This window comes from Giraffa tippelskirchi, chromosome 6 (genome assembly GCF_054371585.1).
Source record: "Giraffa tippelskirchi isolate mGirTip1 chromosome 6, T2T-mGirTip1v1.2.pri, whole genome shotgun sequence".
Taxonomy (NCBI): Eukaryota; Metazoa; Chordata; class Mammalia; order Artiodactyla; family Giraffidae; genus Giraffa; species Giraffa tippelskirchi.
In genome coordinates, this window is record NC_137280.1 from 35,770,183 (window position 1) to 35,914,361 (window position 144,179).

Genomic DNA, 144,179 nt, shown 5'->3' on the forward strand with positions numbered 1-144,179 from the left:
TGGGGGATCAGAGTCACACGTGACTGAGCTCCCCGGCACCCAGGGAGGAGAAGCCATGAGCCGTCTGTGCTTATAGGTTCTGGTTGGAGGCCAATGCATTTGCACTTGCTCTGAAGTTGTCTTCAGCTTGCTTCCCTGGTGGCAATGAAGAATTGCCTGATGAAGAATCCACCTGCCAATACAGGAGACACGGGTTCGATCCCTGGTCCAGGAAGATCCCCTGGGGAAGGAAATGGCAACCCACTCCAATATTCTTGCCTGGAGAATTCCAAGGACAGAGGAGCCTGGCAGTCTACAATCCATGGGGCTGCAAAGAGTCAGATACAACTTAGTGACTGAACGACGTGTGAGTGCTGCTTTGAGAGGTGTAGCGGAGACGCTGCACCCTGTGGGCACTCCTCAACTCTCCAATCTGCCTTTTACTTGCCAAGGGGCTGGTTAAACCAGAGACTTGAGGACTCTTTTTAAGAGACACCTGTGTGGAACACGAGATGGACTAAAATTTTTCTTTTTAAATAATTTTGGTCGATTAGGAGTTTATATTTGTGGCTTTTTAAAATTGTTTAATTTTTATTGGAAAATAATTGCTTTACAATGTTGTGTTAGTTTCTGCTGTACAAGAAAGTGAATTGGCTGTGTGAATACATATATCCTCTCCCTCTTGAACCTCTCTCCCACCCTCCTCCAACCTACCCCTCTAGGTCACCACAGAGCACCGAGCTGAGCTCCCTGTGCTATACAGCAGCTTCCCATTGGCTATCTATTTTATATGTGGTTGTGTTTTGAAGGGGGCTGTATCAGTTAGATACAGATTGCCAATCTGGAGTCAAAGGAGATACAGCTTTTGAATCCAAGGCCATTTGACTATAAAGCCCCAGTTATTTTCTCCATATCCCAATACCCACCTCACCATTAACTTTCTAACTGGGCATCATTCGAATCCTTCATTTTACAAAGTAGAGAATTGAGGTTTGAGGGGTTCAGCGACAAATTCACATTTTAAGGCCAGAATTCGATTCCTGGTCTTGGGGCTCAGAAGGCCCATACCCCCATGTGGCGTGTTGCCTTTAGTCTGGCTTAATATTAATATCTGAACCAAATTTGATGGCTGAATTTGTTGTTTTTGTTTGTTTTTTAGAGGTAACAATATGAGAATCTTTTTATTTTCCTGAATCTTTTACGACAAGTTCCCAACCTGACATCCTATTACCCAGGAATACTATGATGTATCTTCCTTACAAAGAAGGACGTTTTCCTACACAACTATAATGCAACCACTGAAATTCAGAAATTATCACCAAAGCATCACCAACACTGAATCTTCAGACCCCATTTAAACTTCACCCACTGTCCTCACAATGACATTTATAACAAAAGGATCCAGCTTAGAATCACAGCATACATTTAGCTGTTAGGTCTCTAAAAATTTTTTTTTATTTTAAAAAAATTTTAAAATTTATTGGCTTATAAGTGACTTACAATGTTGAGAATCTGTTGTTTTGTCAATCTAATTTTATATAAAACACATAATCACTGACTCATGAACTAGTTGTGGGGAGATCACCCATTCTGTCAGGCTTCATCTATAATCTCGCCATTGCATGAGGTTTGAAAGGACTGTTCTGCACCAATGCTGGGGACCAAGAGACAGGTGTGGGGCTGGCAGGTGTGACAGCAGTCAAGTGTTCACGGTGGGTTTGAGTAATGAAGTGGACTTTGTGCAGGATGTTCAGCCAGGAGGGGGTATGATTCAGTGGTTAGTCCGTTTCCCCCCAGAGGGAGCTTTTCACTTGAAATCTATTGACCTGGCCTGGCTCCACATCCCTTCGGTTTGCTGAGTGCCAGCTCTGCTTCAGTGAGTCTGAATGTCTGGCTCTTGCAGTGAGGTTCACAGCCTCCTCACTGGGACAAGTGGGCTTAGGGGCAGTTCCTGCCTGGGGCATGGACACTGCAGAGAGTGAAAATTCCCCAAGTTTTGATAGTGTGATCCAGGCACAACATGATTTGAAACAAAGAAAAGCTGGAAAGGCAATCAGGCAAAGGCACAAAACCAAACACATAAGCAAAGGCACAAACAAAATGCAAGACCTGCAGCTCAGGTTAGGGATGAAATAATAGTCGTGTCAGGGCCCAGACCCTAAAGATTATCTGCCTGCAGTGCAGGAGACCCAAGTTTAATCCCTGGGTCTGGAAGATGCCCTGGAGAAGGAAATGGCTACCCACTCCAGTATTGTTGATTGGAGAATTCCATGGACAGGGGAGCCTGGTGGGCTACAGTCCATGGGGTCTCAAGGAGTCAGACATGACTGAGTGGCTAACACCTTCACTTTTCTTGACACATGCAGAGGGGTGAACTGGGACAGGTGGATATAGCAGAGGTTTGCCATAGCAAGAGCCATGGGGAACAGCACTTTCTAGACACAGGTAATTTCGAGGTGGAGGAGAAGGCAGGATGGCTGCCTGAAAGTAGAAGGGGTCTCCAAGCAGAAATGTCCATGGAGTCCAACTCCTAACTGTGAGGGGGAAGGGGAAACCATGGGATCTGACAGTCAGAATCAATGTCTGCAAGAGATGGGCACCCACTGGATGATGTTTGAATCTGGCCCCAGGACTGCAGGGCTGACAGTCTGCAGTGGAAAATGTCTGGTGCTGGCCCAGGTGAGTCAAGAACTGACAACATCCACTTAGAAACTATATCCAGCCAAGCTCAAGGATTATGGTGATCACAGTTTCCTGAATGTACTTCCTGATTCCTGCCTCATTCCTCAGGTGAGATTTAGGATCATGTTCTTACATACCCTATTTCCATTAAGGCTCCAAGCCACCCAGGTAGCAGCTCTGACCCCACAGCTCTGAGACATTGTCTCTGAGTCCCTCAGGGTTGATCTGGACATCCCTAAAGTAACTATGGAGAATTCATGATTGATTGGTGGCTGATGTGACCCTAGACAGCATTTCTTAACTCATGATATGATTGAACTAGTGAACTAGAGTCTAATCTATGGTAGAAATGTTCCCTTGTGCTTCTGCTTAAATCCTGCAACCCCTCAATTAACAATAAAAAGTATACTGCAGACTCAGTGGAAATCGTAGGTCAAAGGCCAGTATATTTTTGCTGTTTTGTCACAGGCAGAGACCAATTTGCAGAAAAGTCTGGATTTTGAGGCTCAAATTCCTCGGTGTTTAATAACAAAGATATCTCTTCCCATTAGAAATGCCAGACCACAAAGAGTTGTCCCCTGAGAATCTCACACATCTGGATTGGAAATAAAATCATCAATTGCTTCTACGTAGTTGGAGGGTTCACATAATATATATATATAAGTACCACCATTCCCCCTCCTGATTCACCTGTAGAAAAATTTTAAACACTACTTCAAGGGGCTTCCCACGTGACTCAGAGGTAAAGAATCCATCTGCCAATGTAGAAGATGTGGATTTGATCCCTGGGTGGGGAAGATGCCCTGGAGTAGGAAATGGCAACCCACTCCAGTATTTTTGCCTGGAGGATCCCATGGGCAGAGGGGTACCGAGGGTTACAGTCCATGGTATCGCAAGAGTTGGACATGACTGAGTGACTGGACATGAGCACTACAAGGCAGAGATTCCACTGATGAAGAAGAATTCTGAGCACCTAAGCCTTCCAGACTATTTTCTCAGGGTCAATGCTGGGGAGTTAGAGTGGTAAAACAATGATTTTTAATCACGTGGGGAGAATAAGAAAGATCCAGTTGTGCAGGCAGTGTGCATGCTAAGTCGTTTCAGTCATGTCCGAGTCTCTGTGACCCTGTGGACTGTAGCTCACCAGGCTCCTCTGTCCATAAGATTCTCCAATCAAGAATACTGGAGTGGGTTGCCATACCCTTTTCCAGGGGATCTTCCCTACCCAGGGATCGAATCCACATCTCTATGCCTCTCGCATTGACAGGCAGTTTCTTTACCACTAGCACCACCTGGGAAGCCTGGAACCCAAGATCAATTAAATGGAGTCTGGGGGGAGACTTTTGCCTCTGTAATTTTGTGAAACTTCTCTAGCGGATCCAAATATGCAGCCAGGGCCAAGACCCACTGTTGTAGCAGAGATCGTGCTCAGGCCAGGCCACTTTCTAAATTTAAACCACCTTGTTGGTATGATGGGTTATTGCTCTTCTCAGTTCTTAGCATGACCAGGGCTCCTGGACTGGGCAGGCCACCACTGGCCTTAAACCTCCCCCAACTAGGTTGCTGAGAAATAGAATCATTTTCTGTGTGAAACAGGCTGAGAGCACCTGGTGGTTTAAAAATCAATCCTTTCATTTACAGGAAGTCGGCATGAAGGTCATCACGCCGCAGCAGTGAATGTCGTCAGCCATTTGGGTCAACCCTGCAAACTGGCAGCTTCCAACAGGGCATCTGCCATGTCTGTGCTTCGTTTCTCTTTCACCCAACTGGGTGTGTCTCTGTCTGCCTGCCTGCCTGCCTGTCATTCAACTTCCTTGTTTAAATTATTTTCCCAACAGTTTTAAAGAGGTGCCCTAAGAAAGTATCATCATACATCTTTGTAAATAGAAGACATGAAAGATAGGCTGCTTAGGTTCCTGACCTGATCCCTTACTCTGGAATTTCCTTACTTGTGCACTTTAGTAATAATAATATAGTTGATTTACAATGTTGTGTTAGTTTCAAGTGCACAGCAAAGTGAATCGGTTATATATATGTATATATGTGTGTATATATATGTATATGTATATATATATACACACACACGTATTTGTTGCTGTTGTTTAGTCACTAAATCATGTGCAACTCTTTTTTGACCACATGGACCATAGTCGGCTAGATTCCTCTGTCCATGGGATTTGCCAGGCAAGAATACTGGAGCAGGTTGTCATTTCCTTCTACAGGGGATCTTCCTGACCCAGGGATCAAACCTGTGTCTCCACCTTGGCAGGTGGATTCTTAACCACTGAGCCACCTGAGTGGTAAATATGAAGCCCATATTTACCCCCCCACACACATATAGATAGATAGATAGATAGAGATATTCTTTTTCAGATTCTTTTCTCCTATAGGTTATTACAAAATACTGAGTATAGGTCCCGGTGCTGTACAGTAGGTCCATGTTGGCTTTTGTACTTTCCTGTGTCTCAGGACTGACTTACTGTTCTTTCACTGGAACTCCCTTGCCCACATTTTTCTATTTACCTACCATTCCCATTCTTCATGGTCCACTACCAGTGATGCTTTTTTGGCATATCCTGCCATCAGAAATGTAATCTTCTGCTTTTGAACTGCCGTAGCGTTTGCCCACTTTGCCTGAAATCACGATCCCTTTGCAGAGCAAGCAAGTGAATGTCCAAGGGTATGACAGATCTCCTGGTGGTGGCTGTAATTGGTGGCTTAATTCCCATTCACTTTGTAGCAGACTGCATTCTCCAAAATAAGTCACAACAATCATTCCAGTCTCGTATAGTCTTCCAGAGTCTAGCCATGGAACCATCAAGATGTGGAATTTATGTTCCTTCCTCTTGAAACTGAGTGGGCCTTTGTGACTTCTTGTACAAAAAGACTGAGACAAAAGTGAGGTTAAATTAGAAAAGGTGACATAGCATCTCCTTTCTTGGGACACGTGTCTCTATCTTGGGACATGTGTCTTCAGAGCCTGGAGTTGCTCTGAAGAGATCCAGTGACTTGGAAGCTGCCCTGCCAGGGAGACCACACAGTGACTACATGGAGAAAGAGAGAGGTGCTGAGGACCCTGTAGTGATCTGTAAGCAGCCCCCTGCCCTAGATGATGCCACAGGGAGCAGAGAAGTGTCCTCCATGGCCCCAAGTGCTGCCCAAATTGCAGACTTGTAAGCTAAATAAGATTGCTAATCAAGATTGTTTTAGACATAAGTTTGGGGTGGTTTGCTAGAGCCATAAGTAGCCAGAACATTGTTTTTCCTCCTTCCTAACCCAGTTTCAGTTTTGCTGGGCTCTCCCTCATCTGTTCCTGCACCCAGCCTGGAGGAAGCTTGGCACACCCCCAGTTTTGGGGGCAGGTGACTCTATTTGGTCTAAGTGTATAGGAACCTTTGTCTAACTTCCAGGGGTTGTTTCCGGATTCAATTCAGGCCAAAGTACAAGAGGAGCCTTCCCTGGTGGCTCAGATGGTGAAGAATCTGCCTGCAATGTGGAAGACCCGAATTCGATCCCTGGGTGGGGAAGATCCCCTGGAGAAGGGCATGACAACCCACTCCAGTATTCTTGCCTGGAGAATCCATGAACAGAGGAGCCTGGTGGGCTACAGTCCATAGGGTGGCAAAGAGTCAGGCACGACTGAGTGACTAACACTTTAGCTTTCACAAGAGGAGAGGTCTGTTAGGGACTTCTTGGTATATTCTTTTTCTCTCTTTTGGGAAAACTTCTAGAAACTACTTTATCCCTTCCTAGATTTTCATCATGTGCCTATGTGAGGTCCAGAACCACTGTACCTATATCATTACCAGCTTGAGATGACTCTCCATCATGGAGGAGAACAGAGGCCAAGAGTATCACAGAGGAACAGAGCTAAAACCACTAGATCACACCATTCCTGAAGCCTACCCTACTGCAAGACTTCCCATTATAGGAGTATATCATTAGGGTCAAGTTTTACTGTGAGTCATGCAGATCTAAATAACAATAACTTAAACAGGATAGATATTTCTTTGTCACAGAAAAGTGTAGGAAAGCAGGTCAGGGCTGGTGTGGAAACCACCGTTCTATGAAGTCCTCAGTGGCTCAGGTCCTTCCAGATCATCAGTCCTCTATCTCTAGGATATGGGCCTTACCCTTAAGGTCTAAGATAGAGGCATCCATTTTCCGGGAGGCTAGAAGGAGGAAGGCATAAGAAAGCGAAGTATCTGTCTCTTGGGGAAAATTCTTAGAGGCTGCCAAAAACGCTTTGGATTATATCTTGCTGGCTAAAACTTAGTGTGTGGGAAGCTGGGAAAGTAGTTTTTATTCTGGGTGGCCAGATGCTCAAGCAATCATGGGATTATATGGTTATAGGATATTGGGAGATAGTTCAGTCTCTGACATAGTGAGGCAATGAACTTCTTTACTGTTTAGAATGAGTTTATGTCAGATGTTCTGTTAACTCATAGCCAAAGAGATCTTGACTAATACATCCTCTTTCTAGTGTATCAATATAATCTAGAATACTCCTTTTTCATCAGTCTGTTTTACCCTGAAGTTCAAGTCCTGGGGACCTTGAATCAACAGAGAAAGAATATTTGTGTCTGTGTCCCTTCGCTTGTCTTATATATTTAAAAAAAACAAGACTATTTATTTATTTGGCTGCACTGGGTCTCTGTTGTGGCATACAGGTTCTTTTAGTTGCAGCATCCAATTCTTACTTGTGGGATGCAGGATCTCGTTCCGTGACCAGGGATTGAATCTGGGCCCCCTGCATTGGGAGCACAGAGTCTTAGCCTCGTGGACCACCAGGGAAATCGTCTTATCTTTTCAAGGGAGAAGGTATAACAGCGTGTGGGTAGTCTAAGTCAAGAATGGAAAAATCTTTTGTATTAAGTACCAGCCTCATCACAGTAACCTTGCAGGAGGGCAGGGACCATATCCTGTATTGTTCATTGTCATAGCCTAGCACCCATTACAATGTCTGGCACCTAGGAGGTACTTGACAAATATTTGTTGAATACATGAATGACTAGTTGAGTTCTGATAGATCGATATAAATTGGCTGTGTTGAAGAGGATTCCAGGGCTTCATCTTGGCTGAAAGTGAAAATGAAAGTGTTAGTCGCTCAGTCATGTCTGACTCTTTGCGACCCCACAGACTGTAGCCTGCCAGGCTCCTTTGTCCTGGAATTCTCCAGGCAAGGATACTGGAGTGGGTTGCCTTTCCCTTCTCCAAGGGATCTTCCCAACCCAGGGATCGAACCTGAGTCTCCTGCATTGGCAGGCAGGTTCTTTACAGTCTGAGCCGCCAGAGAAGCCCCTCATCTTGGCTGAGCCATGATCAATTACCGATATCTGCTGTGAGCTTATGATGGGGATATTTGCTGTTGTTGGTGATTGATGGAGAAATACCTCAGATGATTCTTTATAGCAAATATATGCTATGATGCATCTTACATATATTTATTTTCAATAAAAAATCACCTTTCCCTGTACAAATACATTTTTTTCCACATAAGAAAACCTCCCTCCAGTAACTTGCCCATGGCAGGAATCAATCAATATTTGTTAAGTATCAGTCGTGTTTTCCCACAACAGTGCTGTGCACTCAGCATGAAATCAATCACCTGCCACTGATGGATACATTCAAATTCAATATTTCTACATATGCCTTCGTGTGTATTTACCCCAACGAACACCTTTTGAACTTAAAAAAAAGGATATAGGCAGTACCTCACAACTTTGAGGTTATGCTAAATTGAAGGAGTAACAAATACTAGTAAAGGACTTGAACCAATAAATAAAACCTATGTGAAGATGGTTTTTGTTTATTTTCAAGGAAAATGATTCAAAATATATATATCAAGTTCTAGGAACAATGACAAGGTCACAAACGTCAAAGTAGTCACCGTGATAAGAAGAAGCCAATGAGGGACTTCCCTGGTGGTCCAGTGGTTAAGAATCCACCTGCCAATGCAGGGCATGTGAGTTCGATGCCTGATCCAGGAAGATTTCACACGCCATGGTGCAACTAAGCCCCTCCGCCACAACTACTGAGCTGTGCTCTAGAGCCCGAGAGCCACAACTACTGAAGCCCATGTGCCTAGAGCCTGTGCTCACCAACAAGAAAATGATCACAATTACAAGCCTGTGCATTGCAACTAGAGAGGAGCCCCCACGCACTGCAATTAGAAAAAGCCTGAGCATAGCAACAAAGACTCAGCACAACCAAAAAAAAAAAACAAAGCCAGTGAGACCTATGTGTGTCACATGACCTCCCCGTGGGAAGGAGAAGAGTTCTTTTGAATGCAGTCTTTTTTCTTTTCTTTTTATTAATTTATTTATTTTAGTTGGAGGCTAATTACTTTACAATATTGTAGTTGTTTTTGCCATACATTGACATGAATCAGCCATGGGTTTACATGTGTTCCCCATCCTGAACCCCCCTCCCACCTCCCTCGCCATCCCATCCCTCTGGGTCATCCCAGTGCACCAGCCCTGAGCACCCTGTCTCAGGCATCAAACCTGGACTGGTGTTCTGTTTCACATATGATAATATACATGTTTCAATGCTATTCTCTCAGATCATCCCACCCTCACCTTCTCCCACGGAGTCCATAAGACTGTTCTATGCATCTGTGTCTCTTTTTCTATCTCGCATATAGGGTTATCGTTACCATGTTTCAAATTCCATATATATGCATTAATATACTGTATTGGTGTTTTTCTTTCTGGCTTACTTTACTTTGTATAATGGGCTCCAGTTTCATCCATCTCAATAGAACTCAAATAGATTCAAATATATTCTTTTTAATGGCTGAGTAATATTCCATTGTGTATATGTACCACAGCTTCCTTATCCATTCATCTGCTGATGGGCATCTAGGTTGCTTCCATGTCCTGGCTATTATAAACAGTGCTGCGATGAACACTGGGGTACACGTGTCTCTTTCAATTCTGGTTTCCTCGGTGTGTATGCCCAGCAGTGGGATTGCTGGGTCATATGGCAGTTCTATTTCCAGTTTTTTAAGAAATCTCCACACTGTTCTCCATAGTGACTGTACTCGTTTGCATTCCCACCAACAGTATAAGAGGGTTCCCTTTTCTCCACACCCTCTCCAGCATTTATTGCTTGTAGACTTTTGGATAGCAGCCGTTCTGACTGGCGTGAAATGGTACCTCATTGTGGTTTTGATTTGCATTTCTCTGATAAGGAGTGATGTTGAGCATCTTTTCACGTGTTTGTTAGCCATCTGTGTGTCTTCTTTGGAGAAATGTCTGTTTAGTTCTTTGAATGCTGTGCCTCACGGAGGAGAAAGAGCCAGTTCTCCTCTCAGCATCATTTAGGTACCAGTGCATTTAGAATTTCAGGGTCAGATCTTACATCCATATTCCCCATCTTCAAAAGAGACTCATGTGAGTGGAATAAAAAGAGAAATGTCTGTGAATAATAATGTTCATAATAGCTGATATTGATCAAGGTCTTTCTATGTACTGGACAGTACTCTAGTGATATTCGGCTTATGTTTAATTTAGGGTTTTTTTTTAATGTGGACCATTTTAAAGTCTTTATTGAATTTGTTGCAGCATTGCTTCTGCTTTCTGTTTTTTTTTGGTTATGAGGCATGTGGGATCTTAGCTCCTAGACCAGGGATCAAACCCATACCTCCTGCATTGGGAAGCAAAGTCTTAACCACTGGACTGCCAGGGAAGTCCTTTAATTTAGTTCTTATAAAAAGTCCATCAGGTGGCTACTATTACTTTAAGGAACTGCTGCTGCTGCTGCTAAGTCGCTTTAGTCGTGTCCGACTCTGTGCGACCCCATAGACGGCAGCCCACCAGGCTCTGCCATCTCTGGGATTCTCCAGGCAAGAATACTGGAGTGGGTTGCCATTTCCTTCTCCAGAGCATGAAAGGGAAAAGTGAAAGTGAAGTCGCTCAGTCATGTCCGACTCTTAGCGACTCCCATAGACTGTAGCCTACCCAGCTCCTCTGTCCATGGGATTTTCCAGGCAAGACTACTGGAGTGGGGTGCCATTGCCTTCTCCGACTTTAAGGAACTAGGAAATGTGTTATGAGTAGAAATATAAAGAGAGCATCATGCATAACTCAGTTGAGAAAGATCAAGAAAGAAGTCAGAGTTGTTGATTCAGGAATACACTGTAATTATTTGAGACAAAGCAGGGTCATTTGTACTTGACTTAGAATATGGGGAAGTGATGTGCTTCATGAAAGGAACTCAGGCTGCAGCCTGAAGATGGCATTATACCAGTAGTGGGGTAGTCCAAACTGGTCCTCAGGGTAATGCCCTTGTGAGATGCTAGACTGTATTAGCATGGATGGAATGGGCAGCATCTGAAGGTGTTTCCCTTCAGTGGCATCACACAGGGGCTTCCCAGGTGGTGCTAGTTGTAAAGAACCCACCTGTCAATGCAGGAGACAAGAGGCTTGGGTTTGATCCCTGGGTTGGAAAAATCCCCTGGAGAAGGGCATGACAACCCACTCCACTATTCTTGCCTGGATAATCCCATAGAGAGAGGAACTTGGTGAGCTATGGTCCATGGGATCACAAAGAGTCAGATACAACTGAAATGACTTAGCACGCAGCACTGAATCACACATAGGCTATGGCCCCCACCCCTCCAGTCCTCTGCAGAAAAATGGTAGAGGAGACATAGGAACAAGAGAAATTTCTTTGAAGTGATATTTTATGATCTTTCTAACACTTAGAAGTTATCCATTAGGATATCTCCAACTCTGGACATTTTATTTAAACATTTCCATTTTTTCCTCTTTCTCTCCTTTCCTTCTATGCTTTCTTCCTTAAAAAGAATTAGGTTACAGTGCTGAGAAGAGAACTGGGAGCATATTAGGCAAATGTACTCTTGCCATCTCTCCTATCTTTATGATTTTTGTGGCTATGAGTTACTGGAAAGAGACAGAATGTTGCAGAAAAGTTGACAGAGTTATCTTAGTGATGGTGATAAAGGGGAGACAGCAAGTAACAGAAAGTCTCTTATAAACCCTCTTGCTACTTAGCAGCTCTTCCGTCAGACCACATTCCCATGTGCCTAATCCTCCTTCTGCCTAGAAACTTCAGGAGGAACCCAGACAGTATTTTAAACAAAACTCCAACACTGAACTCTGTGATGGAATACTTCTGCCCAACAGTCTGGGAGAACTCCCAAGATGATTACAAGAATGAGGGCAAGACCGGTGGAATTTGTGTCATCTGGTTTGATTAAAGGCAAGGCCAGGACGGTCCTTGAAGCCCAGTTTCCCTTCCTCGAGGGAGCTCTGAAAGTCCTTGGAGAATGTCTAAGTTGCTGCGGTCCATGAGATGTTAGATTATGGAGGAGACTCCAAAGAGTGATTTCAGCGATGGAAAAAAAGAAGGCACACATGATCAGAAGCAGAGGAAGTCACGTAACCCCTAGGAGGTAGAATGCGGGCTGAGTTTAAATCTTGCTCTTACCCTTGAACAGTTCCTCTCCACTGTCCCAGCATCTGCTAATTAACTGACCAAATAAGGGCTGGAGTTCCTTCTCATAGTTAGAACTCTCTATAGTCTCTGGTGAAGATATAGAGAAACTAACGTAAGGTGGTATTGGTACCACAGGTTCATAGGCTTTTGAACTAGAATTTCTATAAAATGAAAGAGTGATTTGAACAAATGCATGAGATGCTTAAATGACTAAGGGGATAGATTTGATACTAACAGGAACTGACAGTTGTGGAAGCAGAGACTTGCCTCCTGCCAAGTGACGTAAAATCAGGAATTCAGTATGAAGACAATGGGCTACTGGAATTATTTTGGAAACAGCTTACCAGCAGCCAAGCACGTATTGGGATCTCTTCTCTTCTGCTCTTTGGACCTCTAATCATTTGAGATCAGTATCTCCAAAGAAAGTTTTAAAATGTTGACTGACTTTTAGGACTCTGACTCTCTGACCCCTAGTGGAGAGAAGAAGGGATGACCTTGGGCTATTTAGCAAGGCTTTGATGTCTTCTTATATGCTCAAGTGGCAACTGCAAAGCTTGGTGCTCTGAATGAGAGATTTCTGTAAGAAGAGTCAGAATAGCTAGGGGATTCAATTTTGACACTAAATGTGCTTCCATTTCTGCAATGTTTCCTCTGGAGATCTTGTACGTTTCAGGAGCGCCCTAAGGACTTGAACATTGGCAATAAAATCAGATCTTCTTGAGGTCTACAGTGTTTCCCCCAGTGATCTCAGTCCTATGCCTGAGTCCTTTTGCTTTTTCCTTTCTTTATCTGCAGGCTTAATGTGACTTGGACATTTTCATTTTAGGAAAACCGAACCTGTGTCATCCAGGGGGTATGCACGTTGTCAGGGATTCTGGGGGCAGAGTGAAGTGCTGATTGATGGCCCGTCTGTGGCCTGAGGCAGGACTGGCCCAGGGACAGTTGAATTTTAACAAAAGTTGTTTGAAGAGCTTGCTATGCTCATTTCCAGATTGTTCTTTAGGCCCAGTCCTGGTTTTTCAGGGCTCCCCTGTTGGTTCAGTGGTAAAGATTCCACCTGCCAATGCAGGAGACTCAGGTTCGATCCCTGAATCTAGAAGATTCCCCTGGAGAAGGAAATGGCAACCAACTCCAGTATTCTTGCCTGGAGAATCCATGAACAGAGGAACCTGGTGGGCTACAGTCCATGGGGTCACAAAGAGTCAGACACGACTTAGCAACTTAACAACAGCAGCAACATGGTCCTTCAAATTTTAAATGCAAAGTGCCAGGGCAGCTCCTCATTTTCCCCAGTCTCTGTTTTGTCTTTGACACTAAGAGTGCCCCAAGGCCTCCATTCAACCAAGAATCTAGATTCATTGATTCTTTTTCTTCCCCCCTTCTTCCTTCCCTGTCCCCCTTTTCCCTCTCATCCTTCCCTCCTTCCTTCCCTCTCTTCCTCTCTTTCTTTCCTATAGTCAGCATGCCTCAAACTTTATTCATCTTAGAGATGAAAATCTGTAACCTTTTACCAATGTCTCCCTACTTTCCGCTGATGTAGTTTCTTTCTTTTTTTTTTTTGCTGTAGTTTCTTATTTTTAATTAAGTGGGTAAGTTTCAAACTAGATGAAGGACTCTTACAGCCTCTAACCTTGACCAGGTTTCCGAGTTGAAACCTGACACTGATTCTATGATAAAAGTAGTTAACATGAAAGTGTTCGTTGCTCAGTCCTCAGTTGTGTCCAACTCTTTGGCCCTCTGAACTGTAGCCCGCCAGGTTCCTCTGTCCTTGGAATTCTCCAGGCAAGGATGCTGGAGTGGGTTGCCATTCCCTTCTCCAGGGAATCTTCCCGACCTAGGGATCGAACTTGGGTCTCTTGTATTGCAGGCAGATTCTTTACCACTAAGCTACCACAGAAAGCCAATGATACGGGTAACTGAGAGGCAATGGGTAGATGTGGGAAGCAACTTCTGTGGAGAATTCAGAGGTTGAGAAGAATAATTGTGAGTCTGACACTTGGGGCTCCTCTGAACTGAGGAAGGAGCTTGTGATTCTTGTCCTGGCACGCTGCATTTAGACTTTGAAACCATTGATTCTGCCCTGCTACTGCTAAGTCATTTCAGTCGTGTCTGACTCTGTGCGACCCCACAGACGGCAGCCCACCAGGCTCCCCCGTCCCTGGGATTCTCCAGGCAAGAACACTGGAGTGGGTTGCCATTTCCTCCTCCAATGCATGAAAGGGAAAAGTGAAAGTGAAGTTGCTCAGTCGTGTCCGACCCTTAGCGAACCCATGGACCGCAGCCTACCAGGCTCCTCTGTCCATAGGATTTTCCAGGCAAGAGTACTGGAGTGGGGTGCCATTTCCTTCTCTGGCCCTACCACCTCCCAAATCAGAGGGATGATCCAGCAATGTCATTTCTGCTGGGAATCTGTAGAGTGTATTTTTTTTTTTTTAAAGAATTGATTCTTTGATGCATGAGACAAGGGCTCAGGGCCAGGGCAATGGGATGACCCAGAGGGATGGGATGGGGAGGGAGGTGGGTGGGGGGTCCAGGAAGGGAACACATGTAAACCCATGGCTGATTCATGTCAATGTATGGCAAAAACTATTACAATATTGTAAAGTAATTAGCCCCCAACTAAAGTAAATAAATTTATAAAAAAAAAAGAATTGATTCAATTTTCAAAATAGTGTAAAGATTTCTTTTTGTTTCTTTTCTTTTTTCTTTCATCTTCCCTTCCTCTTTCTTTCCCTCCCTTCCTTCCTTCTTTTTTTTCCCTCTTGCCAATATTTCCCAATGTAAAGAATCCAAGAAAGTTATTTCTTCATTGAAAAGTGGAGGATCTGCCCAAATTATCCATTACATTTTACGATGCCCTGGGTGCTCTAGTTAAACCATATTGCTGTGCTATGATGCCTACCAAGGACTGTGGGTGCAGGTATTAAGAAAAATTGCCTTTTACGTTTATTCATTTCATAGTTCTGCCATCTACTGCCTCAGCTTCCACATTTAATAGGCAAGAAATAGAACCTGGAAAGATGTGGTGGAACCAGGCATTTAAAACTCAATGTAGCCACTCAGGGGGACTCTAAGTCTGTCTCTGGCAGCAGAGGCCTTGCCTTTGACACTCTTGCCCTGGGGAATCCAGGTTACTGTCTCACGTAAGTGACTTTCATTCAGCTTTGTGGAAATTGAGGCTATTAGTCTCAACTGGCTATCTCCCTCACTCTACTTGGACTTTTTAAAAGGAAGAAACTGCGCCTTAAAAAAATCCCCAAACCAAAACTTCAAGTCCCCCACACTAGATATCACATAACACAATAATTAAACTATAGCATGATTTATGCTCAAAAAGTGATGAGAGAGTTGATCTGGGTGGGGTGGTGCTGTGCTGAGTCTTCACTGCAGTGTGGTCCTCTTCCTACTTGTGGCTTAGTTGCCCTGTGGCATGTGGGATCTTAGTTTCCCAACAGGGATTGAACCCGTGTCCCCAACATTGGGAGGAGGATTCTTAACCATTGAACCACCAGGGAAGTCCTCAAGAGTTGATTTTTAGGTGTATAAGGACTTCTGGGTGCTTTTGAGAACACACACACAGTGTTAGATAATCTGTTTATTTTGCTATAATTTTAGAAAAATGACAAAAGGACACCAAGATAGTTACAGCTTGGGCTGTAGCCGTCTAAATGGGTGTGACTAGTTTGGGTATTATTTTAGTTATAATCTCATGTTTTAGAATCACTGATGGCTGCTTATTGGCATTTCCCTGTAGAATCTTCCAGAAATCTTCCAGCCGTGGGAAGCGAGCATGTGAGCTTCAGCAATGAGCAAGCTCTGTGTGCAGCCCTGCTTGGATGTCGTGTGTGAAGGGTGACCAGGGCAGAAGGAAGAGCAGACACCAGATAGACTGTCACGAGACAGCTCTTTGACTTCTGGAACTTACCATCTTGCTGAGTGAATATAAAACACACGCAAATACGTCTCTGATCACCATCTGCCCATGCATATATGGCTGTTGACTCATTCTTAGCTCATCAATAACCCCAAGAAGCTGTGTTGAGGGTGTTAGAATGTGTTTTCTGCAAGCAGTGAAAGGCAAACTCAGTTTTTCCAAGTGGAACTGGATTCCTATCTGTGTGGCTGAATTTTACACGTGCACACACATTCGTGGTTTTCTTGGGTTAGGGTGGGTCCCCTTTGGCCTTGCGTGAGGTTTATCACATTCTTTCACACAAACAGTGACTACTAAAGATATGGGGTTTTCCTCACAGCTCCTGGCAGCCCCGCAGCTTTCAGCAGGTGTGGTTTCAATTTATATTTAGTCCCTTAGACACACTTAGCAGGCTCATTCTCACCTTGAGGTGAGTGAGGGTGGAAGGCTATACTATAAATCTCCTTCCTGAGCGAGTTCTCTGGGAACCACTTCTAAGGAAGTGGGTAATGGTAACGCATGCAGTAATTTCTACCAACAAGTTCAAAGCAATTGAAGACAAAGCCCCATTGATCTCAGCATGCCTTTTCCTGGGAGGAAGGTGGGGTATCCTATTTTAAAGGAGGGAAACTGAGACACAGGGGTGAAGTTACTTTCTCAAGGTTGTGGAGAGCTTGTGACAAGAATAGACACTTCCAACAGGCTGTCTTCTTGGTTCCAGGCTCCTGTCTCCCGCTTGGGTCCAGCAAGACAGATTTTGATGTGGAGTGGGTTTCCCTCTTATTTTCCATCTGGCAATGAGAGTAAGCTCTCCTTAGCCAGCCTACTGCCCTTCATAGAAATGTGAAATGTCTGTGATTGGATTCATAGACAGCCTACTGCCCTTCATAGAAATGTGAAATGTCTGTGATTGGATTCATAGACAGAATGGATTCTTTCTGCCTGTGAAACATCACCTTTTTTCTTCCCCTCTGCTTTGTTCAGGGTGGTCACACATACTGTCTTGTTCCTACCTCTTTGTTTTCATTAAGAATATTTCTTTACCTGGAAGGTCTTTCATTCCCAACTCTTTCCCTCTCCCCTACCTCTCTTCTGCAAACTCTACTGATTCTTTTGGATCTAAATTAATCTAGTACTTTCCCAGGAAGTATCCTATGGCCACCTTAGCTTTCAACTATTTATGGATCATCTCCACTAGCTGGTTCACATGTACCTTGAACTCAACATACTTAGATCTGAACTCTTTATCCTCCATTCCTCCCATTCATTTTCTTACAGTTTTTCTTTTATGGCTGCAAGCCAGTATTTCTATTGTGTAAAACCGAACGCTCATTCCCTTCTGACCCCTCTACCATTCTCACCTCCCATCGTTGTTCAGTTTTACCTTGACTTCAGCCTGTTAAAGAGCCACCATACCATTTCCTAAGTCTGTGCCTTTGTACACTTAGTTCCTTCTGCCTGGAAGACCCTTCACTCATGAGTCTATTTGGAAAACACTTTCAAGACTCTCCTTAAATGCCACCTTTTTGGTGATGTTTCTTCTAGTTCTCACTCTCATCTTATGCTTATCTATTTGTCTAATCTATCTACAATTTATCTTTTATTGATCAATAATTACAGGTATGTGTAGATACTTATCTACTACAAGTGGTTCAATCTTCAAAGTAATAACAAATATATTTATTACTACACAGACACATACACTACACTAAAAGTAAACCATGTGTTTACAGTCTATATCCCCTACCAGCCTGAGCTCCTCATGAGTGGGATTGTGGATTATTCATATTCCTCTTGTTTAGCACAAGGCTTTGTATGTTTTAGGTGGTCCATTAATCTTCATTGAATAAATTAATAAACAGAGGGACTTCCCTGGTGGTCCAGTGGCTAAGACTCTATACTCCCAATGCAGGGGGCCTGAGTTCCATCACTGGTCAGGGAACTAGATTTCTCAAGACACAACTCAGACCCAGCACCACCAGATAAATAAATAAAGATATTTTAAAAAAAGAATGGTGAATGGGACTCCTCACTCCCATTTTTTAAGAGTCTGCATGCCATAACTAAAGATCCCATATGCCACAATGAAGATTGAAGAGCTGGCGCGGCCAAATAAATATTTTTTTAAATTAATAAATAGAGCGAATCATACTCTTTACACCTAGAGTGAAAAGTCTGCAAGGGCAACCACAGTGCCTTTTATATACACTCCTGTACCTCATTCATGTTTGGACCTTAGTTGGTGACCAACAAATATGTACTGACAATCTCCATTGAACTTCATACAGAAATATAATCTTTTATATTGTTATTAACAAATGTTTTAATGCATATATGCCATGCTCTTATAAATAGATCTAAGTTCCTTCAGGGTTAGGACAATATTTTACACATTGCTATCCCCACAGTGATTCATGCAGTGCTGTTTAATGTACATACATGCAAACTTGCTCAGTAGCTAAGTCGTGTCCAACTCTTTGCAACCCTATGGACTACAGCCCAGCAGGCTCCTCTGTCCATGGGATTCTCCAGGCAAGAATACTAGAGTGGGTTGCCATTTCCTCCAGGGGATCTTCCCAATCCAGGGATCAAACCAGGGTCTCCTACGTTGCAGGTGGATTCTTTACTGCTGAGCCACCAGGGAAGCCCTGCTGTTTAACGGGTGTCTATTAATTGAATAACCAGGGAGCAAAGCCTGGATTATTTCTCTCCAACTCTGACGGCTTTTTATTTCCTGGTACAGTATGTGTTCTCTCCCATGAATGCTGCCTGGTGAGGAAGTTGCTGAGACTTTGGGGACAAACTTCACTGGGCCAAGCAGAGGCTCTAAGCTCTTTATAGGGGCTCTGATGTGCTCTGACAAGAATAACATCTCTAGGTGTCTCAGACAGCACACTCTTGAAAGCACCTGGTCATTGACTTCTGCCAGGAAATGGCAGCGCTCCAGGGCCTGTTCATTCTGGCCGGCAGTGAGTGGAGTGAATTCCAGGCAGCCTGTCAGACTTGGGTGGCCATTTTCTGTTCTGCCTCAACCAGCAGAGCACTCCCCTGTGCTTCCTTATCTGCCAAGCAAAAATGATAATTGCTTCTCATCTGCCTCAATGAGTTATGATGAGGCTAAACTAGACTATTCAGTGTGAAGGAAGCATGCCTTGGAAGTGCCTGAACAACATCAATGTGGAATAGAAACCGGAACATTCCTTCTCACCTGATATTAATACCTGCTGTGACCTAGTGTGGAGTGATGAAAATTATAAATGATTAGGAAGTAGAGATTTGTTCCATTAGATAAGGATAATTATAGAATTATGAATATGAAATGCCTGTTTTTTCTTCCATTTAAATACATTTTAATCCAATTACAATATTTTTCATCTTTGATGATTATAAATTTTATTAGTAATGTGAAAGGAATGAATAGCATTTTATGTCCACTCCCTCTATTTTTTTTTTCATTTTTTAAAAAAAATAAATTTATTTGTTTTAGTTGGGGGCTAATTACTTTACAATATTGTAGTCGTTTTTGCCATACATTGACATGAATCAGCCATGGGTTTACATGCGTTCCCCTTCCTGGACCCCCCTCCTACCTCCCTCCCCATCCCATCCCTCTGGGTCATCCCAGTGCACCAGCCCTGAGCATTTGTCTCATGCATCGAACATGGAATGGTGTTCCGTTTCACATATGATAATATACATGTTTCAATGCTATTCTCCCAGAACGTCCCACCCTCACCTTCTCCCTCAGAGTCCATAAGACTGTTCTACGCATCTGTGTCTCTTATTCTGTCTCGCATATAGGGTTATCATTACCATCTTTCAAATTCCAAATATATGCACTCCCTCTATTTTTAATAAATGAAACAGACAACAGCAGCTCCCATACAAAATGAGTGTCTGGGTCAGAAGAGTTGTTGTCACACGTGGTCAGATACTGCCCTCTGGTGGTATAAAATGATCTCACATTTTCTCCAGAAAGCGAAAATACACCCCAGAGGGGAAACATGTAATACATCCTAGCCTGAGGGATCTGAGGACCCCTCTCTGTCTCTCCTCCCTGTCACACACTTACAACTTCTTTCTCTATTGTTCTCCCTACTACACCATGTTATTTACACCATCATAACTGCCATGTTGTAGTTTTTATTTATAAACATTTATAACTTTTCTAATTCCAATGTAACTTTGCCAAACACAGTTTTGAAGGTTAAGGAAACATTTATTGAGCATCTACTATGTGTCGGGCATTCGTTACCATCTCTGGTAAGAATCTTTGGACGACTTTATCTTATGCATCCCTTTATTCTAACAATATAAACCTCATCTTTTTCATGGCCATTTCCCCAAGTTGTATGATTGTATACATGTATGTTTTTACTTATTTGCTGTCAGTCTCCCCTCACAATCATGGAAGATCCACGGAAACAAGAATGCCATCTGTTTTACTCAGTATTGTGCAGTTAGCCGCTAGCCAAGTATTTGGTACTTGATAGTCCATCAATAGTGGAGTAAATGGATAAAACTGGAAGAAATCATTTTAATTGCAATGTGTTAATTGTTTTTGTTTGCTTGCCTTTCTGGCTACATGGTGCAGAATGTGGGATCTTAGCTCCCAAGGACTGAAACAAGTCCCTTGCAGTGCAAGTACAGTTTTAACCACTGGACTATCAGGGAGTCCTGATAATTGTTGATAGAAGCAAACAGAGAGAGTTACAGAAGCTAAGAGGAGAGCCAGCCAATGTGGGGAAGTGGGAAAGGATGGAGATGTGTTCAAGAGAGGTTCCTAAGGAGACAGTGGACAAGTGAGCTGCAGAGGGAGGCAGTTAAGCAAGCAGAGAGATCTACCTGAGCAAAAGCACGAGGCTGAGAAGAACATGGCCTCTATGAGCTGTGATTATCAGTTCAGTCATTTCAGAGGCACCATGGGTAGGACCATCGGGGCGGGGGGCAACTGACAGCCATTGTCAGATCATGGGATAGCTACATCTGTTTTTACTTCTTAAAATAACTTTTATTATTATTTTTTGGGCCAGATCACAAGGCTTCTTTGTGCCCCACAGGGATCAAATCTACATCCCCTGCAGTGAAAGTGTGGAGTCTTAACCACTGGGCCACCAGGGAAGTTTCTACATTTGTTTTTTAGGCACATTATCATCTGGATGGCCTTATAGCTGAGGACCAGGTTCTATTCATTTATGTACACAGGGCTTGGTGTGCAGGAATCACTCTCTAAATATTGAATGCAAACACGAATCAGTAAGAACAAGGAGTAAGAGAAGGACAATCATGAGGATGATTACTGCAAGTAGCAAATAACTGAAGAGAAAGGGCACAGGTCTGTGTGTAGAAGAAAGAGCAAAAGCAGAATGCACGTGACAGTTTTCTCAGATTGTGTAAACTCCATGCTAGATCTTCAGCGAACGTTTGCTGATTGAATCAGTGAACTGTAGGGCTCGTTACCAGAGAAACAGTGAGCTGAATCTGTTGCAATGAAGTTCTACAGATTGTGCAAAGTTTCACTCCCCATTTTCCATGTGCCAGGCACCTGGCAAGTTGAATTTATCATGTTCTACCTTAGTTCTCAGCATGGTGTTGTCCTGCTCATTCTGTAGTGCCTTTGTTGTATATGCCATTTAAAGACCGAGACCATTGATTTGCTTAAGGCAATCCACTCCAATATTCTTGCCTGGGAAATCGCATGGACAGAGGAACCTGGCAGGCTACAGTCCATGGGATCGCAAGAGCTGGACATGACTTAGCGACTAAAGCACCACTAACCTACATTTCTTAAGGTTTCAACTGTGAGATGAATGAGGAGAACCCCCGGAAATCTGGGTTTAACTTCTAGAAGTTGACCCCTACTTGAAAGTTTTGAAGCTTTGTTCTGGATGTGCCACCATGAAAATTGTGTTTTGGCTTATTCACAGTGCAGGATATTACCTTAAACTTATAGACAGAACAAAATCCATTTTGTAGAAGTTTTCTTTCAATGTTTTTCCCTTTGCAGAAACTAACTGAAATTCATGGGCCTCCTAATAAATATATTACTTGAGAGTAAATTCCATTACATGGCAAGACCTTTCTAGAATTTATTACAGTTTCTGGAAGATCTGAAAATTTAAGAGTCAAGTGCAACAATTTATAAGAGTTCTAGATTTTGTAAAACTTTAAAGAATCATCTGTTTTTACTGAGGTTTCCTGTATTCTCAAATTTACTGAATTCTTTAATGATAAGATAGTGTGGAAGGAGTCTGATAAGAGGCTTGGAAAGAAGCTTGATTTGCACTCCAGAGAGTTTCTCTTTTTAAATAATACTTTTTTTGGATAGCATTTTCTGAAAAGTTCCACATGGTTATTACTTTTGAAATGGGCATTATTGGTAAAAATTCAATCAGAAACCATTTTAATTATGTCAAACGGAAAGAGATTTAAGGGAATTTGGCGTTTTCCGGAACTTTGGAAGTGCTGAAAGAGTGAAAGTCAGAGGCACTTTAGCTGTGTGGAACAGAAAATTAGGAAGTAGTTGTCATCACCCAGGAGGTGGGAGAAGGCAGGAAAGACCAGTGTCCATGGTTACAGTTGTTCTGAAGTAAGGCATTGTCAGAGAAATGTGACTACTACAGAAGTCATAAGTGTGATGGCTACAAAAATGTGAGTATTACACATTTGCTTAAGCTCACATGTGCATGCTTGCTAAGTCACTTCAGTCATGTCCAACTCTTTGTGACCCCATGGACTGTAGCCTGCCAGTCTCCTCTGTCCATGGGATTCTCCAGGCAAGAATACTGGAGTGGGTTGCCATTTCCTCCTCCAGGGGATCTTCTTGACCCAGGGACTGAACCCACGTGTCTTAAGTCTCTTTCATTGGCAGGCAAGTTCTTTAGCACTGAGCTGCCAGGGAAGCCCACACATCCACTGCCAATGCCAGGGGGAAAGAATGACCTCTACTTCCCTTCCACCTTCCAAATCTAATGCAAGGATTTATTGGCAGGGTCTGTAGAGTACCAGGAACTCTGCGGGCAAAGAAGATAGGAAGTGTAGTTCAAAGGCTTGTAGTTCCTGGGAAAAGCACGGGGGGTGAGAACGACGCTAAATGATGTTAGATAATACCAAACATATTCGTCAGCGATAATTTAGAAGAGCTAAATCTTACTGGCTCCTTATATTGACAGAGTATATCCTTGAGTGATTTTCTCAAAAATTTAGGCAGTATCTTTTATGAGTTCTTATATGAATGAAAATATCTTTAGTTTGCCTTTGCATTTGGTTGATCATTTGATAGATATAGAACCCTACATTATTTCCTCAAGACTTTATAGATATTTCTCTTTTATCTTTTAGCATTCAGAGTTGCCAACAGGGAGTCAGAGGCAATCTGATTTTCATTCCTCTGTAGGTAAGTTATTTTTAACTCTGTTGGCAATTTAAAGGAGTGGATGTTTACAAGTTTCAGCATTTGTGTGTGTGGTCTTTTTGCATTTACTGTTTAGCACTTAGTTCTTTACGTCTTTTGACTCATGTTGCTCTGTGCTCAGTTGTTCAGTTGTGTCCAGCTCTTTTGCAACCCCATGGACTGTAGCCCACCAGGCTCCTCTGCCCATGGAATTTTCCAGGAAAGAATATTGGAGTGGGTTGCCAGTTCCTCCATTTCCTGACCTAGGGACAGAACCTGTGTCTCCTACATCTCCTGCACTGGCAGGCAGATTCTTTACCACTATTGCCATGTGGGAAACCCTATACTGCTAGGAAATTTTCTCCTATTTTTTTTTCTTATTTCCTATACAAACTGCTCATCACTCACCCAAGTAATCCAGAAGAGCTCTGAGGTGAATTTTGGAGTCTTCAATCCATTTTCCTTCTGTCCTTTCTTTCGTTGTCAAATTAAAAAAAAATCATTGCCAAGACTGATGCCAACGAGCTCACCTTCGATATTCTCTTCTAGTAGTTTTATGTTCAAGTCTTTAATCTATTTTGAGCTGATTTTTGGTGTAAATTAGGGGTCCATTTTCACCTTTTGAATGTGGTTGCCCAGTTTCCCCAATATCTGTTATTGAAAAGACTATGCTTTCCTCATTTTATGTTATTGACTCCTTTGTCATAAATTAGCTGACCATATGTACATGGGGTTGTTTCCGGACTCTTTTTCTGTTCCACTGATTTGTTTTTATGCCAGTAGCATATTGTTTTGATTATTACAACTTTGTGATATAACTTGAAATCAGGAAATATGATACTTTGTTATTTTTTCCATGATTACTTTGGCTATTCAGGGTCTTTTGTGATTCCATACAAATTTTAGGGGTATTTGCTCTATTTCTGGGAAAATATCATTGGAATATTGTCATTAGAATATTGAAAATGTCATTGGAACTGTATTGAATTGGTAGATTGCTTTAGATAGTAAAATGAGTGTGTTTCTTCCCCTTTAATTTTTTTGGGGGAAGAGCTTGAGTAGAATTTTTATTAATTCTGCTTTAGATGTTTGGTAGAATTTGCCAGTGAAGCCATCTGGTCCCAGGCTTTTCTTTGTTGGAAGGTTTTGATTACTGAGTCTATCCTTACTTGTTACTGATCTGCTCAGATTTTCTTTTTCTTCATGATTCAGACTTGGTAGCTGGTATGTTTCTCAAAATTTATCCATTTTTTTCTAGGTTGTCCAATTTGTTAAGATATAAATTATTCATAGTAGTCTCTTATGATCTGTCATATTTATTGTGTATCAGTTGTAATGGTTTCTCTTTTGTTTATAATTTTATTTAGTTGAATCCTCCCCCTTTTTTTCTTGGTAAGTCTAGGTAAAGTTTTGTCAATTTTGTAAATTTCTTAGAAATACTTTTGCTTCATCTGATAAGTTTTGGTATGCTGTATTTCCACTTTCATCTATTTAAAAAAATTTTTTTGCCTCTATGTCCTTAGGGCTTACACTCTTTGCTTTCATTTGAATATACAGATGACTTGCTGCCTAAAGCTTACTAAAGCCTGGAAAGGGGAAAGAAATCAACTGGTCTAGATGAAAGAGAAAAGTGAAAGTGTTAGTCACTCAGTCATGTCCAACTCTTTGCAACTGTAGCCTGCCAGGCTCCTCTGTCCATGGAATTCTCCAGGCAAGAATACTGAGTGGGTAGTCATTCATTCTCCACAAGATCTTCCTAACCCAGAGATTGAACCTGGTCTTCTGCATTGCAGGCAGATTCTTTACCATCTGAGCCACATGAGAAGCTCCTCCGTACGCTCTGAATTAAAAACCCTGATGCCTGGTTGCCTGGCACCTGTTACCTCTTGACTCTGGACTTAGTGCTCCCCTCAGCTGCACCTGTCTTTGAAATACATACCTTCCTCTAGCTGGATTTCTGTACAGATCTGAGTCCAACTAGCCACTGTTTTTCAAAGGTTGCTCAAAATTTCTGATCCATTTATCAGTTCAGTTCAGTCACTCAGTCATGTCCAACTCTTTGCGACCCCATGAATTGCAGCACGCCAGGCCTCTCTGTTCATCACCAACTCCCGGAGTCCACCCAAACCCATGTCCATCAAGTTGGTGATGCCATCCAACTATCTCATCCTCTGTCGTCCCCTTCTCCTCCTGCCCCCAGTCCTACCCAGCATTAGGGTCTTTTCCAATGAGTCAACTCTTCACATGAGGTGGCCAAAGTATTGGAGTTTCAGCTTCAACATCAGTCCTTTCAATGAACACCCAGGATTCATCTCTTTTAGGATGGATTAATTGGATCTCCTTGCAGTCCAAGGGACTCTCAAGAGTCTTCTCCAACACCACAGTTCAAAAGCATCAATTCTGTGGCACTCAGCTTTCTTCACCGTCCAACTCTCACATCCATACATGACCACTGGAAAAACCATAGCCTTGACCAGACGGACTTTTGTTGGCAAAGTGATGTCTCTGCTTTTAAATATGCTAGCTAGAGTGGTCATAACCTTCCTTCCAAGGAGTAAGCGTCTTCCAATTTCATGGCTGCAATCACTATCAGCAGTGATTTTGGAGTCCCAAAAAATAAAGTCTGACACTGTTTCCACTGTTTCCCCGTATATTTCCCATGAAGTGATGGGACCAGATGCCATGATCCTAGTTTTCTGAACGTTGAGCTTTAAACCAACTTTTTCACTCTCCTCTTTCACTTTTATCAAGAGGCTCTTTAGTTCTTCTTCACTTTCTGCCATAAGGGTGGTGTCATCTGCATATCTGAGGTTATTGATATTTCTCCCGGCAATCCTGATTCCAGCTTGTGTTTCTTCCAGCCCAGCATTTCTCATGATGTACTCTGCATATAAGTTAAATAAGCAGGGTGACAATATACAGCCTTGATGTACTTCTTTTCCTATTTGGAACCAGTCTGTTTTTCCATGTCCAGTTGTAACTGTTGCTTCCGACCTGCATACAGGTTTCTCAAGAGACAGGTCAGATGGTCTGGTGTTCTCATCTCTTTCAGAATTTTCCACAGTTTATTGTGATCCACACAGTCAAAGGCTTTGGCATAGTCAATAAAGCAGAAATAGATGTTTTCCTGGAACTCTCTTGCTTTTTCGATGATCCAGCGGATATTGGCAATTTGATCTCTGGTTCCTCTGCCTTTTCTAAAACCAGCTTGACCATCTGGAAGTTCACGGTTCACGTATTGCTGAAGCCTGGCTTGGAGAATTTTGAGCATTACTTTACTATCATGTGAGATGAGTGCAATTGTGTGGTAGTTTGAGCATTCTTTGGCATTGCCTTTCTTTGGGATTGGAACCAAAACTGACCTTTTCCAGTCCTGTGGCCACTGCTGAATTTTCCGGATTTGCTGGCATAATGAGTGCAGCACTTTCACAGCATCACCTTTGAGGATTTGAAATAGCTCAACTGGAATTCCATTACTTCCACTAGCTTTGTTCGTAGTGATGCTTTCTAAGGCCCACTTGACTTCACATTCCAGGATGTCTGGCTCTAGGTGAGTGATCACACCATCGTGATTATCTGGGTCATGAAGATCTTTTATGTACACTTCTTCTGTGTATTCTTGCCACCTCTTCTTAATATCTTCTGCTTCTGTTAGGTCCATACCATTTCTGTCCTTTATTGAGCCCATCTTTGCATGAAATGTTCTTTTGGTATCTCTAATTTTCTTGAAGAGATCTCTAGTCTTTCCCATTCTGTTGTTTTCCTCTATTTCTTCGCACTGATCGCTGAGGAAGGCTTTCTTATCTCTCCTTGCTATTCTTTGGAACTCTGCATTCAGATGGGAATATCTTTCCTTTTCTCCTTTGCTTTTCACTTCTCTTCTCTTCCCAGCTATCTGTAAGGCCTCCTCAGACAGCCATTTTGCTTTTTTGCATTTCTTTTCCATGGGGATTGTCTTTATCCCTGTCTGCTGTACAATGTCACGAACCTCTGTCCATAGTTCATCAGGTACTCTGTCTCTCAGATCTAGTCCCTTAAATCTATTTGTCACTTCTACTGTATACTCATTAGGGATTTGATCTAGGTCATACCTCATCTAGGTCATACCTGATTTATAACACTTCTATTTTCCATATTGCAATGGAATTACTTTATCTTAATTATCTTTTATGCCATTTCACAAATTTGGGGCAAAACAATGAGAAATGAGTGCATTCAAGCCTCCATCTTTCTCTAACTGGAGACTTCTTAATTATGTTTTCTTAAAAAAATTATTCCTTAAACAGTTTATGCTGTTGCTCAAATTAGAGTAAGCTATCTTTTGCTTTTAGAGTTTTAATCAAGAAATAATTTTTGAAATATGTATATTCAAAATTATTACCCACGATTTATAACACAACAATCTGTTCCTATACATTATGTGCAGATCTGTCCAATGTCTGAAAAATCAGTTTGTTAATCCCTTGAGATTACTTTTGCTTCTGACTTTTGTTTTGTTTTTTTACCCTCTAGAATTTAAAATGTCATTAGTCAGTTCAGCATGCACTGAACTATGAAAGGAAGAAATGAATCAAATCATTCCCTTTGTTTCATTCATTTTCTTTCATTCTTTTCTCACTCCACAAATTTTCTTTGGGCTTCTGCTGTAAATCAGGCACTCTGTTAAATGTTGGGAGAGAGTGTCATGGTATTTTCCAGAAACTAAAGAAAGTAAAGTCACATAGATTATAGGGCTGTAATGATAAGGGATGAAAGCAATGAGACCAAAGGTTTGTAAATTATACTAGGGCATTTAGAATAACTTAAAGGCAATGAGAGGCCACCAAAATATTTTAAGTGGAGAAGTGACCCAATCAGATATCAATTTTATGAATTTCCACCTTGACTATCACACACAGAACAGATTAGAGGTGGGTAAGATTTTTTCTTTGCAAAGACTGTCCTATCCTTACACTTTTTTTCTTGCTTTTCTATTGCATTTGTTCTTAGACCATTTTACAAAGGTCTTCCTAGGTGGCTCAGTGATAAAGAATCTACCTGGCTGTGCCAGAGATGCAGGTTTGATCCCTGGGTAGGGAAGATCCCCTGGAAGAGGAAATGGCAACCTATTCTGGAAAACCCCACAGACAGAGGAGCCTGGCGAGCTACAATCCATAAGGTTGTAAAGAGCTGGACATGACTGAGTGACTGAGCATGCGCACACAGCATTTTACAAAATTGAAAACCTAGAAAAAAGAAGAAAAACTAGTTTAACAAGAAGGTTGTGTGTGATTTTGTAATAGACTTTCTATAATAGGCATTCTATAATTGCTCATGTTGTCAATGCAGGAGACACGGTTTCTCCCTCTGGGTTGGAAAGATCTGCTGAGGAAGGAAATGGCAACTTGCTCCACTATTTTTGCCTGGATAATCCCGTGGACAGAGCAGCCTGGCAGGCTATAGTCCATAGATATGACATAGACTAAACAACAACAACACAATAAATTTTTCCACTCCTTTTGTGATAATATATAACTAGGCTTGATTTATAGCTCTGGACTAGGAATGATATTTTTTCTTCTGTAACCATTAATTTCATATTGAATGCAGCAACATTAAAAGTTTCCCAGAGAGGTATTACCTTAAATGTTAAACTCTAGGGGAAATCCTTGAGTCGTTTTGTTGCTCCTCATTATTTTTAATAGTGTATAATTTAGTAATTAACTGTTCACCTCCCAGTATATAATAAAAAAGGCATATAGGCAAAATACTGTGGTGACATCAGTGCTTGTTATTGAATAAACAAATAAATTACAGACAGAAAATTGTTGACAACTGCTTAAATTTATAAGTGGTTCTTATTGTTGAGTTAAATGTTGTATTCCTTCAGCAGAATATCTATGTTACTAATATGTTTGGGCTTTGTGGTCACAATAATTGTGAGTGGAAATATATTTATTTATACCTTATTCTATACATGGACTGGTTCAAAATTGGGAAAGGAGTATGTCAAGGCTGTATGTTGTCACCCTGCTTATTTAACTTATATGCAGAGTACATCATGAGAAACACTGGGCTGGAAGAAGCACAAGCTGGAATCAAGATTGCCAGGAGAAATATCAATAACCTCAGATATGCAGATAACATCACCCTTATGGCAGGAAGTGAAGAAGAACTAAAAAGCCTCTTGATGAAAGTGAAAGAGGAGAGTGGAAAAGTTGGCTTAAAGCTCAACATTCAGAAAACTAAGATCATGGCATCCGGTCCCATCACATTATGGGAAATAGATGGGGAAACAGTAGAAACAGTGTCAGACTTTATTTTGAGGGGCTCCAAAATCACTGCAGATGGTGATTGCAGCCATGAAATTAAAAGATGCTTACTCCTTGGAAGAAAAGTTATGACCAACCCAGACAGCATATTAAAAAACAGAGCCATTACTTTGCTGACAAAGTTCCGTCTGGTCAAAGCTATTGTTTTTCCAGTAGTCATGTATAGATGTGAGAGTTGGACCATAAAGAAAGCTGAGCATCAAAGAATTGATGCTTTTGAACTGTGGTGTTGGAGAAGACTCTTGAGAGTCCCTAGGATTGCAAGGAGATCAGAGCAGTCAATCCTAAAGGAAATCAACCCTGAGTATTCACTGGAAGAACTGATGCTGAAGCCGAAGCTCCAAAACTTTGGCCACCTGATGTGAAGAACTGACTCATTAGAAAAGACCCTGATGCTGGGAAAGACTGAAGGCAGGAGGAGAAAGGGATGACAGAGGGTGAAATGGTTGGATGGCATCACTGACTCAATGGACATGAGTTTGAGTGTGCTCCGGGAGTTGGTGATGGACAGGGAAGCCTGGCGTGCTACAGTCCCTGGGGTGGCAAAGAGTCAGACATGACTGAGCAACTCAAATAAACTGATACCTTACTCTGTCCCCAAAATCATCGTAGATATTTGTATATGTAAATATGGCTTCCCAGCTGGCTCAGTGGAGAAAGAATCCACCTGCAATGCAGGAGACATGGGTTTGATCCCTAGGTCAGGAAGATCCCCTGGAGAAGGGCATGACAACCCATTCCAATATTCTTGCCTGGAGAATACCATGGATAGAGGAGCCTGGTGGTCTACACTCCATGGGGTCACAAAGAGTTAGACACAACTGAAGTGACTGAGCACACATGTATATGTAAATGTAAGCCTTCACTGCAGGCAGAGAGGTGTTTCAAAACTAAATCTTTAATAAAACTTATAAAACAATCAAAGTAGTCCAGGTATAACTGTAGAATGTTTATCAAATAGCATTGCAGGTGGATTCTTTCTCCACTGAGCCACCTGGGAAGCCATATTTACACATACAAATATTTACGATGATTTTGGGGACAGAGTAGGGTGTCAGTTCAGTTGAGTTGCTCAGTTGTGTCTGACTCTTTGTGATGAGTTTAATATAAAGTTCATGATAGAAAAGTTTGCATTTCAAATACTTGTAGATAAAAATAACCAAAGTAACTAATACTTTATAAATAGTATATACTACTTCCTAGAGATTAGGTTTCCCTGGTGACTCGGATGGTAAAGAACCTGCTTGCATTGCAAGAGACCTGGGTTTGATCCCTGCAGGGTCAAGAAGATGATCCCCGGGAAAAGGGAATGGCTACCCACTCTAGTATTCTAGCCTGGAGAATTCTATGGACAGAGGAACCTGGAGGGCTACAGTCCATGGGGTCGCAACTAACACTTTTACTTCACTTTGAAGTTGCTAATTCTTTTTAATATTCATGATACCTTTATGAGGTTGGTACTGTTATCATTCTCCAAATTTATCTGAATAAACAGAGGGAGAGGGGTTAAGCTACTTGCCGTAGGTTGTAGGTTTTGAGACAGGTACAGAACACCAAGGGAGTGAGAGCGAGAGTAGATCGGTCCAGGGACTGATCCCTGAGGGGCTCCAACACCTAGAGGTTGGGTAGAAGCCGAGGATCCTGCAAAGGAGATGGAGAAGCAGCAACACTGAGATGAAAGGAAAGCCAAAATAACTTAGGGCGGTGAACGCCAAGTGAAGAAAGATGTCACGGAGGAGAGAGTCATCAGTTATGTCAAGTAATGGGTCAGATAAGATGAGGGTTGAGTATTTACCATTTTGCATCTGGTACTTGGAAATCACTGATAACCTGACCAGAACGGCATAGATACAGTGGAATGGAGGTAAAAGCTTTATTGGAGAGGGTTTGTGAGAGAAGAGGAGACACAGGGTAGTGAGGGGAGCCTTAGGAGCTTTGCTGCAAAAGGAAAGTATGTCAGTAGCTAGTGGGAAAAATCAATAAAAAGTGTTTTATAGTGGGAGAAATAATAGGACCAATAATCTTGATGCTCTGTGTTGACCTAGATGGGTGGGATGGTGGGGGGATGGTTAGGAGGGAGGTCCAAGAGGGAGGGGATATATATATATGTGTGTGTGTGCATGCGAAGTAGCTTCAAGTCATGTCCGACTCTTCGCGACTCTATGAACTGTAACCTGCCAGGCTCCTCTGTCCATAGAATTCTCCAGGCAAAAGTACTGGAGTGGGTTGCCATGTCCTTTTCCAGGGGATTTTCCCAACCCAGGGATTGAACCTGACTTTCCTGTGTCTCCTGCATTGGTAGGCAGATTCTTTACCACTAGAGCCATCTGGAAAGCCCAGATACATGTATAGTTGATTCAGTTTATTGTAAGACAGAAACTAACACAGCATTGTAAAGCAATTATACTCCAATTAAAAAAAAAAGAATAAAGCAGGAGAAATAAAGTGTGATTTCTGGGGAAAATTAAGGGCTCACTTGGGGTTCGTGTTCATGAATTTAAAGAAAGACCAGTGAGAATAGCTGTGTGGTATCTACAGCTTGAGTGGGTCCAAGCATGGACTAGATAGAATTAATTTAGCTAGCATGTGAGTCTGGCCAACTGAGAACAACATATTAAGGGAGAGAGTTGTAGGGAGGTGTAAGGTAGAGATTGTAATAATTGCCCATGGAAAATAAGCTGGTAAGGAGGGAAGGGATGACTGAGGAAGGTAAGGTACATGGAAAGGTTCTATCAAGGAGCTGAAGTCTCAGAGTGAGTGAAAGATAGGAGTTCAGGTATCAAAGGGATTTGTCTGGGAAGACAGGAAGTGGTGATCAAAGAGTAGGAGGGTAGAATGGAGACAATGGGGGATTATAATTATTGATAATAACTGATAATAATATGATTATTGATGGAGTCTAGGAAATAACCAGTAGACTGAGTGATTGAGGAGCAAGATCACTAGAGGAGGGGAGGTCAAGGACCTCAGCAGAATGTGGGAACTTCATCTGGAAGGATATTACCATTAACACAGAAGTAGAGTTAAAGAGAGCAGCAGTGATCCAGGAAATGAGGGAAATGTCACCTGGGGGTTAGTAGTGAACCCTAGCAATGAAGATAAGAGGTTGAATAGTCTGGTGACATGAGATGCAAGGGGGCTTCCCAGGTGGCGCTAGTGGTAAAGAACCCGCCTGCCAGTGCAGGAGACATAAGAGACCCAGGTTTGATCCCTGGGTAGAGGGCATGGAAACCTTCTCCAGTATTCTTGCCTGGAGAATCCCATGGACAAAGGAGTCTGGCAGGCTACAGTCCATGGGGTCGCAAAGAGTCACACACGACTGAAGCGACTTAGCACGGATGCACATGAGATGCAAGTGTGGGTGTTTTAGGGAGGAGTTAGAATGATCTGAAAGGGGAAAATAAGAGCACAGTCCTTGAGAAGCCTACAGGGGAAGCAGACTCCTCTGGGGAGAGAGGGGAAGACATTGTTTCCACTGGGACTTTCCACTGGGAAAGACATTGTTTACATGGGGAATTTAAGGCTTAAAGGAGACAATGCTTGTACCGTATTCAGCACAGAAATGCCAGGGATTTTCTTCTTTCTTTCTTTTTTTTTTTTTGTTACCAAACCCTGAGAACTGTGCCGGTGCTGGACTTTCCCATTTTGGAAGAGAGTTCAGTTCAGTTAGACTCCATTTCCTCAGGAACAAATGGTAGCTTCAGACTTTGGAGCCCTGGATGAGCTGCTGGCTGAAGTGGCATGACTAGCAAACAGAATCATCAGCCTACGTGGTGTGATCTGTTGGGACTAGTGTTGGTTTCATTGATGTCAGTTGCTAAAACTGTTACCATTAAACTCCTATCAAGGAGTTGCCTCTGAGTGATTTTATTCAGTTTTTCCTCTATGTGCTTGCTAAGTCCCTCTCTTTGCGACCCTATGGACTGCAGTCCACCAGGTTCCTCTGTCTCTGGGGATTCTCCAGGCAAGAATACTGGAGTGGGTTGCCACGCCCTCCTCCAGAGGATCTTCCAGACCCAGGGATCAAACCTGAGTCTCTTATGTCTCCTGCATTGGCAGGCGGGTTCTTTACCACTAGCACCACCTGGTGTTAAAAAGTTTTCCCTTTTCTGCAGAGGTTTATTTTTCTGATCTAAAATGGTCTTTTGTATACCTAAAGCTTAATTTCATGCTGAAATAATTTGTAACTAAGAAGAAACTCTTAGACCATGGAGGAAGGAAAGAAGATGGAAACTCATATTAAGTGCTGACATATGCCAAACATTGTGGTAAGTATTTTCCTCATTTGAATTCTTGGATTCATTTGTTCATTCATTCATTAACTCACCAAAAGTGTGTGTGTGTGTGTGCGTGTGCGTTTGTGTGTGTATGTGTATCGAATCCTTGCTAGATACTAGGGATTCAGCAATAAAATAGACAGAGATTCTCCTCCTTGGAGGAGCTTACGGTTACATGAGAGAAACAGATAAGCGAACAGAAATTATAATATAATGGGACTTATGTTATTAATAATTAAAGAATATTTAGTAAGCACTAGGTACTCTGTAAAGATCCTTTACATTGGTTCATTTAATCTCGTCAGCAGTCTTCTCAGACACTATGTTAATCATCTCATAATAAAGCTGTGTTACAAACCATTTCAAACCTCAGTGGCTCATGACCATAAATATTTACTTCTCTTGCATTTTTTTTTCTGCTTTAGACTATTGGTCAGCTGGGCTTGGCTCCAGGCTTTTGACCGGATTCAGGTCTGCTCATGTGTCTCCGTGTTCTCCCTTTTATAGCATTTCCTCCAGGACATATTAAAGCCCTCACTCACGGCAAATCCATTAGTACTCCACTGGCCAAGGTCTGATGCATGGTCAAGCCCAACACCAGTGGGTGGGGGATGTCTTCTGCCTCCTCCAGTGAGAGTTCGTAAGAGTAAAGAGTTGAGAACAGTGATTCGATCAGGCGGAGGTGCTGACTGTTTTATCATCTCTCGCTTATCGGTGAGGATATTTAAAGTGAAGAAGTTAAGCAAACTGCCCAGGGTGAGAGAGCTAGGAACCTTATCCCTGGATCCCAAGCCCTTGACCACTACACTATTTTGCATGGGCTACTTGGGGAGGACATAGGGGAGGTGGCTTACCAGCCTGTAGGGGTATAAAGGGTTTAAGCAGGATCTGTAGGAAAGGAAGGGCCTGGAGCTGATCCTGAGTAGAATTTGGCCAGACTGGGAGTTTCTATATGGTTTAGCAGCGAGGAGGGCATAGGTAGTGGTGAAAGCAGTTTCACTGGAGAGGTGAAAGCAGAAGGCAGGTGGGTGGGTTAAATGGTACAGGGGAGGTGTAGAAAGAGAAACAGGCTCTGGAAGCTTGACTAAGGTGGGTAGGGAAAAAATAAAACAACAGGATGGGAATAAGATAGAAGATTAGCATTTGGGTTTTTTTCTTCAGAGACCTGAAAATTCGTAGAGAGGTCTTGTTGGATTAAGGTTTGATCTCTAGAATATCCATCACATCCTTGCCCTTCTGTACAAGATGGTCCTGTTGGATGGTGGGAGGTGAGAAGAGAGAAGAGTTGAATGTGACTCAAAAAAAGAGGGAGAGGGAATGATTTCAATGAGTGTGTGTGTGCTTTTGCATATAACATGTAGTCTCCCTCAGTGTCTGTCTTGTAGCCTACAGAACTGAATCGATACATTTATTTAATTGGCATTAAATATAATAAATATGAGGTAACATATGTATAGCAAGCAGGTTTGAAAAGACTTTCTTGAAGTCCGCATTGCTTGAAATGGAATCCTGCACAATATTCCAAGCTCATGGTAGGTTAGTAAAACTTACTCCTTCCTTTCACACACAAAACGGTCTGCTGAAGCCTCAGTCATGGAACTATGTGGCTTCAGTTCAGCTCAGCCGCTCAGTTGTGTCCGACTCTTTGCAACCCCATGGACTGCAGCATGCCAGGCCTCCCTGTCCATCACCAACTCCTGGAGTTTACTCAAACTCATGTCCATTGTGTCGGTGATACCATCCAACCATTTCATCCTCTGTCATCCCCTTCTTTTCTTGCCTTCAACCTTGCCCAGCATCAGGGTCTTTTCAAATGGGTCAGTTCTTCACATCAAGTGGCCGAAGTATTGGAGTTTCAGCTTCAGCATCAGTCCTTCCAGTGAATATTCAGGACTGATTTCCTTTAGGATGGACTGGTTGGATCTCCTTGCAGTCCAAGGGACTCTCAAGAGTCTTCTTCAATATCACCTCAAAAGAGTCAGTTCTTCAGTGCTCAGCTTTCTTTATAGTCCCAGTCTTATACCTACACATGACTACTGGAAAATCCACAGTTTTGACTAAATGGACCTTTGCTGGCAAAGTAATGTCTTTGCTTTTTAATATGCTATCTAGGTTGGTCATAACTTGCCTTCCAAGGAGTAAGCATCTTTTAATTTCATGGCTGCAATCACCATCTGCAGTGATTTTGGAGCCCCCCAAAATAAAGTCTGACACTGTTTCCACTGTTTCCCCATCTATTTCCCATGAAGTGATGGGACCGGATGCCATGAACTTAGTTTTCTGAATGTTGAGCTTTAAGCCAACTTTTTCACTCTCTTCTTTCACTTTCATCAAGAGGCATTTTAGTTCCTCTTCACTTTCTGCCATAAGGGTGGTGTCATCTGCATATCTGAGGTTATTTATTGATATTTCTCCCGGCAATCTTGATTCCAGCTTGTGTTTCTTCCAGCCCAGCATTTCTCATGATGTACTCTGCATATAAGTTAAATAAGCAGGGTAACAACATACAGCCTTGACGTACTCCTTTCCCGATTTGGAACCAGTCTGTTGTTCCATGTGGGTTAGGAAATTATAACTTTTAGAGGTAGTTGGTATAAGCGTGCATGTGAAGCTTTTTGCATGCCAGAATTCATACAAGGATTTTTTTTACTGGAGTATATTTGCTTTACAATGTTGTGTATCATACAAGGTTTTGAACTTTCACTTTGTTATCTTTTAAAACAACGCAGGTGACTACAGCTCAAAATAAACCAATGAAGAAATTCAATTTACCTTTCCGTATTTGAGATAAATAGTTCAGTTGGTTAGGTCAGATTTGCTTCCCAATATCACAGCTTTAATTGGTTTCTTTGACATTTAGGATTCAAATGAAGTGAAAATATGTGAGCAACGTAAAAGTGGTTGACACGTTCAATTTTGGACCAGGGATGATGTGGCTGGCTGAGAGATGCACTATGTGATTATGAAAAGAATTTCAAGTCATTAATATTTATTAGTGAATAACAAATAATCTCAAAGTTAAAGGGTCATAAAATAAAAAGAGCTCATCCCGTTCCTGAAATGTGTCTCTCACAGATGGGAGCTGTGCTCAGCTTTATCTTCTTCCAGGTCACGGTAGGAGGGGGAGACCGGGCATGGTGAATCGTGAATTTACTTTTAAGGTTTCTGCCTGGAAAAGGCAGAAGTTACTCCAGCACATATTACACTGAGCAGAGCAAGTCCCACAACCACACCTCACTAGAAGTGTCAGGGAATCAATCCCAGAAGGAAAGAAGCCAAAAATATTTAGTGAACAGCACTAATGACAAACAAATGGAAGGTATCCTAGTTGTCATTAGCACTATTATCTGATTCTGACTGTGGTCTGGACTGCAGGCGGCCATGGCCTCTGCTCACCCCTTCTGATTCTCTTTCCATCTTTCTGCACTCTGCTCAGCTCCAGAGGCTGACTTCTATGCAATGTATCTCCTGGGCTCCCTTGCCCTCTGGTTTCTCATTGGATTTGACCACTGCAAGTCTTTGGCTACAGTTTGAAGAGTTAGGGAAGAAAGATGCTGGGATATCTATTCTATGGATCTTTCCTTGCTGGACTGCATTTGTTAGAGGCTGAATTCTTCTCTTCAAGGTCAAAGGCCCTAATCAGACAGGCTTCTTCTATAGCGACAACCGTCTCTAGGGTCTGTAGTCCACGGATGGAAATGGCTTCTCTCTGGTGGTACACCCAAGGTCCTTCACCACCCTTTGCTGATTTCTTTTAATCTGTCCACATCCTCATAAAAAGAGAATCTTCACTAAATATATGTCATTTACCCTTTAAAGTATGCTATCTGTTTCTTGCCAGGGGGTATGATCAGTAAAAGTGTAATGACTCTTGGATCGACAGTTTTGGTGAGCAGCAGGATGGCTAAGAGCTGCTCAGATTCCATGGAGCGTGCTTCCTTCATTCTCCTTGGGGCATTGAAGGAAGGAAGATCTGCTTAGGTGACAGAGCAGAGCCATGGACTGGGAAGCTCCTCTCTGGGAGCAAGATAGAAGCAAGGAGTGTTCCCTATCCTCAAGGACAGAGGAGCCTCTCAATGACTGGTCAATAGCACACCGGAATTTCTATCATCAGTGAATGCCATGTGTTCCCTATTGTTTCCCCTTTGAACAAGCTTGTTTATTGTTGATTATCTGTCCCCATTTCACCATTGTATATTGACTGTTATGGAAGATAAGCTGTCCTTTTAATTTATTTGTCTCTGGTCAAGAGGACTCACGTCCACATCTGTTGGAGAGGGTACTGTGAATCACAATGGACATTGAGCTTGATGTCATGGCCAAATGTGACTTAGGGATTTTACAACTTAGGGACAGAGTGAATGTGTTTACATGAGGGGAGGAGAGTGAACCTGCTACTTGGTGACCAGCAGCGTGATCGTCATTGGTGCTGGCTTTCCTTCTGAGCTTATGATGGAATGACACATTCCTGCTCATTTGGCATTAAATGTGGTTGTATCACTTACTTGGTAGAGCAAGTGGTAAAGAGTCTACCTGCCAATGTAGGAGACACAAGAGATGAAGGCTTGATCTCTGGGTTGGGAAGATCCCCGGAGAAGGAAATGGCAGCCCATTTCAGTATTTCTTGCCAGGAAAATTCCATGAACAGAGGAGCCTGGCAGGCTACAGTCCACGGGGTCTCAGAGTCAGACACGACTGAGCACACACGTGCCACGCCATCACTTACTTTGATCAATAACTTGTTCTACTTCTGGGTGGAAGGTTTAAGAGAATCAGTGTGTGAGTTGACATATTTAGGTAACATTCCAGATATGGGTCACCCCACAGGTCTTTGACCCCAGAGTGAGGAATACAGCAGAGAAGCGTCCACCATGACCCACGTTGAACTTGTACAGCTGGAGTAGGAAATAAATCTTTGTTGTTTTATTTCACTGAGATTTGAAGGATTTTTATCACAGCTCAATCTATCCTCTGCAGACTGATGTTGTAGGGAAGATGATTCTAGACAGAGTATAGTCTATGCATGCAGGCCAGAAATTGCATGTCATTGGTATGCCAGGATGAATAATTTGGTGTCTTAGGAGAGTAATGTTCTTGAGAAAAGAAAGGAATGGTGAGAACACTTTAATGACACTTACAAAAGTGCAGATTTTATCCTGCTGATAAAGGGGAGGATGTAGTAGATTATGGGAGAGATGTGAGAGTGTAGAGGAGGCTATAGATTGGAGCAAAAGAGACATATTAGTTGGTTGCTTTAAGAGTCGAATAGTATCCAGGTTAGGGCAGTGGTCATGGAAGTCGAAGAGCAAGGAAAGAGCGGCAACTTGGAGGTCAATCAGTGCTACCTGATGATCATTTGGAGGTGTGTGGTGGGGACAGTGAGAAATCGAAGATGATCTGAGTTAATTTGGGGGAGCTTGGGGATGTTAGTTTTGCTTTAGGATCCATGTTTGCCTTAGTAGTTTTCAGCAAATTGCCTGGTTAGAAATCAAGGGAAATTGTTTCGTCTTATCCTAGGAATGATCCTTTAATTGCTAAAGTCAAGGGTGTCACGTCTCCCCCTTCTCATTCTCTCCTTCAGTGGGAGGAGTGGTGGCAGGGGTGGAGTATGGTGAACAGTACACTTTTACCTTTGCCTTCTCCTCTGAAATGTAAAGTCTGATGCCTGACCCAGGGAGGAGAATCACATTTATCAGTCCTCTACTGTTTCACACATTATCGAGACTAGAAGAGATGAGAGGAGGGTGAACCTTCCAATCAATGGGATTATGTGAGTTTTCCTTAAAGAACATTTCAAAGTCATATACACAATTTAAATGTAGTCCTGAGGAAATGAAGACTCCATGAAACAAAAAATCTGTAAGTGTAACCAGGCAAATAAACTGCATATTTCACAAAATGGCACCATCTCTACAAAGAGCTCTTAGTTCATCTCTTAAAGGGACTGGAGCATCTTCAGGTGTTTCAGTGTGTGTTAGTCACTCAGTCATGTCCAACTCTTAGTGGCTTCATGGACTGTAGCCTTCTAGGCTCCTCTGTCCATGGGGATTCTCCAGGTAAGAATGAGTGGGTTGCCATGCCCTCCTCCAGGGAATATTCCTGACCCAGGGATTGAAACTGGGTCTCCTGCATTACAGGCATATTCTTTACTGTCTGAGCCACCAGGGAACCCTACTGAAACTATATGTTGTATGAGTAACACAAGACCATTGGTTCCCTAACCTCACTTGTCTCTTAACCCTACTCCAGCCCCTAGATGCTTTCTTGTTTTATTTTGCAAGTGTAGTTGTTCATTTTTTTTTCCTTCTTGGATTCCTTTGTGTTCCACTTCCACTTTTTTGAATGGAATCAAATGTTTCATTTCAAGGCCACCTCACTCCCCAATGGAACATGCCCTGACCGAAATAGATGTTCTCAGTGTGGCTGCCACCAAGAATCTCCACTCCCTAGGTCCATTTCATTGTTTGTCTTGGGCTTCTCAAGTGAGTGTGCAGACAAGCAGCATTAGTGTCACCTGGGACCATGAGAGAGTGCACATCCCCAGGCTTCTACACAGATTCCAAGAATCAGAAGCTCACCCGTTATAACAAACCCTCCAAATAGGACTCTGAAGCATAAATGATGCTAAAATGAGGTTCACTGGTCTAGGGAAGTCCACAGAAATAACCTGTCTGCTCCAGCGTGGTGAGATTTGGGGATGGTCTGCTGATGAGCTACTTACTAGTAAGGACATAATTGTGAGAAGTGGGTGTTGGGACCTGGAGCAAAATCACTTATCCCTCTCAGGGCCTTAGTTTCTTCATCTTTGAGACTAGGCAGCAGGCTGGTTGGCAGCTCCAATTTAGGCACTACAGAGTAGCACCAGAAGTTTGTTGATCATTTCTAATATTTCAGAAAGCTTCAGAGAACTGATGGGACTGTGCTTTCCCTCAATATGTTTTGAGGACTGAGCACTTCTGGCCTAAAACAAGCTATGAGACTATGAGCTTCTTGGAGTGATTTGTTTTCATATTCCCAGGGCTTAAGCATAGGCTCTGGCCCAGTGGAAGCCCTTCAAGTAATGTTTTCCAAACTGAAATAAAAATCACTGTGAGAACTCATAGATACAGAGAACAAATGAGTGGTGACTGGAGGAGAGGAAGTTGGGGGTGTGTAAAATAGGTAAAGAGGATTAAGAGGTACAAACCTCTAGTTATAAAATAAATAAACCACACGGATGTAACATATAGCACAAAGAATACAATCAATAATACTGTAATAACCTTGTATGGGGACAGATGGTTACTAGACTTTCTGTGGTGATCATTTTATAATGTATGCAAATATCAAGTTTTTATGTAGTACACCTGAAACTAACATACTATTGTAGATCAAATTGTATTTTAATAAAAAAAATAGTAAATAAATAAGGAAAAAGTATCACTGTGAAAATGCAGCTTATTTTCTGCTCATCAGAAGCTCTGATTGATTTCCCAAAGGAAGATCATGGAATTCATGTTTTTAAGGCTGTGTTTCAATGATTGCAGTATTAGATTCCCACAAATAAAGGATATTCAAGATAGGGACCAGGTGGCCTCCACCTTAAACTTGGCTTGTTAGCACTCATCTGGATGACAGCCCAGTTTGCTTATTCATAAGTCTGTGTGGTTTCAATTATTTATGATTTTCTGCTTAAACTGGATGTGGTTCCTTTGGTCCTGCAGGATCCATCTGGGTCACTGACAGGCCCCCTGCTGTGTCCATGTGTGCAGTGTGTTTATTGGTAGTGCAAAATTCAGCAATATGGCGGGGAAATTGCATTTTAACAGGCTGCAGAAGGTGTCCAGTGGCCGTGTGGGAGGATGTGAGGCTGTGCCAGGAATCTTCCAAGCGCTTTGAGAGGGGGTCTCTTCCGCAGACTTACTGGTCTGAAACCGTGGTGTCTCCTTCAATCTTGACTGTTTTCAAGGGGAACAGATTGAAGACTTCTCCCGCTGTGTTGGGCTGTCAGAGGGAGAGAGACAAGTGACGCTTCCTGCTGCTCTAGAAGGGAAGTGAATCAGCAGGGGCCCTGGTTTCCTTCAAATTCTAATTATTGTCTGTTTCTGAGACTGTCTAATCCAACAGCCACACTAGTAAAATCTGAACTCCAGGGTCAGACACACGGAGGGCCAAGAGAACAGACCAAACCTGTATTAGTTCACAGAACTCCAATTCTTTATTAATCACAGCTTGCTCACAATGACATACAGGAAAATAGCACTAATGAAGAGTAAATATGCAGGCAGCAACCTTCAGGAGTTGGGAGTTGGGGGAGAAACGACTTCAAAACTGCGATAGGTACTCACGGTGGGTATTTGGTGATTCTCTTAGTTGGCACAAACGCCCTGCCTAGCCCCCTCGACTGCATCAGCCCTCACAGATGGAGTAATTTTTTTTTTAAATAGGCAGGATTGCCTCACACTGGGGAAGAAAGACCAGCTTAAGTGAAAATCCGCAGTGTTTTTGATTGTGTTTGTGTGTGTGTTTGAATGCAACAACCAGCTCACAGTTTCCAAGTGGAAAAATATTCAGTAGCATCATGTACTTGTACTATAGGTAAGAGCTTAAAATGAACATCATCAATCATGGCATCCACAAATAAGCCACCTGACACATTAATTCATTCCATCAAAAGAACTTAAACTAGAGAATTAAGCCCACTTCATGAAAAGCGATTTCACGGCTGCTTGAACCATTTGGGTTGGGATCTGTGTTCAGCTCTTTAAAAGGTTCAGCTTTTTGCTTCTACCCAGGTTGATCTCAGATCTGTCTTTTTCATCCCTCCCTTTCTAAAGCCAGAGCACATTTGTAGCACATAATCCAGTAGAAGCAGAAATAAATGCTATGAGTAGTGGTGTTACTTAGCCTGGTTTTGTAGTTTCTAGGCAGTTAGTAGATTATGAGCGAACAAATGTGGTGGTTTGTGTGGAGTTATAATACCTGTGATTTAAGTATGGTCTCAGTCAAGTCCAAAGATTACCAAGCTGTCTAGGTCATTAGGCAATGGTGGGTTTCTAGCACCAAAGACTGTCTACTGACCTCATTTTTCTGTTGGAATGTAAAGGGCAGGGAATGGAGTCAGACATGGGGAGCTTCCAAAAGAACAGACCTAGCAAATTCATTTGAGTGGAAAGACACAACATCGAAAGCCTGTTACAGGGCATGTACGATTATGAAATAACTTGCATAATGCAATACTTGTATTTTTTAACAAAAATGTAAGTATTTACAAAATAAGATCCAAGGTATTTTTTAAACATCAAGCAAAACATTCTGCCAAGAGACCGCATTGATTTTTTTTTTTTATTTTTGATTCTGTTTTTTGTTTTTTATAATGAGTTCTTTTTAAACCATGTCATACATTTCCCATACTGATATCGCATGATCCATTATAATATAGGCAGGGGGATTTACTAATGGTGGGGCGTGCCATACCCTCCGTCGCTTCAGCCAGACAGTTCGACCTGCAGCTCCTTGTTCCTGCGCACCTCCGCCGCATGCCTCTCCTGAAAAACACCAGAGGGAGAAGAGACATCATGCGTCTCGCTGGGTCCACAGAGAAGCAGGAGAGCCCGCCCACTAATTTACATACTACACGCTTGACAGAAAGTAGCTCCTCCTCCCCCACCCCCACCTCCTTCCCATTTAGTGTCTACCTTTAGGAGACAAGGTTCTCATTTCACAAGAAAGTAAAACATGGAACCCAATAAGTGTCATGTCACAGAAGACCATGGAAGACTAATAATGTCTATAAAAAAATTATCCCTGTATTTGATTAAAATAGTGACCAAAAGATCACATGATTAAGACAATTTTCTTTTTCATTCTTTTCTTTTTTGATTGAGAGAATTTTGACTCTCAGGACTACTGTCTAAATCTAGAGAACAGCAGTAAAATAACATACAATCTCCTCTGTCTTTTAAAAAATTTACCACTGTATTTGATTAAAATTACGACAAACAGATCATATGGTTAAGATAATTTTGACTATTAGGACTACTGTATAAATCATCAGAATAGCATAAAATAGCACCCTGTCTTCTCTATGATTTTTGATGGTCTTCTTCCTTTTCTCTAACATTTTAAGGGATTTGTAATTGCCAACGGGCACTTTGGGAGGATGAGATGTAGGAAGAAGACCCTGTGTATGCTTCCTAAATTCTTAACCCCTTAATCAAAGTCTTTCAAAACTTGAGTCGTCCAAATGACCCTCCAACGTTACCCTCTACCCTTTTCCTACACCTACTTGATTTCTTGGTTTAACGGAATTGTCATGAAATTGTTGAGATTCCTAGTCTTTCATCTCCATCCGTCAGGAGAACTCTTTAAATCCCTGTAGTGGTTGTCTCTTTCTACATGAAGATTTTCATGAGACTGAAAACTATCTCACTTTCCATTTGTAAATGTGCATAAATCTTCCCTTTCATGGGGCAGCCATTTTATTCTAACCTGTACTTTGGGCATTGCTGCTCTTGTTTCACCTGTTCTCTTTGACAGGTGCTTATTTAGAAGTTCCCTGAGGGCCAGGGCTGTATTTTTTCACTTTTGTTCCATCTGCAGGGCCCAACAGAGTGTTTTGCATATAGTATATGATCAATAAATGTTTGTTTACATGAGAAACTGAGGTACTAAACTTGACTTGGGAACTAAATTTTCTGAGGAGGGAGTTGATAGGCAATGTGGAATGCTATTTTTAGTACATCGTTCTTCTGAGCACATGCTTTTGCCTATTATTGTTTATTTTCTAAGTTATGTCTGACTCTTTAGGGACCCTGTGGACTGTAGCCCACCAGGCTCCTCCGTCCATGAGATTTTCCAGGCAAGAATATGGAGTGCGTTGCCATTTCCTTCTCCAGGGAATCTTCTTGAAACAGGGATTGAACCCACATCTCCTGCATTGGCAGGGGGATTCTTTACCACTGAGCCACTGGGGAAGCCCCTTGTCCATTATAGGGGCTAAATAAGTGTTTGTAGATATAACTAATATTCTAAATAGAAAAATAAATGTTGATAATAATAATTAGTATTTTAAAATTTTAATTTAACACTTATTTAGCCCCTTGCCTATTATAGGAGCTAAATGTTTATTAAATTAAAGTAGAAAATGATAATAATTATTATTAATATTTATTTTCTATTTAGAATATTATTTATATTGCTATTTCCCCCCTGTAGCTCCAGAAATTTCTTGTAGCTCTACAGATTCCTTTAGTTTAGGGGCAATGACCTTGACCAGCCATAAAGTAAATCTTATCATTAAGCTCTATTGATTTCAAGAAGTCTTTGCTTATAGGTTCTTTATACCACTAAGCATTTACTAGTCACTTAACATGTACCAGTTCTGCATAAGTACAGATTTTACCTGTGTTAATTCCCTTGATCATCACAACAATCCTGTGATGGAGACTCTATTACGGCTCCCATTTTACAGATGAAGAAATTGAGGCACAAAAAGACTAAGTCACTTGCCCAAGATCATATAACCAAGAAGTAGCAGAGCTGAGACTTAAACTCAGAGAGCCTGGCTCTGCAGCCAACCCCACCCCTCAGCCCCTGCTATATAGTCTTTGTGTCAATGAGCAGAGAAAATTTTATAGTTGTGTGGAAAAAAATGTGTCTTTTGAAATGTAGGTTCTGGGAGAAAAAGGCATATATATAGCCATACATTTCCTTCAAAAATACAGAATTACAGTAAGCAGCAAGTTGATTCTAGAGAAAGAGTTTAAAAGCAATTTTATGTAATTGGTTTAAATGAGCTTTTTGTCTGCATTCAAAAGCCATGAAGAGAAGGGGAAAAAAGCATGTATAGAGAAATCATGTCCTGTTTGGAAATGTCACGGGGGAATTAGCATGGATGCAGCTGACTCTTCCTTCTTTTTGTTCTGCTCTGATGAGGAAAAAGATGCTGTAAAATCTTTTTCTCATGCAGGAAGAAACTAATTAGTAAGAGCTTAGTTCTGACAAAAATTGAGAAAAAGCCCAGACTGTCACTATGCTAGGAAAAAAAACAGCCTGAAGTCTAGAGATTCATATAAACCCAAATTTACAGTACAACAGGAAAGATTATAATTAGTATTATTAGGCTACTTTGAGCACACTTTTTACTCAACTTAAAAAATTAGTTGTAAAGGAATACATTTTGCCATAGGAGAGAACAAATATAATCTGTGAACTGAAAAAAGAAAAAAGAAAAACAGGTAATTTAAATGCTGTGCTCCTAGGAAAAATATTGTTTATTTTCAAATATTTTAGTGAATCTGTTATTTGAAAATTTTATATTCAAATCATCAAATATATGCTTAAAATTGTAATGCAATTCCATATAAAAATGTGGGAGAATCAAATGGAGATATGCAGTGGGCCTGTCAGTTTCAGCATAGTCTGTTTTTTCAATCAGCAAAATGTTGGTAATTGTCTACAAGACCTTCTAGAACTAACATCCCCAAAAGATGTCCTTTTCATCACAGGGGGCTGGAATGCAAAAGTAGGAAGTCAAGAGATACCTGGAGTAACAGGCAAATTTGGTTCTGGAGTACAAAATGAAGCAGAGCAAAGGCCACAGAGTTTTGCCAAGAGAATGCACTGGTCATAGCAAACACCCTCTTCCAACAGCACAAGAGATAACTCTACACATGAACCTCACCAGATGTTCAATACCGAAATCACATTGGTTATATATTCTTTGTAGCCAAAGATGGAGAAGCTCTATACAGTCAGCAAAAGCAAGACCAGGAGCTGACTGTGGCTCCTGAACTCCTTATTGCCAAATTCAGACTTAAATCGAAGAAAGTAGGAAAAACCACTAGACCATTTAGGTATGACCTAAATCAAATCCCTTATGATTATACAGTGGAAGTGACAAATAGATTCAAGGGATTAGATCTGATAGAGATTCCTGTCATTATACAGGAGGCAGTGATCAAGACTATCCTCAAGAAAAAGAAATGCAAAAAGGCAAAATGGTTGTTTGAGGAAGCCTTACAAATAGCTGAGAAAAGAAGAGAAGCTAAAGGCAAAGGAGAAAGGGAAAGATATACCCATTTGGTAATTGTCAGAAGACCTTAAACCAGAGGTTACTTAGGCAACTGTGATACTCCAAGAAAGCTCATCAAAAGGTCAAGTCTATTCTTTGATAACATTCATTTCATTCATTTCATTTCATTATTGAGTTTTTCATACTTGCCAGGCATTGTCAGACACACTGGGTTAGACAGACTGAAGCAGATCTAAAATTACAATGTTCTCTGCAGTTTATCCCCTCCCTCCCATCAATATAATAGTGTTTTACCATTGAATGCAACTATTCATTTGATATGAAAAATGTGTAAAAGGTGGTTTTAGGAAAAATTCTGATTCTGTGGAGAAAATGTGATTAGAGAGATTTCTGTACTGGAAGCTTAGTGAAGTTTCGGTTTTTTTTTTTTGGTTGTTCTTTTTTTTTTTTTTTTTTTTACCTTTTAATATCCCTTTACCTTTCTAGGTATCAAATCTAAACAAACACTTGAACTAGATGACCTAGTGTATCAATTATAATCCATGAAATCCTATTATGTGAGTATTTGAATGCAAGACCAGATATCATCAGAATCCTTTTTAATAATAACTAAGAGGGGTCAGGAGTGAGTCAGGAGTGAAGGAAAGTAATTTCATTCTTGAAGATGATGCTGATCATGGGAGCACTATAAACTTCCAATGCTGCTGCCAGTCTGCTTACTGTGCAGAACTGGCACAAGCTACAGGTTTAACTTAGCGTAAACGTTTGGAGTCAGAGAGACTTGTTCAGAGTCCGATGTCCTTAGCTTTGTGATCTTGACCAAATGGCTTGATTTCTCTAAGGACCGGGTTCCTTAGATGTGAAATGGGGATGATTACAGTATTTCCTTCTGGAATTAAATTCCATAGTATGTGCCAAATACCTGGCTTACAATGAGAAATCAGTGAAGGTTAGTTTTAATCCTCTTTTTCCTTTCATGATTCATTTATCAGACATATTCCATAGGAAATAGCTACACAAATGTCACTCATGAGTCAGAATGACAAAAAAAAAAACAAAAAAAACCAAAAACACCAAAGCCCAAATATCAGATGAGAAGGATGAAAGGTTACAGTAAATGGAAATTGATAATGGTTGAAATCTCTACCTAAACAGTTATATGTTATCAAAATTATCTCTGAGATAAAGAATCACAGAATCTTACTCTCTTTAAAAACTTTTTATCTTTTTAAAGTAAGTCATATTAGTAACACCATTATCACTAAATTAGTAACTATAATGCTTTGGCTTGACCTTTCATCCATTGTTAGAGTTGAAAGTATCAATTACATTGAAACAGTGTCTCATTTCTGTACTTTGTGGTTGAATAAAGTATAGTAGGTGTCAAGGAAGTCTGTTTTCTTTTTTTTTTTTCTTTCACTCCTAAACACCTAAAACTCCTTCAGTATTTGTTACAAAATTTCACGCTGGGAGGTCTTGGCATTGGCTAGTGAATGGCTCAGTAAAATTTTGAAACCAAGATGTCTTACAAATTGGATTAAGAGAAGAATTCAATAAGATTCAGTAGAAATCCTCTTAAATGACCTGCTAGGTTAGTTAATATTCCCCATTCCCTCCTTGTTCCTTATCCTATCTCCTAAATCTAGCCATCATCTACATTGTATTGTTTAGTTGCTAAGTCATGTCTGACTCTTTTGCAACTCCATGGACTGTAGCCTGCCAGGCTCCTCTGTCCATCGGATTTCCCAGGCAAGAATATTGGAGTGGGTTGCTATTTCCTTCCAGGGAATCTTCCAGACCCATGGATTGAACACACATTTCCTGCATTGCAGGCAGATCCTTTACCGCTGAGCCATCTGGGAAGTCTTAATGAATATGTGTATTGTTACAATGATTTGACCTGCCTTAACTGATTTTTCATGATTAACTATTCACTCCAGTTCCTGGTTGGGTTCGATAACAAAGCTGCTACTACTCATGGTGCCTAATGTGTCAAATGGTGAACTTTCTGAGGGATACAGTCTAGTGCATGAGGGGAAGAAAGAAGTGTTGGGTGAGGGAGAAAGAGTCTCTTATCCTTTCCCCTTCTCCCTCCCCCTCTTTTCTAGAAATAGAAATTCAAAGAATAAGAACAATTTCAATTTCACCTCAGTGTTAGTCATAATCCCCAGGTTACATTATTGTGTCCTGGGCATGCCTCTATATCAATTTGGATGACAAAAACATATCAGCCTACTGCAGGTCTTTGTGGCATAGGTATCTTTTTGTCCACACCCTCCTCATTTGCTTCTTTTCTGTATAAGTGGGAGTGTTAAGATATAGTGCTAAGGAAAGAAAAATGGCAATTTAGAAACAGAGTAACATTCAAAACTGTACTGAGCACAAAGCTAATATGTGTCATGATATGTGTTTGGTAAATGTAACATCATTACAACTACATTTATTATCATTAATAATTCATAACCTAGTGATTAATAATCATGAGGGTAAGTTCTCATATGGGAGACAGTAGAAATTGTGGGAGGCAGGAGGAATCCTGGGAAAAGAACAGAAAGAGAAGAGGGACCATGAGCTAAATTATGTATGTATGCATTGATGCGTATGTATGTATTCAAAAATATTTGTGGAGTTCTTCCTCTGTGTCAAGCAACATTCTAGGTGCTGTGTGTTCCATGGTGAACCACACAGACACAGTATTTCCCTACATATTATTTACATGTTGGTGTTTTTATATTTTTATAGTTGCTCATTTATTCAATAAACAAATAGTAATATATGTAAAAAAGAGTGTAACATTATTCTTTGAAGAAAGAAAGAACACTTTTATGGAACAAAGATGAAAATATTTTAAGATAACTTATGGCAACAAAATAAAGCATTTAAGAAGCCTTTAACTCAGAGTTTCTTAACTCTGGCTAAATGCAAGTGTCTACTTTGTTGTTGTTTGTTGTTCAGACACTAAATCATGTCTGACTCTTTTCGACCCCATGGATTGCAGCATGCCAGGATTCCTTGTCTTTCACTATCTCCTGGAGTTTGCTCATGTCTATTGAGTTGGCGATGCCATCCAACCAGTGTCTGCTCGTAAGCTTTGAAAATAATGCTGATCTCTGGGTTCTGCCCCAGACGATTACATCAGAAGCTCTCATTTAAAAGAGCTCTTCAGGAGGTTCTAAAGTGCAAATGGAATTGCTTTTGTTTTAGGCTTTCAGCTAAAGGCTTTGAGGGATTTCTCTAGTGGTAAAGAATCCTCCTTCCAATGCAGGAGATGCAAGAGACGTGAATTGGATGCATGACTCAGGAAGATCACCTGGAGAAGGAAATGGAAACCCAATCCAGTATCCTTGCCTGGAAAATTCCATGGACAGAGGAGCCTGGCGGGCTACAGTCCATGGGGTTGCAAAGAGTTGGACACGACTGAGCAGCTGAACATGAGCATAAAGGCTTTGAGCGAACGTGGCTGGGACCCCAAGCGGTTTGTGGGAATTCATGAGTGAATGACATGGAGGACACCCTGGTAGCCACAGCTGAGGGACACGTCGCTTCACTAAGGAGGTGGGAGGCTGAGGGCTGGGTGGCAGGCAGATTGTTGCAAAACCTCATGTGGAATTTTATCACATCTCTTGGCTAATTGGTAGGGCCAGGGAAGACTGTCAGAATGGTGGGCAATTAAAACGTGTAAAAGGCACTTAGTGTGGTCACCTCATGACAACTTACTAAGAGGTGCCATTTCAGTAATGATCATCCTTTGATGTGGGAGATTCCAGAAGAGCTTATGTTATATTGGCAGTTTCATACACTTTCAGTATTATTACTGATCCTCTTTTAAGTTCTAACTTCATTGTAGTAATTTCATTCAGACAAAAGGCTAGATATTGGCCATAATAAAAAATTTACTTTTTCTTATTTTAGGAAAAAGGAAAATAGTTTTAGTATATACAAACACATATACTATATGCAAACAAAAAACAGTGTATTTAAAATACATCAAATGGAAGTAAAGTTGGTATTCTCTAAGGAGTATCTCCACTTTACTGAGAAGATAACAGATCTTGGCTGCCACTGGTCAGAGGTTCCATTAGATTTGAAAAGTGTCGCTAGCTATGGAATAAGGGAAAATGTGGCCCTACATATGATGTGAGCTGCATAATTCAGCACAAGATAGAATGCTGTCAGATGAGATTTATATCAGAACAGACTACAAACCACTAGTTCTCAGACCTGGCTGTGTACTGGAATTATCTGGAGAGTTAAAAAAAAATATGGTTGCCTGAGTCCCAACCATGGAGATTCTGCAGCTTGATGTGAAGAATATTAAGAATTCCATGGGCTGAATATTTATAGGACAAACTGTATGTATTCATGTATATAAGTATGTATGTATGGAGGAGCCTGATTCTGGATGAGAGTGGTAAGACAGAAAAAGGAGCTGGTGGGTGGGTGGGTGAAGATAAATATGCAGAGAAAAATAAATTGCCCATTAAAACCAACACTTCTGGAAGTACTAGTTAAATATGCAAATTTTATGACCTCTTTTACAATTGAAATCAGAAGGATGTGCTGTGTGTTCGAGTGAGTGTGTGTAATTTAAAAAAAACAGTAATGCTCCTGGATTGCCGTGGAGCAATATAAATCTTGCACTTGAAATTAGAGGTCTATTTGCCAATCGAAGATCAGCATGCCCCATTCCTAGCAATGCCATTTTATTTTATTTTTTTAGGGCCTAGGATGAGAGATGAAGTTTGATTCACAATTATCCTGAATAAAAGATATTATAGTTCTGAGAGAACAATTTCCAGAGGATCTCCAGTACTGCTCATCCTGACTGATGGGAATGGCCATCATATATTCAGACTGATGAGAAAATACCAGGGTGCCAGATCTGGAGGTAATGAACTTCCTCTACTAGTTTTCCATGTTTTTTTTTTTGTAAGTCGCTCAGTCGTGTCCGACTCTTTGCGACCCCATGGACTATACATTTCATGGAATTCTCCAGGCCTGAATACTGGAGTGGGTAGCCTTTCCCTTCTCCAGGGGATGTTCCCAACCCAGGGATCGAACCCAGGTCTCCACATTGCAGGCGGATTCTTTACCAACTGAGCCTACAAGGGAAGCCCAGTTTTCCATGTAGATTTTCCTATATGGGCTTTCCACTGTTCATAAATAGTCTGTCCTCTTTTGATGAATATATTTTTCCAAACATATGGAAACATGTCCAAATATATTTTGACAATAAGTTACATATTTAATATTATATATTAACTAAACATTAGACCAAATATTAAATATATTATTTTACACTATTATTTTTATAATAATAATATATATATTAAAAATATTCATTATATTATTGTTATGTATTATTGTTTATATGAAATAGTAAACATTTCCAATTTCATATTTTTCCAGTAGGTGAGTCCCTAAGATTTGTACTAAAGCCTTTTATACATTTGAAAAGCAGGAATCGGCCTCCCTCAGTCTATTCACCACTGGAAACCCTGACAGAATTCCAGCTGTAAGTCATACTTACATTCCTCAACCACACTGCAGCGCGGGAGACCCTGCGCATGGGGTTAGGTGCCTTCCGCACCTGCAGCAGAGTTTAAGTCTCTGATGCCAGGTATTTGAGAATTCACTTGCTGTGGGTTGCATATGAATGTGCATCTGCTCGGTTCTCTGTTAAGATTACCTTTTCCTGCAGACGTTCAATAATAGCAGCTAGGTTCGCCTCACGGTTTTCCTTGATTTGTTCCATCTTCAGGATCAGCTTCTCCTCTGCCATCCTGCTGAAGTTGTTGTTCTCCTCCAAAGCCTTCTGGAGGACCTCTCGCTCATGCTCCCGCTTCTCCGCCAGCTGTTTCAGCACCTGAGCCTCCTGAGACTGGGGAGGAGAGACACAGCCATCTCAGAATCACCCAGACACAAACCTGGCGGGACAACGGTCCACTGATTCAAAAGAGCGGTCTTTTTCAGTGAACAGTACTTCTAGCCTTGAGCATTATTGTCAGTTCCCTTCTCATCTTCATGCCTTTGAGTTTTCTATAAAATACGTGAGTTGGGAAAAGTGGTGAGTTGAATTTTTCAGCTGAGTCTTTTGGACAGACTTTTAAAGAAGCATTTAGCCCTGCTGGAAGAGTTCTTTCTTTTGTTTTAATGAGTTGCTGCTAAGCATTTATGCAACAGGGAACGCTGTAATCAATCAGTGGATGACAACATCCATGGAAGCCTGAGGAAATGAGGTGAAGATTGGGGCAAGTTCCCGGCTTTTCCCTGTCTCATTGTTTTTGATTAGCTGTAGGCTCTGCCCTGCAATGAGCCTTTCACACCTTTCCCCAGTAAAATTGTCAAATTCACTTTCTTGTTTTATTCTGTGCCTACCTCCACCCTTTCTTCCCCTGCACCAAACTGTCTTTGGAGACTTGTGAATACTGCAAACTTCATGGCCATGTGGCCACAGACAACAGAAAGTCCTTTTATGGACCTGTCTTGAACACACCAAGGCCACGTGGGTCATCTTTGAAACCCTGAGATTGCTCAGGGATTACAGAAGAATCATCAGAGTCCTGTGTACTCCATTCCCTCGCACCCCCACGTTCTATGCACTATAATTCTCCTGCAGCATCAGGAAGCTGAATGGTTCTGTATGTTAACAATCACAGGGGTGCTTGGTAAATACCCAGAGGCCTAGTATCCACCTAGAGATTCTAACTCTGTGGTTCTCTGGTGAGACTCAGGAATCTATATTTTTGATAAGAATCCCTTGTGATTGTAATGCAGGCAGTTCACAGTCTACTTTTTGAAAAACACACTGGCATGGGCTTTGGTGCCAGACCTGTGTTTAAGTCCTGTGTTGGCTGCCCTGGATATATTAACATCTTTCCACATTCATCTTTTCCTCCACAATCAAGCAGCTAAGAGAAGCCTTACCCAATACTGAATTATCCAGGTTTAAGACTAAATTATTATACATCCATCATTCGGGGATAATTCCTTGGGATCAGCTGGTCCTCTGAGATGAGCCTTCATAGGAGTAGTTGTAAATGTGAATATCTAAACAATGGTAGATCAAAAAATATTCTATGTGCTAAGTATTCATTACCATTAAAAACATTAATAGACATTTCAGTTGATGGGAGTAGTTGTGGGACCTTACTGGAGAGCTCTTGATGTATAAAAAATTTGAAGTCTGAGAGGGGGAGAAACTTCTCTTCAGATAAAATTCTACAGGAATAGTAAAATCATATAACCTTATGAGTTTTTGCAGATGTGTTTATTCTAACATTTACCAGGAATATGTCTAGTGACTCACTGAACATTAAACAGACAGTTTTGGGACTAGCCCCACTTTTTGTTTTAACCCCATGGTAGTTTCACTGACATCTTCAGTAGACCCAATTTCATTCTTGCTTTGTTACAGCTTGCAAAAATCTAATATGAAAGATGATAAAATAGTAATAGAAATTCAAGATCTAATGGAACCCTTCTGAAAGAAACAAAAAATATTTTCTAGTTTATTCATCCTCCTGCCTCTAGGTGGGACTATTGGTAAAACATCCTGCATTGATTTTGCTTATCTCTTGCTACCAGGATTACTGAATTGTGACACGGGGCAAGGGAGCCTGGCTAAACATGTGTGTGTTTCAAGTTTCTCCTGAGAAAAGTCTTCATGGGATTATTATTATTATTATTGCATACTGGTAAAGATAGTACCTATTTCATAGGACTCTTTGCCAGCATCAAATGAAATAATGTTTGCAAAGTATTCAGCACAGTGTCTCATATCGAGTAAGTTGGTGCTGAGCAAATGGCAGCCATTATTATTGAAAGTAAAACTCAAAACACATTTGTGACTGGAGCTGATGGCAGCTGAACTTCCCGCTACAACTAAGCTTAAATGTAGAATCTTGGTTTCTCACATGCACAGGATATTTGTTCAAATCCCTTTAGTTATCACCAGTTAGTGGATTCAAGGGTCCTCATGGTTCCAGTCAGCCCTTCCCTAACTGCTTCGTCTGCAGTACACTGAATGGGGCTGTATTGATAGGAATTGTCACAGTTAAGGAAGCACCACAAAAAAGTAAGAGGAAATGACTTGAGTTTTTCATTTCAGAAAGTTCATTCAACCTATATAACCTCCAGTCCAGAAAACCTTGTAGAGGGAAAGAAGTCTGGGTTATCACAAAACTAGGGTGTAATGTATCCAAGAATTAGAGATAAGTTTAGGGCCTGACATTTCTCTTGAATTGGGCAGAAAACCATGTAGCAGCTTCAGGAAACCAAAAAACCCAAATCAATCAAAATGAAGCAAAACAAAGCTTAACTTTTCAAAATCCGCTACAGCAGTGCTTTTTGATTGTACTCCTCTGACAACAAAGTCCATCAGCCAAGGCTGCTGAAGGCAGCAGGTACGTGAACCTTCTGCTCAGTGAGTTAGTAAGTCCATTTTCCCTTCACCTCCTCTCATAGATCAGAGCTTCCAGCGCTGCCCAGAGAGGATCTACCTGGACTTTTTTGTGTCCATTTCTCATGGAGAGAATTATCACGGACAGTTATCAAGTGGCAATTGTGTTATTTCTAGTTTTAATCGTTATCAAGAGGCAATTGTATCATTTTAAAATTTCAGATGTTTAAATTTGGAACTTTGTGAAACTGCATTGTAGGTTGAGGTTTATAGTTGCACTTTTAGTTTTCTTTTATGAAAGAGTCGAAATCAGCCAGGAGACAGCAGGGGAATAGGATGGAGAAGGGAAGCCTTTGGCATTAAAAAGGTAATAGAGCAGCACATTCATTTTCAACTCTGTTGCTGGAATGGGACACATTTGGTCTGTGTGAACACACTTTCCCACGGGGCCCATGAACAGTAATGGAGGGAGGCTTATTGCCCTGAGAGGAGTGTGGCATTTGGCTCAGTTTGAAATGCCTCAATTAACAGCGTTAATACTTTTGCAGTCCTTGGGGCTAAATGAGATTACCCAGCCTAGGTGTCAAGTGCATTTCTTTAGTTCAATTAATGGGGTGAAACAGAAACAGAAGGTAGAATAGAGCGTTCTCATGTGAGGCCGCTGCTAAATGAAGTAGATCTGCCAAGCTGGGCCAGGCGACCCTTCAGGGCTGCTCACTTCTGTGGGGCCATTCCTTACGCACTGGAAGGGATTGTTATAGCCACCATTGCCTCCACTGAGGTGTTCGTAGGACCTCATAATTATATATGTTTCAAATATAGGATGAGATGATTATGGAGGGAATTTCTCACTGAGAACATGTCTTCCTCCCTATTTTGATTCTTGCTCATACGTACTCAACTCTTAAATTCTTCCATGGAGCTAACAGACCTGAGGGCCTCAACCTCAGTTTCTAAGATTTCTGGAACTGCAACACTGCAGAAAGTCATAATTCTTCTTCCTTCTTACAAAGCCCAGCATTCAGATATCAGTGCCTATAACTTCTCTAACTTTACTCCTGGGGATAAATAGCTTCTCTCATGAATATAGCTTAATCTCTCAGTCACAGCATTGCTGGTTCTGATTCTAACATTTCTATCAAGGAGCAAATAAGCATTTAGTCCAGGGAACTGCTCTAAAACATGACATGAAATGAGTGTGAGGATCGAGTACACAAAAGTAGAAGCACTTTCCTTAATTTCAGTAGAAGTGAAGATTTTCCTACATGGTTGAGCGTGTGTGTGTGCGTGCTCAGTCGCTTCAATCATGTCTGACTCTTTGCAACCCTATGGACTATAGCCCACCAGGCTCCTCTGTCCATGGGGATTCACTAGGCAAGAATACTGGAATGGGTTGCCATTCCCTCCTCCATGGGGAATGGCAACCCATCTTCCCAACCCAGGGATCAAGCCCACGTCTCATGTCTCCTGCTTGGCAGGTGGGCTCTTTACCACTGGTGCCCCTGGGAAGCCCTGGTTGAGTGGGTATTCTTGTTTTATTTCTTGCTTGAGCACTTTAGCAGAAAGGAATCTTGATTGCCTGATGGGGAAGCTGGAGAAGCAGTATTTGTTGAAAGTTGTTAAAAATAAATTGCTTAAGGAAAAAAGATCTGACCCTGGAGAAACATTTCTGAATAGCACGTACCTAATGTTGAAGGCCACAGAAATTTGGAAATAGAAAATGAGGGCATGATAATGATCAGCTGGTATAATGCAAATGTCAAGGCAAAGTATTTATAGAACTAAAACATCCAGCATGATGTTCTGGGAGATGAAGGGACGGATGGTCTCCATATTGCTATTATAATAGTGGAGGCTCGTTAATGATGAACGGCCTATTCAAGGCATAAACTTCCTCACACTGAACTCGGTACCACTGAAATAATTACAAGAGAGGTATGTGAAGGGAAAAATAATGAGATAGTGAGCAGAGTTATTGTACATTTAGGAACACTTTAACTATATAATTTTCCAAAGAGGTTCATTACCATTTCTTATATTACTGAGTATAAGCATTTAATTACTATATAAATGAAATGGAAGATAAATTTGAGTTAAGTGGTATAATAAAACTCATTTTACTTTGTGTACACAGAGGAGATTTAAGACTATAGTTTAGAGAGTGCTAATGTCTATCTCTACATGTTCTGAAGTAAACATATTTCTAACTCATTATGTTCCTATCCCCTTGCATCATTTGGCTATATTACTATTCCTTGCCTTTTAGAACCGTTTATCAGACATTAGATCTCCTAGTTCTTAAGTGCTTTTGTGGTAGTAGGTTAGAGGATGTGTATCTGATTATTTGCTTTCCTATTAACAATGAAAAAACAGTATTAACCCAGCTAAAGTCACAAATAAAGCCTTGTGAAATATGATGATTGAATATAATTATGTAAAACAAGAGGGTTTACTATTCACTTTGTGTTGAAGGATCAGATGTATAAGACGAAATTTAAAATGATTAAAATCCAAAGACCTTTAGAATGAGCCTTTTGCCAGACTCTGTAATGCACTCACTGTGGTTAACTCCCAGGAAAAGAATCACAGAAGGAGGTGGGGGGGGCACTCGACACGGAGGGGATAACATGCATGAAGAGTCCGTAGGCCACTTGTCGTGTTCTCTAAGGAGCAGAATGCTTCCTGAATGTTGAATTGTGAATAATCTAACACTTTGACTCACAATCCATTGTTATACAAAGCACCCCCTCTTTTTCTGACTTCGACTTGAATTGCTGTCTGCAATGTGAGATGCCCACAGACAGAAGAGGCAAGCCTATCAGATTTGGTGACAAATGATCCACTTTGAGGCCATATTATTAAGAATAAGCCACACGACTTTCTTTCAGAGGTTCAGTGACTTTGGAATTGATAGTGCCGATATCATCAGTGTGCCAGGTATAGCTTACTGGGGTAGTTGAGTAGCATTCTTTGTAATTTAATCTATGTTGCCATGAGATTTTATCAATGTCATCCAATTCCTTAAATTTTCATCATTTTTTCACAATATTAATCTTTTTCAAGCTAACTTTTAGTTAGGCTGAACTATTTATATATGTTACCTATCAAACTGTTTTTATAGTTTGATAACTGGTATTTTATAACGTTTAAAAATATTCATGAAATGTATGTAACATTTCAATATCTGTGTTAATGAGAAAATTTATAAAATCATGAGTTTACTAGATTGTCATCTCTGTGAGGCTGGTAACGAGATATGTTTTTACACAAAGGTAGCTCACACTTTCACAGTGCTTGTGACATGCCTTCATGTGGATTAACTCTTCTAAATCACACAGTAAACTCCAGGATGTAGGTCCTATTGTTAGTCTCATTTTACAGATGGACAAAATAAAACAGAGAGAGATTAGTGACTTGCCCAAGGTCACACACCCATTAGGTGGTGAAACCAGGCTTTGATCAAAGGCATTCTCTTAACCATGTGTTCTTAACCATGATGTTTTTAAAGATATTCTTAAACACTATGCTTGGCTTACAATAATCATATAATTTATTGTCTAAATTGAGATCCTTATGCAACTGAGACAATACTGATATCTACATGGCAGGAATAAGCTGGAGCTGTCCTGGGCCAACTGGGACGTAGGGTTGACTTAGGTCTGTTGCCTCTCACTAAATAAATGTTTGCTGTGTAAATAAATAAATGGATGGATGGATGACTGAAGTGTTCATATCATTTCATCCATGTGGGTAAGCTGCTGGATGTAATATTTAACTTCAAATAATGAGCTTTATGTTGACTTTATGAGGTAATGTGGTCTGATGGAGAGGAATACTGATTCTCAGAGATAATCAAAGAAGGAAGAAAACATCAGGAAAAGGACTTCTTCCTTTTATAATAATCTTCTATCAGCTTACCAATGTAGCATTAATTCTGGTTCAGAGGAACCTGATGGGAGGAGCATTTAATGTAGTGACCAGATGGTCAGTGCTGCCATGGTATCAACAGATGGAGTGAGGAGTTGGGGAAACTGCCAAAGCATTGAACACAAAGTGAATTTGAGCCTGCAGGGAGATGCCCCAGAGGCAACCCTCCAGCTCTAAATCCAGCAGTCTCCAGCAGCACAGCCTAGGTCACCGCTTCCCAGATGTGGTCCCTTGACTCAGGGCCCAGGAGCAAATCTTTCAAGAGTACCAATGGAGGGGGAGTACCAGTGAGTACCAATGTTAATAGATCAGTCGTGTCCAACTCTTTGTGACCCCATGGACTATAACTTGCCAGGCTCCTTTGTCCATGGGATTCTCCAGGCAAGATTATTGGAGTTGGTAGGGGACCTTGGTGGCTCAGACAGTAAAGAATCTGCCTGCAGTGCAGGAGACCCACCAAGGAAGCCCAATGGAGGGGGAGAGGTCTCATAGCCTTTTTGTTTTAAAGGCCGTATAAAAAATCATATTTCACTTTTGTGTCTATATTTATTTTGAGGTAGAATTATGACAGTGTAGTGAGTTAATGCTAATTTTACGATATTCAATGATATTAATTGGTAGTTATAGATTGAAGGCAGGAGGAGAAGGGGACAACAGAGGATGAGATGGTTGGATGGCATCACTGACTCAATGGACGTGAGTTTGAGCAAGCTCTGGGAATTGGTGATAGACGGGGAAGCCTGGCATGCTGCAGTCGCATGAGTCGCAAAGAGTCAGACATGACTGAGTGACTGAACTGAACTGACAGATTGCTTTGATCATAACCATGACAAAAGGAATTGTTTAATACCTATTTAAATGTCCTGTTTGGCTGGTGGAATCTTTACAAACTTTCAGCTTGTAAGAAAGGAAATGAATTAGGGAAAACCAAATGTTGCTGGTCACTAACTAGGTTGGACATCTGTATATTTTCGAAAGCTTTTAGTGACTCCTCATTCTCAGATGAAAGGGAGTTTGAGCACCCAACTTGACATTCAAGGCCCTCCACAATCTCACCTCACTACTCTCCAACTCCTTACCCAAGTCCATTAGCTCAAACTACTAGGTCTACCCTTTGCCCTGAACACAGACTTTCTGCACTCTCACCTCTGGGCATCCTTAGTTCTGGAACCATTCTTTACATCTAGAATGCTTTCTTGTCTTCTCTATTTATCTAAAACTGTTTTTCTAGTCACTCAGGCTTTTAAAGTAGACATTTCTCTGTAAAGATGCTGTGATTCACAAGGAATGAACTGCTTTTTATCTTTCTAATGACCTCCTTTTTCATTTGAAGTCAGTCTTTCAAAATGCTACCTTCTGACCTCAATTCCTACCAGTCTCCCCTTGCTCCTTCTGCTTCTGCCATTCTGTCCTCTGTGTTATTTCCAGAACAGTCCTAGCAGATTGTTACCTCAGGACCTTTGCCCTTGCTATTCTCTTTACTTCAAATTCTGCCCCCAGAGAAGAGTCACGTGGCTAACTCTTTACTTTCCTGCCTTTTTTTCAAATGTTCTCCCTCACTCCCTTCATGCTTCCTTTCAAATGTTCTCACATTCAAGAGGCCTTTTCTGACCACCTCACATGCAGAGCACTTTTCACCACAGAACTACCATTCCCCTCTGCCCTCCTTTATTTAGTACCATCTTCTTGGGCTGGGCATGTGACCCGGGACAGATCACTGAGACTCAGTTCTAGAACTTTTGTTAGAACTATTAGGAGAAAGAAGCTCTCTTTCTGCTGGAGTTGCTGATTTGTGAGAAAAATAATTTGGAACTGACTGAAACAAAAATTCCTTGATATTGAACCCAATTAGTTGCAGAAAGAAATATTGATATCCTGGATCAAGCTTTTTTTGAAGCTGTAACCACTCAAGACTCTTTAGTCCCATACTCTCTTCTGCTTTGGCTAGTTGGGGTTTTGGTTATATGTTTGCCCTCAGTTACTGAGATATATCCACTTGCTAAAGGCTCTTTCAAGAGAATTAGAAGTTCTTCAAATGAGTGCTAATTAAGTCAGAACAACCCAATAGAAAAAAAATCAATTAATGATCTCTTAAGTTGGCACTTTCTGTTAATTAGTTACATTTTCTTCTAATTTCCACTACCAGAATGTAATCTATACAATAATTTTTTGCCTTGCAAATTTTAATAAGAGCAGAAATGTGAAGGAATACTGATTTTTAAAGGGCTCCAAAGAACATTTTTCCTGGCTGTCACAATGTTGAAAGATTACATTTGTAGATGTCTTTTAGCCACTCAGCCAATTTCTACTTCAATTCAATTGTTTAAATGTAAAAGTGTTGATAATTTATTGTCATCAGGGTACATGAATTTTACCATAATCAGTAATTAGTTAACTCAGGGAATTTTATAAGAATATCCAGTTAATTTTGGTCATCTCTGTTTTCATTTAATATCTTCCTTCTAATTAAATACACCAGCAACACCTTAAACCATGATGTTGAATTTTCATCTCAAATTTTCAATTTCAGCTGAGTGACTTTGAATTCTAATCAAGTCATAGCATCCCTATATTTCAACCTATGTCCTATAACTATACCTGTCACCTATAAGATGCCAATGCTTTGGAGAACTTTAAATTACCTTGACTGTAATATGTTCTCTACTACTGTAGTTAGTTATTAATATCTGTTGGAGACAGACTCAAATGACTGTAACTCAATATTCAGTTTTACTATGAGAACAAAGTTATAAATGACAGCAAAAAGTCTGATAAATTTTTCTAAGACAACTTCCTGTATATATATTTGGGTTAGTCGCTTAGTTTCCTCCTTTTGAAACCCAAATGTACAACAACAGCAATTGGTCAAATACAATAAATAATATGCAAAGAAATACTCATTGGATGTGAAGAGAACTTCATTTGAGTAAAAACTGAAATTGTGATCAGGATTGACACAATATAGGAAGACTTTCCAACCATAAAGTTTAAAACAAAAAGTAGTTTTGGGTTCAGAAAATTTAATCTAGGATTTACAATCTTTAAGTCTTGTTATTTGATGATATGTGGCAACCCACTCCAGTACTCCTGCCTGGAGAACTCCATGGAAAGAGGAGCTTGGAGGGCTACAGTCCATAGAGTCTCAAAGGGTTGGATACAACTGAAGTGACTTAGCACACACGCAGAGGTAAGTGTGTGCATTTGTGTGATTGTGTGTATATGTAGGTGTATATAAATACATAAACACATACATACACATTTGGGTTTGTTCTGCGATCCCTGTTAGAGAATTCAGTTTTTAGGAAAAGCACTATCTTCATTTTCTTTACAGGTATCCAACACAGAAGTGTGTAATTTATTGGCTGACTTTTTACAAGCATCTAAATGAAATTTTAAATGATTATAAATGCCAGTCACATCATAAGATCATGCATGTAGCATATTCTTAGTGATGTGATTCTAAAATATACTATGATAAAGTCAGTGAAAAGTACAACATAGTAATTTCATTTGAATTAATCAATAACATCTTGATGAGATGGACTTCCATAATCACAAAACTGGTACACCCATATTCAAGCATAATTTCTGTCTCTATGTACATTGTCCTTGGGGTTTCTGAATGTCTTCCATTTTTAATACCCTTGGCTTTTTTTATTCAGCCGATTGTGGCAAATTAAAGATTTAGTTCTGTAAGAAAAAGCTCTTGGATACGAATAAAGACCAATGAAAAAAAGAGAAAAAATGCCATCAAGGCTTAGATATGAGTACAGGAAGATACTCACTGATTCCAGGGAGGGTACTGATCTTGGATGAACCAACTTCAAGGACAGGGACTGAAGCCTTGGGGACAGGGGCCAGTCCCTGGGGTGAACAGCATTTCTGGGCAGGAAGCATCTCAGTAGGGGTTTGTGGTGCTTTTTGGTTCTGATGAAAACCATCCACCATGCAGACTCTGAGAGGGAGGACTCACCACTTTGGCCCCTCGCCCCATGCAACCCCTGGAGGCACCTTATCTAAGGCTGTGCTTTCCTGACAGCGAGGATAGGATAAGGTAGGGAGGTTTTTATCAGAAGCAACCCAAGATAGGAAAAGGGCACTAAAGGATTGAAATTCAGTGTCTGAGATCTTTGGTTTTAACTACCCTCAAAGCAGCAGATTTTACTTGTACTAGTCTGGATCTATGTCCAGAAGACCTACATGTGTTGGAATAGTGCAGGTTCAGGCATCATTGTCTCTTGGAACTTCTGCTAGAAGTGTGTGTGTGTGTGTGTATGTGTGTGTGAGAAAGAGGGAGGGGGCGGGGAAGGGAGAGAGAAGAGTAGAGAGAGAAGGTAAGAAGGGAGAGCAGAATTTTAAAACCTATGGATAATGAAGCTCCAACTAAATCTTAATTTATCTACTTAAAAATTATAATAGATAGCAGAACTATATGTAACTTTGCTCTGTATTTTCCAGTGTTAAATAAGTGTTTGTCCACTCAGTTGTGCCCAACACTTTGTGATCCAACAGCCTATAAACCTCCAGGCTCCTCTGTCCATGGAATTTCCCAGGCAAGAATACTGGAGTGGGCAGCCATGCCCTTCTCCAGGGGATCTTCTTGACCCAGGGGTTGAACCTGGGTCTCCTGCATTGCAGGCAGATTCTTAACTGCCTGAGCCACCAGGGAAGCCCTCTATTTCCCAAGTCTCTTATAAATGTGTTATTATGCATAATTTTAAAAAAACAAACAAAAAAACCTATGGAAAAGTTACCTTTCTTCTTTCCTCTGCAGCCTCCAGTTTTTTCTGGATCTCCTCCAGGGACAGGTCTTTCTTCTTGGGAGAAGCTAAAGTTCGTGGAGCTTCTGAGATGGGAGATGGTGGTTTTAAGATCAGCTCAAAAGCCTGGCCAGAGGCACGCTTGTTGATTTGCTTCACTTCCATATCTGAGAGATGAATATTTGAGAAGGTTAAGCATATAGAACACAGGCACACGTTTACTTAAATAATTTGCACACTGGCAATTAAAATTAGCCTTGTTATTCTGATGAAGATGAATAAAATGCTACATGTGATCATTTGTTTTGAACATATAGGACCCCTTTCTTTAGTATATTTATGGATCTATTTTAACTGAATAAATATTTACAGTGTTAGGAAATTCAACAATGTCCATAGGGAATTAAATCATGGTAGGCATGGCCAGAAAAAAGTTAGCCTGACTCAATTTTAGATTAAACTTTATTTTCCTTTTGAATAAACATGAGCCTCATATGAAAATCAAGTAGCACAGATTAAGGTTTATTTATTTTTTTGGAAATCACCATGGTTGGAAATGTTTGCATACTAACTAATGGGGAAAATAGCATAGTCCTCCAGTTCTCACACCTAATCCTATGGTTGGGAATCACAGGAGCTGGGTTACAACCAATGTAGCTCCCTGAATGGTTGGAGATACTGGGTTGGTCAAAAAGTTTGTTTGGGATTTTCTGTAAGATGTTACTGAAAGTCCCAAACAAACATTTTGGCCAACACAATATTCAACCCATTCAAGGCTAATGTGCAGGATTTCCTACTGGTTCCTATTTTGCCCTTCAGTGTGTCTGTTGATCTGAGTCATCAAGCAGCATAATGTCAGCCTGGGGAGGACATTGTGAAGGGAGCCTCTGTCTTCAAGGTGCTTACAGTCTAATGAAGACGGTAAGGCAGAGTCCCACAGTAATGTCTTTGCTTGTACTTACTCCTTGGAAGGAAAGTTATAACCAACCTAGACAGCATATTAAAAAGCAGAGACATCACTTTGTCAACAAAGGTCTGTCTAGTCAAGACTATGGTTTTTCCAGTGGTCATGTATGGATGTGAGAGTTGGACTATAAAGAAAGCTGAGCACTGAAGAGTTGATGCTTTTGAACTGTGGTGTTGGAGAAGACTCTTGAGAGTCCTTTGAACTGCAAGGAGATCCAACCAGTCCCTTCTAAAGGAGATTAGACCTGGGTGTTCATTGGAAGGACTGATGCTGAAGCTGAAACTCCAATACTTTGGCCACCTGATGTGAAGAGCTGACTCATTTGAAAAGACCCTGATGCTGGGAAAGATTGAGGGCAGGAGAAGAAGGGGACGACAGAGGATGAGATGGTTGGATCGCATCACCGACTCGATGGACATGGGTTTGAGTGGACTCTGGGAGTTGGTGATGGACAGGGAGGCCTGGTGTGCTGCGGTTCATGGGGTTGCAAAGAGTCGGACACGACTGAGTGACTGAACTGAACTGTACTTTGTTTCTACTTAGAATGCCTTCTTCATCATTCCCCAGCTGTAGACAAGAGCCAGGGGGGAAGAGGCATTGTGGTGGTTATCTAATTTATACACTCTGTACTTTTAAACAATATTTACATTCAATAACTGCATAATATGCATAATAATTTAATGGGGAAAAAATTAAAATAAATGTCTAATATGATTTAAAATATAAAAATATAATTTATAAAATAGAGTGACAGCTAACAGCTGCTAGGACATTAGTGCAATTACACAGCTTACAGCTTAGTGAAATATATTGATTTTTAAAAGCTCATTAGACAACTCTCTCTCTCTTTTTTAGATGAGTGTTATTGATTTTCATCCCTAGACTGCATCCCTCTCATTTCAGCCCCCTGTTTCTTCTTCTGTCCTCTGAACCCACCCAAATTCAGGCTAGTCTCTGTTGTGCATCACCATCTTTCAAGTATTTGAAAATAGTTATGATCTTCCATTTCAATTTTTTCCCCAGGTTAAAACATCCTCAGTGCCCCAAAATGACACTGTTTTTAGATCCTTACTGCTACATCACTCCCAAACCTCACAGGGCTTGCTAATTTATTACTGTCCCTTGAAAATTGTGGCAACCAAGCTGGCCAGGTTTCCAGGAAAGTTCTAACTAGAGCAGAGCAAAGAAGAAATATCACTTCTCTTGATGTGACTATTAGCTTCCATTAAATTCTTTTAGCAATATGATTAGTGTATTTTGAGGTTGTGGTCTAGACCGACCCCAGGTGAACAGGAACTGAACTTATTTAGATCTATGAATGTTCACAGATCATATTTGTGTGCTCAGTCGCTAATCATGTCTCTTTGTGACCCCATGGACTGTAGCCCACCAGGCTCCTCTGTCCATGGGATTCTCCAGGCACGAATCCTGGAGTGGGTTGCCATTTCCTTCTCCAGGGGATCTACGCGATCCAGGGATTGAACCTGCATCCCCTGCATCTTCTGCATTGGCAGGCATGTCTTTACCACCAGCACCACCTGGAATTGCACTCATATAGGCAAAGTCAATTCAATAAGTATATTAAAAATGATGTGGGTTTTTTCACAATTATAAAAATATTCAAAATCTTTGTGAAGGCATCCAAATTTGTACTTATACCTTAAGTACAATTCTATAAAAAATATGTAAACTTATGGAAAAGGATTTCAAGAGAACAGAGGCAAACAAAAATCACTGGTTTGATAAAGTGATGGGATTTTAAATGGATAGAGTTAGAGACTCCAAAATCAGAACCACCTGAATTTGCATCCATATAGTGATCCCTGGGTCAGGAAGATCCTCTGGAGAAGGGAATGGCAGTCCACTCCAGTATTCTTGCCTAGAGAATCCCACGGACAGCGGAGCCTGGCAAGCTATAGTTTGTGGGATTGCAAAGAGTCGGACATGACTGAGTGACTAACACTACTACTGCTACTAGTAAGCCCTTTTTACTAGGTGTGTGATACTGGGAAGATGAATTCACTTCTGTAAGTTTTCATTTCCTCATCTAAAAGATACAGATGAAAAGCACCTTTCTCACAAGACCATGGTGAAATTAACAGATAAAGGATACTTGTCCAAATTAATCAAATTACATACATTAAATATGTGCAGCCTTTTGTATGTTACTTCAATACAGCGGTTAAAAAAATTAAATTGTGAACATGTTCCAAAAAGATTTATACAGGATACTAAATGTAAAGCACAGGCCTTATAAATGTAAACAATTATTATTATTATTAATTCTTATTATAATGTTGGTCTACAGTAAATGCTTGTTATAATGTTGTCTACAATAAATATTATCCAGTACAGAAACACAAGGCAAGGTTAAAGACTTTGGGAATTTGAAATTCTCTACCAATTTTTTAAGGAAATAGTGCACGAACTATGGTGAATTGTCTTTCTGACTTCTAAGACTCAGCTTATATACAACTTCTGATTTTCATTTCCCCCTCTCCAATCCCTAAGAAAGCAGACACCATCACTATCTTCTGTGTCCTACCAGTAAATGTGTATAACCTCTGTCTTAACTGCACTGTGCTCCACTCCCTGGCTACCTGCATGTTGTAATTCTCCTCTCCAAGGCTGTGAGTGCCTGGAAGAGGCCTTAGCTGTACTTGTCATTGGCGCCTTTCTGAGCTGTAGTCATTATTGAAGCCTCAGTGACAACATATGGCGACGCATTAGTGTTTCAGAAGAGCAGTCCAATGTATTTGTTGACTGCATGAACTTATACAAAGTAAGCATGGGCCTGCATGCTAATGAGAATTTTGGTTGGAAACTGAAACTTTTTTGCATGAAAGGCATTTGCTTGTGAAACAGTTAATTCATAGTCATGATGCTTATACCATGATGGAATCAGTTTGGAAGAAAAACTCCTTTGAGTCCTGGAATATTTTAGAGGCATAGAAGCAGTTAACTGCCATAGATCCTTTCCCTTTACCTGTAATGTATTTCCTTACACACACGGAAAAGAAAAAATTGTCATGAGCCAAACAGGTAGCCAAACATCCCTCATTTTTACTACACATATAACAGCACCAAACATTTTGATAAAAGGGCAGAATTAAGTGAAGATGGGCTTCCCAGGTGGTGCTAGTGGTAAAGAATCTGCCTGCCAATGCAGGAGATGTGGGTTTGATCCCTGGGTCAGGAAGATCCCTTGGAGAAGGAAATATAAAATGGTAGCCCACTCCAGTATTCTTGCCTGGGAAATCCCATGGACAGAGGAGCCTGTGGGCTATGGTTCATGGGGTTGCAAAGAGTGGGACATGACTGCACTGAGCACATATACATCACATCAAGTGAAGATGATATTGTTGATAATGACAGCTACCATTCTGAATGCTTACAAGACGCCAGGCTCTGTGTTAAACATGAAACCATTTAAATGCCACGAACTTGCATTAAACCATTTAAACTCCACAAAAACACTGGTAGGAAGATATTAGAGTTAAATAAGGCTCAAAGAATCTGAGTTACCTGCCCAAGGTCAGTCAGATAGTGGCAGAACCAGGATGGTCATCAAACTAAGCAGAATGAACCAGGATAGATCATACCAAAAGGTTTTCACTGCAAAATAAGGTTCATAGCTATGCCAATCATTCAGGATTTTCTTTTAAAATCCTCTTTATCTGGACTTCAGTCATAAGTTAGTTTTCTTATTGGAACGTATTAGCTTGTTGAGACGCATCCAGAAAATACGGGGATTTTATAAAGACCGCGGGTACTAAGTTGTTTTTGTCGTGTCCGACTCTTTGCAGTGCCATGGACTGTAGACTACAAGGCTCCTCTGTCCATGGGATTTCCATGAACAGAGGAGCAATAATACTCCAGGCAATAATACTGGAGTGAGTTGCCATGTCCTGCTCCAGGGGATCTCCCCAACCCAGGAATCAAACCCACGTCTCTTATGTCTCCTGCATTGGCACTAGCGCCCCCTGAGAAACCCTTATAAAGACTACGTTAAAGCATAAACTGTTGGTGGCTGATTTTCTTTCCTGAGTTTTCTAACTATAAAGCATTTTCTTGCAAACTGTGATCTTCTCTAACTATAGCTTAGTGTATTATGTTATTTGCAAAGGGAAGCTTCAAACATATTGTGGATGTTGATATGCTGGATAAGATGGTAATAACAGCTCAGCCATCTTTCTTAAGCAACATTAATGTGCTGTTATTAGCATCAAACTCATATTGTTTTCAGCAAATAGCAATCAATAAGACCCATTAGCTAGATCCGGCAAGTCAATAGTAAGATCTACAAAATATTGATTTCATTATATGAGGAGCTGTGAGAGAGAAACAACCACATCCAAGCTTTTTAAGCTGGTCCAGCCAGCAGGGGCATTTTGTAGGCAACTCACCATCGTAAGTGTAGATGCTGATGTTGCGAGGTTCCGGGTAGAAGCAAGAGCAGATCAGAGACAGCATGGACAGTTCCTTCATTTTTTCCTTGTAGGCTGAAACAAACAGTTCAAGATTAGTATCTCTCATTTCCTGAATTTCCTCTGAATGCTTCATTTCACTTGAATAATTGTTATAGCCTCCTGTAGAATGAATGTTGGTAGGGACTCTCTTTCACAAATTCAATGGAAACAGAACTCTGGGGAGCATTTTCTTATTACAGAGGACATAAAATGCAAATTACTGCAGGTTAGGTAAGAAGTGAGGGGAAGGGAGCTAGAGAAAGAAAGGAACGTAGAAGGAATTGAGATCCAGAAAGGTAGGATAGACAGACAGGAAAGATATGGAGGAAACAGAAACAGACAAAATGGACAGAGATAGGTTCATTCTATACATGTGTGTGCAGGTCTGTTGTATGTAAGTCAGTTTCAGGAGGTGTGCTTTGTTAAATCTGAATGGCCACATATTCATTTGGAAAGAGGCAGAGAACTCATCAGGACAATTATTAAGCAAATACTTCCTCCAGGGACCAGTGTTGCTGCCTTCTCTTCATCCCGAAGTGCACTTTCATTTATCTCCCTTTTTCCAAACAACAACAAACCTGGACCGGAGACCTGATAAGGATCTCCCTTCCTCTATGCACACTCAGTTCGGAAGCCAAGCAGCTGCAGGGATTCGGACCTCCTTCCTCGTTCACCCCTCCCAACCCCCATTTCATTTTTCCCTTTTCCCCTCAAGAAGCCTCCTGCCTAGGTGACTGTGGGGGCATCTTATCACTGTTGGCCATCACTAAGACAACAGACGGGGATAAGGAGGTGGGATTCTCTAACCTTTGTTGATTCTTAATTCTCAAGAATAATAAATTAAGGAAAATGAAAGAAGAATCATTGAGAGGCTTTGTTCACTAACTTATGAGAACATATAAACAGATGGTGAGGTCCTAACAAATTGAACCTCACAGGGAGCTAGTGCCTCTTGGCAGGGTCTTCTGATGGTTATGCAACCCATGGGAGAGGAGTACCTTGGGAAGGTGAGAACTCACAGAAGGTTGTTTGGGCATTATTGCCAGGTGCATCTGCGGTTAGCCAGTAGGAAATAGGTTCAATATCTGAATGCTTTAGAGATACACAAATTTAGGTTGGAAAGGTTCTAAGAGATCATTTAGTCAACTGTCCACCCACCTTACCATCAATTTTGCAAATGAAATGGACCACAGAGGCTGACATCATACATGATTAGTGACAAAGTTGGGGTCTTGATAAAATGTAGTAAATCAAGGTCTTAAGATTGCCAAGAGGTTTCTAGCTCTACTTTCAAGATGAGGTTCAGTGTGTCAAGAGGGCTAGACACGCTTGTAAAATTGTCCAGGCAAGAATACTGGAGTGGGTAGCCATTCCCTTCTCCAGGGGATCTCCTCAAACCAGGGCTCGAACCTGGATCTCCTGCATTGTAGGCAGATTCTTTATCATCTGAGCCACCAGGGAAGCCCGGTGAACCACATACAAAGGTCAAATATTGCCATATTGCATATGGTGCAACCTACACATCCTGAACCTTTCTCTAAAAGAATCTCCTCCCCTATTTAGTTTATTTCCTTAAAATAAGCAACACAATTTTCCTTGTACCAAAACAGTTCTGCTAATACCTATTCTCCGAGATTTTATTAAATGCCCCTAGAATTTTAGAAGGCTGAAACCATATTTCTTTGTCTTATGTGTCTATTTATATATAATAAAAGTATGTCCCTTATAAAGGTTCCAGCCAATCTTCACATGGATGTTCAGTGTGAATCACAATATCACATAAGAACATTCTGTGGTTCAATGCGTATAATTTCACGAACTGATTAAAACCAAACAGCAAGGCTTTATAGCTTGTACGTTTTTTAGTAAGAGGATGCCATACGGTATCTGAAATACTTTTCAAAATTAAACACATATTAGAAGCACATGTTAAAGATATCATCCTTATTAGGAAAGGACAATCCAAAAGCAAAATAAAAGTTACTTTGTCTCACAGGAAAGGGAACCCTCCTACACTGTTGGCTGGAATGTAAACTAGTGCAGTCACTATGGAAAACAGTATGGAGTTTCCTTTAAAAAGACTAGAAAATGAACTACCACATGATCCAGCAATCCCTCTCCTGGGCATATATTCAGAAAAGATGAAAACTCTAAATTGGAAAGATACATGTACCCCAATGTTCATAGCAACACTATTCATAATAGCCAAGGCATAGAAACAACCCAAGTTCCCATCAACTATATATGTATTATATATTATATATATAATAAAAAAGAATGATATATTGCCATTTGCAGCAACATAGACAGACCTAGACAATATCAAACTAAGTGAAGTCAGTCAGACAGAGAAAGACAAATATTATGTGATATCACTTGTATGTGGAACCTAAAAAATAATACAAACGAATCTATATACAAAACAGAAACAGACTCATAGACATAGAAAACAAACTTAACAGTTACCAAAGTGGAAAGGAATTGGGAGAAGGGATAAATTATAAGTATGGAATTAACAGGTACAAACTACTACACATAAAATAGATAAGCATCAAGGCTTTACTGTATGGCACAGGGAACAATATTCAATATCTTGTAATAAGCTATAATGGAAAGTAATATGAAAAAATATAATGGAATCACTTTGTTGTACACCTGAAACTAACACAATATTGTAAATCAACTATACTTCAATAAAAAAAAAAAAGACTTTCCTTCTTATAGCGGTAACAGATTAAAGGTGTAGAAGAAAAAGATTTTCTGCAAAAGAAAACACTCCTCACCATCAGTCCTTAGTTTCTTGGAAATGCAGTTCACTAATTTTCAGTAAGGTCACTCATTGCTCTAATTGTGCTTGATATGGGTGTACACGTTGTCAGGAACCAACAAGTTTGGCCCCCATAAGTAATGTATAACTGTGACTGATAGAAACGCTATTCTTTCTACTCTGAGGTGGTCTGGCAACAACCCCAGTTGATATCCGTGGGTGATTTCTTTCTTGCGTGTGATTTCTTTAATAGCATCCTTCTTTTTCACTGGGGTATAGTAGCTTTACAATGTTGTTAGTTTCTGTTGTAAATTTAAGTGAATCAGCTATATCTATACAGATATCGGAGAAGGCAATGGCACCCCACTCCAGTACTCCTGCCTGGAAAATCCCATGGACAGAGGAGCCTGGTAGGCTGCAGTCCATGGGGTTGCTAAGAGTCGGACACGACTGAGCGACTTCACTTTCACTTTTCCCTTTCATGCACTGGAGAAGGAAATGGCAACCCACTCCAGTATTCTTGCCTGGAGAATCCTAGGGACGGCGGAGCCTGGTGAGCTGCCGTCTATGGGGTCACACAGAGTCGGACACGACTGAAGTGACTTAGCAGCAGCAGCATACAGATATTCCCTCCCTTTTGGACCTCCCTCCCACCCCCATCTAGGTCATCACAGAGCACTGAGCTGAGCTCCCTGCTGTATATAGAAGGTTCCCACTAGCTATCTGTTTTACATATGACAGTGCACTTTGATTATTTTTTACAAATCAGAACCTGTGACTCTACATGGCATGATTGACTCTGTCTAGCAGTAGATATGGCATAGATTTTCACTCCTATAGTTGCTCTGAATCCTAGGGAACCCCTTAAAGCCAGATGAAACCACAGCCCAAGGAAATTCTGATTGTTGCCAAGTAGCAAAGTAAGTAAGAAAGTGTTAGTCACTCAGTCATGCCTGACTCTTTGCGACCCCATGGACTGCAGCCCACCAGGCTCCTCTGTCCATGAGATTTTCCAGGCAAGGATACTGGAGTGGGTTGCCATTCCCTTCTCCAGAGGATCTTCCCAACCCAGGGATCTAACCCTGGTCTTCTGCATTGCAGGCAGATTCTTTACTGTCTGAGCCACCAGGGAAGGTAAAAAGTGATAGAAACACATGCAAAATAAGGTTAAGTGTCAAATAGAGGCACAGATGAATCGTACTAGAAATTCAGAAGAACCTCCAAGTCCTGGGTTTGTGGAGAGGGTGGTCAGGAATGACTTTATAGTTAGAGTTGCCAATTTAAAGCAAATAAAAATACCAACACCCAGTTAAGTTTTAATCCAAATATTGCATGGGACATACTGAAAACCATTCTATGCTTTTCTGAAATTCAACTTTAACTGATTATCTTGTATTTTATTGGGTTCACCAAAAAGCTTATTTGAGTTTTTCCATAACAAGTTCCTCAATGAACTTTTTGACCAACCCAGTATATAGTGGCCAGAGCCAAATGGACTGTGATTGTAAGCCTGAGTAGCGAAGAGGGAAGCAAAGAAGAAAGAAGGCAAATTTATTATTGTTGACATGGAAATGGTCTTCTAAAGAGACCATATGGAAAACTTTTACGGGTGGAACAGTGAGTTCACTTAAGGATGAATGACTCAGCTCATTCCAGGGAGCATCATTCACTTCCTAATCTTTGTGAATGGCATTCTCCGTGTTCCAGTACACAGCCTTCTCAAAGACTATGCCACAAAGGGGTGTTAGAAGTTGTGTCCTGATAGTAAGTCTTCCTTGAGGTCAGTTGTGTACCAGGATTTTGGGTAAGATGTTTTGAATTTTTGCTCATGTAAAAAGATTGTTGTGACTTAAAACGTTATGTTTATATTAAAACAAGCATGAATATGTACTAAAATGTTAGTATTTTAAGAATTTTTAATGTGTAAACTTAAAAGAAATTTGAACTTGAGAGTTTGAGCCCACACTTTGGAATATTTATGTGAGAAAGTTTGAGAAGCACAGAGTTGGCAATGGATTGGTTTTCTGTAAGTTCTGGTTTGCCTGTGTCACCCTGGTTTAAGCCCATTAATAACATCCTCATTCGTGGTTAGAAAATTTGCCTGTTACAAGTCATCCTAGCAATAGGGAGCCATTGAACATTTTTAAAGTGGAATTACCTAATAAAAGGCCCTTCTTAGATCTATTTGGCCATTTTATTCAGGAAAGACACCAGGAGACATACTGAATAAAGTTAAGAAACAACTGAATAAAGTTCAGTAGAGAATGCAGTGTGACTTTGGGAAATGGTAATGCAGAAGAAAAGGAAAGAGAAGATGCAAAGGATTTTCTGAAAGGTGAATTGATATAAATTTGGAGTCACGGATAGATGGAAGAGAGTGAGAGAGCCTCATGGCTGGATAGCCAAGGGAAGCTTTCCAGAGAAAGTGTTGCTAAAACTGAGTCCAGTAAGATCAGTTGGCTTTGCAGAAAACAGACCATGTGTTAAAGTACTGAAATATATATAATTTGGATAGACTTTTTATTACCAATAAAACAAATCCCCAGCAAGTGCAAATGCTATTAAAAACATGTTATTAAGATTTCACTATTGAAATTTCACCCTTTGAATTGACAATCATTTCCTTCATTGGTTTTTGGAAGTCAGCATATATTAATCTTTTCACTACACTCAACACCAAACAGAGTGTGCAAGCTTGTAAGGATGTGGGTGGAGGTAGGTAGTTCCATATAATAGTTTTCATTGTTGGCTGCATTTGCTATTAACTATTAATGTTTTCAAGTAAGTGTATTTCTCTAGTAAATTCATTTAAAATTCAACCCACATGATGTGGGTTTATAGCAATATCCACTTAACCTAATGGTGTATGAACACATAGTTTTTCCATTTTTTCCAAGTGGCTACAATGAACTTGAATAATAGCAATGTGTTTGCTAAGTCGCTTCAGTCATGTCTGACTCTTTGTGACCCCATGGACTGTAGCTTGCTGACTCTTCTGTCCATGGGATTTCCCAGGCATGGATACTGGAATGGATTGCCATTTCCTTCTCCAGGGGATCTTCCTGACCCAGGGATCGAACCTGGGTCTCCTGCATTGCAGGGAGATTCTTTACCGTCTGAGCCACCAGGGAAGCAGATGGTAAAATATCTGCCTGTAATGCAGGAGACCTGGGTTCAATCCCTGGGTTGGGAACATATAGCATATATATTATATATGTATAAAATTGTTTCTCCCATTCTTCTAAATATATATCAGACTCTAACCCTTTACCTAAACTTTCAAATACATCTTAATTTTATACATATTGTGTTCCAACAAGAAAAAGATGTATATTATTCATGGCAATATACTGCATTGTTTTTGAAAGGTCCAAATAATTAAAAATGAGTTGTTAAAAAAATGTTCAGTTTTCTATTTTACCTGTCTTGTGTGGGAGTGGCCATCAATATGACTTCTCATACTCATTTTGTTATTTGACTTGGAATCAGTTGTGATGATATCACAAAAATATCATTTGTTTACTCATTCTGGGAAACATTTTATTTGACTCCTCAGTTTTGGCTAATGCTGGTGTAAAATAAAGTGATATGTATTAGACTTCCTATTAACATATGAAAGACAGTTATGGAATGCTCTGGAAATATCATTTATATACTATTTTGGGAAGAAATACTTCATAATCCCTGAATGGGCTGCTTGTCTATGTCCCCACAGAACAGTGTTCTTAACATCTGTATGAACACAGTCATTCAGGGCACTGACCACCTGACTATGGACTTGTGTTCAGGGGCTCTGATGAAGGACCCTCAGGGTCTGTTAGCACCTTCCTTTCTTCCTTTCCTTTCTCATGTTTTCTCTGTGATCATCTTAGTCCAGCAGAGGGTTTTGTTTTTTTTTTTTGGAAAGTCCTAAAATACACAACTTGGAGTCAACCTAAATTTCTTCTTTTGAAAGGTCTCTAGGCAGAAAGTAAAGGGCCAAGGTAGATGGTATACAGAATGTAGGATATAGTTCCCTAGCACTGGTTTCACAGCAAGTATATTTGCATTGGTTTCTAAGAGATTTCATTGACAACATTTGAAGTTTTCCAATTTTTTACATGTGAACAGCAAATTAAAAGCACCTCTTTCTTTGGGGAAAACATCCTAGCATTTTCAGGTAGGGGCATCTTTAGAATCAGGCAAATGGGGGTGACAGTTGTGGATATTCTTGGTAGTCCTCTGGGTGCTCGTGACACGGTTTCAATGACATAAGGGGAGAAACAGGGTCCTAGGCTAATTAGGTCTAAAAAGACTCAAGATTTCTACCCATAATCATTAAACACTGAACCCACATTCTGACATTAACCCACATTAAACACTGAACCACCGATCTCCTAACTCTTGTCTTCCTCTCTAGCCCTCCTGTTTTCTAAGTCTTCAAATAGGTGAGAATCAGTTACCTATAAGCTCTTTTTTTTGATACTTTATTCATGTCATAAATTAAGCTTCTGCTGCTCACTTTAACTTGATTTTGACCATAGTGTGTGTGTGTGTGTGTGTTGTGTTTGGTAGTGTGATTGTTTTGGGGTCCTAGAGCCTCAGGTCAGATTATTTTCTAAAAGTCAAATCTATCATCCCGTTTAGAAATACTTTCAAGAGCCCCATCACTGATTTTCCTCTTGAAGGATGAAATGCATGAAAATGACTTTATTTAAAACATTTGCATACTATATTGGCGTCTATCTGGGCCCAAAAAAACCTTTGCTTGATGAATACATAATTGAGAATTTAACATTTACATGAAAAAGAAATCTCAGATTTTTCAAGATCTATTTTAACATCCCAGAAGATTTCTGATATGAGGTAATGTTCTAGATATTTCTGCCATGATGATGTAATGCTAATTGGCTTAGTATAAATATGGATTCAGCTGGTATTTATTCCATGCATATCTCCCCACAAGAATTATGATCTCCTAAGCTATAATAACCTCAGAGGTTTTGAAAGATTAATACTTTGATCAGCCAAAGCAGCGTATTTTTTCTGTAGGAATAGATATCAAATCAAATCACGGGACATTTAAGAAGGTCAAAGCTGAACAACCCATCATTGGATTTTACAGAAGCATATGAAGCTCTTAAATTTCAATTCCACTGATAATTGGTCAAGCAGTTGTAACAAGGAAAAGAAACTGGGTGACCTGAATCAGTCCCTGTGGTCAAAACTGTAATAAAAGCAGTAAATTGTATCAACTTGGAGCTTCACCTTACTCTTACTTCCAAGTCAAGCGTCTGTTGAGTTTAATGAGAATTTAATCACGCAGGGTGCTGTTCTTCTATCTTTCCCTGTGATGAAAGAAATTCTTGTAGTCTTACATGGAGACCAAACTACACTGTAGTTTGCACAGGAGTAATGGAAGCATTTAATTTTGTCTGCAAGTCAAGATTTTATTACCAAGCGTAATTCTAGGTATCAAAGGGTATGTTTTTCTTAAGTCTCCAGCAGTAGTCACAAGCCTAGGATGATAGCTAAATTGGTTGGGACTAAAATGAGAGAAAACCAGAGTGAAAGAACAGAGTCTGTTCATCTGGCTGAGTGAAGTTCTCATAGAGCAATGGTTTTTTTTTCTCCCCTTCCCTGTGGTCTCCTGAACTGGAAAGTGTTAGTTGCTCAGCTATGTCTGACTCTTTGCAACCCCATGGACTGTAACCCACAAGGCTCCACGGTCCATGGAATTCTCCAGGCAAGAATATTGGAGTGGGTTGCCATTCCTCTCCGCAGGGGATCTTCCTGACCCAGGGATCAAACCTGGGTTTCCTGCACTGCAGACAGATTCTTTACCATCTGAGACACCAGGGAAGGGCCCTTCAGGGGCTGCCATGATGTCCTCTGAATTGTGTCTTCAAAATGGCTAAATGTGACACCCAACTGATTTAAATCTTGTCCTACTAATTTTTAACTTTTGACTGAGAGTAGAAAAATACTTTGTACCCATTCTTAATTCAGCAAAACTCATACTTCCTATGCAGACTGACTATGGTATAAATTCTAGAATCAAAAATGTTGTGGTCATCAATGAGGAGGATATTGATTTCTTTATTCTTTGTGTTGTAACATGTAGCCTTTCTCTAGAAAATAAGCCCTGAGTTCCCCTTCACATGGATTTTAGAATTAAGTCTGACTATGATTCATGTTTCTGAATTGCAAAAGGAAGTATAAAACTGCATATATGGTGAATTTCCTATCATATTCTCAGTGCAAGCAAGAACTTTCAGAAATGAAAAATGCAAGACTTTTATGACAAGTGAGAAACAAAAAATACTATAAGATTCACAAAAAATTTATCGCACTTAATGGGCCAGTTGACTTTTCCCTTGAATTGATCAGTGGTTTAGACACTAAAGATACAATGAATTCAAAGGGAGTCCTCTCTGTCATTACAAGATGGGGTTGCTTATCTTCAGATAATGGAATATGCTAATTTATACAGAACATTAAGAAGAAAACAATCCGATTAAGCAGGGACTCTGCAATAATTTATGGGACAATTCCTATTAGTTATGTGTGTATGTGTGTGTGTGTGTGCTCAGTTGCTTCAGTCATGTCTCACTCTTTGCAACCCTATGGACTATAGTCTGCTAGACTCTCCTTTCCAAGGGGATTCTCCAGGCAAGAATATTGGAGTGGCTTGCCATGTCCTCCTCCAGGGGATCTTCCCAACCCAGGGATGGAACCTCTGTCTCCTGTGTCTTGTGCATTGCAGATGGATTCTTTGAGTCACCCACTGAGCCACCTGGGAAGTATCCTGTTAGTTATATCCTGATTTAATTCCTCTACCAATCTGAAAATTTGCTAGAAGTCAAAAGCATAATTCTTGAAGTTTTCACACAAACCTCTACTCCCTTGGAATGGTGGAATGTTTCTATGCATTTGAAGAGTTCCATATTGTTGTTTTAGTTCTGAACTGGTCTTAAAAAATCCTTACTACTTGTAATAGTTACTAGCATCAACTGAGAATAAAAGAAGCATTTAACTTACTGGTATTGTTAAATAATACTTAATAAGTTCCCATTGACTAGAATTACTATCTGGGTAGTATACAAACTGTATTTGTAGCAGCCTCCCTAAAATTTTTCTTAGGAAATGGATGATATACAAATGATTAATAGACAATATTTCAGGAAAAGGTCACAAAAGCCTCATATAGGAGCTGGTATTTTGCTTGCTTCTCAAAACCTAAGGAGAATTCTAGAGTCTTACTGTATGTGCTCACTAGTGCTCTAAGAGTTGAATTTTCAAAGCATGTTTCTCAGAGTTCTATTCTAGTCATCCATTCAAAAACTGTGTATTAAATGCTTAGGTAATTGGAATAAGGCTAAGGCTAAGTCGCTTCAGTCGTGTCCGACTCTGTGCAACCCCATAGACGGCAGCCCACCAGGCTCCGCCGTCCCTGGGATTCTCCAGGCAAGAACACTGGAGTGGGGTGCCATTTCCTTCTCCAGTGCATGAAAGGGAAAAGTGGAAATGAAGTCGCTCAGTCGTGTCTGACTCTTAGCGACCCCATGGACCATAGCCTACTAGGCTCCTCTGTCCATGGGATTTTCCAGGCAAGAGTACTGGAGTGGGGTGCCATTGCATTGAAATAGTGAACAAAAACTAAGCAGTCAGGTAAATTTCTTCCCCTGAATGAAAACAAATCTTCTGACCTTGTTAGTCACACTTAAGTAATATGTCCTACAGTCATTCTGTGTCATAGAGAATAGAACAAACAAATATATATTTAAAGAAAAACAGAAAAAAGACACATTGTCAAACATTTAGAACTCCCACCAATATTAAAAAGACACCAATTGAGTGATACTATTCTTGAATATCTCTTGGGAATGGATGAAAGTACCAGAGCATTTGAAATAAATGTGAAGTCTCTTAATGGTACAGCTTCCACTGGGTGATTACATTCAGCATCCATTTTTGAGGCAGCTAAACAGTGTGGAAGGAATTTTGAGGTTAACCTAAATATGCCATGGAAATTGCTTTGTTTTGGAAATCAAATGCTACTTCCTCAAGTTTTACCATGTAAAGACTTATTTTCTGAAATAGGATTCTTCCCATCATATCCCTTTACTTACATAAGTATAATTTTCTGCAAGGAATGAAATGCAATATAAGAGGCAAGTAAGTAAAATGTCAGAAGCTTCTGAATTCCCCAGTCAATTTTGAGTCATGACTGTTACAAACAAGATTAAAATGTAAAAGGCAACTTGGTCCAAGAAAAGTTTTCTGTTTTCTTTCTTTCACATGCTTTTTGTTTCTTCTGGAAATAAAATCTCTTCTAAGAAATGATCATTTTCAGTGGCACAAAAGTTTTGTATGCTTGTACTATGATAAATGTAGTTTTGTTAAGTTATGGTTCTTTGCATGACAAAATATCCTTTTGCCTTTATTTTGTAATAAAGCAAATGGCTACAGAAAGGCTAAAGATACTGAAATTTGGGTTTTGATTTATTTGAAATAAGCAATATACGTCACAAAAAGTCCAGAAATATTTAAAAAGTAACTTTATGTTCTCTTAAGGGTGGATTTCACAATACATTTAACCTATAAGATACGAATAAAAATACCTGAGTGATCAGGAGACTTTGTTCATACTTTGAGGAAATATATTGTTACTGAGGAAATAACGTAACAAAACATTATTATGTTCTGGTTATGCATTTTTTTCTGCTTCTATGAAATCTGGTTGACTTGGATTGGTGAGCACTATTTCTCAAAAACTTACTTTAAAATCATCAACATAAATATTATTAGGTCTGCATTTTGTTTAATGCAATTGGAATCACTAGCCATAGCATCTCACAATGGAAGGAAAAGCAGAACTTTGAAGTCTTCTCAGAACTTAAGATTTTTATGTTAAGATTTTGGACAAGCTATTTAATTTCTCTGGACCTTTTTTATTTTTCTCCTCATTGATAGTTGGTATTCCCAAGCTCTGGAATTTTATGATTCTACAAATTTAGCAATTTTGTCTTTAAATGGATTAGCTTTCTCATTACATGCTGATTCATCCTTTTGTGTTTTCTGAACTAAGGGCTTCCTTTATCTACCTTCTTTTAAACAAATTATTTTAAGCCATTATATTTTTAAAGAAAAAGAAAACTTTCTCTTCATATTTTTGCTTTGTAAATTTTCCTCTTACCAAATCTTTGTATTTCATAATAAATATTTACATGATAGACACAAAATGTTATATATAATGTAATTTATAAAGCTACTCATGGTTTGAATTTCAAATTGTCTAACTATCTGAGCAAACAACTTTACCCCATACTACACCGAAGATCTATTTTTGGCTTTAAATATGTATCTGTTTTCACAATTAGGCAGACTAGGTGATACATAAAATGTAAGCTTTTGGATGCCATCTGGAGTTCTTTTTGAGGTCATAATACTCATTCCTAAGATATGAGAAAGATTACATATCATTATAACTGGTTGAGTGAGATCAGACTAACCTATGCATCTTATCTTCTTTATGTAGCAAGTAGCCCTTGACTTGGTCATAAACATTTCTAATTAAAAACCTGAAGACAAAAATGGTATCAAGTGTTTGACCTGTATAGATAAATATGAATTGGAATTTGGCATAGTAAATTGCTGATATTATTTTAAAAAAACACAGCTTGGTAACACGTAATACTTATAGGCACAATATGAGTTTTCCTTTATGTTCTGTTTTCTCTAGATTTGTTCAGCCTAAACACATTCATAAAAAAGTGTACTTGTGATTTGGGATATTGTTCACAAGTTCAAAGAAGTGTCCAAGTAATCATGTATAGAGTAGGACAGAGGATCTGAATACTAGGTTAAGGTGAAAATTCAGAAATGTCTCTAAGGGTTGTGACTTCCGAAACGCAGAAGGGACTCAAACTTGATGGTTTCCATTGCAAGGGGCTTTGAGTCTCTTCTCCTTTCAAAGCCACAGTCATATTCCTGGCTTGTTTCACAAAGCTTAGCCCTTATTCCTCTACTGTTGTGTTTGCTGTTAATCATTTCTTCCCAACCATATTTAAGGTTCTGAGGGTGAGAGAAGGTGTCTCATTTAATGTGTGCATATAGAGTTGTGTGAGGCAGTTGTGCTCAGTTGCTCAGTTGCGTCCGACTCTTTGCGACTCTTCCGACTGTAGCCTGCCAGGCTCCTCTGTCCAAGGGACTTTCCAGGCAAGAATACTGGAGTGGGTTACCATTTCCTTCTCCAGGGATGTGGCAGTTAGTGTTCTATAAACGCTAATCTTTTGGTGGCTGAGCAGGGAGGAGCTGTCACCAGCTGCAAATGACACCAGCCGCCCCCCGCACCATCCTCCTGTCCCCCGCTACGCCCCATCTCTCTGTGGCTCAGCTGGCTTCCCCACAGAGAACAGGTGAAGAGCTGGGGGTTAAGAGCCCAGATGTTGGACCTAGACTGGGCTCACTGATTCTCTCCAGTAAATTTACTAACTTCCTTTTATGCCACAAACAGGAATTTCTGTGCTTTGCAGTGGCCTGCTTCTCTCACTTGGCCCTTATCCCATAGTTGTAACTATGGTGATAGTTTCAAATGGTGCTAGTTAGTAACACAACAATAATTGCTCAGTTTCCAGGCAAAATTTAAGCAACCCGCTCAGCCTGTCTTTCATAAGGTCAGCTTCACAGCTGGCAATCACGTCCCTCTACGTAAGGAGAAAAAAGGCACGTGAATGTTTCCTCTGCATTCATTTATAGGTTCTATTGCTTTTCTGGGCTTCCCTGGTGGCTTAGCTGGTAAAGAATCCACCTGCAATGCAGGAGATCCTGGTTCGATCCCCGGGTTGGGAAGATCCCCTGGAGAAGAGAATGGCAACCCACTCCAGTATTCTGGCCTGGAGGACTGACTGCCAGCCTCCACTCCATGGGATTTGCCAGGCAAGAATACTGGAGTGAGTTGCCATTTCCTTCTCCAGGGGATCGTCCCAACCCAGGGATTGAATCTGGGTCTCCTGCATTACAGGCAGACACTTTATCAGCTAAGCCACCAGGGAAGCCCATAATACTGACTAAAGATGAATAAATATTACCTTGGCATAATAGAAGAAATATGAGTAAGAACTCAAGACTTACGCTCTAGTTCAAGATCTATCTGACTTTAACAAATTTATTAAACCTTCTAAATATGAGTTAATCCAAAAAATGTGGGTAGGATAGGATATCATTGTAGAGACTGAATTAAATGATGTTTTGCGAAACTGAAGTGCTAACTAGTATAAGATATTGTTATAAAGATTAATCCTCTCTAACTTGTTCTTTATTTTTTGACTTTTGAAGTCCTGCGGAGCGTGGCCACAGTGAAATGCTGTGGCATCTTTCTTCTTGTAATTCTGAGACTTCTCTTCATCCTTATCTCATCAAATTACTGAACACAAATGAGCCCCTGCTGTGTCCAAGGGAGGCTGTAGGCAGTGTTGCCCATGCAGGTTCTGGGGGCAGATTGATGTGTTTCAAATCCTAGCCCGAGCACCTACTAGCTGTGGGTGACTTGCCCTCCCTCCCTTGCTCACCTGTGAAATGGGGGTGGTAATAATCTTCAGGTATTTGGCACAGTTTCACTACACTCAGCACACTAAATACTCAATGCACATTAGCCAACAGTATTATTACTGCCAGCCATGAGGGTGCGGTAGGGGAGATGAGGTACATGAAATGTGGTTCTGGCCTAACAGTAACCCTTAGTATAGTGGCATATAAGACAAATAATGTCTGTAGCAAAACACAAAGTCAACAACCATTCGTGGCAGGCAGTTGGCGCGAATGGAGAGCTTGAGACCTGAAACCTGCCTCTGCCCTGAACAATGCGTGTGACTTCGACAAAGTTACAGAACTTCCTGTGGCTTCTCCTTTCCTTCCTTGTCAAGTGGGGATAATGAAACCTGTTTAAGAGTTGACATAAAAATGAAATAGGAAAAAGGGCAGAGGGGTATGTGACATGTCACTGGTTCATGCATAGTAGGGGGACAATAAATGACAGGGAATGTGATGACCACTAGAAGGTGCTACAAGTCAGTATGTGGCTAATTGCCAAGTGCATTGCTAGATGGTAAACCTGTAGAGTTCTCAGGAGGAAAGATCAAGGAGAGCTAGACTTGAAGTTGATTTGCAAATCCTGCTTCCTCTGTGTTTCTAGGAGACCAAACTCTTTTTCAGAAGCAGTTCTGAGAAATCTTATTTGACTTAGCTGACTGGTCCTCACTCCATGTATTCAGCGTTCACTTCTAAAATTTATCAAAAGTGGTAAAATGTTGGCTATTTGTTGTCAGTAGCAGCAAAAGTGAGTAGGCATTTATTCTTTTCAGCTATGCAAGCAAGTCGTAAAATTCATTACTCTCTCCCAATTTATGTATTTTTCTGCAATTCTTTTACTGACAACGATTGTGTGTGTGTGCGTTAGTCACTCAGTCATGTCCAACTCTTTGCAACCCCATGGATTGTAGCCTGCCAGGCTCATCTGTCCATGGAACTCTCCAGGCAAGAATACTGGAATGTGCTGCCATTTCCTTCTTCAGGGGATCTACATGACCCAGGGATTGAATCCACACTTCTTGAATTGCAGGCAGATTCTTTACCACCTGAGCCACCAAGGAAACCCCAGCACACACACAGCAGCAAAAGTGGGTATGCGTTTATTCTTTTCAGCTCTGCAAGCAAGTCATGAAATTCATTGTTCTCTCCCAAGTCACATTTTTCTGTGACTCTTATCTTGCATATGTTGGAATATAGCTTCCTGCAACTCAAAACCAATAGAGACTGCTACTGTGTATGCTTAAAAAATTCATTTTAAGAAAAATTTCAGCAGATGGAATCCAATTCTTTCAAAGCAGATTCAATATTTCTTCAGTGTTAATGCTGAACTTAAAAAAAATGTTCATCCTAGATACTGAATTGCATGTTCTTTTATATGTTCTACTACTAAGCTCTTTTAAAAACCAAGTGTTTTGTTAGTGGAAGAGCTGTAGGTCTTTTCTCTGTACTTTCGTGTTTTGGTTAGTCATTTGGAACCTTGTTTGACTTTTTAAGGTGAGAGAATGTCTACATTTTCTTTACAGCTGAACTTTTCTACTCAGTGTAATATATTATGACCTCGTGAGTGTTTAAATTGTATTGATGCTTTCATATAAAGCTCCTTCTTTGTCATTACTTCTTGTTTATGAGAAAGTAGAAAGTATGAGAAAGTACATTTTATCATCTACATTTTATAGCCTGTAAATGTGAACAATATGGAGCATTTTTATATGTAGATGGTGGTCATCAACAGTATCTAATTTGTAGAAGGACTATACTACACTTGTAAATGTAGACATATTTCTATTAATATGTCTACAATTATGTCATAAATATAATTACAGGTTTATGTACCATACATTTATATGAATTGATGGATTGGAGGCAAAACAAAATAGCGATAATGCCCCTTTAAGTCAGTAGTCAATTATTCTCCCTTAAGTCTCTGTAACATCAGATGTCAGATGAATGCTAATCTTACTTATTTATCTTAATTATTTAAATAATAACATTCCACTAATATCTTACAGTGTTTTACTGATCAGTACTTGGAACACTACTGATTGAAAAGCTATTATTTTCACGAATGTCTTGGAGAACAACACTAAACTGTATATTTCTGTATCCTTTTCCCCACTAGAGTTATCTAAGGAGTATTATGTTTTTACTGCTTGGCTCTAGTTATTTTTGTTGTGCTTGTTTACTAATGGATGGGGAGTAGGAAGGCTAAGTTGGTCCAGATAAGAAATATCTGAAGTTATTCCTGAAAGAAAAGATCTAGCTGAAGGATGGGTGTTGAAAATGGAAGAGAGCAGAATTCCAGGTAGGGAGGAAATTGAAGAAACAGGAAAGAGAGACTATGAAACAGTCAAGTGATGTCAGATTTGGATCAAATTGATGGGCTGATAAGATTTTAAGAACAAGAGACTCTGTGTGTGGGTCTGAGTGTGGAATGTGATATAATTTCCCCCCAAACTGATAGGTTCATAACCTTTTTAAGAACAAGAGACTGCTCTCCAAGAAAATTCAGTGAAGACTTTTGCATTTTAATGCTTTTGGAATCAGTTTTTATTTCTATTGAATATGATATTTTATGTTGATGAGCCTTACTAGGTAGGCAAGCGGGTTAGTTTTATTGATGCTATATATATATTTGAAGGAGGATGAGATATGAAATATAACAGAGAAACAGGAGATGGGAAATAAATTCAAAAGAAATGGATTGGCCAGAAAGTTTGCTAAGGTTTTCTCTAACAGCTTATGGAAAATCCTGAATGAACTTTTTGGCCAACCCAATACTTTTGATTCTGGCATTTCCTGGAGTGGCTTTATCTTAGAGATATATGATATTGGCAGCTATTTCATAAATATTATTATCAGTTCTCCCTCTACCACAAATTATTGAGTAATGATCATTTCATAAATTCCAAGTAATTCTAGTAGATTTGTTATTACATGTAAAATTCACAAAGTAAAAAAATTTAGTTGTTTAAATTAATATTTTTGTTTACTGTTTTCATCATCCATTTAAGGTGTCAGGGAAGGGGATTACTATTTGGATTGTGAAGTGAAAGTCACTTAGTCGTGTCCGCCTCTTTGCAACCCCATGGACTATAGCCTGCCAGGCTCCTCTGTCCATGGAATTCTCCAGGCAAGAATACTGGAGTGGGTAGCTGTTCCCTTCTCTAGGGGATCAAACCCAGGTCTCTCGCATTGGAGGCAGATTCTTTACTGTTTGAGCCACCAGGGAAGCCCGTGGTGGATTTGGATTATGAAATACTTAATATTGAATTGTTTACTTAATCCTCTCAACAACCATGTGATTTTCTAAAAATCAAAGTATAGTTGATTTCCAGCATTGCAATAGTTTCAGGTGTACAGTATAGGGATTTAGTATTTTTTCATATTACACTCCATTACAGGTTATAAGATAATGGCTGTAATTCCTTGTACTATATAGCATATCCTTGTTGCTTACCTATTTTATACATAGTAGTTTGTATCTGTTCATCCCATACCCCTAATTTGTCCCTCCACTCTCCCTTTTCTCCTTTGGTAACCATGAGCTTGCCTTCTATGTCTGTGAGTTTGTTTATGTTTTGCATATGTGCAAAAATATCATTTGTGCTTTTTTTAGATTCCACATATAAGTGGTATCATGCAGTATTTGCCTTTTTCTGTCTGACAACAACCGTGTAATTTAGGTGGTATTATTTTTCCCTGAGATATATTGTGAGATATAATTGAGAAAATGGCAGTATAGAAATGATAATTCACTCAAGGATTATCAGATAGTGAATAGATGGAGCAAGATTTAAAACTATGTCCATCTAACTCCCATATCCACTTCTGATCTGCCAGAGGTGTCTTAACAGCCTTTGGGTGGATCTCTGTGCTTCCTAATTGATGGTCTTAGTGTATCATGTACTGTCTTGTAATAATACTGCAAGGTAGTATAGTAAAATTGTTAAAATTGTGGACACTTCTATTTATAGTTATAAGCTATTATTACTGGTTATTATTATTTTTTTGTATGTTCAGGGTCTTGTTTTCTTCAAAAAACCAAATTCTACAAAGGGGAGGCCCACGATTATTCATATTTTCACAATACCTAGCATAGGCCTCAGAATGGAGTGGGTGCTTGAATCTATTTTAATTAATGCCATTAACCATTAATAGCTTTAGACTGAAGGCAAACCCACTCAATGCATCCCTTTCCTCACTTGTGCATATTTCACTACTGGACAGGAGAAAGTGCTAAACTTTATTAGCTTATTTAATTATATATTATCATAACATATCTAATATAGATGTAATATCTATGATATATATCATAGATATCATATCTAATCTAATTCTACCTAATGTTAAGATATACAATGTATATTAGATATCTACATCTTTTTATTGAAGTATAATTGACCTTAATATTATATTAATGTCAGGTGAACAACATATTGATTCAATATTTTTACACATTATAAAATGATTCCCACAATAAGTTTAGTTACCATCTGTCATCATGTATAACAAAGTTATTACAATATTATTGACTATATTACTTATGCTGTACATTATATCCTTGTGCCTTATTTATTTTATAACTGAAAACTTGTACTTAATGTTTCTCACCTATTTTGCCCAATCCTGCACCCCCTTACCTTTGGCAACCACCAGTTTGTTCTCTGTATCTATGAATTTCTATTTTGTTTTGTATATCAGTAAAATCATATACTGGTCTAATAAAGATGTGTATTTTTACTAGACCTGTGTTCTAATAAAGAGATATGTATATAAAGGTCTAATAAAGATATTACATATCTTTATTACATATATAAATATGTATAATAAAGATATATATATCATATATATGTTATATATACTATTATATATATAATGCAAAGTGTTCTGGCTCTAGCTCTAAAACTTATCACATGTAAACTTGCTTAAGTAAATTTTTTGAGCATTTTTAAACAGAGTAACATGTATAATATGCTCATGTCATAGGGACTACTTGAAAGTTAAAAAGGATGGAGCTTGTGAATATTTTCTGAGAACAAGGTCCCATATTGATAGGTCATACTAATTCTTCTTTTGAACATTTTCAATCTTCTACGTTTATCTGCTTCTTTTTTTAATTCTAAAAGGAAAAACTAGGTCAGAAGTAGAATGAACAGATGATTTTTAAAGTGACAGGAGTCTTGGATCATGTAACCTGGGCATCAAAAGACTAGAATCAACTTGTGATATTTCATGTGTTTGAACAACTACAGTGAGAAGGATGCTAACTGACACTGCTCAGATAAAGCTAAGACTTAAATAACAACAGACATTAGTGTGTTAGGAAAAAAAGAACCACGGAGTAGTAAAGACAAGTCTGAATGTTCTGAAGCAGGGTTCCAAGGCAGGCTGCATAGCCTCCCTCCAACTGCTTGACATGATCGGTGCCTCTCCCCGTTAGAGTCTACAGCTGTTAAGAAGTAACATCTTGATATGATATTCTCGTCTTGTCTCAGTTCTGAAACAGTCAGTATTTTATAGATTTAACTTTATGATGTGAGTTAGGCTTCTATTTACTATTTACTAGAAAGCCAAAACTGAAAGACTGTTATTAGGCTTACTGTAATCAGTTTTGTTCAGTGGAACAAAACTGGCTCCATTATGGTTGCTGTTAAAGGGAAAAAAAATCTTCCAAGATAGGGAGTAGAATGAAAATCTAAACTTTAAGATACTTTCTTGTACAAGTATTTGTGGAACTAAATCTAGATGAATTTCATCAATTTCTTTTTATACTGATATAGACATACAACCAAAAAATCTACAGATTCATATCACTGATGATTTATTGTCATACTAAGTACTTGTGCTAACGAATGATAAACAATCTGACATCCAGAGTACAATTATGCCAGAAGAATAACTGCTAAATAAGCATTCTTATAGCTACCACTTTATAATTTAAAAAGTCAGCTCCAGAAAGCATTACACTTAATGTACTATACAAGAACTATAATTATCTATTTTTGGTCACAAAAATAAATTTTTGGAATCTTATAATTTTTCAAAGGATTAAATATTTTAATCTGAAGGTCAACAAAATTACAAATGAGAAAAAGCTTAAAATTTTGGTTATGGTTTTATGGTATAGTGTGTGGCTTCTTTTCTTAAGTACAATTCCTCGAGAAGTTATATTTCCAGATGACTAGCAAAATGATTGCTGAGATGCATTAATTAACCTTTACATTCACATAAAAGTGTTTTGCAAGAATAAACGAACACAAATTGTTATCTTTAATCACGACTAATAAAATGGGCTGTACAAACACAGATTTTACTACTGCAAATGTCTCCTTGACAAATGGCAGGGCCTGATTCCTTTATTAAAAGATGATTAAAAATGTTTCACAGGGGATTCAGAACCTTCTCACCAATCAACCTTGCCTGCCTGCCTGCTTTTGAGATAATAGGATGGAGAAATTGTCAAGTAATGTCTAATGGTAATACTACATGTAGATACCACTGCTGTATCTCTCTTTTAGCTCTAGATTTATTTTATAAAACAAAATATTAAAATTATACATCTAGGGCCTATGGAGACAGCTGAGAGTCCGTTTGAAATGTGTCAACCAGGATGATACTGATCAGATTAAGATTTTTTTTCCCAGAAAGAAAATCATTGTGTCCACATGACAAGTCCCTGCTATGCTCTTAGCTGAGCCTTCAGAAAGCCAGGTGGTTTCATACATTACAGCCCCCAAGGTCTCATAGCTCTCTTTCTCCAAAAGCCTGAATCATGGCAATTACTGCAATAAGCCCCAGGTTAGCTATTATAATGCGTCATTAATTTGAAGGTGTTTCATCTTCAAGGTGTTTCTGTGCTCAGAAAGGATGAGACCATTGGGCCTTTTAAACAAAATGGCGGTATCACTGGTTCAAACCCCATGATGAGAAAACCTCTGACATGTAAGGTTACCTATTAAAGATGAAGATTCTGGAGCCAGAACACCAGGTTCAAATTCTGGGTCTGAGCAACTATGTGACCGTGGGGAATTCATCCCTCTTCTCTGGGCCTCAGTTTCCTCATCTGTAATGGTACTGACTTTTGAGGATGCCTGGATAATGAAATGTGTGAAGTGCTTAGTGCCTAGCATGTTATATATGCTATGTAAGGATGAAATCAATAGATTAATTTCTTATAGACACTCTGAAATTTACTTCTATGCCAGAAAAATGACTCTTGAAAGCAACCAGCATCATAAGAAAATTGTTGATTGAAGGACCAATAAGGAAGTTTTTTTTGGCTCAGTCTTCAAGGGCCACTAGTGTAGATTTTTTTGTTATGTCCTGATGAAATACACATACAGCTATAAAGACCTGCTAGGATTAAATGTTTAAAACACGTATTACTTTAATAATGTTGTCTTCCTTTTGAAATGTACTAGGAGTTGCAAAAATTGAAAGCTTCCTAGCTTTTGAGAGACCCTGGAATGGACAGGAGGAACAAAGGAATGGATAACCTTGAGGCTTACTCCAATTTCATGGAGAAAAACAGTGTATTGTACTATATCTCTGGTCAGCTTTATTTTGGGACCATATTTTTAATGCCCTATTTGGGAAATAGTAAATCTATAATTTGAGATATTTCATGCATAGTATCATTTCTATGCATAGTATTTCATGCATAGTATCAGGATAGCATTTCCAGAGATGTGGTAATGTTTGAATGGTCAGCAACCCACCGCATGGAAGGATTGACATAGGATATCTTTGATGATATTCCTTGACGGCACATTTCTTTACCTCTAGGTCACCTTTTTAGAAAGGCAGTACTGAATTACAGAAGTCCCTTATTAGTTTACATAAGCAGATAACACATAATTTGTTTTCAAATATCCATCCATACTCAATAGATTATTAATAATTTGCTAATATGGTATCCAGGAAGAAATGCTCTTAGATAATTTGGTAAGTGATAAATGCAGGATGTATTGAGAGAAAATTTTGTGCTGCTAGATCCTCTTTGTTAATTTCTTTAGTGTGTAGAGTACTGGCAATGAATTAAGTCAATGTGGTAAATGGGGTTACAGACTTTTGCACAACATTCCACAAGTAAAAGGTTCTGAATTAAACTTTTTGTTCTGCATATTGTTTTGCGAATGACAGGAATGAGCATTATTGATTTGTCATCCTTCTCAACTGTACCACAAGTCACATTTCATTCTTATACACACACAGGTACACACACATGCACAAATTCTTATTTCCACATTCTCCTGAAGGTCTTCTGCTGAGTCCTGCAATACGAATATATTTTAAAAGTCCAATTAAAAGAAAATGGATGGCACAGAACACATAACTCCCAGAGGAATAAAATCCCTAAGTGTATGAGATTGGAGGTGAAATATTTTGTAAAGATTGTCATAGACTTGAAAATGTTAAGACATAATGTCAGAGCTTACTGTGGAAGGTACATATATATCACAGTTTTATATTTCTTAAATCAATGTATTTGGTGGTTAGAATCAGCATCTTCTGGGAACTTGTTAGGAATGCAGAATATCTGGCTTCAACCAGACCTACTGTATTAAAATTTGCATTTTAATGAAAGTCAGAGGTAATTCACATGCACATTAAATCTGGGGAGCATAGTGATATGAACCGATTAAGTATTTTACGGTTGGATTATAGCTACATGAAATATAAGAGAAAAAGAATTCCCTACCAAGCAAATGTTTAAAAAATCCAACTTTGATAATCCTAAAAATTGGCTTGTGCTTATCTGTTTCTTCTTATTTCATTAAAATTAATGTCAATTTTCTACTAAACTAATAAAACTACTACGAGGAGGTACTCAAAAATTACTGAAAGCTGACAAAACATTAGATTTAAATATTTGAGCTGAAATCACACTGGATTTAATTTCAAAGAGATATTCTTTAAACGGGAAAAAAAAGCTGAAAAAGTAGGAAACAGAGCAACAGTCAATGGGGGGGGGGAGCCCTCTCAATATCCCATTGTATCTGTCTGCTTTCACCACTAACTTGCAAGATCCCTGAAGGTGGAGAGTGACATTCAGATGCGTCCACAACAATGAGCACATTTTAAATAAATGAATAAGTAAACAATGTTTTTGTTTAATTAATTTATTTAAACATTGAAACATTCTGTACCTATATAATCTTGATATTACTACTGACCACTGTCTACTATGTATCCACTCCCCAAATAATAGAAATGACATTACAATAACAATGTAATGATACTAGAAAAGTAAAATCATCAGAGAATTAACCAGGACCTACACCTGCTTCCTGAACTGAACACCTACTTTCAGATTAAGATGGCTCATTTCATGTCTCCTTGAAAAAGTGCACAAACCCTTTTCATTCACTAGGTTAAGCATGGCATTAACTTATCCAATAAGCCAGTGAATGCTTCAGGTAAAAGAAGTTATTATAATAAATAGCAAGTATTTGAAACAGGGCTTAAATAAGCAAATAAGATTTGCTTAGAAAAGCAAATCTACTTTTTTGAGAACATGATTGCCCTCTAGTGGTGTGAAAAGTTAATGCAGGCAACAAGCTTTTCCAGTTCGAAGAACCAGCAAAGAGCCTTGGTTCTGGAAACATCTGGGTCGCTGGCTAATTCTGAATTTTTTTTTCCTTTTTTGAAAATTTCTTGCGTTTTTCATATAAGGTCACAGACTGTGTGACAACAGAGTAATATGTATTTGTCTAAGACCACAGGGGAAACTAGAGTGAATTGGAGTATATCAGCTGCCCGGGGTGACCACACCCAAAAAAGGTAGCCCTCGGCTCTGAGGCCAGCTTTCTCCAGCCTATGTGAGCAATGAGCTGGTGGGAGTGGGGCTGGGGTGGGGTGGGTATAGTTGGCTGGAATAAAAAACACAATTGTTGATAAATCAGGCATTTTCTTAAAGATGGCTTGGATTTATCAATGACAGATATCCTCAATTAATTATGCAATTGATTTATCTTCCATTTAATTTTTAATTTTACAGATTTAGCTTAAAAATTCTGCTTGATAGCTACAACTAGATAATCACAGAATTGAGTAATTATTTTGATCCTAAATTACAGGAAGGAAAACTATTTCATTGCATGAACCAGCTTTATGACACTGGGAGAGGGCATTTCTTGAATCTGGGGAAAATGGAACCTCTTGCAGCATTTCACCACTGAGAACGAGTTATTTGATGGAAGACATAATGTGTGAAATGCTTATTCCATGATCTATCCATTAATAATTAAAAAATACGAAAAGAAGCAAACGCATTTTGAATGTAACAATACAACTCTGCTAAAAATGTTAATGATTAAGGGCAGAGACAATTGCTCTGACAATAAAAACACTCCTTTTCTCCTTAGAATACTTTAGTACAAATCTGTAAGACACACCACAAAAGCATGGTTAATTTTAATTACTTTAATTTAAAAGTTGTAGATTTTAATATGACAAACCATCCAATCTTAATTATTTATCACTGAAAAATTTATTTTCTTTCAAGTAAGACAACCACCAGTAAATGTATTAATTTATATCATTAAACCAGCTACCTGCCTTTGGCTACACTGGGTCAGTAATGCTTACTGCAGGCTCAACTTACTCGCCTGGTATGAACTATACATATAAGATTAAATGATAAGCTACTGCTATTTCTCTTTCCATCTTATCCTGAAAATTTGACCAAATCCTCCTCTTTCCACTTCCAGTTATTTATGTATCCATTTAGAAGGTGTCCACTTCATTAGAGAAGATAATAGGGAGTATTATTATATGCACCTAGTACAATCATGCTGAATACAATAATTGTTTAATGAATCAGGAGAAAGCATCCGCCCTGGTGATTAATTGATTATGCGTTGCAACTGGAATGATTACAAAATCCATTATTTTAATAATGCAGAGGTTGTACTTCTTTTCCTGATTTGCTTACTCATGGCAGAAAGGGCCCTTGCATTTGTCGTATTTGGGGTGGAATTTTTATTAATGGAACGATGGCTACCGTTTCACGACCCACGTTTCTGTGCAAAATTGAAGAGTTTCAAAAATAAAAAAGAAACAATTAAAATTTTGTGCATAACCTACGTTGATATGTTTATAGATATAGCCTATGGAATACAAGTGCTAAGATCATAATATTTCAATTATATATGCATATTGCAGCCACAAACAATTCTCTGCGGAGAATATTCCAGCAATCTTTGGCACACAAGCCCTGCCCTTAGCAAGTACCTTCACTTATGAACATACAAAATCCCTACAGCAACCAAGCATATACTTGTTTTATAAAGTATAATTAAAGAAGAAATGCATTGTTTTCTGGAAGGGGGGGTGGGAATAGGAGGAAGAAAAGCTAGCGCAGCAAGGGTTAATCTTCATTGAAATGCGATCGTTCAAACCTTTTGAACAAATATGGCACCTGAGTCATCACACAATAATAATTTTGAAATAACAGCAGTAATACTGATGATGGTGATGAGTTTGCAGAAGCCCTCCTGCAGCAGAAACCTCTCGGTGGGGGTGCTGAGCGCAGAGCCAGATCGCCCCCATCCCCTATTCTCAGACCCTTTCCCGACTTGAGGGCGAACACGACTGTGGGGAGCTGGGGTAGTTCAGGACACTGCGTAGAAACCGGTCTCCTGGGCTGCACCGGCGGGGGCGAGCGCCCAGCTCCGGGGAGGGGCGCGCAGGGCGCGGCGCGGGGCTCTGCAGGGCTGGCTGCGATCCACGCGCCTGCTCGCCAAGTGCGCCCCCACCGGCCAGCCGCTGTCGGGTCTGCGCCCCAGCTGGGAAGGGTGGGGCCGAGCCCCTCGCTAGAGGAGCGAGGGTCTCTCGCTCCAAGACCACCCAAGGGGTCTCCACCTGAACAGGGCGTGAGTCGTGTGCTTCGGCTAAATGAAGCAATCCCAGGCTCCCTGGACTGTGGGAGGGAAAGAGAAGCGCCCCCCGCACTCCTGGGAAGGGGTCACCTCTGCGGCCCCGCGGCCGGCTGGGGTGGGGCCGCGCCTTTGTGTGGCCGGGCGGGGTCGAGCCGGCCTCTCTGCAGAGCCACTCGGTGGGCTGGGAGCGTCTCGGAGCCCGGACTCCGAGGAACGCCCGAGGTCTGCGCACATCGAGGGGCGTCCTGTCTGTTCTAGACCGCGGGGCTGGAAAAGAGGGCTCTAGGACTGCAGATCGCTCTAGGGGCCCCCTCCCCAACCCCCTTCCCCTTTGCCAAGAGTCTGAGCCGGAGGTCTCCCCGGTTCCGTCTGGGAGGGTGGGGCAGGGCGGAATGGTCCAGAGCAAGCCTCTTTCGCCTCTTTTCCCTTCTCCGCATCCCGCTCCGGGGGGAGGGGTGCTTCCAGCCGCCGCCCAGGCTCCAGCCCCTCCCTCCCTGTCCCCCGGGGGCCACCGAGGGGCCCTGGAGGCGCAAGACCCAGGGTTGGGGTTGGAGGCCTTGGATCCGGAACCTCGTTTGGTGTCTGTCTCTTGATATCAGCTGAGTCTATGAAAATTGCGGATATTTGGCCCCGTTTGACCTACAAAACTGTTATATCGCTTGGCTCAGTTAAAGACCTTGACCTCTTTTGTATCTGTATTATTGTGTGTACTCATATCTAGCTTCCAAAAGCTTTTCTCCCACCAATCAAATGAGTGAAAGAAGAATTTATCGCGTTTAAGTCTAATCACCCTGGGTGATGTGGTTTCGAAAAGAAAAATGTTTAACCCACTTTTCTCCTCTTCTCTCTATAAACAGAACAATGAGGCCAGGGTGGGGAGGGCGGGGGCAATGGTCAGGTCTCACTCGGAAGCCGAGGCTGGGAGTCGGGAGCGCGAGGCGCGGGGCGTGGCGTCGCTGTCTGCCCAGGGCCGGGCTCCAGGCTTCGCGCTGCGCTCCGCACCCGTGCCCCCCTTACGCGGGAGATGCTGCACCCGCGGGGGGTGGGGCGGGGGGAGGGCGCCGGCGCGGCTCGCCCAGGGTGGGGCAGTCCGCATTGTGTGCCCCGCGCTGCAGGTGCCCCCCCCCACCCCCCCGGGACGGCTCGTCTTCACACAAAGAAACCCCACCCCAGCGCCTGCGAAACCGCTGTCCCTCCCTAACCGCGCGCTTCCCCGCCCCTGCAGCTGCCCACCCGCGCCCTCTGTGCCCTCCCGACTTCCTCTCTCCATCCCCTCCCTCTCCCTAAAACAAAGGAGGGTAGGTCTCCCCGCAACCCCGCCCCATGCCCTTACCTCCCCACACCGCGCCCCAGGACTAGCGGTTTTTGCCACCAGACAATACCATAAAATTTGCCCGGTTCTTCACCCGCCTCCCCTCGTCTCCACCCATCTTTCAAACAGCCTAGATAAGACCACTTTGACTTTACATTTTTCTTTTTCCTTTCTCCCATCTCCTTTCCTCTTCCCTCTTTTCTTACTTTCTTAATCTTTTAACTAGAGAAGAAATAAAGGACGTTACAAAGCACTTTCCAAAATGTCCCTTAACCCCATTTAAGGCATATAGTTAAGGTAGCCCCCTCCCCCCCACGGCTAAGCCTTAATTTAAAATATGGAAACAGAATAAATTCACTCCCCATGGGACGGCAACTTACCTGCTTCCACCTTAAAAAAAAAACACCAAATCTTTAGATTTAGATTTTCAAAGATCCCCTCTTTGCCTTCCCTCAAACCCCGGAGCTGCCTCCATCCTTCCCGATTTCTATGTTACCAATAATGTCTTTTATTCTAGAAAATATCTCCGAATGCCTTCCAAGCTCTAAGAGAAAAGGTAAGAGGTGGGCTTCAGATGGAGCCGAGGAAGAACGAGGCGCGATGCCTTACCCATTGCTGTTTTAGCCATTGTAGGGATGTGCAGATGCTGAGCGGTGGCGAAGGCGGAGGGTCCGGCTACAGCAGCGCAGAGAGCGAGAGAGAAGACTGAATAAGGCACTGAGTCTGCAGAGTGGGACCGTGCGAGAGAAAGAGCAAGAGGCAGGAGCCCATGAATAATTATCACTCAGAAGCTCAAGCAGATTGGCTCCCAAGGTCCCCTGACATGACTCCCGCAGAGTCAGAATCTCCAAGCATTAAATATTGATCGGCCAATGGTGCTGGAGTACAAAGTACCAGAATGCAGTTTGAAATGGAAATCAGTCCTTCCCAGGCAGCTCCCCCCGTTTTGGGGGCCTGATAGTACAGTCCAAGTAGAGTGGAGCCTTAGCCCAGAATCCTTCTAGGAGCTAAGAACTGGGCTGTACCTACCTAGGAGCCAGGAGGCTTGACTTGATTCTCACTTGTTTCCTTGCACAAATAGACATAGGAAAAAGGAAAGGGGTTCAGAGGCCTGAGAAGTCTTCACAACCTGCTGACTGTTGGCAACGTCTATGTAAACGTTGTTTTTACTTGGTTGTGTTTTCTCTTTCACCTTTGGCCATGTCTTTGGTAGATTCTAGTCTCTCAGGGTGACCCCATGTCTTGCTGTGGTGACAACTAAAAGCAGAAAAGCATGATTGTCATTTGTCTCCTAGCACAGCTCAACTTAAATGTCTCTGGACTCCTGCGGATCTCTCAGCAGAGCAAGGTCTGCTGCTTTCTACTTTTGGCACACAAGGAAGGGGATGCTGGGTTGCTAGGGAATAGGGACAAGTAGTTATCGTCTCCCTGGGGACTTTGGGAAGAAGATGAGAGTTAACATCCTGTCCAACGGGTAACAGGGTAGACCCAGATTGACTGGCTGACTTGAGCATTGGAGGAGCCACAGGTGGGTGGATGCTATGGTGCCCTGGAGATATAGGATTACACCGGTTGAAACCTCAGTGGCCTCTCCAGGGCTCTAAGGAGAACCCTTTACACTGAAAGCTTAGTGGAGTTGAAAAGTGTGATCTGGAGCAAGATTTTTTTTCCCTGAGATCCAGAGTCACTGTTGATACAGGGGAGAGAAAGGTGCATCCATATTTCAGGATGAGCAGTGTGAGGACCTCTGAGATCAGTTGCAGAAAGTGATTTTTCATTATGAGCCAGATATTCATTAATTCCTTCCTACTCACTAAATGAAATCCATTCATTAATTCATTCTTTCTCACTTGACTCCTATGAATACCATGTACCAAGCTCTGAGGACACAGCAATGTGCAAGATTTTAGGACTTGTTCACATGGACCTTTTTTTTTTTAATTTATTGAAGTATAGTTGAATTGCAATGTTGGGTTTATTACTGTTGTACAACAAAGAAACTCAGTTATGTATATATATATATATATATATATATATATATATATATATATATATACACAGTGATATATGTACACACACACACACACATATATATATACATTCTTTTTCATACGATTTCCATTATGGTTTATTACAGCATATAGTTCCCTGTGCTATATAGTAGGACCTTGTTGTTTATCCACCTTATATGTACCATTTTGCATCTGCTAATCCCAAGCCCTCTCTCCTACCCTCTCCCACCCATCTCCCCCTCAGCAACCACCAGTCTTATTCTTTATGTCCCTGATTTTGTTTCTGTTTCATAGACATGTTCATTGGATTCCTATCATGGTTTTTACTTTGTTTTTCTGACTGACTTCACTTAGGATGATAGTATCTCATTGCATCATGGAGTTTTTAATTATGGTTAATTTAACTCTTTTGTGACTTCACTGAAACTTCCTTAAACCTAAGTCCATCCAGAGTCTATGGTTTTGAAATTTGAAAACAAGACAAATAATCTCTAATTCCGTTGTATTTTAAAGCTAAAAGATTAGTGCATTGTTGAAATTACATACATGTACAAAACTCTGACAAGTTTTTAATTTTATAGAAATGGTTAGAATTTTTCTCATAAGCTATCTTATGAGATAAGTTTATAGTAGCTTTCTGTCAAATCATCTTTCAATTTCTTTCTAGCCTCATGAATAATATGCAGTTTTGAATGCATAACACCATTTGAAGCTAACAGGGTACTCTCCTTGGTGCTGAAATAAATTTCTTCCTCTCCTATTGTAAGACATTTTTAACTCTATGGATATCTTGCTGAATGATAGAAAGCTACAGGAGCACGTGCAGTTCTGACCTGCTGAATCTCAAGAAAAATAAAAGATAGAGTAGAGATCAATAAAATCATTTCTTGCACAGGAAGATTAGAAGTTGTTTTTCCTGTCATTGTACAGGTCTGTGACTATGACACAGCAAGAGAGCAATATGGAAGTTGGCAGTGTCTGGAAATAAATAACCTTTTTCTCCTTCTTTATAGTCATCTCCCATTTTAAATGTGAGAGCTAATTCCTTCTCAGTGAAGCAGTTACCAGTCATGAGATAAGGGATTTCAGTAGGTCTGTATGATTAATATCTTTAAAGTGTTCCTCTTCTTCCCACCACACCCTTTCCCCTTAGACTGTGTGTCATCTCTACCCATTATTAGCTTCCTTGGAAAAAGGTCCCTAAGTCGTGGTGTTAATGCCTTTAACAACCACCACTGGCAGCTGAACAAGATCTATTGCACTTTTGATCACTATCAATAACACAAAATAAAACACACATTTTATGGTCTAATCTCTCAATCTCTGGTGAACTTTACCTACTGATGGATAGGAATGTGAGATGGAGGTCTATATACAAAGGGACAAGTGTCAAATGTGTAAATCTTTTCTATTTCTGACTTTCCAGGTGCTAGGTACTTAACCTAAAGTTATGTATTATTTTCAAATAATGTCAAGCAGGGGAGGTAGTAGGTTAATATGACTTACTATAGAATACGGGCTTCCTAGGTGGCACTAGTGGTAAAGAATCTACCTGCTAATGCAGGAGATGCACGTTAGATCCCTGGGTCGGGAAGATACCCTGGAGAAGGAAATGGCAACTACTCCAGTATTCTTGACTAGAGAATCCTATGGACAGAGGAGCCTGGTAGACTATAGTCCATAGGGTCTAAGAGAGTCAGACACAACTCAAGTGACTTGGCATGGCACAGCACACAGCACTGTAGAATATAAAGATAGGAGACCTCATTAACTGGCTAATAAAAACTAAGATAAAAGAGCTGAGTTGCATCAATTATTGTTTCGTATTTTCTTTTAGAATAACAATGTCCTAACAATGTTTTAAAATAACACATCATAGCCTGAGAGGATAGGGGCAAAATAGGAACAGAGAAATTATCTCATAATCACTAGTTCAGTCATTACTCATTCCTTTGTTCTGCTAATTCATTCAGCAAATATTTAACGAAATTTCAGGCTTTTATATTATGAAATCAGCAAATTTTCTCCTTATTGTCTAAAAATTATAAAATATATTATAAAAATTATAAAATTAATTAACTGCCACCTCTTTAAGAAAATGTTGCTAATTTTGGAGGATGATTGTTATCCTGTGTATCAGTTAGAGTGCTTTTGGTTGCAAAGAATAGAAAAAAAATGCAAACTGACTTTGATAATAAAAGGGGATTGGTTGGCTCATCTAACTACAGAGATTGGGTCCCAGAGGTCAGAAGATGAGAATCAGCTTTCCTTGAAGCAAGTGGTTTTGATGGGGATGTTTTTGTTGTTTAGTTGCTAAGTCTTGTCCAACTCTTTTGTGACCCCATGAACTGTAGCCCACCAGGCTCCTCTGTCCATGGGATTTCCCAGGCAAGAATACTGGAGTGGGTTGCCATTTCCTTCTCCAGAGAATCCTCCTGACCCAGGGACTGAACATGCATCTCCTGCATTGGCAGGCAGGTTCTTTACTACTGAGCCACCAGGGAAGCCCTTGATGGGGATGGATGGATACCAAATGAAACAATAGGTACTAGATCTGTGCCATGCAGATAAGGACAACTGTTCTTATGTTACAGAATTTGGAGTAAATTGAAGGGTTGCAATGTGTAAGCTGCCTAAACCACCATGGATATCTAATAAGTTATAGCTACTATGTTTTAGTTTTCAATACATTTAAACTTTTAAAGTTAGATGCTGGGTAGTGTGCATCTTTATATCCCTTTTAGTGCTTGGCTTCATGATTCACATGGTCAGTTCAGTTTGGTCACTCAGTCATGTCCAACTCTTTGTGACCCCATGGACTGCAGCATGGGTAGATAGTCAATAAATGTTTATGAAATAACAACAGTTTTCAAGATTGTTGAAAATAAATCAGGACGATTAAACCCAGTGAAGCCGTAGCAATGCTTTCAACCACCTTTCTTTGCTTAGCTCATCTGGGGAGCAGGTACTAAGCTGTTTACTATTGTATCTTTATTCATATCCTGCCCCACTCCCAAAAGGACATAGAGGGATAAAGCTCATGTTAATAGAAGATCCTTGGTAATTTTCTTTAGCAGTAGTCAGAGGAAGTTGTGAAAATCAAAGGCGTCCTAACAGAGATTTAATTACTGTGGATTTTGGTGTATTGTGTATTATCTCTTCAAGGAGGCCTGAGGTGTTGATATCTTTCCAAACTGAAGAGAACAGTTTCTTTGGAGTATTTAACTGATGTCATCTAATATACTCAGGTGATTTTCTGCTAAGAATAATCTGGGAAAGAATCTTAAAGTAATTATTAAAAGTGAGTGAGATAGGAAAAATATTGAGAGAACTGAATTAATTGTTTTGATTGAAATTCAGTTGTTTACAAAGAAAACTTATGAAAAAAATCATGGAATTTTTTTAGGTGGTTGGAAATTCAGTTAAAGTTGAAAATATCTAGAGATGTACCTAAAATAGTAACACATGAAAAAAAGTTAATTGACTAACATTGTGATGATTTTGCCATATCCTTGTAGATTAATGAAAAATGAAAAGAATTTAACATCCTTTATTATTTTTTGTTTTGTTTTATTTTTTAAAAAATGTTTTTATTTATTTATTTGGCCACACTGGGTCCTAGTCATGGCTTGTGGAATCTTTAGTTGAGGCATTCCAACTCTTAGTTGCAGCATGTGGGATCCAGTTCCCTGACCAGGAATTGAACCTGTGTCCCTTATAGTGAAAGCCCAGAGTCTTAACCAGTGGACCACCAAGGAAAGCCCCTTATTTTTTATTTTATATTGGAGTATAGTTGGTTTACAATGTTGTATTAGTTTTGGGGGCACAGCAAAGTGATTCAATTATATGTATACATGTATCTATTGTTTTTCAGGCTTCCCTGATGGCTCAGTTGGTAGAGAACCTGCCTGCAATGTAGGAGACCTGGGTTCATTCTCTGGGTCAGGAAGATATCCTGGAGAAGGAAATGGCAACCCACTCCAGTATTCTTGCCTGGGAAATCCCATGGACAAAGGAGCCTGGCGGGCTACAGTCCATGGGGTTGCAAGAGTCGCACACAACTTAGCAACTAAACCACCACCACATTCCTTTGCAAGTTCTTTTCCCATTTAGTTATTACAGAATATTAAGCAAAGTTCCCTGTGCTATACAACAGGTCCTTATTGATTATCTGTTTAAATAAAGCAGCGTGCTTATGTCATTTCCAACTCCCAGTCTATCCCTCCCTCCATCCTTCCCCCCTGGTTACCATAAATTTGTTCTCTAAGTCTGTGAGTCTGTTTTGTAAATAAGTTCATTTATATCAACTTTTTTAAGATCCTGCATATAAGTGATATCATATGATGTTTGTCTTTCTCTAACATACTTTTATGATAATCTCTAGGTCTATCCATGTTGCAGCAAATGGCATTATTCCATTCCTTTCAGTGGATGAGTAATATTCCATTGTACACATGTACCACATCTTCTTTATCCATTTATCTGTCAGTGGACATTTAGGTTGCTTCTATGTCTTCGCTATTGTAAACAGTACCACAGTGAACACCGGGTACTTGTATCCTTTCAAATGATGTTCTTCTCCAGATATATGCCGAGGAAGGGGATTGCTGGGTCATATGGGAGCTCTATTTCTAATTTGTTAAAGGACCTCCATACTATTCTCAATAGAGGCTGTACCAGTTTACATCCCCACCAGCAGGGTAAGAGGGTTCTCTTTTTTCCACATCCTCTCCAGCATTTATTGTTTGTAGTGATGTCCTCTAAAAGAACCACCAATATGGTTTATTTAAAGGGAAAGTCATTCCAAGGAGGGAGTTTATGTTCCTTATTAACAATGAAATCTTTATTGTTTGGTGAGTTATAGTTGATTCTGCAGTGGTGAATTAACATACCTTATTATTTTCCTCTTAGATTGGTTATTAAAAATGGAGAATGCTAGGACTTGCCTGGCAGTCCAGTGGTTAAAACTCTGTGCTTCCAATGTAAGGGGCATAGGTTTGACCCCTGGTTAGGGAACTAGAATCATACATGCTACACAGAGTGGCCAAAACAGGGGAAAAAGAGAATGCTTAGTTAATTATTATCTCCTTTATTGGACTTGTGATTTTTTTATGTCCAAATGGGACTTATACATATTAGTAATTAGAATAATTTACCCAGAAGCAAAGTGACTTATTGAAATTAGTAAGTCCTATTGATAATTTTATAATTGAATTTTTTTGGACATGAATTTACTTTGATAGTAAGAAGTACTTAATATAAATTTAATAAGTTGAATTTGTACATTAAATTGATAATGTTGAAAATTATTTGCTATCTTGACAGCAACTAGTGTACTGTTTTCCTTCTTTCTGTGAGCTGATTTACAATTTGAGTCCAAGGAGAACATTAGTAGGATACCACTGAAGCTGGGAAATTGATTCCTCTTGGGATTCCACTCAGCATTTTAGCTTACAATACTCTAGTGAGAACACAGTGGAGACAATATTGTAGTGCCTGGAAGAGAAATCTAGGAGAAGTATGACTCACTCCTTTTATCCCACAGGCCTTATTTTACTTTTTAAATAGAAACCTCATCATAAGCATTGCATTATCCATACAGGTAACATTGGTCACCTAAGAACTTGGTCTTATTTAAATCACATCTGGAAGGAGGTTGCTGCTGCTGCTAAGTCACTTCAGTCATGTCTGACTCTGTGCAACCCCATAAACGGCAGCCCACCAGGCTCCCCCGTCCCTGGGATTCTCCAGACAAGAATACTGGAGTGGGTTGCCATTTCCTTCTCCAATGCATGAAAGTGAAAAGTGAAAGTGAAGTCGCTCAGTCGTGTCCAACTCTTCGTGACCCCATGGACTGCAGCCTACCAGGCTCCTCCATCCATGGGGTTTTCCAGGCAAGAGTACTGGAGTGGGGCTCCATTGCAAGGTCCTACTGTATAGCAAAGGGAACTCTGCTCAATACTATATGGCAGCCTGAATGGGAAGGGAGTTTGTTCATGGCTGAGTCCCTTTGCTGTCCACCTGAAATTATCACAACATTGTTAGTTGGCTATACTCCAATATAAAATGAAAAGTTAATTAACAAACAAACAAACAAAAACAACAAAAGGACAAAGATACTTTTCCACTAATCATTTATCAACTCACTCTCTTATCCTCTGAACTTCCCCCACCCCATCCTGCTTTATTATCAGATGGAATTGAATTAATAGATAAAGGTAGAATTTTTTAAAAGTGATTTCATTAAGAATTCAGTTTGACTGTAACATTAACCTTGAGTTCTCATATAGACAGGAGAATCTCATTCTGTATTTTCTCATCTTTTTACATCTTGATGGATTCGTCCTTTTTCCCTCCCTGCAACTGCTTCCTCAATCATAAGGTAAGTAATTACATCTAACTTTTCAGGAATTCAGGTCAGTGACAAGGGAGAAATGTGCAGATTTAGGTAGCAAATGGTGCCTACTGTGGCAGAAAAAAAAATTTCCCACAGTTTTACTCTTTGGGTTTATTTAGAAAATGCAGGAAATGTCCTCTTTTGGAAAAAAGGATTTCAGAAAGGATTTCAAATTTAAGAATATTTTTGTGATGAACAATTTCAAATGGACACAAAGGAAGAGAAAGCAAATAATGAACTCATATCAATCAGGTTAAAAAATGATCAGAATTTCCTTGCTTCTATTCCTCCATTTTTCTTTATTTTTTCCACCTTTGTTGGAATCTTTAAGAGAAAATAGACATTTAAATTTTCTCTTGCATACCTAAGTAGATATCTCTCTTAAACATATGAACCTTTTCTTACATAAATGCAATTCTAATACCACACTTAATTGTAATGATTCATTGGTAACATGTAATACCTGGCTCAGAATTACATTTTCATGATTGCTTTGAAAATGCCTTTTTATGGTTTATTTGCTTGAAATGGGACCTAACTATGGTGCACACATTCTATTCAGTTTTAAGTTTCTCAAATCTCTTTTAATCTGGAGCAACCCTCCCTTCATTTAAAAAAGTCTTGCCATTGGGTTATTATAGAAACTGGGTTAATTGTCCTATGAACTATTTTCCATTCTGGATATACCTCTTTGCTTCTATGTGGTCACTTAACTTTTTCCTGAGCTTCCTGTAAATGGAAGTCAATTTTGGGGTCTTGATTAGATTGAGGATCATCTTGCTAAAGAATAACTCAGCTGTATTCAGTTTAATTAAAAGCATAGCTGATATTTACTCATATGTGACGGAGATCAATCATGGAAACAAAGCAAGGGATGGTTTTATTATTTATTTATTTGGCTGAGCCATGTCTTAGTTGCAACATGTAGGATCTTTGATCTTATAGTTTATGCCTGTGAGTTATTAGTTGTGGTATGTGGGAGTCAACTCCCTGATCAAGGATTGAACCAAGGCCCCCGACATTGGAAGCATGGAGTCTTAGCCAGTGGATCACCAGGGAAGTCCCGGGAATGGCTTATAAGAAAAAAAAAAAACACAGCATCTGAAAATGCTATTAAAATATTATTTTTGGCCCTTAGGCAAAGTGATTAGTTAACATTTATTAGGGGGAACATTTTCCTTGAAGCAAGGTGACCTTCATCAGGGACTGGCAGTTACCAGGGAAGGCCACTTTAGTTATTTATGAGTTTTCTGAGAAATTCTGTGACTGAAAGTGGTATGTCTTATTTCTGGATATGGCTACTGCTGAACTCTTGGCTGGACTTCTGCTGAACTCTCCTTTATCATTGAGGTAAGACTGCACCATTTCGCTATTAGAATAACTTGGTCCGCCATTTGGTCAAAGTTACCCGAATGAGCCATAATGGGTTCAGTCTTTTTGATACAGTAGCATCAGCTGAGTGTCAGCCTGGCATATTGACACAGTGGTAATTTTTAGGCACCTGCATATTATTTACTTGAAAAGGCAAGATGAATCCTAACTATTAAAAGAAATATTTGGAATCCCACTATTTGTACCTAGATTTTAATTGGCCTAGAACCAACCAGGAGTGTAAGGCTCATGGATCAGCTTAGGCAACCTTAAAAGCCATGTGCCTATTCCCCCCTCCAAAATTAGTTATTCCACTTTCATGGATCACATATTTCAGTCTGAGGAAGAAATCCTCATGATATCTGGTGTCTTGAATCATTTCTGATGAGTTACCAAGTGAAGCTCCCCATCAAAAATATGAGAAGAGGGATTTGTTTAGAATCCCAAGAAAGGCAACATGATTTTGTCAGCATGTAGATCATTTTTGAGATCCATATAATTACAGAGGAAAAGTAATCCCTTGGATGTGTATTGTTGTTGTTATTTAGTTGCTAAGTTGCTGTAGCCTGCCAGGCTCCTCTGTCCATGGGATTTCTAAGAGGATTTAAAGATAAATCAGTTCATATCAGTTGCTGCTTGATTGCAATTAGTCTAATTGCAAAGAACAAGCATCCTCAGTAGATTTAAACAAGCCATGTGATGGTTATGAATTAGTTTATGACAGAATAGTTGAGTCAGAACTTACATTATTAGTCACCTGTCCCTTTACATCCCATAGGTGACTTTGAGGTCTGGATATATGTGACAGCAGTAATTGTGGGAGACCTAGAATTCAATTCTTCCCTGGTGGCTCAGATGGTAAAGAATCTGCCTGCAATGCAGGAGACTAGGGTTTGATCCCTGAATTGAGAAGATCCCCTGGAGAAGGGAATGACAACCCACTCCAGTATTCTTGCCTGGAGAATTCCATGGACAGAGTTGCCTCATGGGTTATAGTCCATGGGGTTGCAAAGAGTTGGACATGACTGAGCGATTTTCACTTGAGTTCAATTGGGGCGTGTGTGTTAGATATGTTTGGGTTAACACTTTTTAGAAGGGTCTGGGCCAGGTAAGAGTTTCCACAATTGGCCATGTTGGCAGCTGTGGCAATTGTCTGTTTGGTTCTGCAAATTTCCTGTTTCTGGAGATGTTTTATGGAGCCCACTATTTGATCTCTAATGGGAATGGATATCCAGATCGTAAGGTCCTTAGTACATATGTGTTGAGAAATATAAACCCATGGGTTGTGTGTTTCAGAGTTTAAGAACAGCATTAGTGATGAGAAACACTTGAAAAGGCTGCTTTCAATATAGTTTTAAGACTAACTTTCATTGCTGTCTTTCTCTATATAACTCAGTCTACTTATTGTGCAATAATAAAAGCCTACTAGATGTGTATTCACTGGAATCTCTTTAGGAAAAGTAGTCTGTACCTATTGGGTGTGACTTTGCATAGGATATAAGGTTTTAAAAACAGCTGAAAAGATCAGGATGTAATAAGGGTAATGTTAGTCAGCAAAAACGTGAGAGTTTATGGGGGTTTTGTAATGTAGATTATACCATAATTAAGACGAAGGTAGGCATGCAACAAATTCTGATAAATTCTCTTTTCATTTTTATTCTATTACAAATATTTTCTAATTTTACTTGTTTTGGCTACTTAGATACAACCATCGTTTAAAAGTGGACACTTGATTTCCAAATACATGAGATTTTTAAAGTATCTTTGATATCAATTTCTCATTTAGATATTTTCTCATTTAAATGCTTTCCTCTCTGCAATCATCTGTGATTTTCAGTCTTATAACTTTTTTGATTTCAATGGCTAAGTCAAAGATTTCTCTTGGTAAATGTCACATTGCACTTGAAGATATGTGGATTATTTCCAAATATCTTTTGATATTGATCTCTAACATAATTCCACAGTGAGACGAGAACAGATTCTGTATGATTTCAACACCTTTACACCATAAAATTTTTACAGCTTGTTTTATGTCCCTGGATATGTTCCAGTGTCTCCTAGTTTACAGTCTATGGGAAGTTAAACAGAATGTGTATTCTACAAATTCTTTGTTGCTTTAAAAATTGTATAAATCTTCATTAGATTGAACTGGTTCATAGGTCTACCATATACTTCTACTTCTCTGTACACTCACTCTATTAATTTTTGAGGGTTTGATATTGAAATTCCAACTAAAACTTGTAATTTATGTACTTAAAAAATAATTGTATAGTGGTACTATTTAAAAAAAAGACTAGGATAGATCTTTAGGATAAGGAGGATTAAACTCTTCTGTACATATTAACTGTTCTGATTTTAAATGTTAGTTCACAACTTTAAAATGTAGTGATATGTTTATATATCTTCAATTTAAAGACAACAAAGCTTCCCCCCCCCCAAAGAAAGTCGAAAACCCTTCAAACCTTGAACTTTGAATACACTGTTTCTTGTAAATGTAGTTAAGAGTGTGAAAATCCTGGAATCCCTTTGTATATACAATAAGATTGAAAAGCTGACTAAATGTACTATTGTTGGAGTCAGACTTGTCTCTGTAGGAAAAAGGAGATATAAATACGGAATTGAGGAAAGTAGAGAAGAATATTGTGGTGTTAGATTCTCCCACATTGCAGGCAGACTTTTTACCGTCGGAGTCACCAGGGAAGCCCCCAGATTGGAATTAGGGATATAAGAATTCAGAGTATAAATGAATTTATACTAATTCATGATTTGAAATATACCATATTTATGATGAAAGTCTGTATTTCTTGATTCTATCCACTAAATGAGCTTAGAAGCAATTATACCTCTGTGCAATACTACCTGGATTTTGGTTTTGCAAAATAATTCTCCACTAAAAGGAACTAGGGCAGGATGACCTTGTCAAGCTCAGCTTTTGATGTAGTCAGCATGAGAGTGCCATCTAGATACAGGGGCAAAACTATTCCCTAAGGGTTCACATTGAGGGGACGTAAATTTATCGATATTGTAGAGAACAAACATTCTAGGTAGAGTTAAACAAACCATGTAATGGTTTCTGAAGATCTTAGAAATATGGTTGACTCCATGGCTGGGACAGAAAAAATTTGAGATGAGTCTGAAGTACTTCATTGTGTCAAAAACTGAGGAAGTTCTAAAAACGAACGTTGTAAAAAGGACACTGGAGCTAGTTTGAGGGGCAGTCTTATCAACACAAATATAGCAGTAATAGATAAGAACTTATTAAATAAAAAGCTCTTCTTTATCATAAAGTGTTATAGAGTTGGGAAAAAAAATGACCAATCTGCAACTAGCATAGTGATGATTGATTTAGGCAAGAATCATTAATAAATGCTAACACCACGAGGTGAAAGTGTGATGGAGACCAGATAATTAAACTGTGTCAGAGTATTTCCCCACAGATTACTTATGAAGTACAAAGGGAATATCGATAATTTTACAGGGAGAAATCTTGTTGATGCCATCTGAACCAAGTTGACATCATTACTAATGTGATAAACTGATACCCTGCGTTTCTTGATGTGTTCCACTGAGGACACAGCATGGGTTACTTTTGTATTCCTGACAAGCGTACAGAAATTAATTGTGGCAAAACATCAAAAAGCCCGAGTTCATAAAACAACTACCTGCATTCCTAACAAATATCAATGTCATAAAGACAAACACAGGTGAGAAACTGCTCTAAAGAAATTAAAGAGAAACTGAAGAGACACTACAACTAATTGTAACAAGTGATCCTAGATTGAATCTGGATCAGGAAAATAATATGTGAGGGACATTGATTGATTGATAATGGTGCTTACTGACTGAGCATGAGCTTGGATGAGTGCTTAGCATATGAATGTTTAGTCGCTAAGCTGTGTCTGACTCTTTTGCGACCCCATGGACTTCAGCTCACCAGGCTCCTCTGTCCCTGGGATTTCCCAGGCAAGAATACTGAAATGGGTTGCCATTTCCTTCTCCAAGGGATTTTCCCTACCCAGGGATTGAACACATGTTTCTTACATTTCTTGCATTGGCAGGCAGGTTCTTTACCACCAGCACCACCTTAGGAGATAATTAATATGTTATATTGTGATATCATAGGAATATTGAGTTTTCTAAATGTGATGACTATATTGTGGTTATGTTAAAGAATGTTCTTATTCTTAGGGGATAAACACAGAAATATTAAAGAATAATGGGTCATGATATCTGCAACTAACTTTCAAATGGATCAGCATTAGTAGTTATTAAAGAAAGGAGAGAAAGCAATGTGTAAAATGTTAACAATTAGTGAATGTTGGTATAGGATATACAGGAATTAATTGAACAGAAATTAATTGAATTGTTCTTTGTTATAAATTTGGACTTAAAAAATATAAAAATGTAAAAAATTAAAAATATCATTAATTCATTTTACTTCTCCAGGGCTTTGAGGCTTATAGGTCAAGTTTTGTTTTAAAGTAAGAATCTAGTATAGCTTCTTGAGCAGTGTCATCAACAAATAATATATTGGGGCTTCCGTGAGAACAGTAGTCACAACAGGATGGGTCATTATGGACAACTGCTAATTTTGATTTCTTTTTTCTGCCAGCTTTTTTGAGATATAACTGATGTATAAATTGTGTAAGTTTAAAGTGTTCAATTTATTGATTTGATATATGTTATAAGATGATTACTATCATAAAGTGTTAGAGAACACCTCCATGACATCACATAAATTAATTACCATTTCTTTTTTGTATTATCAAAAACCCAACTCTGCATACTGAATAGAATAAAGTCAAAAGTCTATTGAAAGACTCTCGACCTGTGAGTCAGGAAAATCAAGGCTATGGTAGCAATGAATTCCAAGTTACTCACAGACTCAGGAGTTTTTGCAAGGTAAGCATGGAATTTATTTGGCTTTTTCAGCTAATTAGTTCCCTAGTGGTTTTCTTCCCTATTTGAATCAGGATAGCTGAGTGAGGAGAACAAGGAAGTTCCAAGATGGTGTGGAAAGATTTGGTGTTTGGGAACTGATTGTTGTCCTCTGATGATTTCTGAGAAGAGTTGCAAATTCCTGTAAAGTTTGTTTAAGATTCTGTTATGTGTTTGTGTTGACCATCTCCATTTTGTTTCTGTCTTAAGTGTTTGTCATTTTAGTTTGGTTCTATGGTGGTGAGAACATTTAAGATCTACTCTCTTACCAAATTTCAAGTATTGGAATTTAAAGTATTGGACAATGGTTAAATATTCATGGAATTCACCTTTACCAAGAAGGGAAAGTGAGGTAGCTAGATTTAGATTGGAGCAGCATTTGACTGAAGGGGATTATAGAGGATGAGATGGCTTGATGGCATCACCAACTCGATGGACATGAGTTTGAGCAAGCTCCAGAAGTTGAGTCGGACACAACTGTGCGACTGAACTGAACTGAACTGAGCCTTTATAAGCCAATCATGGAATAGGATCTATCAAACTCTGAGAATTTGTAATCTAGTTTATTAATATTCTCTGGAAAGGACAAAGATATACCAGTGTATTTTTTTCGAAAGTATTTCGTACTTACTCAATGGAAAAACCTTATTGCATTCTCAGAAAAAATTGGAATTTTTCCTCTTTCATTATGTACTATTTCTCTAAACTAAGCAAGGGGTAGCTCAACTTCAAGTTTTACTAACATTTTGTTGTTGGCATGAAATGCTTTCTTTATATCTTGATTTGGTTCTTTTTATGTATTTCTATGGGATTCCTATTTCTTTTCTGAAGAGAGGAGAAAAAAATCATGCATTAGAGAAGTTCAGACTTTTCAGGAGGTCCTGAATCTTCAGACAACCCAGAAGCCATAAATCCAATTCCAACTGCATTTTCTTGTCAGTGCATTTACTTAGTTGTTGTACAAATATTTAGAGTTTTTTGTTTTTCAAGTAATGGGAATGTTTATATTACTCTCTGATTATCCTTATAATGTCTGTAGGACTTCTATTTAAGTTTTATCTTTCATTCTTGACATTGGTAATTTGTGTCTTTGCTCCTTTTTTTTCTTAATCATTCTGTTAGTTTCATTTATTTTCTCTCTAGTATTTTCTGCTTCATATCTCATTGATTTGTACTTTTTCCCTTATTATTTCCTTCCTTCTGCTTGACTGCAGATCTCAGAAAAGGCTCCCTGCCCTGGAGCTGACTGACAGTTATCAGGAAGGCATTTTTAGCTATTTTCAAAATACCCTGTGACGGTGGAATGTGTGTAGTATGTAGATTTCTGGGTAATGACTGCTGGACATCTGCTTTTGGTGTCTCCATTATATTTAAGCCAGGAATGCCTCCTTCCCTTCATATCAATTCCCTCAAACTTTTTTAAAGAATTCCTCAGGGGTAGTGCTGTGTGTCCCATGTCACAACACATTAGGGTACATGGATTGTCTAAATTTTTGTGGTGCTAAGATTGATCAGTGGGTTTTGGATAGCAGTAGCCTGATCCTTCCTTGTAAAGGTCCCTGTCATCCAATGATTTCATCTGTTGATGATGTTTGAATCAGTTATTTCACTGGAGTCATAAAACATCATTTAAAGAATTCTCTACTTTCTATATTGAGGAGGACTTGGCAACCCACTCCAGTATTCTTGCCTGGAGAATCCCATGGACAGAGGAGCCTTGCAGGCTGCAGTCCATGGAGTCACAAGGAGTAGGATACGACTGAAGCGACTGAGCACATGCGTACATACTTTCTATATCACAGTTCTATACTTTCATCCACACTATTCCATAAAAGAGAACTTTGTCTCATTAAGAGGGAAAATTTTGAATCCTTGAAATATAGTTAGTAGAATGAAGGCAAGATGGAACTTAATTTTATAATTTTCAATTGAAATTTTTTGCAGTAAGTATTTATTTTTCATTTTTTAAAATTTATTTTTAATTGTAGGATAATTGCTTTACAATGCTGTGCTGGTTTCTGCTGTACAACACTGTGAATCAGCTATAAGTATGCATATATCCCCTTCTTCTTGAGCCTCCCTGCCAACCCCCATCCCACCCCTCTAGGTCATCACAGAGCACTGAGCTGGGCTCCCTGTGCAATACAGCTGCTTCCTGCTAACTATCTGTTTTACATACGGTAGTGTATATATGTCAATGCTACTTTCTCAATTTGTCCTACCTTCTCCTTTCCTCACTGTGTCCATAAGTCCTTTCTCCATGTTTGTGTCTCTATTCCTGCCCTGCAAATAGGTTCGTCAATACCCTTTTTCTAGATTCCATATATATGCATTAATGTACAATATTTGTTTTGATCTTGCTGGTTTATTTCACTCTGTATAAGAGGCTCTAGGTTCATCCACCTCACTACAACTGGCACAAACTCATTCCTTTTTATGGCTGAGTATTATTCCATTGTATATACATATCACAATGAAGTAGGGATTTTTTAAATGCTATATATTAACTAGGTTTCATTTTTTTACTTTATTATTATTTCCTTGTTTAAAATATATTTATATTCAATATGTTTTGGACAGTCATGCTCATTATCATATTAGCTAATCAAATCATCTCAAATTTGGCCAGTAGCCACTCCTTCATGTTGGTTTCTTGACTTTTGGAAATTATCCTTTGACTGATAATTTCCTTGCTTTTTGGCACAGTAAAATTTTCATCTTGTATATTTCCAGATTCACATTTAGAATCAGCTATTCCTCTGAAGCTGCTAAGATGTTTTGATAGCAAATGGCATTTAGGAACCATAATCCAGGTGTTAACTGTGTTCAGTTCTATTTGGTGTCATTGGTTCTAGGCCTCTTCAGTGAACAGAGCTAGGAAATTTGCATTTTCCAAAGTAGGGAAAAATCAGGTTTTTATAATGATTTTTCAAATTCAGATCAAACATTAAAATAATTTAACTTTTTTGATTTTATACTTGTACTTTTTCTCATACAAGAAGTATTTTACTATGTAATACTATCAAATTTAATTACATATTTACATATATATATATATAATTTCAAGATAAAACTACCAGAAAGTATACTACTGTTAAGATTTCTTTTAAACTCTTTTTATTCACAAAATATGTTATACTCAACTAAATATGAAAAGTTAAAAAACTGTGGAAAACAATTTCTTTGGTGTTTTCTTGTGTTTCTAACTTGATGTACAATTAGATTTATGCGTTCACATTTTTTTCATATTTAAGGGCACATACTTCAATTCTAATTTCTTTGATCCTCTTCCTTCTCTCTCTTTTTTAAATAGCTGCTCATTACAAGTTTACTATAACAAAATCTTATTTCAAATGCAATTTGCCAAATAAATATGAATTCTTTTCTTATATACAAGATAGCATACCATCTATGTTATTCCACATTTTTTAATAATATATCAGTGTATGTATCAGTGTATGTTATGTATCAGTGTATCAGTGTATGATATGATCTTCTTCAGTCCTGTTCAAGACTATGTAATATTTAATTTACCATAATTTATATAATCAGTCCCTACTGACGAACATTTGAGTTGTCTGATAACCACTGAGGTTTTGGTATTAAAAATAATTCTTTAGTGAGTAATTTTGTATATAAAAAATTCTTAATTTTGCCATTTCTTGACAGATACCTATAAGTGGAATTGCTGAGTCAAAGAGAAAGCATAAATAATTCTAGTTACTGCCAAGTTCTCTTCTGTCAGTGTTATCTTTTTCTGTATTCTCACTGTTAAGGAGCTGGTGTGTCACAATAAAAGAATATAGGGTCAAATTTTTGGATTTTTGTCAATCTTATAGGTGAGAAGTGATATCATAATAAAATTTGGTTTATGATTATGCTGATAATCTCATACGTTTCATTCTTCTTCTATGTACTGTTTGTTCACATATTTTGCCCATGTTTCTATCTAGTTGTGGTTCTTTTGCTTCAATTTTTAGAATATCTTTGCACTGTGCACTGTCATCCCTTTGTAAATTGTATATCTTTTCTTAGTATATCCTTTGCCTTTGTTATGATATTTTTTCAATACAAATCTTATATTTTAGTGCAGTCAAATGTTATTTCTCTTATTGTTTCTGAATTTTGAATATTTTTCCAACTTCCAAGTTGTAAAGAAGTTCATCCTTATTTTATTTCTCCATGATATAATTTAAAAATTAATTTTTATATTTTAGATCTTTGATTTATTTGGTGTGAGTGTGAAATGAAAATCCAATTTTATCTTTTTCCAAATGTTTGCCTTTTGTTCCAACACTACATAAAAATGCGTATCTTTTCCTCAAAAATTTGCAGTTCAACCTTTATCATATATACTTTTAAGGATCAAAAGTTTATATAAACTTTTCTGGTATAAAAGCTAGGTGTTCTGTTTAATAATCTGCCTTCTATTCAAAAAAACTCCAACTCATCCTTAGATTTGGCTTATTTAAATGCAAATAGATTAAAAACAGAAGCAAAATTTCCAAGATGTTATCCTATACTCAACTGCAAAAATGTATAAGGCATGGACTTTGTAATTGGGAACTTATAGTTTAATAAGAGAGATGGATATGCAAAAAAGATTATTTCAATGTATTTTTCCATATAAAGCATTTGTGTCATGTGTGCTAAGTTGCTTCAGTTGTGTCTGACTCTGTGACTCCATGGGCTGTAGTAGCCTGCCAGGCTCATCTGTCCGTGGGATTCTTCAGGGAAGAATATTGGAGTGGGTAGCCATGCCCTCCTTCAGAGTGTTGGGGGGCAGGGGGTATAATTTCCTCGGTTCTGTCTCATCATAACAAAAATTTGAAGCAACGGACCAGTGTTACAGCTCTCAGATGGACCAGTGTTAACAGCTCCCTGTTACAGCTCGGTTTTATTTAGAAAATAAAGGAAAATACATCCTCGAGGTGTGAGGGCATGCTGACCCAAAACAGTTGAAGAGAAGAGAGAGAGAGAGAGAAAGAGAGAGAGAGACCCCTGGCCCTTTGGCTCCTCTTTTTATATGTTTTTTCTCCTCCCCCTGGGCCTGCCTTATGTAAATTGAGCTAGCCAGGAGTGCTGTTTGATCTACCTGAGGTCCTCACTCTGGTCCTTGGACCTTCCTTTGTTCTATTTTTGTGGGCTTTTCCCTTCCTTGTCTTTTAGCCACAGCCATTCTGGACTCTTATTCTGTTCTAACTACCTAACAAGAGGATCTTCCAGACCCAGGGATTGAACCCTGGCCTCCTGCGTTATGGGCAGATTCTTTACAGTCTAAGCCACCAGAGAAGCCCAAAGCATTTGCAAAGATATATTAATATATGTGGACTTGGAGTTTTCAAAAACAAGATGTAAAGAAACTATGAAGACAAAGCAATTGTATTTATTTTATGCCTATTCCTTGATTATTATTGATCTTGTTTGTTCATATTTTCAAAATGGCCCTAACAGACTGATTGAGTGATTCAGTGATTCAGAACAATATGCAAATAAGAAAAAATTACTGATGTGAAAGGCAGAACACAGGATTGATAAATTCTGTGGGTTCTGGTGAAGAAGAAACTCTGCATTTCATATTCAAGGCCAGGGTGCTTTATGAAAACAGAGAAACTCTGAATTCTCTCTGTATCTGAATGTTTTCCCACCTAGGCAGAGGTTTCTACCCTTTGGTGAATCGTCAGCCCCAGGACCTTCAATACTGGATGAGATGGAATAGTTTCTAACCATATGGTCACTTGGACTTGCTTTCCGTCTACGCTTTTACTTTTAATTGATCCTTCCTTCCTTTTTGAAGGTTTAAGAGGACTTTCATTATTGGGAAAGGGTAGTTCTAATTTTCTACTAAGAAGGTCAATTAAGATCAATTTTATTCCTTGCTTGGCATTTGAATGATTAGAAAAACTTTTCATTTGTCAGACTCTGAGGAAGTTAACTGAAGGATGGATTCCTGGAAGCTAACTGAAGGAAGGATATGAGCTTGTTTCCTTAATGTAGAAGTTGTTCAGGAAGAGCTGCAGATAAATGAATTTCTCCTTCAGAACAAATGTCAATTCCAGACTAGCCTTGTATACTGAAATGCTGCCCTGAGGAGAGAGGTGAAAGAGAGGAATGTTAAAGAGATGTCTTAGTTAATAGCCTTAAGTGAGAAATAGCATGTCATTTCTCAATCAGTGTCATTTCCAGGTCCTGTAAGGAGATTATTTATGGGGAGGGGTTATATGGCAATTCATACATCATTTGTATCCACATCTGCCCCCTAGATTTGGTAAGATGGATTTAGAGGTTTAATTAAAAAAAAATATCACTTTCAGCTGTTCTTTTGCAGTTTGGCTGATCTCCCAGGTTGAGGTTGTATTTGTGTTCATGAAATTACTGTATTTGCTTCCTTAAAATATGGTAGAGAAGAAATGTGAGAATATCCCACGTATCATGGGATGAAATAAAATCATGAGAATTAGAGTGGAAAGAAAAATAAAGTTGACCACTTAGCTACAAAATAGGACTTGTCTACTTTCACTTTCTGATATATTCTCATCAGAAGAGGACACAGAAGTGTATTGTTTCTCAAGGGCTTCCAAGTCAACTAATTCTTTTGATGTTTAGCTCAACAAATAGTAAAGTGTAGCCACTTTATAGGCTTCCCTGATGGCTCAGACAATAAAGAATCCACCTGCAATTCAGGAGACCTGGGTTCAATCTCTGGGTTGTGAAGATTCCCTGGAAAAGAGAATGGCAACCCACTACAGTATTCTTGCCTGGAGAATCTCATGGACAGAGGAGCCTGTTGTGCGATATAGTCTGTGAGGTCACAAAGAATCAGACATGACTGAGAGACTAAGTCCGTGTGTGTATGTGCACACATGTGACTACTTTACATGAAAAAGTTTTGAATGCTCACTTTGTACTAGGAGAGATGGGCTTAATCTGTATATTACTTAATTTGATTTAACCCTCATGTTAATCCTATATGACAGAGATGATTATCCTCCTTTTACAGATGTGAAATCTATGGGGTAGGAGAGTTTAACACTATGTGCAAAGTAACAGAGCTAAGATTTGGACACCAGTCTGTCTGATTTCAAAACACATGTCCTTAGAACTATGCTTTATATGGAAATCTAAAAATATTTTATTTTATTTATTTATTTATTTGTTTATTTTTAAAATATTTTAGATTTAGAACTTTATTTTAGACTTAAAATATATATTAGAAGCTTGATGTAATATCTTCTGGAAGAATGAGAAGAGGTCATGACCAAGAATTTGAGATCTGGACATCAGTTTCTATGGTACAGAATGTGGATTATAAACATCAAGATTTATTTAGCAATGTGTGTATGGATGAATAAATGGGGTAGTAAATGTTTAACTGAGAAATTACTATTAATATGTGCATAGTTATAGAGATATATAGAAATTCCTTAGGTGACTAACGGGATTGTTGCAGGTTATAAGTTGGTTGTTTGTGTGTGTGTTAGTCACTCAGTCGTGTCTAACTGTTTTCGATCCCATAGACTGTAGCCCACCAGGCTCCTCTGTCCATGGAATTCTCCAGGCAAGAATACTGGAGTGGGTAGCCATTCCCTTCTCCAGGGGATCTTCCTGACCCAGGGATCGAACCCAGGTCTCCTGCATTTCAGGCAGATTCTTTACTATCTGAGCCACCAGGGAAACCCCCATAAGCTGGTTACCAGGGACTTAATACACAATTTCTTGTGGAATCAATGTTGTTCATCATACTTATGTACTAAGACCAATCTGTAGAAAAGTCCATGATTTTGTTTTTTGTAGTCATATTCTCAGACTCATGAATGGTGCCTGCCACTTAACCAAAGCCCACTCAAATTAATTTAAGTAAAAATGGAAATATATTAAAAAGATACAGTGACCCAGTGAGAAGACTGACTGATATGATGGGTTTGATCTCAAATCAGTCAATCCTAAAGGAAATCAACCCTGATTATCCATTGAAAGAACTGATGCTAAGCTGAAGCTCCAAAACTTTGGCCACCTGATGTGAAGAGCTGACTCATGGGAAAACACCGTGATGCTGGGCAAGACCGAGGGCAGGAGAAGGGGATGACAGAGAATGAGATTGTTGGTTGACATCACTGAGTCAATGGACATGAGTTTGAGAAAACTCTGGGAGAAATGAAGGACAGGGAAGCCTGGTGTTCTGCAGTTTCATGGGTCGCAAAGAGTCGGACACAACTTAATGACTGAACCACAACCACAATAATGAAGTGAAGTCAGACACCACACCTGAAGCGGAAAGTCATTTTCATCCATTCCATCCTTGCTCTCTGTCTCCCTCACTTGGGTTTACGTGGTATCTCTGTTCTTTCTCTTTCTCTCTCTTGGCTCCTTCATTTCCTTCTCCTTAGCAGATTGACACTCACTTGTGCATATAGTAGAAAATGTGTGAGTGTGTTGTGAGTGTGTGTGTGTGTGTGTGAGAGAGAGAGAGAGAGATGGAGAGCGCAAGACAGAATAATGATTTTTTACAATCACTTTAGAATTGCAAAGTTGAGGCTTCCATTTACTATCACTCATCATCTGAGTTTGTCTCTGATTTTTGATAGAAATTTGGCAATCTGCTTCTTCCAAATATTCACACTTTAGAGCTTGTAAATGCAATTACTTGTAGATTTATTTTCTTTGAAGTTTATGACAAAGCCTTTTGCTGTATTGTCTGTTTATTCTTTAATTTCCTGATGGAAACTGCCTCTATAGCTTCATCTTTCTAGTGTCTTGAATTACTCTCCTCCACTACCTTTGGAGGTATGAAAGTTCCTTCATTGTGAGGTGTTTATTCTCATCTCTTTTTATTCCTTTGGGCAATTTCACTTTGTGCTCTTTAAAGATGCCTAATTATTTACCCAATTTAAATAATTCATCTCATCTACTAGAAAAGTGGGAGTACAATACATCTCAAATTTCTATTTCTGAAATTAGGAAATTTATACACAGAAATAAAACAAGGAAATAATGAAATTATGCCTCATTTATTATGGTGACATAGTGATATAACATGTAAAAGTCCTGACTGTGGTGATTGGCATGTAGAAATTACATTGTGTGTGGGTGTCTGTGTGTGTTGCTTTATCAGTGAGGGTAGAAATCACATTGTTTGTGGGTGTCTATGTGTGTTGCCTTATCAGTGAGGAGCAGGTGGTCTAGTGGTTAGGAGTCTGGCCTCTAGAGCTATACTGACTTGGTTCAAATCCAGCCAATTTCATATAGTAACTGTGACTTTGAGCTACCTTCCTAACCACATTGTATGTAGTTTAGTCATCTGCAAAATTGAGATAATAGTACCTATCTCAAGGTGTGAGAATTAAATGTGATAATTCAGAGTAAAACTGAAAGAGTAGTAGTACCTGATATTCATAATTACTTGGTAGATATTTAATTATTAATATCATTTAACAGATAATCTCCCTTCTCCATCATTTACAGTATAATATAGAAAGGAGTAAATTGGGTTGCTATTTCTCCATGATATTTCATGGCCTCTATACATACATTATCTGATTCATTACCAGCTTTGCCTGAGGGATTTGATCAGCCTAGAGGGGAAAAAATAAGACTTTCAGTCTACTTTAGGGTGTCCTCAAGAATCTATTTTCATTTAAAAATTGCCAAGTTAGAAAAAAGCTAACCAACTGAACATTCTTGAAAAGGATTCAGTATTTTCAAGACCTGGTTTACCCAGAGATAGCCTCAATTTCCTCAGCCACGCTAAGGATAGCAGCAATTTATCTCACTGCCATGCTCTTTCTCTATTTTAATATAAGTAACTTCTTGTACAAATCTGCATTTTACCCAAACCTATAAATCTGGATGTCTCTCAAATTATCTCATGGTAATATGGAGGTCCACATATGAAAGACATTAAAAAGCCTAGCAAGGAGCTTTCCTGGTCATCCAGTGGCTAAGACTCCGTGCTCCCAATGCAGGGGGCCTGGGTTCAATCCTTGGTCAGAGAACTAGATCCCACAAGCCAAAATGAAGATCACAGCAACAAAGTTTGCAACGAAGATCGCAACACAGCAATGAAGACTGAAGATTCTGTGCGCCACAGGCAACTAAGACTGGCCGAGTGCAGCCAAATAAATAAATGTTAAAAGAAAAAGAAAAAAACCTAGCAAGAAGACTGCAAAGAACTATGCTGTGGTCTGAATGTATCCTAGCTTGTTGTTGCTCAGTTGCAAGTTGTGTCCCACTCTTTGGGACCCCGTGGACTGTAGCATGCCATGCTTCCCTGTCCCTCACCATCTCCAGGAGTTTGCTCAAGTTCATGTTCAGTATCCTAGCCCCCCACTCCTGATTCACTTGTCGAAGCCTAGCTCCCAAAGGCCATGATATTAGGAGGTGGGTTCTTTGGAAGGTGATTAGGTCAGGAGGCACAATCCTTATGACTGAAATCAGTGCTCTTATAAAACGCTTCAGAGAAATCCTTCTCCATTTCCTCCCAGTGAGGATGCAGTGAGAAGGCGCCATCATGAAAGAAACAAGAAGAGAACCTTCACCAGAATACGATCATGTTGGCGCCTTGACCTGGAGCTTCCCAGCCTCCAGAACTGTGGGAAATAAATTTCTGTTGTTTATAAGCCACCCAGTCTGTGGTGTTCTGTTATAGCCTCCTGAACAGACTAAGACGGACTATAAATTGTGCTTTGCCTGTAAGCGTGTCATAAAAAGTGACAACTCAGCTGTCACTTATTTATTTCTTCAATAAAGCTTCCATAGAAAAAGATTTATTAAAAATTCAGAATATAGCATAGTTTCCTCAAAGGATAGGAACATATTGACAAACAACAGGTTTTGAGCATAGGACACCTAAGCGGGGAACATTGAACTCAGCCAGGAGATCTGAGGTACAGTCACTCTGACTATAGACACTCGATGTGTCTCACATGAGATGTCACTGCCAGTTGGGCATCATAACTGCTCTGTTTCAAGCATAACATAATTGGAAATATGAAAAAACTGGAAGTTATTGGCTAAGTCATCCAGGGTTATGCAGATTATTTGACTCTTGAATATTTACCATGTGCTCACGGAAGAGTCACTTAGACTTTTAATATGTATGTTAAATGGAAATATTTACAAACACTTATTGTGAAATATCTGACAGCTTTGGCAATGTATAGGTCCAGGCTTAGATGCAAATGAGTTGAGAGCTTCTAATCACTCTCTTGAGAAGACATGCCTTTAAAGAAAATGGGGTAAGTGACAGCTTAAACATCCTATTTTAAAATCCTATCTTTTGGAAAAACATTGCATCTCTTTGCAAAAGATAATAGTTCTAACTTGATGAATCAAGTAAAATGCAATTTGTGCCTTTCATTGTCAAAGGTTATAGCCTATAGATATACACATAGCATCAGTGAAGGAAAATTACTCCCTTATTGTATTTGAAAAATGGACGGAGAGTAAGGTCAAAGCAAAGAGAGCCTGTTTCCTCTGTAGTAGGAAAGGGGACTAATCACAGAATTGGAAGAGACTGAAATGGAGCCTTTGAAGAAACTGACTCCTTGATAAGAATTCAAGTCAGAGAACTGAATAGGTCTTAGGGAAGGCCCTCTGCAAAGCAGGACAGCACACATCTGGGTCTACATCTTTGTCAGGCCTGCCTCATTTCTTCCTTGTTTTAAGAAGTGTATTTAGGATTCAGGATGTATTTAGGAATCAGAAGTACAAAGTAGAGCATTCAGTGGTCATGTGCTTAGACGTGTCCAGGGAATTCAGCAATGCACAGCCACAGGCCAGGTAAGATGGACCCAAAGGTGATAGGGGTTCAGGAGGGTGCACCTGTTGGCCAGGTGTGCTCACATGGAAGTGCTAATGCGTTAAGGCTACCAGGGCTCTGCACTGTTATGCAATGCAAAGATAATGCCAAACAAGCTGAGGCACTCGTGCACACACACACACAAACACACACAGAGGCCAGGAGCAGCCAAGCAGAATAATGATAGGGCTAGGGACGTTCAGTTGAGGAATTTCAGAAAGAGCATCTCACAGGTGCCCACCCCTCGCACTCTCAGTCTCCACCCCTGTTCCACCTAAGACCCCAAGGGAATCAAATAGAGGCCAAAAAGCACAGGCATTGAGGGCATGATGATCACCAGCATGGCAACGTGGCTGTTGTTCGTCCTGTTAAGGTACTGGCCTGGCGGGCTTAGGGTGCACGGAGCACCCGGAGGCAGGAGGCCCTTCCACACCGCTCCAGCTTCTGGGGAACCTGTTGCAGCTAGTCCGGACTTCTGGACCGGGTGTGTGTGGAGGTGGTGGTGGCCCCGATGGGGGCAGGGTGGAGGCAGCGGGTAGGATTCTGGATTCGCAGAGATGGGACTGGAGGCTGGAGTTTCTGTTCTCTGAATGAACACTGGCTTCCTTGGTGTCTCATATAGTAAAGAATCTGCCTGTAATGCAGGAGACATGGGTTCCATCCCTGGGTGGGGAAGACGCCCTGGAGAAAGGAATGCCTACCCACTCCAGTATTCTTGCCTGGAGAATCCCATGGGTCCATGGGTGGCAAAGAGTCGGACACGACTGGGTGACTACCACCGAATGAAGACAGAGCTGAGGACCCATGAGTCCTGAGAAAGGCTGAGGTGCCTGGAGTCCTGCCTTCAGGGATAGAAAGAGACTGGGGGTGGGTAGCTTCCATCCAGGACTTTTGGTTGTGAGGGAAGAGGAGACTGGGGTGGGAAGGCGGGTCTGGAGGGAAAAGGGGCAGTGGGCTTGAGCTCTTGCTTCAGGACAGCGTCCTACTCCGTGCCTTCCCCCATACTCCTGGGTCCTTAGGGAGCAGGAACCTGGGGCAGACTAGCCCCAGGGAAACGTGAGCAGAGATGATTGTTCTGTTGAAGGTGGGAAGGTGTTGAGGACCTGCCACCTAGTTCTGAGGGGCCAGGGGGCTGGGGAACCTGGACTTCGAGATCTTGAGGGGAGAAGATGTGGTGCTGGACTCCTGGGTCTGAAGCAGAAGGGAACTGGGGGTGGGGTTCTAGGGTCTCAGCTGTGGAAGAGTCAGGAGCCCAGACCAACAGGTAGACACCAGCTCAGTGTAGCTCCCTGATGTGGCTGGGCCCTGCCCTGTGATGATGCTATGCAGCTCTTCAGCAATGTTGGGCACATCAGCGTTGACTAAAAAATATAGTCACAACCTGAAAGTAGAGAGTTGGGAATGTTTAGGACACCGAGTCCAGGAGACAGCATCTCAGTGCTATGGTTAGTCGCTCAGTCATGTCCGACTCTTTCCTATGCCATGGATGCAGCCCACCAGGCTCCTCTGTCCATGGGGATTCTCTAGGCAAGAATACTGGAGTGGGTTGCCAGGCCTTCCTCCAGGAGATCTTCCCAACCCAGAGATCGAACCCAGGTCCCCTGCATTGCAGGCGGATTCTTTACTGTCTGAGCCACTAGGGAAGCCCAAGAATACAGAAGTGGGTAGCTTAACGCGTCTCCAGGAGATCTTCCTGACCCAGGAATCGAACCCTGGTCTCCTGCATTGCAGGCAGCTTCTTTACCAGCTGAGCTACCTGTGAGAAAATTGCTCCAAAGAGGCAGGAGGGGGAGTCAGGCTATATACAAGTTTGCAACAAAGGGAACAGGCAGTCTGAACAACAAAGATCAGGTATCAAGTTAAGGAATTTAGCATTCTCTGTGTGGGAAGATGCAAGCCTCTTAGCTCACTGAATTCATTCCTTTCATATGCACCTCAGCTATCTGGGGCCAAATCCTGTTTCCTCATTCACCTTATGGGGTGGCAGGTGACTGATGCCTGTATTCCCTGAGCTCCTCAGCAATCACGGAGGGGGGAGGGGGGCGGCATCTGCTGGGTTGCAGTTTTGGGATCCCTCATTCACATTTGGAGACCAGAAATCGCTGATTGCTGTGACATTTCTTGTGAATTAATATGGTAGGAGATATTTTCATTTCAAATCAGTAACGCAGGAGGGTGGTGTTTCTGGCTGTAGGGCTGTGGGGTCGAATTCTTCGCATCCAGAAATGGTAAGGCTCCAGAGACCAGGACTGCTTCGTTTTTTAAAGCAAGTTCATCACTTAGAGCAAAAACTTAAGCTGAGTCCACCCTTTGTACTCCAACACTGAATTAAATCTCATCTGTGGAGTTTTGGGTGAGGTAGAAAAAAGAACCTTATTCCTTTTCCAGGCAAAGGGGGGCCACAGTTGTCTAATGTGCTCTAAACTGTGATTCCTGACCCAGGGGCTCTTGTTGGGAGTTTCATAGTAAATGACCCAAAGAGATTGTCTATGTGCTCAGCTCGTGGACATTCTTCTGACTGGTTGGTGGTGAGGTAAGTGGGAATCAGCATCATCAACCTTCTTGTTCCAACCACTCTGGGGTCTTCTGCTTGTGGGCAGCATACTGTTAACTTCTTCCACCTGGTTGGGGCTTCAGTGCCTTCAAAACAGCTCAAAGATATGTATTATTACACATGGGATTCCCTGGTGGCTCAGATGGTAGAGTCTGCCTGCAATGCGGGAGACCTGGGTTTGATCCCTGGGTCGGGAAGATCCCCTGGAGAGGGAAATGGCAACCCACCCACTCCAGTATTCTTGCTGGAAAATCCCACGGATGGAGGAGCCTGCCAGGCTACAGTCCATGGGGTTGCAAAGAGTCAGACCCAACTGAGCGACTTCACTTTCATTTCATTTCATACATATCCCTTGAGGGGAACCAGAACCTTGCTCTAAGGCTGTACTATTGTTTCTTGATTGTTCCTCCCAGTTTCTGCACCCCATCCCTTCCCTAATTAGCAACTATTTGAATTGCCCATTGCCTTTCCTAATTAGCAACTATTTGAATTGCCCATTGGAACTCAAGGGAAGTCATGGAGGCTGAATGCAGCTTACCCTGAAAGCAAGAAAATGGGGAGGGAAGGGGAGTGCATGCACAGAAAAACTTTTATGCCCCGGAATACCGGGGCCCTGCTCCATTTCAAGATGGGAGTCCAGCTTTCAGGAAAGAAGACTATAATTGCTTCTGAGTGGAATTACTGAGCAAGAAAGCTTGTGGGCCATCTTTCTAGTTGATACTTAGGAAAAGTATCTCTTTGGTAGGGAAGGAGGAAAGTCCTATGTGAGCCTACTATTTGACAGCTTCTGGTTTGGGACTTAGTTGGTGGTGTGATCTCTTGTTGTTGTTGTTGTTTAGTCACTAAGCATCCTCTGACTCTTTGCAACCCCATGGACTATAGCCTGCCAGGCACCTTTGTTCATGGGATTCTCCAGGCAAGAATACTGGAGTGGGTTGCCTTTTCCTTCTCCAGATCTCTCATTGCTGCTGCTGCTGCTAAGTCGCTTCAGTCGTGTCCGACTCTGTGTGACCCCATGGACTGCAGCCTACCAGGCTCCTATGTCCATGGGATTTTCCAGGCAAGAGTACTGGAGTGGGGTGCCATTGCCTTCTCCGGATCTCTCATTACAGCTACATAAATGTTGTGAGGCATCTGAGAGAGAAAAAAGCTCCCTCTGGGAGAGGGAGATGGCTGATTTAGAGTCCTCCTTTCACAACTCTCCCAGTTCTGTACCACAAAACAGAGGGTCATGTGTACCTTAGCCTCTGGGATCATTTCTGTTTCCAGAAGGTTGAAGGAAGATTTATGAAATTCTAGGCCTGAAGACCAACTTTACTTTCACCTCACTGATGGGCAGGCCCTGATTTGTTTCCAGTAACCAAGCTTTTGCTGACTTCCTGTGGGCAGGTCCCTGCCTTATTTCAGTAGCCAAGTCCCACTCATATAGCCTCATCCATCCTGGTTCTCTTCTGATACTGCAGCCTTGCCTCACACCATCTCAACCCTCCCAGGGACTGGAGTGAAGCCTCTAAATCACAGCCACCTTGGCCATGAACTTGCTTCCTACTGGTCGGCTTGCTGACCAAGCAAGATTTCCTTGACACCATGCTCCCCTGTGATGGGGCCACCTCTGAAGTCTGCTGTGTTCTGGACTGTAAGACCCCTGATGGCAGAGATATGTAAGACCCCTGATGGCAGAGATAGGTAAGACCCCTGATGGCAGAGTTGGCTTCTATCTTGTTCAGCACTGTATATTTAGGGTCCTGAGTGGTGCCTGGCACATACTAGCAGTCTAGTAAGTTTTCTTTTTTGCTGCTAATATCTGCTCTAGTCATCTGTGTTGCCCTGACTAATCCATCTTACCTAGTTTTGGAGTCTGAGGTCTCACCCTCCCTCTCTGATTGATTCCCAATACTGACATACATAATTTAGTTGCAGTCCCACACTAATTATTATTCATAGGAATAGTTAGTGCTTTTCATCATCAAAATGTCTTCCAATTTTAGTTAATTAATCAACCACAGGTTTGTATGGAGGTGACTGTAAAATCTGATATGTGGTGATAAATCATTGTAAAATAGCCTGACAGTTTATATGAAAACAGATAAATGGAAGTTACTTTCAGATTAACCATTGCAAGGAAGTCAACCTGAGGAGTATGTTGTGATTACCTTTGCACAATGAGTCAGGGATACCTGGGTTCAATCTTCAATCCATCACTTCCCCCCTGACTTTCGTGAGCAGGATGATTAACCTTCCATTTCAGTATCCTTGTGTGTGAAATGAGGGTAATGTTAAGATCTACATCAGAAAGCTGTGAAGATTAAGTGAAAATAACATGCAGAACACCAAATACTGTGCTCAGTACACAGGGTGGGTTCAATAAACACCTAAAGATTGTGTAACTCCATAAACTGCTACTCAAGTCACAATTATAAAATTTCCTAAAACTTTGAAGCAGTGGAAATTTACTTTTTGGTGCAGTACAAAGGATGGCAGGAATGAGACTTCTTCTTCTAGTTATAAGGGTGGACTTGGGCAAGTTACTTCACATGACCAGGTTGTGTAGCTCCTGGGAAGCATGGTTCACAATATGCAATAGAATGGAGGACCTTGAAGCTTGATCTGATATCCTGACTTCTTAATTTTCTTCTGCATAAAATGTGGATATTAATTATTACTTTCCAGAGGTGGAAGGATTAACTGAGGCAATGTTTATAAAACTCATGGCCTAGCATATGGTAGGTACTTGAAAAGTAGTTATTATTTTGGAAAAATATAAATATATTTAGTAATTAATACCATATATAAAGTTAGCTCTAAAGTCATTTTAGTTCATGAATATTGAAATACATTGTACTTAACTTGGTTTTGAAGTAAAACTGTAATTTTAGAACTATGAAAGCCTGAGGAAAATTTCCACTTTATAAAAAAAAACAAAGTAATCTTTAGGGAAAGGACATTTTCCCCAGATGTTTTCTTCTTTGAATCTTTGGAAGTCTGAAGTCTACTTCATGTGAATATCTCACTCTGTTGATGTATAGGTTAGATTTTTTCTATTTTGAATCTCTCCAATGCAAAACTCCTTTCTTTGATAAAATCCCAATATTCTTGAATTTGGATTTCTTTTCCTCTTTACATCTGTGTTCCTTCTTGACATCATTATCAACATCTTCTATAATTTAATTTTCAGTTCACTTTCCTTCTGTTTATATTCACTTTCTGCATCTCTTTTGCCATCTTTCTTCCCGCTCAGACCTGCCAGCTTTGAAATTTGCCCCAGCATCAGCTCACGTTCAGGGCAGACCAATGCCATCACATGGGTGACTGCAGAAAGCCTTAGAAGAAGCTGCATTAAAGTTCCAGAGGGATCTATGGTCAGGCATTTGGGGCAGAGAACTAGCATTATGCTATCCCCTACCCAAATTTCTCTACAGTCCTTCCTTCAAGGCCACTGCTTACAGTCACTGTGTAGCCTGTTCAGTAGATAAGGACAGTGGCTGAAAGAGTGGGGCATGAAATCCAGCCTGCTCATGACCTACAGAGCTGTGTTGTATTTGTGATGTTATATATACTGGGAGGTATATATAGCTTCCTAGGTGGTGCAGTGGTAAAGAATCTGTCTGGCAATGCAGGAGATGCAGGAGACTTGGGTTCTATACCTGGTTGGGGAAGATCTCCCAGAGGAGGAAATGGCACCCGACTCCAGTATTCTTTCTGGGAAAATCCCATGAACAGAGGAGCCTGGTGGGCTACAGTTCATGGTGTTGCAAAGAGTCAGACACGAATGAGCATGCACTTACACGCCTACTGGGAAGAAGGATGTGTTTCTCTAATTCACACAAAGACACCATCTGAGTTACCAGGAGATCTGCCTTCTTTTTGGGAATTCCTAGAAATTCACACAAGGTGGAAAGAACAGAGGTCATTTGACTCCAATGTGTGGACAAATTACTCTTTCAGAATGTGTTTTGTACTTTTCCCCTCTGCTCTGTTGCTCATCATTTTCTCCTTGCTTGGAATGTCTTTGCTTCATCTCTTTCCTCACTCCTCACCTTGGCTGTCTGATCAGATGCAACCTCCAAGTTTATCTTAAACCTCATCTTTATGAAATTTTCATGTCATCTTGTGGCAGACACACTCTAAGGTGACTCCCAAATGAGTCAGATCTTCATATTTTCCTCTCTTAATAGCAGACAGAACTTGTGATTTACTTCTAGCTGATAAAAGATGGCAGTGGTAATGGAATAGCTGCTGCATGGTTATCTTAAATTACAGAAGACTGTGTCTTAGCAAACTGGAGAGAGAGATCCTTTTGCTGGCCTTGAAGAAGTAAACTGCCATGTGTGAGAAGGCTTGTGGGGCTGTGGTGGCCTCTAGGCACTGACAGCCAGCAGGAATATAGGGATGTCAGTCCTACAGCTGCAAGGAACTGAATTTTGCCAGCAGCCACATAAGCCTCGGAGAGTATCCTGAGCTCTAGACAAGAATGAAGCTCATCCAGTATTTGGATTTCAGCCTGATAAGACACTGGGCAGAGGACCCAGCTAAGTCAAACCAAGACTTTGACACATAGTGACCATGAGATAATCAATAGGTGTTTTTGTTTTTTTAGGTAAGGCTTTATTGGGACCCCTGCTGCATTGAGGGGAGCAAGAACAAGTAACAGTTTCCCTTGTTGGTCACTCAACTGAAGAGGGGAAAACTTGTTTGTTCCTTCTATGGGGTGAGAGTATAGGTGTTTTAATGTGTACCTCCTTCATTGGACATAGTACATAACAGGTCTCTGACTGCCTTCATGATGTATTGTGATATTGTTTTACTTTTATATTACTTTTTCTACAATATCTATCAAGTTCTATTGTTATTGATCATTAACTTGTCTGTTTATTGTGCTTGATTTAATGATCCCAGGTTATGTAGAAACATCTAAGCAGAGAATCAGGACATAAATAACAATGCACATTCATAGAACATGTTCAGAAGGGGAGAAAACCACTGGGCTAGGTGACATCAGTCTTTGTCTAACTCTGAAGAGCTATCAGGTATATTTTATTATTGCACACAAGTGTGTGCATGCTGCATGCTAAATCGCTTCAGGTGTGTCTGACTCTTTGTGACCCCATGGGCGATAGCCCACCAGGCTCCTTTGTCCATGGAATTCTCCAGGCAAGAATACTGGAGCGGGTTGCCATGCCCTCCTCCAGGGTATCTTCCCCATCCAGGAATAGAACTCGAGTCTCCTGTGTCTCCTGCATTGGCAGGTGAGTTCTTTACCACTAGCACCACCTGGGAAGCCCCACCCACAAGTGCATCACAGGAGATAAGAAATTCATGTCATTGTGTCCATTTGTAAGAAAGGAGAGAGATATAAAAAGACATTCTTTGGTAGTTTACAGGGCAAAGAAATGTATAGAGAAAAAAAATACATCCTCACAAAATTAGTAAACAATTTTTATTTATTTGAAAAGTGTTCAGAATTGCCATGAAGTTCTTTCTAGAAAAAAAATATAATTTTTGTTTTTTATATGAATAAAATATAGATTTGTCATATTTCCCCCAAATTGACATCTCATTTAAAAAATTAAATCAAGTGCATAGATCAAAATGGTAACATAGGTCATTTCCAACTTCAGACTCCCTCACAAGAAGACCAGCTATCCACTATCCACAGGCAAAGTGCCATTGTGAAAATCCGAGAAACCCAGAGGTGAGGCTGAAGCACTCCCAGGGACCACAGAGATCCTGAAGGACCTTGCCTTAGAAGGGTAAGGGGAGTAACTGTACTCTGACTGCATTGCCCGTCTCCCAGCACTGCACAATAATACGCTGAGGGTCTATGATTTCTCCCAAGAGCCCAGGGTGAACATCCAGCTTCCTTGTCACCGCTTAGTGCTTCCCAAGAGACCCAGGGATAGCTGGGGAAATCCATGGGGCTCGACTACTGAGAATCAGATAGGAACAAAGAAGGTTGTCAGGGCTTACAACAATTAGCACTGTACCTGTTAGAATGACTACTATCAATAAGAGGTAACAAATGCTGGGGAGGATGTAGATAAAATGAAACTCTTGTGCACTGTTGGTGCAGTCACTACAGATAGCAGTATAGACAGTCCTTAAAAAATTAAAAATAGAACTTCCATATGATTCAGAGATGCCCTTGCAATATATATCCCAAGGAAATAAATTCACTGTCTTGAAGATATATCTGCACCCCTATGCAGATATCTATGTTGATTGCAGCATTATTTACAATAGGAAAGTCATGAAAACAGCCTATGTCCAGTAACAGATAAATGGTTTGAAAAAAAGTAAATGGAAAGAAAATAATGACTAGAATATTATCCAGGGATTAAAAAGTAAGGAAATTCTGTCATTTGCAGCAACATGGATGAAACTTGAGGACATTGTGTTAAGTGAAATATACCAAGTGGAAAAAGACAAATACTGTATGATCTTACTTTATGTGGAATCTAAAAAAAACACAAAACAAAAAATCTGAACTCATAAAAACAGAATGGATTGATGGTTGCAAGGGTAGGAGTGAGAACTGGGAGGGGAAATGGGTGAAGCTGGTCAAAGGGTAAAACTTCCAGTTACAAGATGAGCAAGTTCTGGGGATATAATGTACAGCATGGTAACTATAGTTAACAAGAATATATTGTATATTTGAAAGTCACTAAGAGATTTAATGGTGTCCCAGGTGGTGCAGTGGTAAAGAATCTGCTTGCCAGTGCAGGAGAAGCAAGAGACTTAGGTTCAATCCCTGGGTCGAGAAGATCCCCTGGAGGAGGAAATGGCAACCCACTCCAGTATTCTTGCCTGGAGAATCCCCGTGGACAGAGAAGCCTGGAGAGCTACAGTCCGTGGGATTTCAAAGAGTGGGACACAACTGAGCACACACTGAGAGATTTAAAGGTTTTACCGTATAGAAAATTTTGTAGCTTTGTAACTATGTGAGGAGTTGAATCTTTAATCTTTCTGCAGTGTATACATATATCAAACCATTCTGTTATAAATCTTAAACTTATACAATGCTTTAATATAATGTTATGATGTCAATTTTGTCTCAGTAAAGCTGGAAGGAAATAGCATTTCCACAGCAATGTTGAATGACAAAATGACATTATATAAAGTGATGTGAATAGTGAAAGAGTCCCATTGATTACCAATCATGTCCTCCAAGCCCTGGGCCTTCCTTTCTTTTTGCTCTAATGCTACTTTGCCCAAAGCTCCACTAAAGCAGTTACTGTATTGTATTGGAATTGCATGTCCATTATCACATGGGCGAGGGTGTGCAAGGATTTGGTGAACACAAAGGGAGAGCCTGTGTTGGGGCTGTCGGCTTGGATGGAAGAATATTGGGCCAGTGATTGCTAACATCTGACACTTCCACCAGAAATGAGAGACCCAGTGATTGTCAGATCCCCACCCACTGGATGGAGGGCAGTGGGTGACAATGCAGAAGGCAGCAGGAAGTATTCACTGCCACGTTCTATGAAAATGAAAAGATAGATGGATTAGGGATTTTATCTCCCCACTCACAGCCCTTTGACTTAAAGCCCTCCATTAAAATATTTGTTAATATTTTTAAGCTTTCACCCTTGTGGCTCAGTTCCAGAGCAGTGCTCCTGACAGAGAATAAAGTTCATACAAATGTAAATATTTAAACATATTTACAATTGCCAGAATGTAGAAGCAACCTAAGTATCCATCAACAGATGCATGGATAGAGAAGATGTGGAATACATATGTAATGGAATACTACTCAGCCATAGAAAAGAATGAAATTTTGCTATTTGTAGTGACATAGATGGACTTGGAGAGCATTATGCTAAGTGAAATAAGCCATACAGAGAAAGACAAATAGTGTATTATATGACTTAAATGTTGGACTTCCCAGGTGGTGCTAGTGGTAAAGAACCCTTCTGCCAGTGCAGGAAATGTAAGAGATGCGGGTTCTGTCCCTGGGTTGGAAAAATCCCCTGGAGAAGGGCATTGTAACCCACCCCAGTATTCTTGCCTGGAGAATCTCATGGACAGAGTAGCCTGGCATGCTATGGTCCAAAGGGTTGAAAAGAGTCAGACACGACTGAAGTGACATAGCATGCACACATACACGTCAGTTATATGTAGAATCTAAAAAATAACAGAAACTAGTGAATATAACAAAAAAGAAGCATACTCACAGATATGTAGAACAAACTAGTGGTTACCAGTCAGGGAGGGGGAAGTGGCAGTATAAGGTGGGGAAGTGGGAGGTCTGAATTACTGGATATAAGATAGGCTACAAGTATGTATTCTACAACACAGGGAGTATAATCAGTATTTCGTAGTAACTGTAAATGGAGTGTAACCTTTATAAATTATTCAAAAAATAAATAAAATAACAAGATCATTAAGTTTTTCTTTAACGCTATGAAAAGGATCCATAAACCCTCCATACTTGTTTAAATTCTCCTTTTCTCCTTCCATTGACTGTTTAGTTCAACTGGACAACCAAGTGCCTCATCTCCTTAGAGCCTATTCTCACTTTCCCACCCCACCACACTTTCCCTCTCAAGTGCAGAGGCATTTCTTCCTATTCCATGTTTCCTACACCTCTGAGCTCTTTATTATGTAAATTGACTTAGCTTCTTTGCTAAGTTGTTGCCTTCTCCTAGGAATATACTTACATTCTGAATCTGTTCCTCCAATTTTCTAGTACCAGTACAGCTCTGAGCACTTGAAATGTGGCTAAGCCAATTTGAGACATGAGGTGAGTATATACATACTGACTTTCAAAGACTTAAGTGTGAAAAATGAATGTAAAATATCTCAAATTTTCTATTGACTGCATATTGAAATTATAATTTTTGAATATATTGGGTTAAATAAAATATATTTAAAAAAAAAACAAGTGCATGAAATTCACCTTTATATAACATTTTCAAAAGCTTATAGTAAGAAAAACTTTGCTTCTATGGTTCAGTATTTTACATATTCAAACTCTTTTTTCTCCTGGTGCATAAGCCCATATTTTTTCAAATTTTCATTTTGATCATTATAGCCTTAATAAAGGAACCTATTTTATTGCCATCAAAAGAAGAAAACCTCTTATTACATTGTAGAATCAAAAAAGATTATGAATAATTATTCATATAAGCTAAGTCTGCCAGGCAATTACAAGAGCAATTCACTTTTATTTTTACTGTATCTGCAGAATTCCTCCTCTGACTCTGTTTTTATAGGTCTATGCTTTCAAATATGAAAAATGGCAATAATTTGATTTTCAAGTGGAAAATGATAAAGAGAAACCTACGAAAATCAAACATCCAACCAAGCGCTTTATTCCAAGGTATATCTTATTTTATTCTTTCTCTGTCTAACCTGCCTACTATTGAAGAATAATTTGAACCCATTGAACCATTTTGATTTAGGGCCATTTGTCAAACTGATTATGGACTAAATTGGGAAGAAGGAAGTTCTTGCACTTAGGATCCTTTTTGAACCTCCTGATTCTGTTCCATTTATCTATTGTCCTTAGGCACTTGGGGACGGTCCCCCAAGTGGGGGAGGTGACTCTTGATTCTTCCTTCCTAGATACTATCTCACATCAGAGGTTTCCTCCCTCCCAGAAAATCCAAAGTTACTTGTACCTAGTCTCTTTTCTTCATCAGTTTATTAGGTAATAGGCTGGTAATTCAAGTAAGTAAGTTTGTTCAGAGACGTTACTGGCTTTTTCTTATAGAATGGCAATAATTCTTTTTTTTAGATGGCATTTTAGAGCTTGCCAAATACTTTCCCATGTTTGTTATTTGACATTCACAGAAACCTAGGAAGCAGAAATGTCTTTCCCTGTTTTGTTGCAGAAGAAACTGAGAGGTTAAGTGGCTTCATCAAGATTAGGTGACTAATTAGAGAATCTAAGACTCCTGATTGCAAGCCTTTCCCTTTAACTATAACATCTCTGACTGTGGGTAATATATCTTCAGCCAAAGAAGAGACAGCGTAACTTCAAGCATTGTATTAAGCAAATGGGAGTTGTATTATTAAAGCAATCACCTTGTTACCCCTCAAATCCTATCACATTGTAAATGTCCTCCTTTGCTTTTACTGTTATCTTATGTAGCAGTGTGCATGCAATTTCTTGTGATGTTAGGATTGATGTATATGCACTACTATCTGTAAAATAGCTAGTGGGAACCTGCTATAAAGCACAGGAAATTCAGCTCAGTGGTGCTCTGTAATGATCTGGATAGGTGGCAGGGGGAAGTGGGAGGGAGGTCCAAGAGGGATGGGATATATATATGTATATATATATATGTGTGTGTGTATATATATATATGTATATATATATATACATACATACACACAGCTGATTCATTTAACTGTACAACAGAAACTAAACTGTAGAGAAACTACTTCAATGAAAAAAACCTAAAGCCTATGTTAACACCCTATCTCAGGTTGAATGAATTAAAATTTCCAATAGATGGGGAATAAATGGTAGTTTAAAAAAAAGTTCACTGGTGATTATTACGCCTGTCCCAGGTTAAAAACCATTAGCAGAAATCCTGATCAGTAATTAATTTTTCTTGTCTTATAGCTCTGGTCTTAGAGGCACTCTTGGCCCAAACTCAGTTTAACTCCTGGTAGTACCATGTTCCCTGGTAGCCTTTCCTATTCATGATATGAGGTGAATGGTAGTGAGGCAGGTGTGTTGTGATCAGTCTAGCCATGCAGTCATAAACTACTCTGCTACTGAGACTGCTTCCCAGGATCCCACTGTTAACAAATTAGGAAATGGGGTTTACTATATGGATTACTTGGATGGCAGGATAGGAATTGAAACCATTTGGAAGTTACATATTTATATCATTTTGGCACTCTGTAAGCCAATTTAGAAGACTAAGGATTTGCTAAACAGGGTCAGTGGTGATATAAATGGCAATTGGATCAGACTGAGAATGAATATAATGCTCATACTTTAATTTCCTCATTTTCTTCCAATTAGAGCATTACTTTGTTTACCATGACTTTTCTTTACCAGCCTTGTTTTATGATAATAGGTATTAGTGTTATCACTTATCTATGGCTGTGTAAGAAATCCTATAAAACATATTAGCCTAAAACAGCAACAGTTTTATTTGCTAATGATTCCATGAGTTCCATTCAATGAGTCATCAATTTGTAGTTTTTGAGCTCTGCTGGGTAGTTCTCATTGTCTTCCTGGAGCCATTCACTTATCTGTAGTCTTCTAGTGGCCTAACTGGGACTAGATTGTCTAAGATGGCCTCAGTACAAGGGAGGTGGTTAGTAGACTGTCCAGCTTGAGTACTCTGTTCTACTCTAAATGGTCTGCTTAGTAGGCAAGTTCAGGATCTTTCACATTATAGTCTTCAGGTCCCAACTGGGCATGGAAGAGAGAAAGCTCTAATGCGCAAGTACTTTTGAACTCTTTGTTTATCTCATGCTTGCTAATATCTCATTGGCCAAAGCAAGTCAAATGGCCAAGCCTAGATTCAAAAGGTGGAGAAAAAACAAACAAACAAACAAACAAAAAACTTCACCTCTTGATAGTGCATATATATAAGAGGTTATTTTTGCAAATGACTGACCACAAATAGAAAAAATTTGTATATGATTATTTAAAACCCAGAGAAATCCAAATGACAAATAGCTTAAGCATAAATAAAATAGCACAGAGAAGCAGAGTAGAAGGTTATAGAATAAATTGAAGCATTTATTCTCAACATTAACAGATACAGATTTAAGTAAACATTTTCTTAATATCATTCAAAGTTTGCTTTTTTTTTTTTTTCCAGAATGGTTTTGTCTACTGGGAAGGATTATATTAAACATCATTTAAATATTTAAGCCCTGAGGCATACCAGGTCATGAATTGTATTAATTTGCACAAAATGAAAGTTTGCATAAATGGCCAAACATAATTTCCATCCTAGAATATTTTATCATAATTAAGAAATATCATATTAAAGTGTGAGTGGATTGCCTGAGCGAACTAGAAGCATGTCACCAGTTCAGTGCTCTGACTGTGAAATGAGCAGTATTTACTCTTGAAAACTTCACTCAAGTAATGAGGGACATTAATTCTGAGCAGGGTTTCAGTTATTGCTCTGAATTTAATCTGATCTTTTAATTCTTCTGTGCTTATAAAAAATTCATGGTCTGGGTTTGATGTGTCTCATGTTTTGGTAAGCACACACACTTTGATACTAATTTGAGGTATATTTAAGAACAAGACAGGCAGGAGAAAATACTTGATCTTTCTATAAAGTACAAAGTACATGACCAAAGAGAGCTCATTAAAGTCAAAAAACACCTTATGTGAAATTTGATGGGAGTCTCTGCCTAACTCTACTCTTGTGATCATCCACTTACTTTGAAATTAAAATATCACAAAGCTACTCCTTTTTATCTCTATACTTCCCAAGCTCTGACATCACCCACTTCTATCTCCCTGGTTTATCCTTTTTCTTGCTTTTTCCACACCTCAATACTCATTTTAGTTGAGCTTACCCATTAATTCCACTCACAGGCTGTCCATGCCTGTCCCTTAGCTATCTTCTCCCATGCTTTTTTATGTGAGCTTTAGTTCACTGCTAGAAACTTTCCTTCATCTTCAGACTTTCTTTACTTCTTCAGTGGAAATGTTGCTGTTGTTCAGTTGCTCAGTCATGTCTGACTCTTTGTGTGACTTCCTCAAATAACACTATAGATATAGACATAGGTATAAATATGGACACAAAGAGGTCACACTAGTCCATCCTAAAGAAAACCAACCCTGAATAGTTATTAGAAAGACTGATGCTGAAGCTGAAGCTCCAATACTTTGGCCACCTGATGTGAAGAGCTGACTCATTGGAAAAGACCCTGATGCTGGGAAAGATTGGAGGCAAGAGAATGGGGTGGGGAGGCAGAGGATGATATGATTAGATAGCATCACCAACTAAATGGACATGAATTTGAGCAAACTCTGGGAGATAGTGAAGGATAGGGGAGCCTGGTGTGTTGTGGTCCATGGAGTCTCAGAGTCGGAGATGACTTGGTGACTGATCTGCAACGAAAACAACAACATGGATGTATAGATATGTACAGAGGTGATAGATTTTTTTTGCCTTCTTTTGTGATCTTGTGAACTCAGAAAGGCCTGACCCATTCTCTGCATTTCAGTGCTTTTTGCATTTCAACAGTTTCCTGCCATTGCTTCTTCGATATGCTACTTCTCATATTCAGTTCAGTTAGTTCAGTTCAGTTGCTCAGTCGTGTCCAACTCTTTGCGACCCCATGGGCTGCAGCACGCCAGACCTCCCTGTCCATCATCAACTCCAGGAGCCTACTGAAGCTCATGTCTATCGAGTCAGTGATGCCATTACAACCATCTCATCCTCTGTCGTCCCCTTCTCCTCCGGCCTTCAATCTTTCCCAGCATCAGGGTCTTTTCAAATGAATCCGTTCTTCACATTAGGTGGCCAAAGCATTGGAGTTTCAGCTTCAGCATCAGTCCTCCCAATGAACATTCAGGACTGATTTCCTTTAGGATGGACTGGTTGGATCTCCTTGCAGTCCAAGGGACTCTCAAGAGTCTTATCCAACACCACAGTTCAAAAGCATCAGTTCTTCGGCACTCAGCTTTCCAACTCTCACATCCATACATGACTACTGGAAAAGCCATAGCTTTGGCAAGATGGATCTTTGTTGGTAAAAGAATGTCTCTGCTTTTTAAAATGCTGTCTAGGTTGGTCATAACTTTTCTTCCAAGGAGCAAGTGTTTTTTAATTTCATGACTGCACTCATCACCTGCAGTGATTTTGGAGCCCCCAAATATAAAGTCTCTCACTGTTTCCACTGTTTCCCCATCAATTTGCCATGATCTTAGTTTTTCTGAATGTTGAGTTTTAAGCCTACTTTTTCACTCTGTTCTTTCACTTTCATCAAGAGGCTCTTTAGTTCTTCTTCACTTTCTGCTATAAGAATGGTGTCATCTGCATATCTGAGGTAATTGATATTTCTCCCAGCAATCTTGATTCCAGCTTGTGCTTCATCCAGCCCGGCGTTTCTCATGATGTACTCTGCATATAAGTCAAATAAGCAAGGTGATATACAGCCTTGATGTACTCCTTTCCCGATTTGAAACTAGTCTGTTGTTCCATGTCCAGTTCTAACTGTTGCTTCCTCACCTGCATACAGATTCTCAGAGGCAGGTCAGGTGGTCTGGTATTTCCATCTTTTTAAGAATTTTCCAGTTTGTTGTGATCCACACATTCAAAGGCTTTGGCATAGTCAATAAAGCAGAAATAGATATTTTTCTGGAACTCTCTTGCTTTTTCAATGATCCAACGGATGTTGGCAATTTGATCTCTGGTTCCTCTGCCTTTTCTAAAACCAGCTTGAACATCTGGAAGTTCATGGTTCAGGGACTGTTGAAGCCTGGCTTGGAGAATTTTGAGCATTACTTTACTAGCGTGTGAGATGAGTGGACTCGTGGGGTAGTTTGAGCATTCTTTGGCATTGCCTTTCTTTGGGATTGGATTGAAAACTGACCTTTTCCAGTCCTGTGGCCACTGCTGAGTTTTTCAAATTTTCTGGCATATTGAGTGCAGCACTTTCACAGCATCAATCTTTTGGGATTTGAAATAGCTCAACTGGAATTCCATCACCTCCACTAGCTTTGTTCATAGTGATGCTTCCTAAGGCCCACTTGACTTCACATTCTAGGATGTCTGGCTCTAGGTGAGTGATCACATCATCGTGTTTATCTGGGTCGTGAAGATCTTTTTTTGTATAGTTCTTCTTTGTATTCTTGCCACCTCTTCTTAAAATCTTCTGCTTCTTTTAGGTCCATATCATTTCTGTCCCATCTTTGCATGAAATGTTCCCTTGTTATCTCTAATTTTCTTGAAGAGATCTCTCGTCTTTCCCATTCTAATGTTTTCCTCTATTTCTTTGCATTGATCACTGAGCAAGGCTTTCTTTTCTCTCCATGCTATTCTTTGGAACTCTGCATTCAAATGTGTATATCTTTCCTTTTCTCCTTTTCCTTTTGCTTCTCTTCTTTTCACAGCTGTTTGTAAGGCCTCTTCAGACAACCATTTTGACTTTTTGCATTTCTTTTTCTTGGAGATGGTCTTGATCCTTGTCTCCTGTACAATGTCATGAACCTCCGTCCATAGTTCTTCAGGTACTCCGTCTATCAGATATAATCCCTTGAATCTACTTGTCACTTCCACTGTATAATCGTAAGCAATTTGGTTTAGATCATACCTGAATGGTCTAGTGGTTTTCCCTACTTTTTTCAATTGAAGTCTGTATTTGGCCGTAAGGAGTCCATGATCTGAGCCACAGTCAGCTCCCAGTATTGTTTTTTCTGACTGTATAGAGCTTCTCCATCTTTGGCTACAAAGAATATAATTAATCTTATTTTAGTATTGACCATCTGGTGATGCCCATGTGTAGTCTTCTCTTGTGTTGTTGGAAGAGGGTGTTTGCTATGACCAGTGTATTCTCTTGGCAAAGAGAACGCACTTCTTATATTACTCTCCTCATATTTCTTTCTTTAAATTTTTTTTATTGGAGTACAGTAGCTTTACAATGCTGTGTTAATTTCTACTGTACAGCAAGGTGAATAAGCTATACGTATATTCTCCTCTTTTTTGGATTTCCTTCCCATGAAGGTCACCACAGAGCATTGAGTAGCGTTCCCTGCACTCTACAGTAGGTTCTCACTAGTTATCTGTTTTATACATAGTAACTCTTCATATTTCTTACCTCCCAATAAATAGTGACTGTAATATCCACAATGATTATGAGATGCTAAATCAAAGTTCCTTACTCAGTATAATGCCAGTGACCCTAACTTCCATTTCCTCACATTGCTCTTATTACTCTCATATCCTGGATTTTGCCATTACCAACCCAGCTCCATCTTACAGATTGCTGACTTGTTTTTATCTGCTACTTAGCTGACATTTCTTCACATTCACTAAATCTTACCCTTACCTTTTTCATGAATAAGCATTCTCTCTCTCCATCTTCACCCACTTTGCATAAGTTGGTACAGTAGAAAGAGTAAGAGGCAGAAGGCCTGTCTCAGTCTTCTTCCACCACATGGCACCTGCATGACCTTAGGTGACTTCTGAGTTCTTTGGGTTGCAGCTTCTTTTTTTGTACAATGGAAACAAAATAAAAATCTATTTCACAAGATGAAGTGAATTCTCGAAGGACTGAGTTGAAGATTATTGAACATATAAATCTTCTTGAGGTTACTGTTTGCTGTTATAAGAACAAAAGAAACATTTATAACAAAATATCATAATGAGTAGTCATCTAGCATGCCCAGTCATACTGTAACTATAAAATGATGACATCTTTGTAGGTATGTGTTGGGAAAGGTTATCAAGAAGACGTGACCATAAAATAGATAGCTAGTGGGAACCTGCTGTTTAGCACAGAGAGTTCAGCTCAGTACTGTGATGACCTAGAGGGGTGGGATGGGAGGGATGGGAGAGAGGTTCAAGACCGAGAGGATATATGTAACATATAGCTGATTCACTTTGTTGTACAGTAGAAACTAACACAACATTGTAAAGCAATTGTACTCCAATTAAAAAAAAACAACGATGTAACCACTGGTTTGACCTGTGAGCTGAACCTGGTATTGGAAGACTGCTCACTCCCCAGCCTGCCATTGGAATGTGTACTCCATCCACCTTCCCCTCCCTAGAAGCTACCCGAAGATACAGTTTTGAGACAGTACTGTGATGTTTCGACCATCCAAACTGTGCATATGACTGAACCCTTAAAGCCTCCATATAAACTTATAAGATTTGGTGGGGGTGTGGAAATTTCCTTGTCTTGAGGTTGCTGAAGACAAGCTGCACAAATAAGTTCCCTTGCTTGTAAAACTTGTCACCTACCAATGTGGGGTGATTTCCCTCTTTCTTTGGTCTCTCTCTGCTCCCCATGTATGGGGGCAGATTTCAAATGGTGTCCAGGAAACACCTAAGAAGGTTGCAACAAATAACTTATGAAAGTTTTAGGAAGTCTGACCAATGTAGGTCTGACCAGGGTCTACTATACAGTCTTTGGTGAATATTAATTGAGCTACTATTTGTAATAGATTTGAACACATGGGTTTATATACCTCTTTGACTTTTTGTGATACCATTTCTCAGCAACTTCTGTTTTATCTTCTTTTGCATCTAGGTAATATAATGTTGCTCAAAAAGTCATTTAATGGTGAAGTGATTTATTACATTGAAGATTCATGGTATTTCAACTGGGCTTTCATCACTACATATTTTTTCTCTTGTTTGTTTCATAGATCACTTCTTGAGCTGTCACCGTTCTCTCCCCAGGCTCCCACACCCTCCCTCTTCATTCAGGCCAATTCATCTCATGAAGTGGATTTATGCCTTTTAATTGGATTTAGTGGCTTTGAGGCCTTTATTTATTATTATTTATTTTGGCTGTGCTGGGTCTTTGTTGTGGTGCATGTGCTTCTCTAGTTGCACCACATAAGATCTAGTTGCCCATGTGGGATCTTAGTTTCCTGACCAGGGTAGGGGATTCTTAACCACTAGACCACCAGGGAAGTCCCTGAAGCCTTTATTTTTAATTAATGAAGTATTATTACTTTGCTTCCAAGCTGAATCATAGAGGCAAATTTGAGTCCTTCGCCTTTTAATTATTTGTACAGCCAATTACTTACCAAATCCCATTTTAGCTCATATTTTTCTCCTCATTAAAATTTCCGACGTACTGTTGCCCTGGGTCAGGTTCTTGTAACCTCAGTCTGAGTGTCCTTAGAGAGTTCTTGCTGTTTCTTATCCAGCTTGTCCTGCACATTTTTCTCAACCTGGGCTTTCCACCAGAGCCAGGCCACTTGGCAGCACACACTACTACCCTGGGCCCAAATATTATTAATAAATACACTACTGAGCCTCCATTATTGCATGAAACTATGGAAAAATTGCCAAAGTTTTCACAAAACATTAGACCCATTGTGTAAATATTCCTGAGAAAACAGCTTGCC

The 144,179-nt window shown here is 39.9% G+C and overlaps 1 protein-coding gene across 1 annotated transcript; it reads right to left on the minus strand.

The window, feature by feature from the left end:
• Nucleotides 1–42,194: 42,194 nt before the first annotated feature.
• STMN2 (stathmin 2) lies at nt 42,195–98,069 on the minus strand. Its single transcript, XM_081497062.1, has 5 exons — nt 97,701–98,069; nt 69,497–69,592; nt 64,118–64,290; nt 52,725–52,916; nt 42,195–43,547 (listed from the first exon to the last, which is right to left on the minus strand). Exons 1-5 carry the CDS (start codon nt 97,717–97,719, stop codon nt 43,488–43,490), a joined length of 540 nt encoding a protein of 179 aa, XP_081353188.1. The 5' UTR covers nt 97,720–98,069; the 3' UTR covers nt 42,195–43,487.
• Nucleotides 98,070–144,179: the final 46,110 nt, after the last annotated feature.

Coding starts and splice junctions, on each gene's coding strand:
- STMN2 (XM_081497062.1), bottom strand. Junction 64,291..69,496: donor CAGCATCTACACTTACGATG/GTGAGTTGCCTA, acceptor TTCATCTCTCAG/ATATGGAAGTGAAGCAAATC. Junction 43,548..52,724: donor TTGAACGTCTGCAGGAAAAG/GTAATCTTAACA, acceptor GGTGTTTTTCAG/GAGAGGCATGCGGCGGAGGT.